We start from the raw sequence: 144,179 nt of genomic DNA, 5'->3' as shown, positions 1-144,179 counted from the left end.
TCTATTACAAGTTAGTTAAATATGTAAGTATTTATTAGGTAGATATAATGCCCACAATACTGTTATGAATTTAGAGTTACTAAGAAAAGAGATATTTAATCTGTTAGAAGGTACGTACTAAAACAAAGATTACTCATTTAATTCGTCATCCTGATTATGATCATGCAAAGACCAGATTTACTTTCAGAAATGGTAGGAAGGTACTAGGTACCTACTAGATAAATGTTATAGAGTCGAATGCCATCGAGAATGTAATCTTTAGTGTCCAGACATTTTGAACTAAGCATGTACCTATTGATTATAGTTTTGCAAGATGTTAGACGTCGAGTTTTGAAAGTTACTTTTATTTAGTTTTTATTTGTATAAATGCGTCGGTATAGTCAGTATTGTGCGTCATCGTCCCTTTTTAGCTTTATGGACCAAAAGTATTTTGCATAATCCTCATTAAGTTGGTTTTATCATTCGTTAACTGTCCAAGATCTTTTATTGACCAATTTCGTTCAGTCGTTGCAAAATACAGCAGCATTTGGCTTGCTTTAGAAAGTCATTTGCATGTTCATAGCTACCGTATATAAGGCAGGTAGACCGGTGGAGCTACCGATTTTTACAATCTGTTATCTACTCTACGTAGATGTTTTACGGCCACGGGCTGGTTACTAACTAACTACCCACTGGTTAACATGTAGGTAAGAAAGTTATTAAAACGAATCACTTTCAAAACAAACGCATGCTATGTTATGAGAAAAAATACGAAGGAACGTTCTCGGAGGACTCCTTTGAAAAATAAGTAAAGGGATAATGATTAAGACCACTTTTTCAGTTACAGGAAAGCCACTGCTTTTCTTAATCTTAAGCGGATAAGCTAGATGAGAGAGAAACCTGAAGCTCCACTTTTACAGAAGTGCTTTGAAAGATATTTCTCATGAGAGGTCGGTACATATTTTCAATTTTGCGCACTATTGCAATTTATCTGGTAATCGATTTACCCAGGTATGCAGAAATGTGCATCCTAAACAGAAATACTTGTGCTATCTGTCCCGTGGTACATAAATTGGTATTGCAATGCGAATGTATCGTGTACTAAACATTAGTCACGATTTGGCTTAGCCATCTTGATTTAGTGATGTTTACTGTGCCGGAAGAATTAAAAGCACGTTCTCTACATTTAGATTGCAACGATATAAAGAAAATCCTGTTTATTTTATCTTTTTGATAATACTATAGCAATTTCGCTGGATGATATGCTGCGGTCTTCGGAAGGAAGACTGGCGCATCGATAAAATTCCGTTCATTCCAGCCTTTTGATTACAAATAGTTCTAGATCTGCTCGTCTTTATGTGAATACCTTTTTATCGAATTTGCATAATTGGATCCCGGGCAGTGGCTCAATAGGTAAATACACAAAAATGTATTTAGGTAAGGAGTATGGTGTCACCTGTTTAAATTAGGGAGTAGGTTAAGTACTTAATGATCTAAATCTAAAAGTAGGTACAGCTACTGTAAGATGCGTTATTCTCATAGGTAAGTGTAGTACCTACTATGTCTAGTCTAGAACATTTAGCAATAAAAACTAAGCCTACGTTATTATTTTAGAAAAATAACAAAAATAGAGCGGCTGTTACTTCAACAGACTTCGGACTCGTTTGCCACGGTAAAATGACAAATATCTACCTTCCGCCAGCGGCTTCGCCCGTGTAGAGTTCGGTTATATCGTGTTTCCAAGAGACTTCTTCAAAAGTCCGGGATAAAAACTATCCTACGTTCTTTCTCAAGGTCAACTCTATCTCTGTACCAAATTGTATTAAAATCAGTTCAGTGGTTTAGACGCGAAAGCGTAACAGACAGACAGACAGACAGAGAGACAGAGTTACTTTCGCATTTATAATATTAGTATTTTTATCAGCTAAGTATAAATCAAAATACTATGTTATATCAAAAAAGCCTAGTAGTAGTAGTAGTTGAATTGATAAACAAAGCAATTGAATGGATTGACTGAGAGATCTTATGAACCCTAACCTACCATACCAGTTTCAATAGTAAAACATAAATAAATCTAGTCTAGGTAAACTAATACAATAAAGAGGAAATATTTTTTTGTTTCTTTGTAGGTACCCTAAAACTCTGAAACTGCGATTTGAACAAAACCTTTCACTGTTGGAAAGCTACAGTATTCCCAAGTAACATCTAGGCTCCGGTACGGGAAGAATTTCCACGGGGACCTGGGCGAAGCCGCGGGAAAACAGCTAGTTAAATATAATGTCGTAACTAGGTGCTACAAACATCTATGGCGTTGCACGAAGTAAAATGTTTTACATATCTTACACATAATATACAGCATGTTGTTAAATTGGACGAACGAAACACCTGTTCAATTACGTGTTTAGAATAATGTGGACCATATAGCCGGTACGTGCAACTATTATAGGGTAAATAATCAATACAAAATACAAAGTTCTTGTAAATAAATTCGTCGAAGTAAATAATATCCTTTTCGTTCATTATCTTATCACGCCGATAGAAACAAACAAAATAGCGCTCATAAAGTTCCCATGGTTACGATAAATAAATTGAAAACGGGGAACGAAATAAACCTACTTATCGAGATTTATAGCGGCTTACGAACTCTGTGGAAAGTTGAAATAAAAAACGTTCAATTATATACCTAGCAAAATATTGGCAGCTACACCGATACTATATTGTGACTCTTATTTACTTAAATATGCAAATACGGTCAAAAATATTATATTACGTAGTCACTCAACAGTATATCCAATTCCCAATTAGGTTTAAGTATGACCCTAACTACTCCTATAAGCTTGGAGGTAAAATTTTAATTAGGTCGTTTGAGATTTCACCCGCAAAGTTATTTACTCTCGACTAACAACCTTTCTCAGAATTAGTCTGATAGTAGCGTAAGCTCATTACAAACTGTCTGCTCCCAAGAGCTTCATAACTCCGTGAAACTTCCATTACGCGTAAAAAAACACACATTAAATAAAACTATAAAAATTAATTTGAATGCTAGTGGATCAAATCCGCACAATCTGAAACTTAAGTAAGAAAAAATAATTCAAAAACTAAATGACTTTGAATGAGTAAATGCGATGCGGTAACTTGACGCAAGTAGGTATGTATGTATGTGTGATTTGGGCGGTTGATGGTATCATGTAGTGTTCTCACCTCTAATATCGGAGGCTGCGGATCCGGAGCCGAGAGTCGAGAACACGGCCGAGCGCCGCCCGCCTGCCCGGCACACTGCCGCCGCCGCCCCGGCCCGCCAGAGGGCGCCGCGCTCGCCGCGACGTCCCGCTCCCATCGATCCACCCTTCGCCTCACCAGCACGTCCTACACCCCGGTACGCTTTAACCCCCACAACATAGAGCTGCTATTACTCCAGTTAAGGGTCAACTGTTGGCGAGAACCTTTCGATGACGTGGGTGAGTTTCGTTACGATGATTGCACAGAGCTTTACGTTCTTAACAAAGCGTATTATTGCGAAACCAGCTACCGACTTACTTAATCCTTAATCCGTTTACTAAGAAGCTTCTAGTTCATATTTTACTCTGTCACTTGAGACCAAGTAAGTTATGTGTAGTTTAAAAAGTTAGTCCATGGGGAAAGTTCATAAGTAGTACTTACGTAATAAAAGAAAAAGCTTTTTAACAAATAATATAACTTTATTTCATTTACGAAAATGTAACTCATAAAATCACAACATATACTTACATGTACATTTGTCATCACAACATACGATGGTTGCTTTACATTTCATTCATTTACAATATCTACTTAATATTAATTGACAAATATATTCATATATTTTCATACAACAGAAATTATAATATGTATATCATTATAAATATGATATGTTCCATCACATTTATATACTTATCTCTCGACTTCGTGTATAGATTTATACATTTATATACTGTATATTTTTATATTTCTTTATAATAATATATCATGTAATATAAAGTGACTCCCACTTAATACCCTAACTAAAAGACGCAACATAATGATTGAATAGAAATTAGATGTACATGAAATACAATTGTATTAATCATAACCATTTGCGGAAGCATTGCAAATAATAAATCAGTTTTACAAATACATAATATTTTAATATTTACATTAATAAGTATTATTTGCATTGTATTTATCAAAATGTTAACACATATGTTTAAACATGTGGTGAGGAACACAATAGGCAATTTTGAATCGATGTATTACTGTGAAACCACCTATGTATTCCAGTTGAACGTACACAGATATAGGACCTCACGAAAAGAAGATTTTCACAACTTGGGTCACATAAGCACGGTACATGATACAAAACATCTGTCAAATGTTTCAATGTTTTAATACTAACATGGACAATGTTGCAATGGAATGATGTATTAATTTAGACAATGTAATGTCGATACGCAATACGCAGGCATAAGGTCACAGTTGACAATATATTTATATTTCTCGAAACCATAATAAGTTGTAATAAATTATGTCTAATGGAAAAGTTATCAGATTTTAATGCTAAGTACATAACTATGTTTGGAGACTGAAAATTACTTGCTCAGGCTCAACTTATTGTCTGTAGGTTTAAACCCAACGAGAAAGAATTTATACATATATGAAAATATATCACGAAACATGTAAGTGTAAAATAAATCTTTAATTTAAACTCTTTGTTTTATTAAAGCAGACTTAGGGACTTAACTATTGCTAATGCAAGCAGTAAATGTAAATTGTTACATAGGGCTTTCCACAGACTTTAAGTAAAGAGTGACTGATTTCACAATTATAGACCACCCATCAAATATTGGTGTATTCAAAAATCTAACTATGCTGCCAAAATACCTCTCTGCACTTAAAATTTTACCTAAATTTGCTAAATATTAACACATTTGTACATAACGGTGGTGACTATTTAAACTTAGACATACATCTGGGTAGATAATAATACTTAAATACATAAAAATACATTCGTTAAAAGCTATTATGCATAGTTAAAGTCAAATGAATGAGAGTATAGTTTCATCTGTATAGTTGCCACTTTCATTAATTATAATAATAACACACAAACACATAATTAGTTAATATTCCATTTCAGATACAACCTTTCAAGCAATAGTACAAGTGTACAAGACAATATCTAGAAAATAATAGCCATATATTTCAAAAATCTATATTTTTCTAAATGATCTAAATTTTATAAAGTTGAATTTAATAATAAGTTGTAGAACATTATTGTTAGTAATACAAAAACACACCAAAAGCTAAACATGCGTCATCTGAACCTCTAAAAAATTTAGGAAGAAAAATTACCGTCATGGCTATTTTAAAACGTTACAAAATAGTAGGAATTTAGAAGCACTACCAGAAGATATTGATCGAACACGTTTTTCAGAAGCAGTCGGATTATTACAAAACTATTGTGTACATGTACCAAAAAGGTAAAATGGAATAAAATATCGAGAGGTCAATGTCGAGGAATGTAAATATTTTATAATACTTCATTATCAAAGCAGGAATTGTAGATGTACTCATTGATGAGGCAAAGTACTCAACCTATGTACCTTATACAAAAAGAAACATTATTTTTATCAATACTTGTTAAGTTTTATGTACTATCATTTAACGGGTCAATAGTTAAATCTTCCGTATTTTATTTCAAAGCGGTGCCCAGCATTAGCCTCTTTCCAGGTACCATCGCATGCGGGAGTTCAAACTCAAAACCACTGATTCGTCAGACCGTTCATACTTTGATGTACATTAGTAAATTTCCTAAATACATAATATTTGACTAATGCGTAAAAAATATCATACATATACTAATCTGTATAATTATGTAATTTTATCTAAATTGGCATTTTAAGAACTTAATCACTATTGTACCTCATAACTCGTATGGCTATGAAATGCGTAACTGATTGCAAGATTTCTTGGAATAAACAATTACAACTATAATATTTACAAGTATACACATATCATAGTTGAACCCCACAGTACGGTTTTTGGGGCACAGTTTTAATTGTTTTATAACAATAACATGTACTTCAAGTTAAGACTCACGTTCTCTAAAAGCAATTTTATAGTCACATTTAAAAAATAACATTATTAATATTGTACTTCTCTATACACAGCAACAAACTAAGAATTATTGCTGTTGTTGACAACCCGTAGCGCCACGCTAAAAATGCCTGCTTGTACATTTTGTTTGTAATTTCGTAGATAAGAATCAAAATTTCATTATTTGATATCAGCGTGGACAACAATTCCATGTATTTTCTACCCCCTATCAAGCATTTTTAGACTTACAATGCGTCTATTTGGACTAGTAAATTCACTTTAAAAAGACAGGAAAACTTTTTGGTCATTCTAAATTTTATAATCTAATGACGATGATTATTTCCACCTTATTTAATAATAACAATACATCAAACGTCATCACTAGAACTTCTTTTCATGAACCTCGTTGATATTCATTTAGGCACAAACCTATAGCACCGTCTACCTAGGGAATTATTGCAACCACTAGAAAATAATAAACATGTCAATTTTCGAACAACAGATTTCGTTAACAGTCATTTTCTCTTGCACCACAAGTAATTTGGTCATCTTTAGGGCTAAATACGTTTCAAAACTGTCGTATTTAAGTTAAAGATAGTCAGCAACTTCATTTTCACACAACCCACAGAAAAATCGTCATAATATGTAGGGAAGGCAAATGAATTGTACCGTGTAAGGTGCACACAACGCGATGAAAACTATGGAAGCGCTGATCGCGTTAGGCGACCGAGCCGCGGCCGGCGGGTGCTATAAGTCAGTCTCCGTCCATTGCTAATCGCCCCTACGCATCCGCCTCGCCGCCGCCGTTTTGTGGCGATACAGCCACACCTGCAAAACAAACCACGAATATTACTTTATTGTATAGAACACCATTTATTAGTATCTAAAAAGTACGGTCTGCAAATCAACCTTTTTTTCTTAGTATCAGGCATCCACGGCTGCAATTATTTTGCGCTTATCCTAAGTTGAATGGTTGCAAAATTAGAATATCAATCAACGCGTCACTACTTTTGTTTATTTATGTCGAAGTGTGGCGCGTTTACATGACGTGATTTCACGCTGTTATCCACACGCCGTTATCGATAGTTTAGATAGAAGCCGGTGACTATGTATCTTAGTGCTCAGTGTTTTTCGACACTGTAAAATAATTTGGACCGATATTTAACAGTGGATGTAATGAACGTGAATGGATCACTGTCTTTAAAGTATGTTTTAGATGTAAGTTCTACATTTAACAGATAGGCACACAGCACTAATAGTTAATGTTTAAGGAGAAAGTATTGTGTGGTGCAACAGAGTTCTACTGGCTGTCAGTTAGAATAATGCATCTAATTTGTTTTACTACTTAAGTTCTAGATGAGTAGGTATGTTCGTGTGAAGCCCTAAGGAAATGAAGATTGAGTGGATCGAGCGATCGTATTAGGTTTCGAGGCATTCGAGGCGCCCCCTCGCAAAATGGATAGTACCTAGATAGTGCCACTAATGCGCTCTGCATTAAGGGGTAATTGATTCTTAAGTTGCGGGTACCTACACTTTGTATTCTCCCACGGAACAACTGCTTGTATGGCCTAATTCTGTAGAAGTGTAGACCATACAATACTGTTCCGTCACAAGTTGGTTGTTAGTGCATGTGCTATGTGTTTGTAAACGCACCCACAATGGAGGGAAAATTCCTACAGGCAACGATTAAAGGAAAACATGCACCAGTGGGAGAGATATTGTACAAACAAAAACACCTAAAAAGAAACCAAAATAACAGTCCGCAAAAAAATAAGGAGGCAGTACAAAAGCGTTAAGATGACGAAAACATAAAAATCCCGCTGGCTACACCCATTTGCAATGTATGGAAATTTTCTAGTGATCGCCGATCCCGTTTGTACGTCACTCACCCCTTACAGGTAGGTTACCCGGTGTTAAAGCGAGGACTGAATATCGGAAGGCTGGGCACCCACATGCGAACCGATATCGTCAGAGTGTCATCACCTGACCATCTGTAAGCCAACCGTCGGTATTACGGCTAGTCAGCCCTTCGTGCAAACGAGGTTAGTATCTACGGCGACATTGCGAGACAACCTGCAGTCTGCGATTCCTTCCACGTTAGAGTGCCTTGTAAACATTGTTTGTGTGCTTATCTCAAAGTATAATAGTTTACTGTTCAATTGTTATTCTTTGTCAAGTCACGACCTTTATACTACGACATCGGTGTATTAATGAGATTGCCAAGTTTTTTTTCGTACAAAAATTATGGCGTAGTTAAGCTATGGCAGGAGAACATATTTTCTTTCAGACGTCACCAGGGTAGTGTAACGATTATACTTACTTGAAAGAGTATGACGACATCTAATGAGACCTGTAGGCTTCCACACAACCAAAACTGAGGAGGCGCTTCCCTCAAGACGAAGTATGTAGTCTTGAATACGTCTCCACACGTCCACATTATCACCATGCTGACGCTGAAATTAACACATGAGATGACTTATTGGGGCTTTTTAAACCAAATATATATAATCCATCCATCCAAACCAAAAATACATTTTCAATAGCTGTATATTCGGATTTGGGATAAGCATGACCTTCCTCAAGAACCGAGTTATCGATTCCAATAAATAGTAACATATAACAATAATTCATCATCAGTTATCTGTCGAGTTTACGATCGATATTATCATCAGTCTGTGCTGACTTAACATTGTAATTAACAGATAGCGATAAGGTAGCCTATTACATGTTTTTAAATAGGCAAGTTTTATCACAATGCTACAATTATTTGTTTGTATTCAAATAAATTATTAATTTTAATGAATAGAGGCATCTCGTTACTGTACATTCCAATACAATTCCATCGAATGCCGATATATAACAGAATAAACTTTTGATGCCTTACCTCATGCCTTCTGTACTTTTATTTTTGTGATTTCTGGCTATCTGAGGAGCGCCAAGCATAGCCTCTGTGAAGAGAGCGAGGAACCCAATAAGTTCCACGAAAGGCGAGAACTCTATCAACAAGTAGGTGATCGCGGCGCCCAGCACCGAGAACACCAACATACAGTCTACATAGCTCTGGAAGTCAGTCCAGGCCCAAAAATATTTCCTTTCCATATCTGAAACAGAGGTAACATCCATTTTCATGATAATACCCACTAAGTCAAAGAATACAAAACATATATCAACCACACCATAACAACAATGCATGAAGAACAAATCATGTTAATCTTGTTAGTTGTGTAATTTGTTAATAATACATTAATATATACCACGGTGCTTACAATGAAGCAGGAAATCATGCCGAAGTAAATGACATCAATAAATAGATAAGATAGCTGACACGAATTTGACCCAGTCATGACTCTGTTTGATACCAAATAACTTGTAATTATAAGAGCATTGAACTGAGTTAGCTACATCTATATGATGTAAAAACATTGTATTATGCCTAAGGTAAACCATTTGACCTTATGATAAAAGAAGCTTTCAATGGAGACTACAACCAAATATTTGATGTTTATTACACAAACACCATTTCCATTCCTTATTTAAATCACAGAAAACGTGCAATGGAAAAATGAAAGCAAATAAAAGCAAGATGATGATGAAAACGAAAGTTAAATATCCCATATCATGTGACAAATACACTGTAAACTCCAAATAAATTGTCAAAGAATGAAGTTGCTGGAACAAAAACAATAATGATGACTTGCACATGGAACAAATTGCAGCAATCCTTATGAGGAGGAGAGAGAGCTGGCACTCACCATAGAAGCGATGGGGCTTCTCCCCGCCGGCGATGCCGCTACGCTGGTCCAGCCAGCGTGCCGTTTGATCAGGCTGGGCTGAGCCGTTCACACAACACAACAGTATATATAACATGAATATTGCACCTAATTTCACCATCAATCACACCAACCACCAAACAGAACATAAAATAATGTTAAAGTAAAATTAACCATAGCAAATAAAATACAGGATAGTTAGTGGATTATACTTGTATCATATCATTGATATGATTGAGGAGAAATGAGAGGAAAGCAAAATACATAGAAAGATAACTAAAAAGGGTACAGAAATAATAGTGTTGTTTAACTACAGGGTCCATATAGTGGGTTAAGTTAGCAATAATAGATTAGTAATGCATTTAATCTTTACTGTGCAAATATATCATAGATTACTAGATATACTGATAATAAGATACCATAATCACACTTGTATGAGTCACTTATACCAACCTGTAAATATTCTCTCCCTTGCCCTTATAATTTGGTTCTTTTTTCGTACATTTACACACAAATGTATCATGACAAACATTGTGCAATTCATTACTATACTTTGGATTAGTAAAGGTAGCTCATAGCGTTTACCAAACCTGCAAAATAAAGGTACAAACAGATCCTAATATTTTATGGATTATATGTTTAGACTGGGTAACAGAATCTATTTTTAATTTTAATTAGTTGAACATGATGTCATCAATGTTATTGTAAGGTTTTGGATACTTCGCAGTCAAGTAATCAAAGTGAAAATGTTGTAAATATAATTTATTAAAACGACTTTAGAGAATTAAATAAGCAATACAAATCTTTGGAAATTAACCAGTGATACGTACCAAAACAATATCCTTAAAGTATTTGCTATCAGCAGAGCTAAACAAACATATAAAGAGAACCCTTCGGCATCTTGTGTCTTCTTGATTTGTATGTACTGGGGTATGTATGGGGCAACGCCACCTACTATCATAGCACCAGCTGCTCCCCAGCCAACTACATGACCCACAGTTACCCCTAACTCATCCGAAATTATCCAATCCATGGTTTCGTGATTATAAACAGTAAAATATCAAACCACAACTTTAATATTTTCTGATATATATTGGAAATGAACCGCACAAATCACAAACTTCATACTTATTAGTACTTTACATCCTACGAATTAAATAAAGCAATCACAAAATCGTCAGAGACATCAGACAAGTTAAACGCAAATCGATCGATTGAAATGGAGCACGTTTCTGGTATTTCACAACATTCTATTCATAATGTTTCTGTTATTTTGTTATTCAAAACTAGAAAGAGGCAAAGATAGTTTTATGCTGGATATAGTACTCATTATTATTTTCCGTTTTGGACCGCATCGTGATGTGACCACAGAACATATATACCCTAAAGGGAAGAATAACGACTCCGTACAAATTTTATGAGGAAATTTTTCCTTACCGGCCGGCGCCATCTATATTCCGCCCACGAAAACTAGAGAGTAGAAGCTAGGGCGGGAGTTTCAAACTACAGTATATTCTATAGGTCATTTTTATTGCATTTTATGCACAAGTACAGGGGCCCGATTCTCCTAAGTTAATAATGTTAAAATCGAATAGAAATTGAATCGCAATATGATCGCAGTAGCAGTTTTAACCATATCGGGCATTCTGCTACTAATATAAGACCAATCGTATTCCAACGACATTCGATTGGTTTGCGATTGGTCTGCTATTTTGGTGATTTTGGTCTATACGGTAGTTTGCTCTACAATCATATTGCAATCGTAAATCATTTGCAGACAAAATGATTCATTATTGAATGACAGAAAAGGATAAAAACGTTTATTTCAAAGAAAAAATAGCGGAATGCCACATATGCTTCAATCGTAATTGAGTCGGGATTGAATCTCAGTCGAATGTGAATCGACTCGACTGAATCGTAAAATTAGGAGAATCGGGCCCCAGTGCGTTCGTCGATTATGGCTGAGCAAGATTATCACATTTTGCTCAGCAATAATCGACATGAAACACAGTGTACTTGTGCATAAATTGCTAATATTTATCTTTATAGAGCAGTGCAGCAGTGTAATAAAAGGAAGATTACAGTACAAGAGTTTTTTATTTAGCATGTTAATAATTATAATTTATTTCCAGAAATAGGGTACAAAAGGTGTTCATAAATCACAAGTATGTGCACCTATGTAATGAATTTTAAAATACATGAATTTAATCAATTTAGGTAGGTATTTCAGACATTTTCGTCCAAAATAACAAGTATGGATGGGCCTATTGCATACAATTTCAACATCAAAACATAAACAAACAAAAATTCTAGTTAGTTTTAAAGTGTTACTATTATAAAAAACAAGACTATGTTATTATACAATAAAGAATACTATCGATTTGTTTAACAAACAACAAGTTTACAGACATGGTTTAAATTATTCTATCATATTGTGTAATAAACGTTGGTGTTATTTCTTCTTTATTATAGAAATGATTAGGAAGAGAAAGACACTAGACCAATTATATTTTGATATTTACAAACATTTACTACACAACAAAAGCTATATATCAATGTATTTCGTTCCGGGCTGAAACAAATTTTTGAAAAACGATCTTGCCAAGTTTTAACATTTCAAACATTACTGCAGCCAAATCTGTTTTTCTCAAATAACTTTAAAACTGTAATAAAATATGTGTGCGTTCGTGCAGCGGAATGTTGTTGAATTTAAAGATTTTAATTATGCAGATAATTAGTGTATGACGTCCTATAATTGTGTATGGTAAAAAAAAAATTGTGTATGCAGCCATTGTGGAGAAATTCACCAAAAACTGATTCCGCTGGGCGAACGTTGTCCTGGCGAAACTTTTTTTAATCCATAGACTTTAGAAGAAAAGAGATGTGTCCAAAAATTAGTGTGTATTTGGGTGTAATTGTTTATGTATGAATGAAATCAGTGCATGCATAAACTTGGGAGAAATTCAAGTTTCCGCTTCGCGAACGTTTGGCCATTAGCTAGTTTTCATATAAAGCGCTTACATAGAGAGCTGTAGATTTTTACATACGTTGTTTTGAATTTGTTTATATTTGTTTAAAAAACAGATTTAGAAAAAGTCGCAGGGTTTAAAAGATAAAAATATAAACGTAAAATACACTTTAGAATTTTTTACCGAATCATAATTTTTAAACTCTATAAAATTATGCACTTCTTCTGGTGTTTCGGAGACTAAAATATTTTTGCAGTTATTACAAATATTTTTATATTTTTTAATTATGAAGCCACAGACATAAGCACATGCTTGTAGTTCGCTACTTCCTTCCTCCAAATTTTGTTCCAGGGAGGAAATAATATTTTCTTCAATTTCATTTTCTATAACAGACTCCGATTGTTCCGTTTCAGTGTGCATGTCTGTGGCTGGTGTCAATAATTTTTGTATGTTTTAAAGTGTATTTTACGTTTACATTTTTATCTTTTAAACCCTACGACTTTTTCTAAATCTGTTTTTTAAACAAATATAAACAAATTCAAAACAACGTATGTAAAAATCTGCAGCTCTCTATGTAAACGCTTTATATGAAAACTAGCTAATGGCCAAACGTTCGCGAAGCGGAAACTTGAATTTCTCCCAAGTTTATGCATGCACTGATTTCATTCATACATAAACAATTACACACAAATACACACTAATTTGTGGACACATCTTTTTTCTTCTAAAGTCTAAGGATTAAAAAAAGTTCCGACAGGACAACGTTTGCCCAGCGGAATCAGTTTTTAGTTAATTTCTCCACAATGGCTGCATACACAAATTTTTTTTTACCATACACAATTATAGGACGTCATACACTAATTATCTGCATAATTAAAATCTTTAAATTCAACAACATTCCGCTGCGCGAACGCACACATATAATATTAGTTAAGATATTTATTTATGCATAATTATGTTCATTTTTCTTTTTAGTGCAGATTTACATGCATCTTCGGAATAAATTTTGTTTTTTATTATGCAATATCTCTTTATATTAATATGGAAGACACTATTTATTATATAATTTATATTTAATTCTTTGTGCTCCATACAATTTTCGAGGAAGACATAATTTATAGAGTCCTTTAGTAATTGTGTTATTTTTTTTTTTATATTCTCTTTATACGCCTCTTTTTCTAAAAAAATATTAATTATGTTTGCACTTTTTTCTACACAATCTATTAAATTTTTAGAGGCGTATGTAAGAGAATTTTTTACCGAATCATAATTTTTAAACTCTATAAAATTATGCACTTCTTCTGGTGTTTCGGAGACTAAAATATTTTTACAGTTCTTACAAATATTTTTATATTTTTTAATTATGAAGCCACAGACATAAGCACATGCTTGTAGTTCGCTACTTCCTTCCTCCAAATTTTGTTCCAGGGAGGAAATAATATTTTCTTCAATTTCATTTTCTATAACAGACTCCGATTGTTCAGTTTCAGTGTGCATGTCTGTGGCTGGTGTCAATAATTTTTTAAAATTGGTAATTATGGCACTGTTGCTATCCAGCTCACAATTACCTGAGCTAGTATGTGCCATGTTGCTTATTACAGCTGTTTTTAATCCAGCAACGAATTGTGCAACTGTTGGGTTGCTATTGGATCCACAGTTGAATCGAATGCATCCAAATAAATTTTCAAGAGGATCCTGCTGGAATCTTCTCGTGGATAAACTTTTAACTGTAGTATGTTTGGCACTTAGAATTTTCCAAACCATTTCTAACCCATTGAGGGTCCAAATCCAGCCATCTTTTGATGGGGGATTACCCCTGCATCCCAAGAATTCCAGGGTTTTAAAAAAAAATTTCATTTTATCGAACATTTGGAGATGTCCTGTATTGTGTTTTATATTTGTGGAAAATATTTTTCCTCTCCTTAAGTCTGGTGTCGACGCGTTTACACCATCAAACAAATCGTCCATGCTTGAAATTAAATTAGCCGTTGCCAAGGCTTCAGTCGGCATGTCTCCTGAAAATTCACAATAAACAAATCAAATCAATATGAGTAAGCATATTACTAACTAGCTTAATAACTTCGGATATACTGGCAGCAAATGTACACATAATATACATTTATTTTATACTTTACTTTTTATAAATTGTGAAGTTTCGGCTAGTTACTTGCTCAATACAGGATTAAGTAATAATGTTAAAAGCACAATATAATTATTTGTTGGTTTTATCCTTTATCAAAGACACAACCCCAGATAACCATACTGTTGAAACAAATATAAGTATCATGCAACTATGATCTGAGGAATAAATCAGGTTTCTTACCTCCAGCTATTTTAGTATATAGTCCTGCTGCAACTGAGTGGCTTAAAACTTGTGCCGCAAGTTTTACCCTCATTTTTTGTTTGGAATTAGGCTCAAGGTGTTGTTTACTTAGGCATGGTGCAAACACAAAATTGGGATTATTATTGTCCAATTCATAAAATTGCTTGATGTGGCTCCATTTAGCGACTCCTGTAAAGTAATTATTAATAGTGTTATAATTAACTATTTTATTTATTCGTCACAAGTCAATTAAAACATAAAGTACAAAATAAATATCCAAAATTAAATATAAAGTCAACTATTCTAAGAAAATAACCCGCCTCTTATCGTTCCCGGTGTTATAATTACTTGTACAAAAAAATATTATGCTTTAAATGTACATATTTATTATTAAACAATTATTTTTCTAAAACTAAATAACAAATGACTTACCAATTCCTTGTTGGTGGTCTGATGTTATATTGGTCCTAAATCTTACATGATATTTCATGAAAAGATTTCTGAAGCACTTCAGCAGGTGTGGTGTGTCAAATAGAGTGACAATTTTGTGATTGCTCACTTCTATGAAGGGATTCTCAACAGAAGCTCCTAATTGACATAGAGCTCTCTTGTTGACTCCATCCAAGTCACAGACTGAAGCGCATATGTTTATCCCAGCATCAAAGCAACAATTTAAAACCTGAAAGTATTATAAGGGAGATTAGCAACAAATAAACTAACATCATAGTTCAGCAAAGAGTTAAATCAGCATGATCATCATTGAATATGAAGAAGCAATGCATACCTCCTTAATCAAAGCTGAAAGTCTGTCAGCTGTGACAGAACCGCTTGATAAATAATAAGCCACTGGCTGCTTAAAATGTTTCCTGACTCCAACTATCATAAATACAAGGGCATATGAAGCTGGCTGTGGAGATCTACCTTGTGTAGCATGGTCTTGAAACCCTTCAATTAAATCCGTCTTCGAATTGTACCATAAATTTTTTCTTAAGGACATTTCATCCCACAACATTATGTACTCACGTTCAGAGGGGACAAAGTGTTTTGTCGTGTTTTTTAAAATTGTGAGTATTGTTTTGTGTGTCCCCACATTCATCTTAAATTTACTTAAGAGGGATTTTAATGTGCTGGGTGCTGGTAAACAAATCATTCTCCTTAGCAATTTGTAGCTAGTTGGTGACCTCTTGTAGAGCCTCAATGCTATTATTTTAGCCTCCATGTTCCACCTGCGACCAGGCTTCTTCCTCTTATAATTCTGCAGTTCTCCTTGCATTAACAGTGCAAATGTCGAACTCATTTTTGTATTGAGGATTTCTCGGACTGTCTCATTGTTACAAATAACATTTAAAAAAGATTCGTTTTTTAAATGTTTTACAGTTTTTTGTAATCTATACACCTTGTTCATACTACTTTTCAGTTTCCTCAACATTTTGCTTTTCTGGTCACTTTCTTGTTTTGAAGACTTGCACACAAACATTCCTGAATTGGTCGGAGTGATAATGTTTACATTATGTTCTGTTAAAGGATTCATTCTGGATGGACCGGCAACAGGTTCAAATATGGCAGATTGATCTGGCACATTAGAAGTTGTTGTATCCTGTAAATTGAAAGTTGATTATTTTAAATAAATTTAAAGATAACTCTTTAAATTTATTAGTCATAGATGAGGTAAATGTAAAAAAACATATATACAGTGTTATGGAAAAAACCAACAACCTCTTAAGAGGTCATTGTACTCATCATATATTTAATTTTTTAAATTTATATCTTGCAATTGGTTGGATAACCATTAGCAGATTTTTTGTGGGAATTCATTTATGCGAAAGTTCATTCTTCCAGTAAAGAATCTGCCTTCATATATAATTCTTACTCTGCTCTACTCAAATTCCCAATTTGGTGGCGCATAGAGCCCATGTACCTCCATAATCTTTGGGTCCAGGCCTTGTCTATGTCATTCAGAAATAGCTTTGCATAGTACAATGAACACTGAACATAATGTCTGTATTTCTGTGCTATATAAGACAGGTGTTTTAAATACACTTTCAAAATGATAATGGTACTAACCTTTTGGCATTGAACATCAGGTACAGCTGTTCTGAACAACTTCTTCTCATTAAAGCATGTGCTTTTGAAATGTTTGCTGCATAGCATCTTATGTTGTTTATGGAGTGCGTCCTGGAATTTTGGTGAAGACCAGGCTTCGTTTGGGAAGCAATACTTTGCCCATAATTCACAACTGAAAATTAAAAATATCAAAATTACACACTCATCATCAGCCTTCTAATGTTCCCACTGCTGGGACACAGCCTCCTCTCTAGGAGAGGGCTTGGGCCATAATCCACCCCGCGGGCCCAGTGCGGATTGGTGGATGTCACACGTCTTCGAATTTTTTTTTGGTTCTAGGACATGCTGGTTTCCTCACGATGTTTTCCTTCACCGTTTTGAGAGCAGTAGTGACGAAATAAATTACACAAAGTTATGCGCCAGATCGGGTTTGAACCCGCGACCTACCACTCGTAAGTTGGGGCAGTTACCACTCGGCCACCACTGCTCTCAAATTACACACTATTTTAATCATTTTCCGAGTTAAGATATTATTATATCATGTCAGTGGGTAGTCTTCGCTTTGATTGAAAGAGATGTTATATTAGATACGGGAATGGTGTAAGCAAGAAAACTTTTTATAGTAAGTACCTAATGATTTTTGGCAAGGAAAGTTGGGACTTAAGTATATAGGTATATATGTTACGTGAGTTTGTGGTAGTTAGAAGCGGAATTAACAATAAATGTGGTATTCTATGTCGTCTAAGACGAATAGCATGGAGTGTACATACCGCAGAGCATTTTTAGTGCCAGGCTTTGGAAACCGATGCAAAGTGATGCTGGGATCTTTAGAAGGTGAAGATCCACACAAGCAGCAGATTCTTGTGTTTTCTTTTTGTGAACTCATCGCGAATTAAACACAAAACAAAATCAAACAAGTCACTGTCTCAACACCGAGTCTATATCTCACAAATACACACTTAATTTCACCAAAACACAGCAACGGAGGAGCAAGCTCGACTCAACGTTATCAATGTATGTAGAATTAAATGGAAGTAGTTTATTTATTACAAATAAACATTAGTACAAGATAAAATGGTGCGCAACCGGCCGCAGACATTTTTCTTGTGACGTCAACAACAACAATGTCAAAACCAATATGGCGTCCGGACATTAGTGTTGCCACACATAATCCCCCATATATATTTTCTAATAAGTAATATTAAATTTTATATCTAATATTTCTCAACTAAGTATATTTTTTGGCATTAGAATAATAGCTAAAAGTATCTTCAAGGGTAATTTACTTTAAAAATCAATTTATACGCTCATTATTAGGGAGAATACGAAATTGTATTTTTGGTGGCAACATTATATATTTATCTCTTTTACTCTGATGTCGTTGACTCTCTCTTGTTTTCAAGCCCACCTTAATGCAATTCGTAGAACAAACTTGACAGACCCTGGATGTGACAGTTTCACTTTGACATTTTGAACATACGTTTAAAAATAAAAGGTTTATGCTAAAGTCTGGTTATGAACACATCATATTCAAAGTCTTTAGCATAAATCTCATATTTTGAATGGAACTCATCTTATTCATTATATTTGGTCATGTAAGCAGCAACAAGCAATAACAACAATTGTTCGTTCGTTCGTTTGAATTTACAATGAATTAAAATGTTATCAGCTGATGCGTGTTGTCCTGCTGTACCTGTCAGTTGTCACTCAACAAATGACATATCTGAGTCTGACTGATAGTCAAAAGCAAAATCTTTTATAAATAAATACGATAACCTCTAAGGAATATTCCGTGCCAAATAGTGTAGAATTTATAAACTATGACTATAATATCTAAATTGTTTACAGTTTTACGCACTACTAATACAGCCGAATGTGTACCGGCGATTTTACAATCATCGAAGATTAGATATGTTCGGTGTTATTCAACTCGAAAGGAAAGCGGTTTGGCTAAGAGTCAAGAGAGACATGAAGTGACTACAGACGTCCGACCTCTAGGGGAGAAGATAAAGGAGACTACTAAGACTGCGACATACACCGGGATAATTTTGATGGGAGTTGGTGTCACTGGAGTCATCTTTTACTATGTGTTCCGTGAATTGTTTTCAAGCAACAGCCCAAACAGCATTTACTCAGAGGCACTAGAAAAGTGTAAAAATGTGAGTAAACAAATCCTAATTAACTTTATATTGGCCTCTTGTTTATAGTAAGTTTAAAGTTTCAACTTTATGGTGATGTCATGAATTTACACTATTTATTCCAGCCCTATTACTATCAACCAAAAATTTGTATTGAATTCTATAAACAGTTCTATTCCTATCAAACTTCTGTAATTCAATAGTATGATAATATCATGATTTATGATTTCAGGACCCTCGAGTGGAAGATGCCTTAGGCCCCCCAATCAAAGGTTATGGTGAAGAAACCACCAGAAGGAGGCGCACTCATGTCAGCCACGCAGTCTATGAGAAGGAAGGGGTAAAACATATGAGAATGAGGTTTTACATCAAAGGAATAAGGAACAAAGGCATTGTTGAACTTGACATGAAACAGGTTAGTTAGAAAGTATTAGGTACTCTGTGTAAATCTGCTCAATTAAGATTATTTGATAGTTTGTTTTATGAAGTTTTTAAAGAGTTGTTTCAAAAGAAACATTCATCAACAAAAATATGATATAGTTAGCCTGCCTTATTTGGTGAAAATAATATATCTTGAGTAGTTACATCCAGTCTTATTTGTTTACCAATAAAGCTATATTACTTTTTAAAAATAGTAATTGCTTATTAAATAAGGTGCTCAGCTAAAATACAGGCTTTGTGCCAGCTCCATTGATTGTGATGAGAATGTTTCTTTTTATTACATTATGCTTTGTTGTTGCAGAATGAATATGGGAATTATTTGTGCCGTTACTTGTTGGTGCAGCTAGATGACTACACAGGCAAGACCTTTATTATTGAAGATAATAGAGCAGACCTAGACAAGAAAACAGATATTGCTTCCAGCACCTTTTCAACACTAACTATAAACCAGTGAAAACTATGAACAAAATTGTAAATTGTATAAAAATGTAGGTATTTAAGTAGTAATTAATTGTTAAATGTTGAATTTTAATAAAAAAAAGCATAAATATAGAAAAATCTTTTAATTTGTTAAGTCATATGGACGTTACACTGTATAATTTGTCATTTGGCATAAAACAGACTAGATTCTGGACAATAACATTACATAAACGATGCAGACAACACTTCCTCACAGTCAAAAGTTTACCAGTTGCTTCTGCAGATATGCTGTTGCAACCTCAAATAAAAATTGAAAAATGGGCTTAGCAGATTATACCTTCAGCAATTTTCTAATCACATATACATTCCCATGTGTTTCTTTGTTGTTGAACGGTCTCAGGTTTTTTGCAATTTATTAACTTTTTACTATTTAGTTTCTAGATTTTTATTGTCTAGTTTATTTATCTAGTACTTCTTTCTTGTTACCCCTTGTGGTTTTTTCCAAGGTGTTATTTCCCAGGCCATTACCAAACGGTTTTGGAATACAAATCTTTTAATTTTGTCAAATATCCAATAGAAGATAATAACCAGTGAAAGATATTGAGGCCACGCCCATTTCAGTTCTTCCATCAAACTGGGAAGATATTTGATTTCCATTTCTGGCACTCTGAGGCTAATCTGAATCTGCATCAAACCTGCATGCCCATTCTGGCTTCTTGAAAACAGTGTTTTAGTGTGTGTAGTGACTGTAAACAATATTTGAGTACATTAATGGCCAGTTTCTTCATCAAACACAAAAGTCAATGTAATGACTAAAGTAAAAGTAACGGTCAAATTCATTTTTTCAAGGCTAAAGTGACGACATTACTTTGATTTTTACTTTGGATTTTACTTTTGATGAAGAAATTGGCTGTAAGTTTAGCACAAATATTAAATATAAAAATAATTATTTAAATATTACCTTCTCTTACAAAATAGTTTTCCAGAATGTAATCTATTGCATTTTCATTATTGGATTTATCAAAATTAAAAAGAGAATTGTTATATTTAGTATGTATAACATTTTGTTTGCAGGGCAAATGAGATATTTGGTAAAACTGAAGATCACCAAAGTATTTAAACCCAGAAGGTGGTGTAGCAAACTCTTTGTTAACCAGAGCCAAACTTTGCATGTGTAGAGGACATACAGACTGAAACAAAAGTGAATATAGTATATAGTTATTATCAACACTTAATTTAAGTCATAGATAATATATAACCAGGAGAATACCTGTAGCTGGAAGTCTAAAATAAAGACTATCATAATAGATTTAATGGTCCTCCCTTCTGGAATTTCAAGAATAAATTTGAAATCCAACAGATCGGGTTTCTGATCACCATTTAAATCATACTCTTGCACCTGAAAAAGATATAAATATTTCAAGAAACGGAAACGCTCGCTTTATTATCTATACCAGTAGTGTGAAAGCATATTTACTTGGAACTCCAAACAGTTCTCTTCGTTTTTCAGAAAATGTTCATACTTCCCGTTAGTGTCACCACATTCTAAAGGTTTGCTGGGGTCGTCAGTTTCCACTACGAGTAGATACTCGTATGGAAAGTGTATTTCTGGTTGCTCATTAAAACTGTGGGACCGTAACCAAAACCCTGAAAAATATCAGAAAAGTCAAAGGGTTATTGAGGTCTAATCCAATGTGTAACTGATGCACGCAATATAGCTTACCTCGGCCTCTATAAGCTATTATAAAAGGTAAAATGAGATTTAGTAACGTCGTTGTCAAAGTAAAAAACGTTGCTTTGGATATTAGGCAACTAACGTATTGAACTTCGACATTATAACTAAACAGCTTATAGAGATCCATTCTGCACCCATTTATGTCCTACGAAATATGCCAAACATTACAATTAACTATGAAAATCGCAAAACATAAGAGATTTTACAAGCATTTGACATTTTGTTAGACTGATCAACAACAAGTAGTTGCTAAGCAACGAGTGTTGCTATTACAAATTGAACAATAAACAAATACGCTCATTCCAATGGGAGGTATTTTTTGAAAATTAAAAAAAATTGTTCCCATGAGCTTGATAGGCGTTGTACCTTCTTCGTAACTGGACCTACTAGCCTCTGCCAAAATGCTAAGGCTAAAAAAACCTTTATAATCTGTGGCATGGTTCAAGAGCTCGTGGCTAAGGGCTAAGACAACGCTCTTGGCTCAGTTGGATCGGCTTGGTTGGATCTTCTTGTCATAATGAGTTCTTCCGTGTTTCGATTAATTAGATAGAAGTCAGAAAGTCTGACAACCAGTTTTACGTCTTAAGGGGTATTGGGTTGCCCGGGTAGTAACTGGGTTGAGGAGGTCAGATAGTTCGTGGCTCCTTGTAAAGCACTGGTACTCAGATGCATCTGATAAGACTGGAAGCCGACTCCCACGAAGTTGGGAATTGGCTAGGCAGATTATGATGGTTTATTAAAATTAAAAGTTCGTTGAGATTTCTGCACAAATTCATTCGGGATGTTAGGATATGATGAATCTGATCTCTCCTACTTCTTATCATTAAATCTACTTAGATACCATAGAAATAATAAAGTAATTTGAACAATACGTACTTAATAATATCAAAATATTTTGTAGGTACACAAGTGATTGAAATCATCCGAAGTTTTATGCATCCGTAGATTAACGAAATTGATGCCAAGCTTGAGCGACTTGAACCGGCGAAACAGATTTGATGAAACTTCATAATAACAAAAATCTATTTTTATCCCGTTGGGTGAAACGGGGGCAATACTTGCATAATAGTTAAAACAATGATTTTAAATGATTTTAAAGTAATAATAATCATTGGTTTCTAACACCACTGTGTAAAATCTTACCTAAGGCCCATGCTTGAATTTGCCACACTCCTGGATTACTGGCCACATTAAACTGAACACAAAAGAACAACCGTGCATTTGGTAGCAGTGCCCGTTACCTTGGTTTGTGTTGAACAATAGGAACATAGAATAGTGCGTGTTATAATTAAAACATGTTGGCAGAATTCAACTCAAAGTATAATCAGGCACAAAATATCATACAGACACATATTGAATAAAATTTCGGTACTTTAGGTAGGTATGTACGTAATCTATACGTAATTAGATACATTGTTCAACTCTCAATTGTACTATAAAAATAACAAATTTACACTTAAACATCGTACCTATCTGTATCAAGTATTTTTTACAAATAAATATGGATTAGGTGGACGTCTGTAGACATTTTGTTTGAAACTTATAAGGAATCGGGTAGGTCTATATTAAATTAAAATAAATACCTATCTTTTCTTTAATCAATTTTGTTCACGAGTGTACATCGTAACGCCCGGAGCGTAAGTTAGCGTAGTAACTAGTTGTATGTAAGAGAGGTGTACTTGTTTTAACTACGAGTCAGTGAACATGTACAATAGCTCTCCCAGAAGCTGGTGACTCCGGCGCCTGCGATGTCAACTGACACCTAAGAGCGGTGAACGATCCTTTATGCCGGCTAGACCTATATAAAGCTCCCAAATCTTTCCAACGACATCATTCGCTCTGGTGTCATCCCGGAGCACAGTGAGGTCCTGCATCGGGACTTGAAACACTTGGATACACGTACAGCTTCTACGCAAGGATGTCTATGGTTAGACGATCTAGTATGGACAGGATGTCCTCCAGCATGACGTCCAGTATGACTGGTATGGGTTTGGGTGGAATAACTGGCCTGACATCGGGTATGAGTACGCTGAGCTGCATGAGGGAGCAGCAGATGACGATCGGTGGAATGCCTTCGAACTATGTTCCTGGGCTGTCTGCCTACTACAATATCTCCAGCTTCTGCCAGCGCCCTGGGCAAACTCGTCGTTGGCCGATGCAGCGTGCTGGACCTACAGCGCAGCATCGCCCGGGCCGTTCTCACAGCACGGGTTCGCTTCATCGCATGAAATACTCGATGAGGAACAGCCCTAACACGCAGTACACTCACAACTTGATTTGCAAGATGGCAGATCAAAATGAGCGCCGTCGCCGCCAGGACACCATGGAGATGATACCTCAAAGTTATTATTCGCAGCAGCCGCTAAAGGTGGAGCTCACCGAGTTCTACTCACGAGACAATTCCAAAGACCACCACACTGAACAATATGATCTGGTAAACGATAACATCCTACCGAATCCAGTGCTCAGGAGGGGGCAGAACTTCTTCTTTGCTGTTCGCTTCGATAGGACTTATGACAAACAGCAAGATATGATTCGAATTGTATTCTGCTTTGGTGAGTAAAAAATATCATAATATGATACCTACACTTCGTTATATTGCTTTGACGAAAGGAGATATAGGTTATTGATAATAATATTTATGCTTTTGCAGGCCCTAAGCCCAGCGTTACAAAAGGAACACGCGTTGTTCTGCCTGTGAACTGGAGCAACCAGCAAGGCGTCTTCCAGCATTCTCGTGACATGATGGGAATGGGCATGGGAATGGGAATGGGCATGTCTCGCATGCAAGACACTAGTACCAGTATGGCGCCTATGGGGTCTATGAGCACTATGGGCACTATGGGAACTATGGGCACTATGGGTACCATGGGAACAATGGGTACTATGGGAACCATGGGTACAATGGGCTCGATGGGACCGATGAGTGGTATGAGGGAGACTACCACTTATGGAGTTCGCCGCAGTTCGTTCAGCAACGAGCCGTTGCCCTTGCAGCATAGCCCTCTAAGCCCTCATGGACCTATGGATCGTCCGATGATGGATCGTTATGCTGGCACAGGGCAGCATTCGACATTTGGTCGTGGATACGGTTCACGCCATGGCTCCATGCAGAACTTGGCGTCCATTGCTCATGACATGGACAGATGGGACATTAGCATTCAGCGCCAAGATGGTAACACAATTACATTCCAAGTACATGTACCGGCCACGGCTCCTGTTGGCGTCTGGAACTGTTGGGTACAAACCAATCGCTTTGGCCAGCGCGACAACCGCCACGACTACAAATGCGACGAAGATATTTACATGCTATTCAATCCTTGGTGTCGCGAGGATCCCGTCTTCATGGATAATGAATCATCTAGGAAGGAATACGTGCTCAATGAACAAGGAAAGATCTGGTGTGGCACTTGGCGTCAGCCAAAGGGTCGCAAATGGATTTACGGACAATTTGATGACGTTGTGTTGCCGGCTTGCATGTACTTGTTGGAGCGCAGTGGCCTCGAGCATTCAGAACGCGGTAACCCGATACGTGTTTGCAGGGCTATTTCGTCAATGGTAAGCTCATTCAAATAGAAAAATGTCTAATTACTTTCTTATATCATAATGATAACACATTAATTTACTTAATTGTTTGTATTTTAGATCAACGCTAATCACGATGATGACGGACTGATGGTTGGACGTTACGACGGCGAGTATAAAGATGGCGTCGCGCCGCATGCCTGGACTGGCTCCGTGGCTATCATGGAACGGTACCTCACCGACGGAGGAAGGCCGGTCGAATACGGCCAATGCTGGGTATACTCTGGCCTTGTTGTCACGATTTGCCGTGCACTTGGTACGCATTTTTTTAAAGATTGCTCATATTTACGTTATCTCTGTGATACAGTTAGTTTACGTGTATATTCAACTTGCTTTTCAGGTATTCCTTGCCGTTCAGTCACGAACTACGTGTCAGCCCATGACACCAACAGAACATTCACCGTGGATAAATATTTCGATCGTGATGGCAACGAAGTACCAAATGGACCTGATGAAGATTGCTACGATTCTTGCTGGAACTTCCATGTATGGAATGACGTATGGATGCAGCGACCTGATTTGCCTCAAGGTATTGTATCATCCGAATTCAAAACAAAGATCAACTGCTCCAATATAGCAGTTTTTACTCATTTATTGTATTTTGACTTCAGGCTATAGCGGCTGGCAGATCATCGATTCCACACCGCAGGAGGAAGCTGAGGCTGTTTACCACTGTGGCCCAGCTAGCGTTGAGGCGGTTCGCCGAGGCGAAGTTGGCTTCCAATACGATACACCTTTCATGTTCTGTCAGCTCAATGCAGAACTCTGCCACTTCCAGGAAGAGGAAAATTCTGAATGGGGTTTCATTAGGATGGCTTCGAACCAGTATCAGTATGTACCTTACTCCAACTCTAATTAAAATGGCATGCTTTTCAAGTAATTTAATACGATATTTAATATTACAGAGTTGGCCGCAAGATTCTCACTAAGAACCCTAACCGTGACGACGATGAAGGCGACAGCGACATGCTGGAGATCACGCACGAGTACAAGACGGTTGATAGCTCGTCTCCCGAACGTCTGGCTGTTATTGCCTCATGTCGGGGTTACCAACGCCTGCAGCAATACTACGAATATCCTGATCGTAATTTCGAAGACGTTTACTTCGACCTTATGGACATTGATCTTGTGCCTTATGGACAGCCGTTCGATTGCACTATGAACATTCAGGTACCATGTTATTTACAATAGAAAGTATAAGTTGATCCTGACATAACTTTACATTAGGTATGTTAATCTCACATTTGGCTACAGAACAAGTCGCACGAAGACCGCACCATCTGGTGTGTGCTGACGGCCTCATCATGCTACTACACTGGCGCGATTGCTTCACGACTACGCCGAGCTCAGGGAGAGTTCATAGTGCGCGCTGGACAGCGTGAAGTGCTGAAGTTGCATGTCACGCCTCAGGAGTACATGGACAAGCTAGTTGACCACTCCATGGTGAAGGTGCACGCCATGGCATACGTCAAGCAAACACGCCAAGCCTGGTCGGACGAAGATGACTTCCCGCTACACAAGCCAAGGATGCAAGTGCAGGTAAACAAAGTGAATTGACAGACTGAATGAAGTGTCAGTACCTAACTGTGACCAATCTCGACTTAATTTATTCGTTCTACTAGGTGAGGAGCCAGCCATGCATAGGACAAGAATGCGCCGTGACATTCAGCTTCCAGAATCCACTGAATGTTCATCTGACCGATTGCTACTTCACCTTCGAGGGACCTGGTGTTCAGAGGCCAAGACAGGTAAATAGAAGTTTCATCGAAGAACCTTATTTTGGGGCGGAGGAATGGGTCATATAATAGTGTTTCTGCTTTCAGATCCGATTCCGCGACGTGAAGCCGGGTGAGTTCGTGAACTACCAGGACAAGTTCGTGCCGCGGCGACATGGCGAGCGCCGCATCGTGGTGACGTTCTCGTCGCGCCAGTTGGACGAGATCTTCGGCTGCACCACGGTGAACGTGCGCGGCTAGCTAGCCCCCGGGCCCCGCGCACCCTCGCCGCGCACCTCGCCGGGGCCTGCCTCTCCTCCCGCGCTGCAGATGGACCGATCCTACGTTTCCTACGTAGCGCCAGAACAGCATTTGTATGTTCAAGAAGAAGAGGTCGTCATCATAAAGACCACCTCTTAAGCGTCCATTCACTGCCATGCTTACTTGGCATTTATAGTTATTTCTTATTTATGACAAAACTATTTCTTGTGAGTTTTTTTATTGAATGTACGAATGTTGCAACTAGAACACTTTTAACACTAACGATCAACTCGATTATAACGATGACCTGGCAAGTTTTAAAGGATTTTATTAATTTAAGTATCGTGTACTGATGTATAACGTTTGTATCACAAGCACATTCAAATAAAAAATACAAAAAAATATCAATTTTACAATCATTCACGTTTTTCACTGTGTGATAATAAATATTATTTGAATAATGTATTTTGTAATTTTAAGGAAACCGATGCTTCATGTGCCATTGTTCGAATATGTATGAATACTCTGTACGAAGAGTGTAGTAGGTATTAAGAAATTATACGACATTAAGTTTAACTTTTATATATTTGCCTATTGCATATTTTTAAGTTTTTGTAACTATTGTAATCATTATATAACAAAAACTTTACGAAATACTTACACTTAATTATAATAATTTGCACTGTGTTTGTGTGTTTTTGGGATCTCAAAAATAAAGAGCATTCACTGCATTTATGATTTTAATTCTACATTACCTATCCATGAGTTTATATTTAGTTTACTTACTGAGAAAATATCGTTTATTCGTTGCAACTTTGCAAACATCAAACCACAGTTTTGCGCGCTCTTCAGGTAGGTATTCAATTCTGTTAAAAAAAAATGTCATTGATTAAATATTTTAAACCCCTAGCTTGTCTCGTCAAGTACATAGGTAGTACCTATATTATAAAAAAACAGGAGTGTTATGAGTCAAGTATTGCTTTTTAGGTATGACTAATGAGGTCGACCGATAGATGCTTACTCGGACATGTATAAACTCTACCTACTTGATAAAGCCGTTCAGCGTAAAGTACAAGCGAGTCCACTGAACTTGGATCGTTCGGGAATAACCTAATACCTACCTACTCCCGATGTGAAATATCCAAAGGAACTCAGATAACAAAGGAATACTTACAAATAAGTTATTTATTAAAGATGACTCATAATATGAATTCGGTATTAATTCTAAACTGCAAGTAAGTAGGTAGGATATTTATTTTTAAATACTAACATATACTTAACTCAAAACTCGTAGATATCTAATACATGTAGGTAAGGAAAATAAAAAGTTATAAACAGATGACTTATAAAGAGTAGTACCAACATTTGCACAGGACTTCCCCAAGTTGTGAAATTACTCTTCGAAATGCACTTTGCCAATAAAATAGTTAGTCATAGTTATATAGTACAAACTTTCCCTACCTAGTTTAATATATTTACCTGTAGGAATCTGGAAAAGCCCCGTGCTTCCTGTTGACGATATTTTTCGTCACAATTTCTATGATTAGAGTTATTTTAATTCTAAACATACTTAGATATTCTTCAAAGCTCCGACACTCCGTTACCATAACACATTTTTCGCAGAAATGTAAGTGTATCTACGAGGAAGATTTTATAATAAACACTTCCATTGATAATAAGAGTTTCTTGCCATGTATTGTCAATTAATTACATGTAATTAAACTCATTAATGGTTTTATCTTATTAACGGAGATAATAGTGCATGTTTATAATGATTGTTTGTGAATGTTGCAATGTAGATAGATATCTTTAGATAAATTATGTAGTCAGGCGTTACTTTACGGAAATATGATGTAATAATAAGTTTGGAAAAATATGAAGCGTTAATTCGGGGGCGCCCGAGCGGTCGACGAGTCAACATCTGAAAATGCCCCGACGAGGGGCGAAACACGTGTCGAGAGTAGACAGTAGATTTATTGTGTACATATATTTTTCCTTACATTTATATAGATCTTAGCTCTAGTTGGTATGAAAATTCTTAAATTTCCTCATAATGTGTTTATCATAAACCGATTCGTCTGGCATTTCTATTTTCGCTTCTATTGGTTATGAGTGAACTGTTTTACTTAGTATGAAGTATCGAAACGTGCTTTGGCAACACCACACGGTGTCCGTTCCAAAGTATGTTTTAATAAACTGAAAATTGTTTAGCTTTACGTGTTTTCACGGTTAGTAACAGCATTGTGAAATAATAGGATACGAATGCTCATGTGATATGTGCATATGTGACTTCACTATGTAGGTACATAGTGAAGATGATTTACTAAGAAGTGTATTCAAAAAAGGATAAATCATTAGTGTTTCTCATGAACAGGTTTCCATTGAAAAAGTCTAAGTAATCCATAAGGAGAAAAATAATCATCCTACCCAGTTGAGGAAAATCTTGCTATGATCGATTTAAGTCTCAATTGGAGCTGTTATTTGCCATCATAAGTACATATATATAATTGCTTACTTATAACTGCCGATATGCCCGTATGTATTTACTGTTTAGTGTGCAATAAAGAATAAGTATAAGAATAAGTATGCCAATTTCAGCTAGAATAACTATGAAGCCTAAGGTCCGTTTATTTCTGGAAGTGTTCTGGATGAGCCTACAGCGCGAAGTTTTGCTGGCAGATTATTTAATATCAGTCCTTTTTGCTAAGGTACTAATAAGAATGTGTTGTCCCATTTGGCACTTCAGAAATTACCGCATAATGATATTGACAGCATTGTTCTACTAGGTATACCGACTGCCAAAGGATTAGCTCAGACCAACAAGGTCACCTTATCTTATTACCTCATGTATCGTTTTAGGATAACGTGCCTAAATCCGTCTTAAATTATCTCAAACACCCCATAAATTAAGTTTTGATTTATGATCGCATGTTTGTTTTGTAGAACAAGCTTAATCATGCAGTTCACTGGTACTTAGTCATTGTTTTAAAAAATGGGTCAAAGGCATAGAGTTGCGTCAATGTCTGGCGGTCTCAAGAACGTCTTTTGACCGCAACTGACACGTCTTTATTCTTGGAAAATTACTTATGATACTGATGATACACTGTAACACTTCATTCATAATACAGAAAAAGGGAAAAACTCTTATAATTGAGGATTGAGGCCTTCAACAGCTACGTACTTACGAGGAAGATCGCGAGACGAGATGTGGGTGATGTCATCGATGTAGTAAAATTAACATAATCGTGTGTAACTTTATTTTGTCAAACGTTTATTATCTGTTATGTTTGTACACGGTATAATGTTCAAACAAGGTGTGTTGAACACACGTGCATGCTTGTCTCAAGATCAAGTTCGTAATAACTGTTGCAAAACAGCAAATCAGATGTAGTAAGATACAGGAAAAAATCTATTGGATTAATAAATCCGTATAATACTATAAATATATAATACCGTATAAATCCGTATAAAACCGTATAATAATACGGTTGCCTTCCCATAGATAAGCCTCTGCTTATTCAAATATATTATTTCCTTCAATTTGAATTAGGTAATAGCAATTTAATTCTCTGACTTTCACGACATTCAATAAATAAAACGAAGAGGAAAAGATATACAAAGTAATTTTCTAATATGTAGAAATTCTAATTGGAAAGGAAAACTATTATTGTTTATTTGTAAAAAGCAATTTAGTAATATATATCCTGCAAAGGGTTTTTTTATACTGAATTATTGTAATTCCAATACGTAAATGTAAACTTTGTTACCTACTTAGGTAGGTAAGTTACAGTTAACAAATAGGTTTATTGCCTATGTCAGGCAGATCCGAACTTTTTACTGAAATCTTTAAAGTTCTGTTGCTGGCCGGTTCAGCTCAGTCTGGATCAGATGCCATTAGATTTTTTTCTTTTTATTGTTTTTAAGTTTTTAATGGTTTTTTCTTCGTCACTTTGATGAAAAACAGCCTGTATTATTACTTATTCCTGCGTTATATCTGCAATGAAATCTTATTGGTTTTTTTCTTTAAAATATTCTAATAGGTTTTGTTAGCGAAACCGACTAAATATTATTTATATTTTTTTTTGCTTTCTCTTAATATTTTTTACATCACTTTTATAAGGGCATTCAGGTACTAAGCCTAGGTACTTACAATGATCAAAATTCCTGACACTAATTGATTCCTACGTGTCTACCGTCACAACTACGTTGTTTCATACAGTTTATGATTAATTTTTACTAACTAGTGCGCATTCCTGATTTTGGTTTTTCACCGTTATTCATCAGTACCTACTAATTCCCGTGGAAGAATGACGTTTTATGTGACGTGACCCAGCATTCCTCTGGCGTGCGGTTGTGATAAGAGGTCACGCGAGCGAAGGTAGTGAGGATGTCCAGCAGACTCGCAGCACAGACGAAGTGATCTCGCGGCGAGGAGCGCACGCGCTTACCAACGCCCACACAATTTATACGAACTCCGAAACCAACTGTTTATCATATCGATAAACCACCAATTCAAACAGCTGATGATTTTGTTTACATTGTGGAAAACTGTGCAAACTGTGTGTACAAAGATTCGTAAGCGGCTATGATCTAATCGCGTATTAGTGCGTTAATTGATATTAAAGTGGTTTTTAAAACGAGTTAAAAGACTAAAGTTCAGTTTTGTATGAGGTAGTGTGTGATTAATGACAGTCAAATGGGTGCTGTGAAGAGTAAACTGGCCCACTGTTGCCCACCTCAGTGTGATTGCTGTGGGTTCCACAGATCCGCAAGCTATGACCTCAAGGAGCTTCCCCGACCTCCTCGACTGGACACCTCTAACGCTGAAGGTAGGTCAAGGTCACCTTAAGTAAATATTGACGAAACAAAAAATAATTTTAGCGATGCCGTAACAAATCTTGCGATTCAAATATTAAACACAAATTAAATATACACATGATTAAAATTCTTCCATATTAAAATTTAAGATAATGTGTTGACCCACGTAAGTCCATTTATGAAACACTGTGTTACCTCATGTTTTATTATAGATAACACGTGTTTATAAATATTACCGCGATTTCAATCAAGTATCTTCGACTAGTTACTTACGAGGAAAACGTAAGGCAAAGGAATCGACTCTATCAGCTGAGTTAACAAACACATGAGCCACCTACTTCAAAGTGTTTGTTATTATAACTAGTTCTACTAATTAAAAATGTATTGCAAAATATTTAAGCTGCTAGGACTTGTAAATACTGACATTTTAGAACTGTAGATTAGTGATTGAATTTTGCAATGAGGATATGCATTAACTTAATTTTTATTCAAACAGGTAATTCAATATCTTAAGTCGATATCTGCATATTACCTATTTATTTTAAAATGTCTCAAGTATATAATTTTATTTTTCTTTAAAATCGTTTCTCGTGATTGAGTGATTCATTAAATTATCACTATTAAGGTAGCGATGCCTACAAAGCTGAATGAAGTAATACAGTTGTCTATGACGAAGTTACCAGGACGAACATTTTATGTAACAAGGATTTGTTTTTCTTATAGTTACCCATTTTCAATAGAAGTTTATTTTTTCTGACTTATTTTGAAACTAAGCAATAGGGACAGCTTCAGGACCATAGTACCTGAGAAAATTGCTGTTAAATATCTATATTCGCTTACCTTTAGCAGGAAGGATGAATGAAAAAATATATTGAACACGTTCCAATTTTTATTGTGAAACTGATTATGCCCTATATTTCGCCGTCAGTCAGTTTGAGTTCGGATTTTAAATATGACAGAAACAAACAAAGCAGATTACAAATATAGTTTAATTTATAGCTTTCCATCGTTTTGAAGTGGTTTAAAAATAAAACCCGTGGCTTCCTTAGCACAGCTGGCCTCACGTAGAACTAACTCATTAAATATTGGCCGGTGAGGTACCAGCGAGAAAAAGGTATTGAAACTTTTTGATTGTATTAGCATTCCAATTAAAAAAACTATTTCGCGTTTTTTTTTCTGGGCTCTATGGTGCGTGTTTTTAATAAGCGAAAAGTAAACGCAACAATTAGGTATATTGATTTTTGTCAACATAAACTCAGCGTGTCTTGAAGTAGTGTGACACAGATGTGAGTAGGAACTATTAGTTTAACCATTTATCACATTGCGCCTAACCTGTTTGGTCCCTCGAGGTCTCGATTCTGTTGGAAGCTAAAAGCTACTGTTTGCGAACTGGTTTACACCTCGCGTACCTACCGACCCACTGGTAGGTAAAACATGGTATGGCAATAATTTTGCTCGTTTTTTATACAGGTTTATGTCAATAGCAAGGATAATATTGAATTAACTGACCTATAGGTAGACAGAGTTCAGATTATTTTTTATCACTGAGTTTTTAAGTTTGTTTGAAGCGATGATAAGCACTGTTGGGATATACAAACTGCACTGTTTTGATATATTTTTGTCTTATCATTTTATTTTATAATTACTTACCTATGTTTTTTTTTTTTAATAAAAACGTGTAGTAAATATGACTAATTATAATCATTGTGGCATTTATTTATGTTCGGCTGCATCGTAGAGAGATAAAAGGTCTTTGTTTTTATAAAGCCTACGTGTCAAACAATCTGCACAATACCTAACTCTTTGGAAATCCCTAGTGGTCAGCGTTTATCACTCAGTAACTTAAGTTACCTAAGTTTGTATCTTAAAAACAAATAAAAAATTTGTGTCCATAGAATGGGTACACCCATGCCTGATAACAATAATTTGTCTATTCCTAAAGGTTAAACTTGACGTTGAATGTTAAATGTATGTATCATAATGAAATCATCAAAACGCATCACTCATTCAACATTTAGGGTTTTCCTATTAATAATCCTAAAAGGTAGCAAACCGAATGAGAATTCAATTATTCATTCATAAGTTTCCCTAAACCTACGCGTACAAACATTATTTACCTACTTAATAAATAAGGTAAATTCTTCCACCTAGTCTGTAAACCTACATACATATGTATTTGTTTGTTCGTCCTTACCGCAAGATAGATACATTAATTTGCAATAAGGATAAATTCAAAGAAATTACGCGTAGTACCTACACTAAATACGTAATTATGTACATAGTTGAGTACAAGACGACACATAAGTAGGGCTGCCATCTCGAATTTCGCCAAACCCGGACAAACATTTAAAAAACCCGGACATTTGGCGTAAATCGCATTTTTCCCCCGAACCTAATTTGTAATCCCTTTACTATTAACATATACCTAAATTCAATGAGGTGATTCCTTACATGAAAAGTTTCCGGGTTTTCCCCGGACACTTCTTGAAACCCCGCCCGGACGGCCCCCGGACGGCCTCCAAACGAGGACAAATCCGGGGAAACCCGGACGGATGGCAGCCCTACACATAAGTAAAGAAAACATGTTGACGTATAAACAACTTCTGAGATCGCAAGTACAGTTACTCACAAAGTTTAAGGAATGTCATGATACCAACGAATCAGAAATATGTAGAGGCTGTGCGCTTATGTCATGACATGCAATTCCAAGGTGAACTGGCACACAGATCCGTCCCACTGATCTGCTGCGTCTATACGTACATTCGTGAACAAAAAAGGTTCGTTTGTGACTGACAGTTGTAAACATAGCCATACGTATAGACTATAGAGGTTACGTTAATTATCGTCTTGATTACTAATACTGGAGACTAATGTGATTATATAGTGTGCATCTCTGTGAAACGGGTTTAGATTGGATACGCGCAAAATAAATAACATAGGAATTAAAGAATATTGATGTTATTTGGTATATTACAAGTTACATCGGTTAATAGAAAAATACCTACTTGCTATAGAAACGAAGCGTAATTTTCAAATAAGTCATTGTTTGTTCTACAAGTTGGAATCGACACTGATAAAATCCTGGAGATGAGAAGAGAGAGAATACTTTAATGAATTTTGGAGGCGTTGAGAAATTCGGTGACGATACATACAGTTTAGATGTAACTCTTTGAAACTATGGTCACCATTCGGTAATTTGTGAAAAGTAAACACGTAAATAACCACTGTGATCAATGACCAAAAAGGCTTTGGCTAGGAGATGACTAATTAAACAGGAACCTTAAACCTTGAAGGTGATTAAAATGGTCTAAGCATATTCTACATTTGTTATAGTCAACATTTGGTTGCCAAAGAGACCGGACATCGCGTCGTCTTCCTAACTAAGCGAGTAAACAAAAATACCCATATTTCATACAATGTCATCTTCCGTAGTGTTCACGTAATTTGTGGAAGAAAATGAGTCATAATATATCATCACACTTGTAAGAAGAGGTGGGCGAAGGGTATTATTTATAGAAATATATCTAAATTGTTTACATATAAATACGAGTAATATATTTATTTATTCATTTATTGCATAATGTACTCGGTTATAGTTACACAGTTCAGTTAAACTATATATATTCAACACGCTGTAAGTGCGCAGCAAATAATTTAAAACTAAATATTGTAAAACTCACTTATCATTATGGAAAATTAGTTTATAAGTATTTTTAAGTAATAATCTATCCATAATTTCATCCACTTTTTATCTGTCTAGTTACATTGCTGCTAATTATGTTTGTCTGGCAAAAATGTGGATATCTCATCTTATTCTTTGCAGCAGTGAGAGTGATAGCTACCACCGGTCTAATGAAGAAATCTTTGTGACTCATTCTCAGAAATAAACATTTGAAATAGAGCGAAATAATTAAAAAGTTCATGTTTCCGCGCGCGGCCATAATTCAACATCGTAATGGAGTTATTGTCGGCAGGCGATGACTGTTGATCCAGCGGTCGAATAAACTAGGTCAGGCTGAAAATTAGCAAGTGTAGGTACAAGATTAAGTTTTCTAAATATTCCTTGAAACCAAAATTCATTGTTTAACAAATGAGAAATATATTTCCTTCCCTGTATTTACTTTGCTCAGCAATACTTACATTGCACGGAAACAATTGTTTTTGTTTAGAAAAAGGCAAAATAACGAAAATATGTCTAGTTTCTACCAATTAGCACATGCGTTTCCGTTTGATCAAATTCTTTTCAATACATGAGCTTGGAAAATGTTTGAAATCTGACATGAAGCAGGAATAGAATCTTGCCTTGAATTCGACAGCTAAAATATGTGGATTTCCTCTACATTTTACGCTGAGTTATACTTTTATGATAATAGCGCAAACATTTTGTATCATGATCTCGTAAAACAATGGAATTTCGGAAGGTTGGTACTAAAAACTAACAAAACAATAAAGTCACATAAAACTAACGATTTAAATTCAGCTAGTTTTATTGCACGAATTAGTCCACTTTGATGTTCTGCCCTTAATTTATGGCATCAATCAAATTAAAGAAAATGTTTGGAAATAGCGACCGTTTCGAATTCTTCAACTGTCACACTGAACAGTGTCTCAATGACACATAAATAAACATAACATCTTAATTTAAGAGTAGCTACTAAAATTGATAGTCTCCGATAGGTATACTCTCAATACATGTTGGTAAAAAAATGAGACAAAAACTATAATAATTTTCGAAGGACGGTGAGTTCTTCTAACTAGGTACTCAAAGCAGAATATGACTCATATACATACAGGCTACTTAGATACAATCTCATTCATTGATTAGAATAAAGTGCACACAAACGGACTCAATTAATAGTTATCTAAGCGCATCTTACATTGCTTCCTAATCGTTAGCCTACGCGTTCGCCGTGTGCGGTGTGTGTGGGACAGCCATTATACGCTGATTATTCTGAAGGCCATATCCCGGAATAGGAGGTGTACCTTCCCACGTCGTAATTAATACCAAATAAGTTATTTATGAAACTCGATGAAAGGAGTCGCGAGGCCTTGTTAGTGTTTAGTAAGCTGTTGCTTAGCGAACAGCTCTAAAACTTTGCGAGGTTAGCGGCATTTGTCTGCAACTCCAATTTAGACAACATGTTTGGCTAAACTCAGAATACTGCCATTTGAAAGGACGAGGCTAAATATACTATGTCACTCTGGTTACAGAGTAGCTTGATTCAGAATATTTTTCTATCAGGACTCAATTGATCTTGAAAGGTTATCAGTTAACGATATATTAGGGACCGAGGAATACACGACTTCAATTGACCCTCATTGAAAGGTCAAATGGTAGTGTTAATTGATAGATATTCCTACAGTGTCTAGATATCGTAGGATTTACGTGTTTGAAAATTATAGGTACGAGGAAGAAAACCAATTACCTAAATTATCTTTAAGACCTCGCAAAGTCTAAGTTATTTGAAGGGTAAGATTTTACAGTATATAAAAGATTGGCCAAGATTACACGCAGAACATATTGATCATCCTTGCGTTATGTAAGATGTGACTTCATAGGGCACGGAGACAAGTCGAACTAATGAATAATAAATTCTAATTTTATAGCCATCACAATAACACCATAATAATATATATCTGTAGGTACTTGACTAATAACTTAACCGATTTAGTACTTAGATAATAACTTGTCTAATAGAAAATTGTTCAGCAATGAATTCATAGTTGGTAGCAGTTGACAATGTTATGATATCACCTCTCTATGCGGTATGATTTTGTCAGATACTAATGATATGAGTAAGGTAGACCTTGGTTCCGTCAATGAACAAAATCAGTTTCTCAGTAACTGGATGTAGCTTTTCATTCCTTGTTGACTATGACATCACCGTCCGGCTCGGATGTAGGAGTAGTTGTTGAGTTTCGGTCTGCAGCTCACAGTTCATGACGGCATGCAAAAAGAACGACACGTTTGTTCGAATAATTAGCAACATACGAACTGTGGTCGAATACCGCGAATACGAACGAATTGGACAGATGTTTATCTGCAAATACTAGTGATATTGTAATGTTCAAAGTTAATTCGGGAGTTTAATGTGATCAATAAACTATGGAGTATCTGAAAAGTTTGTGGCAACGCTATTTTGGGAAGCGGCATAAATATATTATTGTGCCTTTTCAGCCAGGTAACAGGATTATAAAACGATAGAATTATGCAGTTAGATACATGATACATATTTGCGTTAAGAAAATAATAATTTAAACCCAGAATAATGTCTTACCGTTTCCCGAATAAAATCTTTGAAACTCGCGGCCTGATAATATTTTAATGAAAGCTATATTATATTTGATGCATGTTAAATACATTTAATATAATATTAATTAGTTTTAAAGATCACCACGCAGCGCTACCTTTGTCAAAAATAAAACAAAATGGAACATGGAACGTTTAGCAACTGTTTGGATAGGTGATAAACCTGCTGTAAAAATATAGAACGATTAAATAAATGAATATCACTTAGTACTTTTATAAGTACTTGAACCTAACTTATTTCCGTGCAAACTGGAGCTTAGTCGTCGTTAGTAGAAACATGTGGGCAACTATTATTTTCGAAATTACGATGTGTGCATAATGTGTAATTGCAAAATTGACATCTTGGCTAGTAGCCAGTGTATGAGTGCGAAAATTTTTGACCATGACGAATATTTGCTCCAAAATTTTCATTCATAATGATCCATTAGCGCATTCTAAATATTTACGACATGGGAGCTATTAGTACAATGAATTTAGTGTGGGGTTCAAAATAAATATATTATTATGCTGAATATGTTTTGAAGCACATTTTTTATTTAATACATATTTGCCATTTAACTGTTTAGGTTATCAAAACTTTTTTTGGGTAATTTATTGCTTACTTAAAATATTTTTTTTTGTAACTGCAATAAGATAATTTACATACTTGTCTTATAATAAATATACAAGTAACTAGGTGGGTAGTTATAATTCAATAACAGTTTGAATGCATTGTAACATAGTTTGTTTATTTATTCAGATGTCGTCGACGCGACGCGGCAGGGCGTGCTCGCGGTGCAGGGAATTGATTTCTGTGTCGACACAAATGGCGAGAACCACCACACGAACAAGTTTAACCTGATGACAAGGAACGTCGACAAATGCCTGGTGGTGCGACGAGGACAAGCCTTCAAACTAGATATATTACTGAATAGACCCTACGATGCGAGTAGAGATGCCGTGTCCTTTATTTTCTACGTCGCAGGTTTGTCCAATGACCCTACAGGTAAGCTTACAACAGCTTTGGTTGACCTAAATTTTTATACCGTTCTTTGTTAGGTTCTGTAGCTAGGTGTTACCATATTGGTCAAGGTTGAAGTCAAAATTAAACAACGCAAAAAAGAGATGTACCTAATTCTTTGGCTCAAACATTTGATGGTCACAAAGACAAAAAAAAAATGGAAGATTTGAGCTAGGTTTTAAACGATTTTAGTGATTAACTAACGTGTCAGATGACATAAAATAAAAAAATTGCTTTAATTGCTTTGTTCATTAAGAGGACGTAGGAGATAAACCGATTTAACTAACGTCACGATAATATTTTCCGGCACAGATGTTGAATCAAGAGGACCATCAGACGACACATCTGCTGCAGTTCCGTTACTGGAGAAAGGTTCCGAGACCTTCGGAGCATGGAGCGCGACGTACGAGAGTCAGGTAGACTCTCATCTTATGGTAGCTGTGACTCCAGCAGCGGACTGCATTGTAGCTGCGTGGAGGCTAGATGTAGACACAAGACTCGCTGGAGGCAGCTCTCTCAGCTACAGACATCCCTTGCCAATCTACGTTCTGTTCAACCCATGGTGCTTGACAGACAGTGTTTATATGCCAGGTAAAGTATTATTATGTTTTTACGTATTTTTTAATATAAAATGTTTTTAATACAACTCGATGACATAAAATAATTCACAAAAAATGATTGATGATCGCTTTTATCATCAGAAAATTTATTACAACATCTCCAATATCTTAGCATCATGAATACGATTAATATGACAAACTAATTTGTTACTTGTCACGAACTAAAATTAATCAACTTATTTGGGGAACTTGCAGGTCACAGTCATCGCGACGAATATGTACTAGAAGATGGAGGTTTGATGTTCAGAGGAGTCTACAACCGAATCAAGCCCACACCTTGGAACTATGCACAGTATGAGAAAGATATATTAGACTGTGCACTTTATCTAGTCAGAGAAATTGGAAAGGTATTTGCATTTAGATTTCCACTTAGAAACCAGTTTTGCAGCAACTTTCTAGATAAGAAAAGCGGAGAGATTTGTAATCTTAACGAACCTATATTGTTGGCCGTGATTTCTTATCGTATCTTATGTGACTTCAGCTATTTATTTACGAGTAATGTTTAAGGTAAAAGGACGTGCCAGAAGTGATCCTATTCGGACGTGCAGAGCGTTATCTGCTGCGGTTAATGCACAAGATGACAATGGTGTTATCATCGGCAACTGGGCATCAGAACTGTCAGACTACAGCGGAGGCACACATCCACTTAAATGGGTCGGCTCCCTGGCTATCCTGCAGAAGTATTATGAGAAAAAGAAGCCCGTCAAATACGGACAGTGCTGGGTGTACGCCGGTGTTCTAACGACAAGTAAGATTGGTTCCAGTAAATTATTACCTACCATTATAATGGAGACTTCTTAGGTTTATATCAGTCCCTACTATGTATATTGTCTGAAATTCTGGCATTATTTTTGCAGTCTGTCGAGCATTAGGTATTCCTTGCCGACCGGTGTCCGGATACGATGCAGCCCACGACAGTCAAGGAAGTCTTACGATCGATATAATTAAGGACGACCAGGGAAATACTCTTGAGGAGTTCACTAGGGACTCTGTGTGGAATTATCACGTATGGAATGAGGTGAGATATATTTCTGGAGGCCTTTGTTAATTCTTAGATGCTCATATGTGATTCGCCATCATTCTTCTTTACATTTTATTCATGACACATAAAGGTCGTCATTTATTGCAAGAACAACCATTATTCAAGGAGCTTTAAATAGTCTGCAAGTGCATGCATTTGCCTCCTACGTACAATAATATCGATTGATGACTCATTTCGTAAGAGGTATAAATAACTTATCCCAGATAGAGATAGACAACTTTTATATTAGTGGCCATGTTTGTTGATAGCAGATACTTTTGAAATTATGCAATTTCATTCAAATAAACGTATCAGTATAACTATATTTTTATGTTTCTTAAGGCAAACTTGTAACTCAGGGTATTTTTAACTACATTTCTTTTTATTTTACAGGTATGGATGGACCGTCCAGATTTGGGCCCTGAGTACGGTGGCTGGCAAGCCTTAGACTCGACGCCTCAGGAGACATCTGAAGATATGTTCCGATGTGGACCAGCTTCACTCAGAGCCGTCAGGGATGGTGAACTACAGAGGCCTTATGATGCAGCTTATGTCTTCGCTGAAGTTAACGCTGATAAGGTAAACAACATTTCTATAAAATACTGGGAGACTTGAAGTTTAAATCTTTTCGATTTGATTTTCATTTTGTATTTCCCTTTCCAGGTGTTATGGAAATATTCTGGAGAGATTCAGCCATTGAAGTTGATGGCTAGAGACACTGTATCCATTGGACAAAACATTTCAACAAAAGCAATTGGCAAAATGGAACGAGAGGTTAGTGTGTTTCTATGTATTTAAGTTTGAAAAAAAGAAAACATACATAGCGACCACTTTATTTCATAGCAAACTCTGCTTTCTGAAACTTGCAAAGATACCTATGAATATTGATATGGCCCAGATATTCTAGAGACCACTTATTTTTATTTTGATAAATATTATTTCAGGATATAACAGACACATACAAGTATCCCGAGAGATCTCGTGAAGAACGCATGACGATGGAGAAGGCGCTTCGCAAGTCAGAGAGCATCTTCGCGCGGTACTACCTGAACGATGCCTTCAATGACGTCACCTTTGATTTCGAACTACACGACGATATCAAGATTGGACAGAACTTCAATGTGGTATGTACCTAAAGATTTGACATATATCGGGTGTGTCGTTCATAATCACATTAAATTAAATGAGTTAATATACTAGTTAATATATGTCGATTAACACAAAGAAAAAAGAAAAATACGTAAAAATAAAAAAATGATTTTTTCAAACAAAGTAAATAGAATAAAAATGTGAGAAAATTGGAACACCATATAAAAGTCAGTCATTACAAACAACTGAAATTCTCCCTTGAAAACTGACAGCTGTCAACTGGTCAAAACATTCGATACTCCTATAATAACTTTAATTCTGCTTTACACATGATGTTGTAAATTATAAAAACGAAAAATGACTCCTGTGGTTAAACCACTGAATGGATTAGGTTATTTTTTTTACAATTCGCCATAGAATATCATAAAGTATATGCGCTAGGATTTAATGTGATTGTGAACGACACACCCTGTATATTAACTAATACGTATAAAATTATGTAAGTGACATAAATTATCTAAAATTCTGGGCTGATTGACAAAAAAATGTTGTCTTAATATTAGCAATCTAGCATTGTTTTTCATAATCACAATAGGCGAGTCACAGAATTGTAATAAGAAATATATTCCCGATTCCAGGTCCTACATATCAGAAACCGTTCAAGTTCCAACTCGCACCACGTGAAAGGTATCCTTCGTGTGGACACAGTCACGTACACGGGAGTCACCGGCGACGGTGTGAAGAGGTCAGAGTTTGATATGAAACTCGAACCCGAAGGCAAGGAGCTTGTCAAGATGCTAGTGACCTTCGACGATTATTATAAGAAGCTGGTTGATCAGGTAATATTAATAGTCCTTTTGAAGATAGTTCTTATGAACAAGAGTTCTGGTTTCGGATTTACGCTACATAATATTTTAATATCAAGAACATTGAGTTCAAGCATTTTTAACTTCCTAGAATGTTTTCGCAAAAGGTTTTTATCAATTGTTTTATTATATTGTACAGTCCAAAAATAATATTAATTCATTTTGAAATAACTTTACAGGCTTCCTTCAACATCGCCTGCCTAGCGACCATCGTAGACAGAAACTTCGACTTTTTTGCTCAAGATGACTTCAGAGTGCGCAATCCTGACATCAAGATCAGCATTGACGGCAAACCCGTGTCACGACAAGAGTTCACAGTTTCCGTCAAGGTGGAAAACCCATTGCCCATCCCACTTACAAAGGGCAAGTTCTACATCCAAGGACCTGGACTCGATAAACAGCTTAAGATTGAACTTGATGAGGTAAGCTTCTTTTACTTTCTTTTTTTAACATGCTTATATTAGCTATATTTTGGTCTAAACTGAAATACATTCAAGCATACATCAGTATTAGATTATACTATGTGTTGGAAAAATTGAAACATGTGCATTGGGCATTCGTAATTTAAGCTTTATATGAAACTGCCAGCGCCATCTATCCATTCACAGTTGAATCACGATGAGTTCACATTGTCTTACTAGTGGGTGTGCCACAAGGCACACGGTTTGGATTCATAGAAGGCTTGCGACTAAGTAACTTCGCCATTTTCCCAGAACGTGGCGCCTGGTGAATTCGCGACTGCTCAGTACAAGCTGACGCCGCCGTGGGCAGGCCGACATCAAATCTCTGCCAAGTTCTCGTCGAAGGAGATGAAAGACGTTGATGGATTCCTGTCGTTCATGGTTGCGTCACCGATAGCGACCAACGGGTTACCCCCTGACACTGTTGAAAGTCATCAAATTTAGATAGGTTTTAGGTTTAGATAGGATATTATGAGTAAATGTAAAATATTTGTAATGCGACAAGTTCTAGCTAGACTGTAAAAAGTATGACAAATAACTCTGTTGTGTGTATCGAGTCATTAAAGATTATTATGAGATGAAATCCGTAAAAGAAGTATTACGTAATAGAATTTTAGATTTATTTTCTTGAAGCATTATTTGCTGTTTTCCTATTGGAAAATTGAGATTATATGTTTTTAGAATTTATATTTTATGGCCCTGGATTCGATAAGTGCAGTCTCAACAACGCTATTAAGGTATTTATTCTGTTCCTAATGTAAGTTGAAATGCATCTACTTCATGATAAGAAGGAAGTAACAAAGAGCTAATCATTCGTATTTTATTTAAATAAAAAGTGTTTGTCTGTAAATGGCTTTATTAGTGAATCAGCTTGAAGTACAATATTTTAATTAAGATACTTTTGTAATAAAATAATAAAAAAACATGTACCTAAGTGTATTACCTGCAATGAATCTGTTCCAATTGGTGCTCTATTACTTTATTAAAATAAAATATTTAAACTAAAATGCCAATTTGTTTCCAATTCCACTTCTAGACAGAGTTTTTATCTAATAATTCTTAAATAAGGTCAGGAACATCTGGGTTATCAACAAAGTCTGGTGAAGGTTGCTTTCCACTTAATTTCATTCTGGAATCAATATATTGAGGCGCAGGTCTGGGTTGAGTCATTTTAGTAAAATCTAAAACATTGTCAGCTGGGCCTATTTCTAAATATTCTCTCTTTGTTTGACCATAATGTTCATGGCAATCCTTTGGTTTGTGATCAGAGTGTACTTGAGCGTCTTTTATTTCTTTTTTGGCGTCCACAGGTTTTTTAATAACCGCGTTAGCTTTCGGAATCGTTACAAGCAAGTGGCCCGTGATCTGTGATCGCTTCGCAGTAGAGTTAGTAGTGTCGACCTCGACCGGTAGATGGAGTTGGAATATTTTATCCTTAATCATGACTCTAACGTAGTTTGGCTGGACGTCCACATCAACAAGATTAGAATCCATATACTTATACACTGCTAAATCCAAAATATATTTCTCAGGATCGTCGGCATTGAATAGAAAGTCTATTTTAGCTTGGTTTATATTGTATGGCCTACCGTCTGGTGCAAAAAACTTGTACACTCGTTTTTCCTCCTTTTTTTCCTCAGTTTCATAACTTTTGAGTTTCAGCTGACGCATTTTTTCTATTTCATGGCGCACTTCAGGGGCGTGTTCGCATTTTTCTGCCCAAAATCTTTTGTTTCGTTCCTCTGGGTCCAAGTCTTTGTATTCATTATCCCATTTGCTTTGTATGTCTCTTTCCAAGCGGGTTTTCTGTTTTGCTCTCTTGTGTCTATAGTTTTCTTGCTCAAAAAGTATGTCTGACCTTATCATTGGTAGGTTCTGCAATGCTTTGATTCTTTCAGACCTGTCGATGTCATTGCCATCAAGATAGTTCAGTTGTGGCAAAGTACCTATTACGAAATCTCGGTAATTGTCATAGTCAGTACAAGGGTTTCCTGTCAGGTATAAGTTTGATAAGTTATAATTACCTGTAAGACTTTCAACGCTTACGATTTCTCCTATAAAATTCAGAGTCAGATCTAATTTCTCTAAGGATTCACACCTCTCCAAGTTTTCAATGACTTCGATATTGTTGAGAGCCAAGTTTAAATAAACAAGATGTTTCAGCTTGTTAAAGTTTTCAATCTTGGCGATAAGGTTACTTTGCATTAACAGTATTTTGAGTTTAGGGCACCAATCCTGTATAAATTCTACTTTTTCGATGTTCTCTTGATGTAAAGCTATCTCTTCCAGTGGGGCTAGTAGGCAATCATGATGCTCAGCCTTTTTACGCACCATATCCACAGTTATTCGTACCATTTTCTATAATAGAAGAATATTCGTAAAACGATAATAGTAACTTGCAAACACAAAGACACTCAATGACTCAATGTAAAGTACAACAAGTCATCACAACCGTTGCCAAGTAACGTAGGCAACATGAAAAGGTACAGATAATAACGATGAAACGTAAATGCGCAACAAAGAGTTTAAAGATTATGGCTATGGCCAAAATTATTAAGGCTATGAAAACGGCTATGAAGGATATAAAGGTATGATTTCAATTGGACGAAACCAGCAAAAAAAGTTACAACATAGAGTAAATTACCTAAGTTTCTTGTGGGGTTGTCTTCATGCCAGGTGCCTGGTGGTAGATTCTAAGCAAACTAAAAAGAAGCTTAGGAGATGTGGCAATGATAGAATCTCCAACATTTCGAGTCGTTGGTTATCTTTCAATCTCGGCGGTCAGTAATCCGTCATTTAACATTCCATCGGTGGCACCGCGACCGCTCAACTCAAGCGTACTAAATTAATATCGCCGTGATGTAGAGGGTATTAAAATATTTTAAACGACGCCATTTATAATATGACGTTCAGATATCAAGTCGCGAGAGCACAACATATATTATTCCACGAAACTGCCAAAAGACAATGAGGATGAAGGATTACTATCATCAGGAACTCGTTTTATTGTTAATGTTCCAAGTGGGCTCACAGCTCGAAAAAACGACAGTATGGAAAAAACAAGAGATGGCTGGATAAAATAAGGCATGACAGAGGGAAAGACGGTGTTATTAGTGTGCAGGGCGCGGGCAGGGTGCGGCGCCCCGCGGTCTGTGTGTGTTTAGGGGCGCTCTGCAGGGCGCCACCGCGCCGCGCCGGCACGACGTGCCCACTTATTGAAAGCAGTCAATTTAACATTTTGTTGTTCAAACAAACACAGTGGTCCCAAGTGCCCTTGTTCATTTATTAATTTTAAACTATTACGAACAAGCGCGGATCCAGCCCTCAAAAAAGGTTGTGGTCACAGCTACTAGAAAATCGGAACTAGAAGCGGCTACTAGAAAAGTAAAAGTCGGAGCATGAACATGCTCATTAAAAATTATGCAAGTCGTTTATGAACTTTTGAATGAAATTATTTCCTTTTTTCTGAGCATCAGGACTTTGGCATTAGGAATGAAAATAAACTTAGGAGGAAGTTGGACCCGATAAAAAAAATAGTTTCGATCGATCGATCCAAACCTATTTCAATCAATAACTTCTTGTAGCCAGTAAGCCAATATAGGGAAGGTTTGACGCATTTGGTACACTTCTCAACTACCAGTGGCGGCATAGCATCGGGTGGCACCCCGGGCTGCTACCTATTGAGCACCCCAAAAAAAAACGACAAAATAAAATTACCAATCTAATAATGCTAAAAAAAAACGTTTTTTTTTAATATATCTAAACTCATATTATGCTCACTATCAGTTCCGTCTCTAGCTTATGTACCGGGTGCAATCATTACTAAAGCACCCCTATGTATGGAAAGATTGTGAGTAGTTTTGTTTTTTGCGCGAGCGTAGCAAGCCGGAACATTTTTAGATTTCGTCGTAGTTACCAAGTTATAAAACCAAAAGCGAAGACGTGGTATAAAACCGTATAAATTTGCGCGAGCTGAGCGAGCGCGAAATTTTTGAGTTCTGTGCCACAAAAATACCTATAGAAATTATAAAAAAAGCACTGTGAAATTAAGAAATTGTGAGCGTAGCGAGCGCAAAATTTTGGAGTCTTGGGACACGAAATCACAGAAACAAGTAAAAAAAAGCCACTGCTAAGTGAAAAAACCGTGAGCGTAGCGAGCGCGAGATTTTTTGAGTTTTGGGTCACAAAAGTACCTCAAAAACTAAAGCTGTTAGAAAAAAAATATGGTGATCTTGAATTAGTAAACAACAGTCATAAAATTAAATGCAACAAAAAAAAGTATTATTTTGTTCCCTAGTGTTATCATCAGCCTATCGATTTAAAAAAACCGTAAAAGTGTGATGTCACAAGTCTAGGTAATAAGGTTGTGGGCATGCCCATCGTGCCCATAACGGTGGATCCGCCCTTGATTACGAAAACAATTTCATGTGTGAGCCTCATAGGACACTGGCCTACCTCAACGTGTTAGTAATTCAGGTGGAACGTGTAGCAGTGTCCGTGTAGTTTTGGTTTATAACGCTAGGTGGCATTGAATGTACACACTCCTATATTGGACTATATCCAAAGGCATTTATCAAATACATTTTCTTAACTTTATATGAAGGCTGCTTTTCCATTAGAAAAGGGATTTTTTTATTCATGAATGGTTGGTCTTCAAAACATACAATTTCAGTATAGGTAAGACTGCAATATTATTTTAAAAATATTTTCATTTTTATTGAAATTTAATCGACGTCGTTACTGCGAATTTAAAGAGATCAACACAGGTAGTCGTTTCGCAAATTAATTTAGGTTACATTTTATTCGGTCGAGTGGTCCGGTATTCACGGAGTCTGCACGGGACTCGAACACGCAAATGTCAGGACAAGTCAAAACAACCGTCATCACTCCAACGCGAGGTTTCTCGACAAAATGAAAAAATACTCGTTATGAGATCGGTGTTCCGCTTATATTGTCGTCTCGCGCTAAATTGCCGTGCTAATGTGATGTGATTTATCTGTTTTAAATGAGACATTTTTGATATTCGCAAAGAATTGTTCTTTATTAAAATTCGCGTTATGTTTAAAATATACGATATTTATACATTTTGAATATGTTTTAGAGCTAGTTTGACTGTTCCTTAGGTATACAAAATATTGTCTTCACCTGCTTAGGTGAGCGGTCCGGGTAGCCCACAAACCAGTAGACTTGTTCATTTGTAACGGTTGTATATTTTGCATTGAAGCTGGTTCTTCGCTTGTCACAGCTTGTACTTTGAGTGTTGCGTATCAGGTATAGCTGTGTGACAAGTGTGGCTCTGTTGGAGCGAGCAGTCGTCGCGTCTGCGCGGGCGCAGCGCTGACCACCGGAGCGTGAGCAGCAATCTGGCGGCGGCATCTCAACTGGCTCGCAATCAACGATTCGTTCCGGTGAGAGGGGAGAGAGGGGGACGGTGCAGGGTGCGGGATGGCGGGGTTCCAGCCCGAGCCCATTCTCACGTAAATAATTACCGGCGAGTCTCAAATTACAAGGCGCCGCTACAGCCTGCCGATACATATTCATCACGTGTTCGCGCCGCGCGTGACAGCTTCCTCAGGCCAGCGGCCAGCTCCGCGCTCGCACCATAGCTGCATGAATTCAACCCACCATTTCACATCAATCAAACACTCTGTGTCAATTATGCCATACTCCTAAAGTACAAAAAGGGTACCTCATCAATATTGTAAATTAAGAAGGATTCCATTCATAACTCCGCTTCCGGCTTTTCATCTTACATACAACTTTTATCTTAACTTGTAACCTGATATTATCAAAACCGTCTCGGCGATAATTTACAGTTAGTAACCATAAGCTGATTTACCGAGATATGGATCGTTAGGAAATAATTAAGCTTGTACTGAGTGGTGATTAAAATTAAATGGAATCGAGAAATTGAATTTTAATTCTAATACTTCATAACTCAGTACGTAATTACAATCACACATAAATAACAAAATAATCTTAAGCGGTGACTATATAAGTTAAGCTATCTAGATAGCGTTGTAGCGCCAATGAGGCAGTAAATAATTAAGTGACTTGGAACCCGCTTAGGTTTCCACTATGACGTTAGATGCTGGGGATCATCAAAGTCAATGAATTTCTAATTAGAAATATCGCGCTCGCGCCGGATGCGGCCTAAGCGATAAATTATGCACTTCGAGAGGAGTACTAATTTCGATGCCGACAAATTTTCCACAACCGCGATTTTAATGCGTTTCAAATAATGTCTGTAGGCAACGCTAAATGATAAATTGTCAGAGGTACGCCCCCGAGTCGAGTTTAGTATAAACGACCGGAGCTCTCGCTCGTATGGCGAGGGAACGAGGAAGATGGAGGCGTCTGTTAAAAAAGGAATGGGTTAGGTGAGAGCGCGATGGTGTTGAGATAATAACAGTGCACGGCACCGCGGTCCGCTCGCCTTTGAGTCGCCCGCTGCCGAATATCACCATTAGCCGCAATTTGAATATTATCCTTGAGCGAAATAGTTTTCAATTTCACCAACAGCCTCCATCGACGAGATGGCTTGAAATCGAGGCGAACTGTGCAGTTTGAAACTGTGAGATAGCGGAGAATGTGACCGGCGGAAGGTCAGGTCACCAGGCAGGGGCGCAACGGGCCGAATAAAACAAACAAGTTAATTGTATTTATTCAAATGCGGTGGGGAGCGGGTCCGGGTTGGCGGGGTACAGCGCGCAGCCGTCGCTTCATGAATAGGCATGCGGCGCGCCCGGCCTTCTTCGCTATGTGCAACGTCATCGGCCCCGAGCCGACGATGCTTGCCCAAAATTAGATTAGGCTCCGATGCAATATATTACATTATTACGTTATTTTTATAACTCTATATCCGCAGATCCACCCACATATCTAGTGCTAGAATATTAATGATATTATTTACTGAAACATTAAAGTAATGGTTTTATAGTAGAGCTGCTTTTGATAAAAATTGTGAATCTGTAAATCCCTTTAACAGGACTTCGAATAATTGAGAATTAGAATCGGAATGAATGAAACTTTCATGAAAAAGAAGACTTCAATGATCACTTTTTGAATAACCACATTATAATTTAGGCAATGTCACACAGTGGTGTCTAATGAGACAGCCTTTTGTAAATTTTATGTAGAGAGATGACTAAGATAGTCAGAAGATATTTCCATATTGCTTGTAGCAGCGAGTGGCAGCGTGGCCCCACTGGGCGGAGACCTGTCTGCTGTAGCACTCACAATGATAATCCTTACCATTGTTGCTGCCCGTCAACTGAGCTAACTATTGTTTGTTTTCGGTAGTGGATTCTATTACGTGTAACAACTTTTCTTGTACCCAATAAGAGCAAAACTTGTAGGAATGTTGGTCTTCCAACTTTGTATTTGTAATGAGATTCTCTGTATTTATCACGAATATTACCAACTTATTCTCATGTCCAGTGATATGTTATGTTTGCCAGTTCTGATTCATGTTGCGGAATGTTTCCTCAACCGTCTCAATCATTTCTTGCTTTTCCGGGACAGACGTTGATTTATTTAGTGTTTTAAAATACCAGTTTTGCTCATTTATGGTGATTTGTTTGGCTTGAATTTGTAAACGCAAGTCGCTGTAGTTTTAAGTATCTTCACTTCCGATCGTAAAACGGTCAATAGATATATCTAGATCGATGTTATCAAAATTAAGTAAAGATGGAACAGTTATTTTAAAACATAAAAAAAGAGAGCCCCAAGTGATCAGCCAACAACAAACAATAAATCCTGCTTTAGTTAAAACTAATTACGTAGTATGATACCGTCACCTTACGCCGCATAATCCGATTCGTTGCAGCTCCGCTCATCCCCTGACAATGGTACAGGCGAAATGTTTATTTACACAAGATATTTAGCCACTTCCCTGGCGGATTAGCGGCGGACAAAGACGAGGGGAGACCCGGGATAGATAAAGTGAGGCTAATAGGAGGGGCGGAGTCTCCCCAATAGACGCGCAATCTTTGTGTAATACACACAGATTACGCGGTGCTTCCTGGACGGATCACTTCACTTATGCCGACCAAATTGTTTTTGTTGCAGATCAGCTCTTCGGTTGCAGCGAAATTAAAATGGGATTTGAATTTGATATGATTTTTAAAGAAATTTTTTTGTATCTGATTGACTGATTCCTTTATCATTTTCGCAAACATGGGCAATGGGCAGTGGGCATATTTTTGTGCCGATTCATAACCATATCAATCTCACAATTTTATGTGAGCACAAACTTTTAAACGACCCCAAGCAAACCATCCATATCTAAAAAGAACAAAGAACCTAAACCAAAACACTTGGAACCTGATTTGTTTTTGTGTCCGGAAATGAAACAGCTTAAAAAGAATTTAAGACGAGGCTGTCATTGTAGGCGCACAACACGGCCATAAATAAAACGGTTTGTTTAGCCATTGAATATTCCCTAAACAACATTAGAGGTGAATAGTTAAATTGTCAGTTTGTCACCAAGCCTTGGCACTGCAGGAGAGCGCCCAGGGTGACTGACCACGGGGGGCGAAACAACGCTCGTATACTCATTTGCTCATTTTAAAACTTATGTTTTCTTTCAAAGTGTCGTCTCAAATTCTTGTTTAACTTGAATGTGATTTTGTGTGAAATATGCATGAGGTCTGGAATGTTAGTTCCATAATTGGTGTCTACGCGGCCACCTCAAAATTTAATTATTAATTAGATTTAAATTGGTAATCTGCACAGCTGGTTGTTTGGTTGTATACCTACTTGAGGAATGTCTAGTGCAAGACATAAGGTTTACTACGTTTAAAATTCACACATTTTACTAAGATTTTTTTACATTGTCAATAGATTTCAGCGATGTTTAATAAACGGCAAATATCTACCTGAAGTAATCTTTTAAAAACTAGCTTTGCAAGTAACGGGATATGTCATTTTTTTTTTCATTGCTGCGTTGACGTCAATAATCATCAAAAACGTTTGCAACAAAACGGCAGCTGTGCGCGGTAAACTTCTCTACAAACTGTACATTATTCTATTATTTAATTTTTCGTTACATTGTACGCTTCAAGCAAGCGGGTAATGTTTCCGTATTTACGATTTACATGCGGAATCCGGACAGAAGTCAAGTTTGACAGTGTCAACATGTCAGCGTGACAATGGCCGTCACATGTCCCGGCCTGTCAATCGGAGCATGAGAAGCGGGCGGCTCCGGGGACGCGGGCCGCGCGCCTCGTGGGACCAACACTACAAAAGAATATTCAAATACCAACAAATTCTTTTCCTTGTTTAACGGATGAGCGAACGGTCCCTCGGTGCAATGCGTTCGGAATTTAAAGAACAAAATAATCCTTAGCACTTTGCGAATGCCGACAAATTACCAGTTGTGTATAACTCATAAGTACTATCTCTACCGCTTATCAAACTTGCATCACGCAACTTTTAACCTGTATCATTAACTAGAATAGGATCGATAGTATCAAAGATATGCATTGCGTTTCTATTGCAGAACATCATTTAAATTACGACTTGTGTACACGGTTATGATGTATAGACAGTTATTTTCGCCCTATTTGTAAAGTTCATTGTGTGTGATCACACCCAGTCGGTCTAAGGACAATGGCAAACTGTAAACGAGTGATGTTCGAATATAAATCGGGACGAGTCCGCAAACAAAACGGGACGTTTCACCGACGTCACACAATGAGAGATTAATGGCGCTCTTTTTGTTATCGTTCGATGGTCTTTACGCGTTTTGTGGCCTCGTTTCACGGTTTATTTAGCTGTTTAAACACCAATAAGCGTTAAATTACAACGATATGCACACTAAAGTCAAACAAAAACCGCATTTCGAAATTTTAATTGCTGTTTACTGTTGAAAAAAGTTCAGTTATTTTCATACGCGGTCATGGTCGAGAGTCGTAATCCATGACGATCCACGAAAGGGGACATTAGGCATACCTTTGTATATTTAAAAATTATGAAAGTCTTCTAAGCTCAGGTTGAGCTTTATAGATTCTCGTAAAACTGAAATGTGTTGTGATGTAGGAATCCACATAAAAGTGGCTATACTGTCGTAGGCTGGCTCTCTTTTGAGTGCGATGCGCGAGAGTCGGTTTTTTGGCTATTAAACGTGCGTTTTTGTGTGTTAACTGTCACCTTATCATCGTGTCGAGTTGTCGACGCCTCCAGCCGGCCGCAATCAAAACACCATTCGAGGTGGTCATTAAAAATGATATAAAGTTTAATTTATAACTGTGCCACGTCTCCGGATTAACGGTTATTGGGAATGTAATGTCCACATTGAACTCGGTGTGAAAATTGTTTTCTTTGTCAAAATAAAATTAATAATTTTATGGCTTAATATTATCCGTGCTACGCCGTCCATATTTTAAGTATCAAAATAACATTTTAAGTTATTAAACTGAATGTTTTATTGATTTGTGTGTATAGTAAATTGTGAATGAGGCAGCTTCTTGAGAAAATGGCGATGACTGTGCCTTTTGGCTTCATGTTTTGCAATCATCTTAAATTATAATAGATAATTATTTACGAAGGCTAGACAAACTAGAGTAAAGTGTTGTCGCCTGCGGGCTCGGTGGTGGTGTCAAGTCGACCGCCGCGCTGCCCCGCGGGAAGCGTTATTGTTTACGATTGTACACCACTTCTACTACAATGATTTACGAACCGCCTGCGCTCATAAAAGCGGGGACACAAGGCACTAAAAGATACAAAAGGTGCTAAAGAAAAAGTAATATATTTTAAGTTGGAGTGAACGAATATAAAAGTTTGGTGAAATATATCAGTTTTAGTGTTGAGCGCGAGTGTTTGTTTATAAGGGCGATTACGCACGCCTTTTGACGCGCATTCTGTTCGGCGATCAATGGCGAACATTCGTCACGACCTTTCTCTCGTGTCGTGCTTACGGAGCTCGCTTGCGGCTTAACATGTGGTAACCTGGCAGGCAGCTACACTTCAAATTATTAGATGGATGTGTGACAGGAAGTAAAACTCTTACACTAATTTTAGGATTAGAATTTTCTGCATCTGTTCGATTTTAAGCAAGTTTAGAAAAAAAAGCTTAATTAAATAAGTGACGATTTAGAAAAAAAAAATTAAAGTTATTTAAGAAAAGAAGCAACATGCGCTTCTTTGAAGGAACAAACACTTGTTAAGAATAGTTGAAGGGACTGCGATCCAGACCATCGATGTGAGGCATTTATTAGTGACTTATTAAGTTGATGACACAGATTTATTTTAAGACGTATAGATAAATCACAATTTTATTGATATTTTGTAAAAAAACTCTTACTTTACGACCGTCTTTATCGAATATCCTAGAAGATTTAGTCATTAGAAGATGTTTTACGGTTATTGAGGAGATCGTTAACCGTTGAGGTAATGGTGGGCTGACACGTCGTCGCCACGTTATCGCAGTCTGCTCGGTCAACGTTTGTTTTTTCAGGGACCCTTTCACCGGCTGCGGAGCTTCGGGTGTCAACGCAGACTACCGCCTTACACACAAAAAATCATTTAAACGCATTTGTATGCAATAATCTGTAGGGATTTATTCCGACCGCGGCGGCCACCCACGTGGTGCCCGTATTTCTTCCTGAACGAGCTAACTTCATTATTGTGGCGTGAGATACAATAGTTAAGAGCACGATTTATAAGTCCAACACGTTGACTTCTGTTTATAGCTAGCGGCGGGGCGCGGGCGCAGCGGGGGCGGGGATTACAGCGTCTGCGCACCGATTTATGGCCGCACCTCGATAAAAGCTTAAATACTCTCAAGTGAGAATTATTCAATAGGTTTAGTTGCGAGCGTAGAGCAGCCATTGTGGCGGCCGGCGCGGGCGCATTGTCGCTCTCACACGCGCCTCACGCCGAGCTGGACACACCATTACCGGATTTACGTCACACCGCCTCTCACTAGCCTTTGCGGCCTAATTTATTGCTTTATATACCGAATGATATCAAGCAACTCGTAACAAGAAGCATTGGAAGACCACCACCATATTTACCTGCCCAAATAGGTATAAATCTTTTCAAAATGTCCCATGTGTAACCACAACTAGTACTTTATGAGTTAGGCGTGATCCAAAATTTTTAACAATGACGAAAGCTATTCTGACACGCTCATCATCCTGATAGAAGTGTCTGCTAATAAAAAGAACGTTTCTATTTATAAATACAAGATAATAAATGAGTGCAGTAAGGATCAGTGTAGTATTGATATCAGTATGTCAGACGTCAAGGGCAGAGGGCGAGTGCTATTTCGGTGCAGGCCAGGGAGCGGAGCGGAAAGTAAGCTGAAACTAATCCGGCGCGCGGGTGGGCGAAACCCTACACCGCGTGCGCGCAGCTTACATTTGTCATTTATAATGCGCGCGATTTGTTGCTCCTCACCTCGCTCCCCACCAACAGCCTTTTTATATCCTCTTATTCTTTTTACCGAGAGATGTGCGCAATATTTTTTATGACATTTTATGGCATCAGTTTGTCGTATGCGTACGAACATTACGAACAGTTATAAGTTTTGTGAGCGCTGTCACGGGTGATTCTTCAGTTTATTTTGCGAGGGCGCATGAAAATGCTTAATGTATTTTTCATTACGTCACATATCACAATGACGACGGTACTCGGTCATGTAGATTTTCTTCATTGTTCTCTTAAATGCAATCTAAGTTGTTCTGTCTTACACTGAACCTATATGAAACCGGCGTTTTATCTCTCTAGTTACAACTGAAAAAAATGTGTACGGTAATATCTTCATGTGTGCAGATACGTTAAACTACTACTTAAAAATATTAAATTATAGGAATTTGACATGATACGCCTGATGGTCATTTAAGTACCTTAAGTACCTTCCTACTTACAAATTAACCGATTAATCTTAACACTGCAAAAGTTGTAAATATTAAGCAAATAAAAAATCTGAAGTTACGTGTTAACTGTCACGATTATAAATCTGTAATAGGCATGAGAAGTGGGCGTAAGCAAAGCTCCATAGTTTACAGATGTTTCATGGATACGTAGGTAGGTAGGTAAGTATGTCATGACATTTTAATTCAGTTCTTATTTAATGAATAGTCTCGACAGTACCTACTGTTAATGGAAGTAGCAATTTTCTACTCAACTTCAGTTTTTGTATTCATTTAGCCACTGATTTCAGTTGCACAATAGGCATAAAATTCGATTGGCGGAGGTAATATAGCACGTGAGTAACGTAACAGAATCAGAACATCATTATTTCAACACACATTCAAAACCAATTTCCGATCAGCGCCGTCGGCTGAACACTTCATTTCACGGTTGACGTGTGACCGATATGTCGCTGATTTGATTGTGTTAACTTTTTGCGCGAAACTCATAACTTACGGCCATTTTCTAATGTCGCAATATGGCATCCTGTGTGGCCAGTCCTGCGTGTGTGTTCCCAACACGCTACTTATATTTGGTTGCTTTCATAGGCTCACTGAGGTTTTGACATTCGATTTTAGATTTGAAAAAAATGGGCGCCGAGAGCGGTCTTGTACCTTGCCGTTTCGTTTTACGCAATATAACACAATGGTTCGCATTGTGTTTCGCTCCATGCTGCTTATTTTTACACTATTTCCTATTTTTTTCAGTATCAACTTGTCAATGGTGTTGATTTTAAGAATGAATTATGAGTTCCTCTGCAATACAATGTTTTGTTGTAAACGTTTTGGGTGTTAGCTTTAGTATTACTTACCTATACGAAATAGCAAATATTTACTAAGTATTGCGGAACCCAGCAACCACGTAACTTATGTTTTACCATCTGAAAAAAATAGTTTAGTTTTCTTTTGCCCTCTTAAATAAATTGCCGGTGCTTGAAGCCTATAATAAGCCTAAAATCTATAAATTACGAAGTAACGTATAAATGCCCATCAGTGAGCAACTTTCCTATTCACTTTACCTATACTTACACTACAAGCGACGTACCCACTGAAATACTCTCTTTTGAGATATGTTGAAATATGGTGTATTAATATTGAGTGAAATAAACAAAGGGATGTTACTCAGTACTCCCGCCGCTGAGCATCGGAGGGAGCACACATTGCCATAAAGACGAACACCGCAGACGCCATTCTGCAAAATTGAAAAACCTCCGAGTGCCTCATAATGCCTCTTAATGCTTCTCCCAGAGAGTTATTGCCTCTTAAGTATGCAGTATTTTTCATATTTTCACAAATAACGCGTGTGTTTGTAGCTTTAAGTAGGTAGGTGTACCTACTGCATGTAAGTATACCTATATCTCCGTTTGCGCTACCTATCGACAAACACCTAACAATACTTACTGCTGTCTTGATGCCAGTATGGGGTGTCTTACAAGTTTACGAAACGGCGTTTTTTAGACAAATATTGATATTGATGCAGCAATATGGAAAGAGAACTGGAAAGAGAACTAGAAAATGTTATGTCTGCGATTGTGTAAGCTTTGTAAAAGCCTAAGTTCAAACAATTCCCGTAATTTTAACACGTGAATTTATGCTTGTGATGTTTAATAAAGTAGATCAGACTTTTAGCAACTTTCTCTCTAGCAGAAATCTGATACGATCAGGAAAGTGTATGTTGGAAATATCGTTTACGTGCGTAGACACGAGAGAAATCTTAAAATTAAATGATCAGTCGCCGCCGAATGGTAATCAGTTATGTCAGCAAAGATAACTGATTACTCTACCATTCTCTCTACTAGTGTGATTGTAGGTACCCCAAAAATTGGGATAGTGGATGAAAACCGAAGCTGGTCTGCTAACACCAGATTGCTATCTATTCCTCTGCAAACTTTTCTTACAGAGACAAACGTCCATTGCTGGGCAAATGCCTCCCTCGACGTTCACCACCTTACTAGGTCTTCAGCAACCATAGACCCAGCATTTAGCAGTTTTTATGTATTTTCATCTTTACCGTGATATCATCATCATCATCATCATTAGCCTATCGCAGTCCACTGCTGGACATAGGCCTCTCCAAGGGAGAGATCCCTTGGAGAGGCCGTATATCCTCCTCCTACCGTGATATAGACTAAAGTAATCTATACCAGTTTTTAGGCAACCCTGTCCCCGTTGTTCCGCTGACGTCATACGAAACCACAATGAGGAAGGGTTCTCGCTGTTCATTCCTCACGCAGAACAAATGCCTGAGACGTCCTCGTTTCAGAGGGCGACTGAATTATTTAATGTTAAGGCGCTCCTACATCATATGCTTTCACGTTAGAGTGATGTGTAAGCAAATAGCGTACTGAATCAATTGTCAGTGTTTTTTCTATTTTTTACTTGTATGTACCTTTATCTGCATATAGACACATGAAGATAGGAAGCCAAGTCAGGATATTTAGCTTCTCATAAGTTTTTATTCTAATCAAGTTTGTTAACATACCTACTCAGTATTCTTCCAAAAAAAATACTTAAACAAGCAATATATGTATTTTTTTCGAAATTATTTGCTACGAAAGTGCTACGCCGTAGAAAGCGTTTGCCTAAATATATAATTTATTTATGTAGTAGGAAAGTAGGCAAGTGTGTCTTTCATAATGAGGTATTTGCTTTGTTATAATTTGTTTTCTGATATCTAGGTATCAATCTTTCAGTATTACCACCTTGCACCTGCTGAAAATGGAAGACCTATTCTGATAAAGATAAAATATTTAAGCTATTTTTAAAGAGTTTAGGTTAGGTAATCTTATATCAATTAAGTCATCAAAACGTGATTTTTTAAAATCTTGATAGGAATTAGGCAAAACCCATATTATAATTTGTATAAAATAATACTAATTAAGTACTTGAAAACTTTGTAAAGTTTTCAATTTAATATTGATAAAGTTACGTCTCTGAACGTACTTACATCGTCGCACGTTATAAATCCTTTCGACTCTTTCTAACGCATGCGCACGACCATTAAAGACTGTGTCTATCTCGCTCTAATCTACTGATCTGTTTTATGGGCGGCGCTGTGACTGCGCGCGCGATTTCAGTTGACACACGTTTTCATGAAGATCATTTTATTTTTATTCTATGTTTAAGCACAATCTTTCGGAGAAATAAACTTACTGCTTATTTCAAATTGCCCTTTAATAAAATAAAAAAGGCCAGTGATGGGATGGTGATTAATTTTATTTAACACATCGAAGGAGATTTCGAACATAAAATCTGAAATTTATTTTAACAACGATGACACACTCACAATAGCGTTGAACAAATATGGAATTAATATTATTATTTTGATTGTTATTGAAAAGCTTAGTGGTCGGGGTGGGGTCGGGTGGGGAGGGGAGGGAGTATCGGCGACAGCGGGTAGCGCGGCCAGTGGTTGCCCGGGGAGGCGGCCCCGCCCGGGCGCCCCGCCCCGCGCGCCGCGCCGCGTCGCGCTCAGTCCGCGCTCAGCCGCCGTACCGCCGCACCTCGCGTACTACGACGGACAGCTCAGCTGCTAGCCAAATACGCGTTTAACGATCGTCTCACGAGTTCATTCATTCATAATCGCGCATTAACGCTGCTTTAACTTTTTGAGTGTTTTAAGTACAAATAATTTTTAATAAAAAATAATTGATCACTTTAAAAAAATGAAAACAATTTCGTAACGCAACGGTTGAAATTCAAAAAAAAAAAAAATCGGTGCAAAAATTTCGCTGAAAGAAAATGCATAAACGAAAACAATGTTTGGGCCGGTATCGGTGAGATGTTGGGGGGAGATTAGTGTTGGACTGTGGTACTGATAGTTTTCATGGATGTGGAAAGCGCGGAGTGTTGGAGGGCCGGGGGTGACAGGATGGTGGCCGAGGAGAGCAAGACTCGGGCGACGGACTTCTCCATCGCGGCGATCATGGCCCGCAGCGGCGCCGAGCCGCGCAGCCCCGTCGCGCACACGCCGCCACACACCGGTACGATAGGCCTAATTATACTACACACAATTTATAATAACAACCCTATTAAAAAATCATAAATGAGCTAATTATTCGATCTGTCATGTGAGAGGAAAAACTATAGGCCGTAATCTGAAAACTGAAAGTATACAGCTCCAAGTAGACAGAATAAAATTTGAATTTAAGCAGGATGTGCAAAAAGTGCAACTTAACAGTAAGCAAATTATAGTTAAAGTTAATTATTTGAATAGAACTTGAAAAAAAAAGGTTCTGAAAAACTCTTCTATTCTAGTGCTTCAAAAACAGTGTTGATCATTGTATCCTGATGTTTCGTTAACCTATTATATATAAGTAGGTACTTGCTAAACTAATTGGCAACAAGCTCACAGATTAATGAAGTCATGAGACAAAATATTAAAGTTGGGCCTTCATATTTTAAACGTCCGATTTTCTTAAAAGATCTGTTTACCTACTACGTAATTAGAATATGAAAATTCATGTCAAACAGTTGTTTTAAGTTAAATTGACGTTTATATTGTCGCTGAACTCAGGCCTTAGTCGGCAATGCAGCCTTAAAATTAAGTTTTGCGGATATTATTCCTTTTTAAAACTTAATTTAGAAAATAACTAGGTAACTAATTAAAAATTAGTTTATAATGTAATTTATAATTATTTTCTTTAAAATGTAATGCTGATATTGACTTTTTGACACACTACCTATCTAACTGAAGAAAACTGTTTACAACTATGACTAACTATTGTTCTTTAAGTCATGATTAACTTCAATTTATTCCTCTCATTATTATTAAAACTGAAAATCAATTAGCCAGCTCCTAAAGAGATACATAACCATGAATAAACCACGCACAAAACAATGGCGAATTAGTATAAACGACAGAATTAATATATCACTTATTATTTATTTTGTTACCTGCGTTAATTAAGAAAATCTTTGTTAACTAGCTGTTGTAGGTAACTACCTATTTTCTGTACAAATGAATCGCAGAATAATTTGAGTTAAGAAGGAGTTAACATCGCTTTGTCTATGAAAGTCTGTCACGTTCCTCGAATGAAATAACTTTATACATTGGTTCGCTAAAATTACATAATTCTCTTACAAATACTTTTGCGCACAAATTGTGAAAGTTTATCGCTGCTGAAACTTATTTATACCAATTGAAATTTCAATTAACTCTTTTAAACTGAAAAAAACTTGACTTCATACAATTTTGAAGAAGTTTATTTTGGTTTTATTAGGTATAAGTTACAAATCAAAACACAGCTAGAACAATTCAAAATCACACTAAAAGCGAGCTATAAACCTGGAGACGTATTTAAAAAGGGTTTAATGCTAATTGGTGTAGTGGGAGCAAGCGCACATGCGCAGGAGTCGTGTTACGGGTCAGTTCGTTATTTCAGATTAATTGTGCGGAACCGAACCCGGCCGACATCGCCCGAAGTGTACCGACACGCAACTTACTACAAATACACACCGTTATTTTTGTTATTTCGAAAAAATATAGAAAGATTGGAAATAGCTATTTTCAATTAAACCGGCGACATAGTTAGTTATAATATTTATTATACGTAAAAGCTGGTTACGATTTCTGTAGTGTGGAAATGATTGGTCTTTTCAGATTTGTAACTTCAATTCATTTTGATTAGGTGAGAGATATGTTCGAGCAGTTTTATCTAACTTCAGGGAATCCATTAATGTCTATAAATATTTGTTTATGATATCTCTCATGTTATACCATGGACAGAATATGTACATGCATAGGCCCTAAGTACTTAATCAGAAAACGCTTCAAATTCAGACAATGGCGTCACGCAATTCTTTAAACAAATTGTTTTTGCAAATAACAACCATTTTATCTGATAAAAATATCTACTCATACCTACCTATTAACTAAGCAAAATGGTTAGCTAAATTTAATTTCCATAATAACTTAATTTTTGAGCTCTTCCAAAATTATATACACTTAGGAATTTTAATGAGCGTAATGTATCATTCGTTCTACAACTAATAAAAGTTAAGTGGAATTGTTAAAGTTCCAACAATTAATTATAACTGAAGGTTGAACGGAATGAAAATAAAATGACATGCTACACTGACTTCATTTTATAGCTTAATCAAGGAACCACCATTATATAATATAATGCAATGATATGAGTGCTTATTTCATGTGCCTACACATTAAAAAAGTAATTAAAAATTGTATCCTTATGTATCGACTAAAATAGATACAACTACACCATTCCATAGCCCACGATTACTTTTATCGCGTAAACATATATCAATATAGGGATAAAAATATTATTTTAGCTCGAGTAGGTCACAGGTTTAAGTGTTTCTTTTAAGTTAAATATCCTAATAAATTAACAATATTAAGGTAACAAAAACCTAGCAGTTCTAGGTCTGTTGCAGATACAAGCATAATAATATTAACCCTTTATAATATCCCGTACGTTAGGATGTAAGCAAAATATCATTTTTTTATGTACTATATACAGCCAGTTTCTTCATCAAAAGTTAAAGCCAAAGTAAAAGTCAAAGTAATGTCTAAAGTAACGGTCAAATTCAATTTTTCTATTAGTTTTGCTGTCACTTTAGCCTTGAAAAAACGTATTTGACCGTTACTTTTACTTTAGACATTACTTTAACTTTAACTTTTGATGAAGAAACTGGCCGATAGTCGCGTGTAAATAGATCTATCGTAGACTAGTTGTTTTTCAAGGGCTTAACCTTTTCTAATAATCCCTTCTTGTAGTTCCTTCTTATTAAAAGACAATCTGTATATTTTATACGTGGATTATTTACCCACGAGATTATCGATTAGCTACACCCATTTTCACTAACCACATAAACGTCCGATTTTCTTAAAACAATTGTTTACTTTGTTACGCAAAAATAATACGGTTGTTTTATGAAAACGACGTTTATGTTGTCGATGAACATGGGCCTTAGTCAGCCAGTAAAGTTTTTACTTTTCATATTAAAATATGAAGAAAATATAATTGCAATATTTAAGGTAAATAAAAAGTAATTATGTGGCGCCGTTTGTAAACATTTTAAAAGTTTGAGAGATAACGTAATTGCTTTTTATTTGTTTTCTTTGGAAACATCAGAAATAGATAAGGCAGGGCCACCCACAGCCCTTATTGCTATTTAATTGCTACAGTAGTGAACGGTGGTAAAAATAGTTTGGGAAACAGCTGTTTTTTGTGATGTGGTAGTAATACATTTTGGGTAATTTATTTTCTGTTTCATTCAGTAGTATGTAATAGTAACGTTATCTTGTAGTTTAATTCTTTGTATCGCAATAGGTAATAGCTGAATCGATTTTGATACTGCAAAATTAGAACAGATAAGTATTTATCGTCATGTGTATTTTAAATGTGAATACCAGTAGGTATGTGTTACCTATATACCTACTATTTTGGTTAAATGGTCTGTCTAGCCCTGGAAATTGAATAACTGCAAAGAATGTAATTTCCAACATCCTCCAACTACCTAAAGCGAAAATTTACATTTAGCTTTCAGTTTTAGCCTCCATTTTGTTTCAGTAAAGCCAAGACTTAACCGTGCCTGGCTAACACCTCGTTTCATTGTGTCGAATGTAGCATTTTGTTACATACAATATTAAGCTTTGAATTTTCACCCCGCATGCTTTATTTAAAGGCCTATGTCCAGCAGTGGACTGCTATAGGCTGATGATGATGATGATGATGCTTTATTTGCTTACCAAAGAATTTGAATGGTTACTGGGCAGCATTACGGTAATTTCTACTAATTAATTTATTACCTGCATTACTTTTGTAACTTACATGGATAAAAACTTAAATAGTAGGTAATGCGCTCCAATCCTAAAATTAATTGTCTTACTTTAGAAAGTAGTTCTGGGTAATTTTATTATTATTTTCTTGTTTCTGATATAGAACAAATCAATTAACAAAATAAATATAAATAAGTCTGTACAAAAAGAAAATCTTTCTATTCTATGAGCTAAATAATGTACGATGTTAAAATCTCATTGCAATTCTCGATAGCAGTAAATACAATAGAGCGAAGCGAATGTTAGCGAAATCCTAGTCTTTGATACAGAACACCTCTGCATATTGTCTTTCAGAGCTACCTAAAGTCAAAAACACCTATTTTAACTTTTAGTACTTTACTGCAAGTGTCTGTACCTATAATAAGTTTGTATTATGCCACCCTTGTGTAGAATATTGCGTAAATTCCGTGAATTCGTTTACCAGTTCGAGTGTCGGCTAATACGCTATGTGATTTGAGGATTAAGATCCATGATATTTTGAGAAATGTCTATAAACCTAACAAACAACAAAAAAATGGCACTGATGTGCCAGATAACATAGCTGATTATGGCGATTATTGAAAGAAAGTAGTGATAGTAAGAAGTGGATGCTTGTTGCCCTAGCCCGGCTGGCACGGTTAGCGCGCACTGGAGGAGGCCTACGTTCAGCAATGGACGTCAATTGGCTGATATGATGATGATGATACTAAACCTTAAGGCCCGGTTTCGCGGACTACCGATAGGGTGTCAGCTATGTAGTTACCTAAAAGTTAATGGTATCTGCCAGATAAAGGCTGCTTATAATTTCTGCCAGATATTGCTATTCGAGACCTGTTAAACCATAAATAATAATTTACCTGTCAGATAAATTATACTTCTTACTATCAGTAACCGGTGATACCGGCCATAAATGTTCTAGATATTAATACCCCCTTGTCTCCCAGGTTCGGTATCCCGGCAGAGTTCTCCTGCGTCGCTCAGCTCGCCAGGGTCGAGCTGCCGGTCCCCCCTCCCGGACGAAGATGTGGAGGTGGACGTGGAACAGTGTTCTGACGGCGAGAGGGACGCGTCTGACCACGCCGTGCCTTCACCTGCCCCTTCTTCTGGTTAGTATTGAGGAGTGAGGGTTTTAGATCAATAAGAGATACTTATTGGAGAGAAAGCGGTAGTGAGTGGTGAAGAAAAAATCTCAAAAGAGTCTCAAATTACTTTTTTTTTGGACGATACGTCGGAAACTAAACTATAGTTTCATGAGTTTAGTTTTCATTAGAAATGTGTTACAGTAATCAACTTTCTGAAAATATCGGGTAAGTTTATGTAGTCTGTGACCAGTTTAAATTCGTTCAGAAGCAATTAGTGAAGAAAATAATACCTAAATAATACTCGTGGCATAAAATCATCGTAAAACTGTTTTAGCTGGTGGAGTTTTAGATGACCCAAAAACTGTCTAAAGACCGCAAGCTTTATTATGTACAGCTTTTTTTTATTTTTTATTAATCATTTAGTTTTCCAAATACAGAACTAAATAGTCAAAATTATGCGCCTAAACACCTAATCCATTCTGGCACTCATCAACGTGAAATCGCAGAGCAATTTACTAGTACACTGCTGCAGCCGCCATTATTGTTAAACAAAAAGTAATTGAAGTTGTTATAACAGAAGCGTTATTAACATTATAAACAAACTTTCTCAGCCGAACACAATTCGGTTCTCACAGCGAGTTCTTTGATTTAATGCGTGTAGAAAACTATAATGTAGTCAGAGAGGAGGCTAGGTAACAAGCTCTGACTTGTAAATAAGCACTTGATCATTTATTGTATGTAATTGTGTTTAATTGTCTCTCAATTAAACGTCGTGATGATAGCTTTATCTTCGTGTTCAGGGTTAGGAGCTGGGAGTCACGATACTAATTTGTTCAATTATACAGTGAGGATTTACCTACTTCTGATTAAGGGTCGATTTTTCATACTAAGGTTAAATTCTATCTGAGGAATAAATAAAGCAGTTTGACATATTTTCTATAAAAAAGCTGTCAAAAATATTCTTCTGACATCAGTAATCTGGTGGCTAAAAAATCGGGACGCAATAGAACATACCTAATTGTTTGTAAAAAACAAAATAGTGTAAGTACCTAGGTAAAAAATGTTGCAATGTTATAGGACTATCGGCCCCAGTCTAATCTAGGGACAAATAACAGAAAAATTTGCAATTACTTGTGTATCTGTTTTTTGTTTAAATATTAATTTAAAGTTAAATGCAATGCATTGTCCTTAGATATTTATTATTCAAAGTAATTAAAGTAGCTGCGAAACTTAGACATTTGATAAATTACTTATTCACGACCTTCAATTCCTTTGGGGTCGATTTTGAGATTTCAAGTAGGTAAATGTAGGTTTCCTACATTTTACAAATTAAATGTTAAAAAGGTAACAACTTGAATTTTTCGGATTTTCGTTTGAATTTACCTACAATATTCAATTAAGTAAAAATGATATGAATCTTACGAGCAATAACTCAAACGAATTTAATATACGATCTTTCAGTAATAGCTTTAGGTATATTTTCAAGTTCAACTGAAAATCGGTATTTTTTTTATCTACACACAGAAGCCCCGTCTTATCATCATTTGTTTACAGAAATAAAAATGTGTTCTCCATAAAAAAGAGGTTAAAACGTTATAAAATGTAACACGGCCAATTAGCCGCTGCCTTTAACAAGTTGTTTTGAGGCATATCCATATAAAAATAGCCTTAGGCTAAGGTCACACTTGCATTTTTCCAACATTGATCGTAGACGTTGGTACAAAGACATTCGCGTTAAGGCGTGCTCGATATTACCTACATCCATATTCATTGAACACAATCATATTACGGGTTATGTTACGACGGTTGCGTTAACCACATTATTCGTGAAATGATTGTGTTTCTTTTATTTAGTTAGTGGTTAATAGGGAAAAGATAATGTTGGTTTTAGGAGCAATTTTTATATTTTTGCCACTACCATTATGTGTAATGTAATGTCAAGAAATTAAATAAGTACCTAAGTGTTCTTCCTTATAATAGGAAACTTGTTAAAGTATTTAATGATTCGTGTAACCATGTCTAAGTAAAGTCAAAATACTTTACTTATTAAAATGGTCGCTGAAAATCTTACCGTAGTAACTGCAACCTCTTAATCCATCTCCCCAATGCAGACGCATCTAACTTGTGATCTTTACAGAACTAGGGGAGAGGGACACGCCATCACCGGCGCGGCCGCTCCCGCCCGCCACCTCCTGCAACTGCGAGGAGTTGCTCTCCGTAGACTGTCAGCTCGAGACCAAGGAGCTGTGGGACAAGTTCCACGACCTGGGCACCGAGATGATCATCACTAAGAGTGGGAGGTAAGATTTCGATGTAGTTTACCAAGTAGTCGTTGTCAAATTGGGATCGACCGTCGAGACTATTTCGCTATATTTGCGTTCAGAGTTTTCGCCTGATCCCAAATTGATCAAAAATTTAATTAATTAAACTAATCGTTGTACTCTTCAACATAATATAATCTTTCACTCCGTTGAAATCGGAGTCAAAAACGAATTAATTCACTTTTCCAACCCCCCAATGAAGGGTACAACGAAATGGATTCATCAGCTAAAGTGGCCAATTCCGGAATAATTACTTCGCGAACCCGGCCGTCCTTCAACCCTTTAACGAGATAAATTAAAAGTACATTTTTTCCTAACCGTCGGCGTAATGCCGAGCTATAAATTCACAAAGCCCCAAAGACAACAAACAGCGTTTCGAGGGGGAGGGGAAGATGTTTTTATAGTCACGCCGAGAGGTTTATCTAAATAATTGCGTAGTCGGTGGCGGTGAGCGGAAAATTGGCATTGTGTACGGTGCCTGCCGTCCCGGGAACACTGTCGCGCTCTGACATACAACCCTCCAGAGGCGCGCGCGCAATATTGACACGTCACATATACGAATAACGACTAAACGATTGTTTGCTATTTGACAAATAACAAGTCCTATAAAACATCTCTTCGAACTTTATATTCCTTCAGGAATTTTGTTTATAACCATATTTTTTATTCAATAATGGCAGTATTTATTACATGCGACGCGAAGTTATAGTTAGCTATAAAATATCTCATTTCCAAGGTAGGAGCTGTGAACAGGTTCGACCATAAGTGTCGCGGCAGAATAAGATCTGCCTAGTAACTTAGCGGAATGACTGTAGTTTTGCATCATTAGCGGATGTAAGCTCGTAACTCCACGTTCTGGCGCAGTTACGGTAAACTAGCTTGTCGGAACAAGTGTATGGAATGAGTATAATCCTCGTATTAGCCGCCTGTCATATGTTATCTGCAATGGGGAGAGCCCCCCGTATCGCAACAAGTGCAGTTAAGTCTAAATCACTGTAGCCGGCAGTAGCCCGGAGAGCGTTTCAATCTCCGGGGAAGGGACCCTATTGTTACTCTCGCAGCGAACACTATTTGATGAACGCGACTAGTTTTGATACTTGAATCAAATTAATTTCAATTTCAAATATAATCGCATCCTCAAAAATATAATTTACCAAGTGTTTTACAATTTATGTGGTTTATCATCTAAGTATTACAAAACAATTATACTTTACATTTTTTGTGGTACTCAGATGTTGATGAAAAGGTCAGCAAAAATAATCCGTTTCTGCGCATTATGTCATTTCCCGTTTTATTTTCCGATATCTAAGCTGATCATAAAATTGTTTAAAAATAAAAAAAAGGATCAACAATGGGTAATCTTCTTTGTACGCCTAAACAAGAGATAAATCAAGCCGTCCAATCAAAATTGGATATCAGGGACAAATTTTACAAGGGGAGGGTGGCGGAGCGTGTTTTCAAATTGCTTTACAATGCGATGTCTATTAATTTCTTTGGGAGATGTTCTGATATCTTTTTTTACAACTTTCACTATAAATTTCACGATTATATAGCTTCATTAAAAGCCGAATTAAGCAATCTGAAATCGTAAATAAATTGATTAAAAGCATTCCTATCAGTTGAGCTATTATTTGATATGAAATCGAATTTACGTTTTTATTACGAATCTTTCGTCTCAATATCTGGAAACCAATTTCAATTACCATTGTTCGAATTTATGTCCTTCTCGTATATTATTATTTGGCGTATTAAGGTTCTGCATGTAAAACAGTAGTAAGACCAGCTCGACAAGACGAGTGAGTTAAAGTAAAGAGTTAAACTAACAAAGGCAGCCAATAGCAGTAAAATGTGTTACTGCGTCCATTTTTATGTCAAACTTAATATGAAAACATAAACTGGCCCTTATCTCCGGACATCCCGTAATACGGTTTATCTTTTTTTATTGCGATGCACAATCCGTTCCTTTCCACATCGATACGGTCTACCCGGGACCACCGAATATCGTACTTTATTATCAGAATTTTCCTAATTCTACTATAGGGTTATAAGCTTATAAATATTTGGAATGGATATTACGTAATTTTATTGACTTTGATATGGTAGTTTAGTATTTCATATCACGTTTATTGTCATGAACAGAGAGAATAAACTTGCTCAAAATAATTTTGTTCTTTATAAAAGTGCTCTAATTGTATTAGGAAGTTTCGCATCAGAGTGGTTTTATTACGGTTCACGCACAGGATATTTTATCGACATGCCCTCGTACAACTAAGTAGCGCATCACTAGTGTTGCGTGGCTCACGAGAAACGTCGGCTGCGTCTCGATTTATTTACTTTTTTCATTTTTTCGATTCGTCGTTTTGATTTACAAGCGGCCACTTTACTGCCGGACTTTGTTAGAAGGAGCTAACTGGTATACGATTTATGTCCACTGCACCTTCCTTGACAATGACTTCGTCCAAAATATTTGGATGTGAACTCATAACGTACCCTTTTTATGTCAGACGTTTAACAACGTTATTGCAAAATCAGTTTGCGGTTGACTCCAACATCGTATGTCATCGGAGAATCCATACAATAAAACAGTGTTGTAATTTTTGAGCGCTCTACCGCGAAATTTAAAATGTGCAGACAACCTTTTGCTTACAAATAAATCCATAATGATTTGTTCTTTATTGCTCGCTTCATTTGGTATTCTGCAAATAACATCTTTACAGCTTCTTGTGAAAGCAATTTATATTTAAATCTTTTTAACTTTCAAGTTGCAATCACTCAATATCTATCAATTAAAAGAGCGTCAAATGGGCATAGTGATAATTTACGAGCTCTCATTTATAACTATGATTCGTATAATTAAATGCAACCGAACATTAGTGAGGTACCGGTGTGCAGCACTCGTAGTTCATTTAATTATCAGTGCGAGTGCATCTCGCGGCGGCGGTGCGAGGGGCGTCTCCTACGTAAATTATCGGTATCCGCAATTTGACCGATCGCCCGTCGTATTAATGGTTTTTATCGGTTTTTAATGCCTCGACAATTACCCGCCGGTGTGTCGGCGGACGTGATGCCCATGCATTATAAGATGTGCGTGTCTAAAGCAGGTACACTGTGTTTCCTACTGATTGAAATTTTATCATGACCTTTCGGTCACAATTATAGGCTGTTGCATTTTCACTTTTAATAACGAACTTATCGGACAAAGAAAATACCTTTTCTTATACTCCGAACAGTTTATAATAATGTGCAGTTTTGAATTTACATGCTTCAATTATTTATAATTAGAAATATTTGCAGCCGAGCTAAGTCAGCCGCAGTTAGACCAGAATTAGTTATTAGTCAGATGGGGTTGTACAAATCGGGATATCGTTAGAAGTTAAACACTTAAATACGTGTAAGGTGTTTGCTTATTTATCAAGAATATTAAAGAGGGAACATAAGCAAGAATACTGGTATGAATGTTAACCTTTAGCACCTGGCAGGCGGGCACGGGTTGATCCGCAGCTCCTTTGTACTCGACGCGGTCGGCTTGGGTCCCTCGCACCCAACGTGGCCCGTTGAAAAAAATACAAAACTTATGGCATTTAACAAACAATATTTAGTGCCGTTTTGACAGTTATTGTAGTCAATGATTACTGTTGATTATGACTGGTTGTAATACAGTTTTTGCCGAGGGCGGCCCCAACAGGTGCCTCCGTATTGGAAATATTAAACTTATTCAACTGTATTTTATAGGCTTTAACGGCGAACTGTTCGAGATATCGATCACTAGTGGGGCTATCTTAGATTGTATTTGTGATTGCTATGCATTTTGTAGTTTATTGAATCATCAAGGATTATTATGTTCTTATCTAATTGTAGGCAATTTAAATCAGATTTGTGGCAAAAAAATATTTTTTGTGGATTTATACCCACTCAATACCCACTTACTAGCTTACAAGCTGGAGGACAATATTTACGTTACAGGGATGTATTAAAGCGCCACTTAAAATCGACCGGTTTATCCCCGAACTCATGGGAGGACCTAGCCACCCAAAGATCTGAGTGGCGTAAGGCAATTCATCAAGGACTAGAAAACTTCGAGTCCCATCGTCTTGAAGACCTTGATGGTAAACGCCTGGCCCGTAAAACTCGTCCTAAACCGACGTATAATTATACCTTTAATGCAAACGGAGAGCTCTACTGTGCATCATGTGACCGAGTTTTTAAAAACAAATTCGGGTTCGCAAGTCACTACCGGGCCCATGAGCGAAGACAGATTGCCGGGAATTGACAGGGTGTCGCCGTCGACGGACACGTCTGGGAGGACATCATCATCATCACTAGTCTTGACCCTTAATTGAAAGAAGATAAATTATTATAATGTACAATTTGTGCAAAATAATAAAGCAAAAAGTGCAGGAACGAGTAGGTAATTGATTTTATCTAAGTACTATATTTTAGCAAGCTATCAGGCCGCATATACAAGACAAGACATTAAAATAAAATGAACGCTTAAATCACCTGGTTCGTGTAATAAAGCCGTTGATGGGGATATCGTTATCATATTTTAGGGAATCAAATGTATCGGCATCGATAAAGCAAGTGCAAAGTCAATCGAGCGTCGGTTTAGCTCGCTTCGTAATCGGTTTTAATATATCGTGTCGGGGGTTAAGGGAGGATGGGTGCGGGAGGGGAGGGGGGAAGGGACGCCGACATGTGCATTAAACTTAATTGAAATTTTCGTGGCTACGTGTTATTTTGCACTAATGCACCTTTCAATTTGACACGTCCGCGCACTCCCGCGCAACCGCTTAAGAAAAGAGTTCAACGCTCGCGTGGCGTATTATTCAATACTTTTATAATATAAAATTTGTGTTTTTTTTTGCGTTGATTCGTTTATGTAAGTACCTACTTATTGGTATTTTCATTCATGTCTTTACAAAGTGGTTTGAAAGTTAACATACAACAATTTGAAATACCTACATCTAATTAGACAAGCCGAACGCAAACATAAACCGCGTAAAAGGTTAAACGTAGGAAGAATGTAGTTCCTTTAAAAAAAAAAATATTGGCTAGTAATTTAGAATGAGCCGAGGAAGTCGGTTTGCACGTAAAATTGTCGTATTTTCATCAATGTAAGTCGTAGTTAGTACCTAATTGGTAAGGTGATGAGGCAGTGTTCGTGCCGAGCTGCGCGCGCGCACGATCGAACGATAACTGGATCAAGCCGCGCCGCCAACGTGTTGCAATAAAACGCAATTATGTTCATCACACGAATTAATTAATACTCAAAGCGAAATTAGTTCGTGGAAATACTTCACATAGAATAATTATAGTACAGTTGTATCGTGTTTATGTGATTGCTAGTTTCAATACGTGAATATCTAATTATGTATTGTTTTATACTTAGGTATTTTCTCGTATTAGGTATTAAATATGAACGCAGTACATTAGCTTCGGTCAATTATATATTGCTCATAATAACTTGAGTACAGTCCTCAATTGCAAATTCACAAACGTATAGGTACTTAATAGGTAGGGATATTAAAAAATATCTGATTATCATAGTTCTGTTTAAAACAAAATATAAAAATAATAAACAGATCGCACAAACATATTGCGATTTCACAATGATTAATGTTGAAAGTATTAGCTACTGGTTGCTGTGACTTCAATGCGAGAAAATGAGATGTGCGCACAATGGGGTGCGCCCACGCACTCGCGAACTGTCGGCTACCGGGCGATTGTGCAACAGACAGCACCGGGATACCAGTCGCGGCCGCAAATACATTCCTCTATCACTTATTTATCTTCAAAGTTTACATCGTCCACAAAACATGATTTATGCACCGAGAATCTCTTTAAGTATTTCGACGAAAACTGTGTAATTTTTCATAATAACACCCGTTTTAAAATCGATTAGACCATAAAGTACAAAGAGCCTTACTTAAAATGAGATCGGAGGAATAAGAGGAGGAACATCATTAACAGGGTGGTCATTTAACAGGCATTAACGCCTAAAACATAATAAGCGACTTTAAATAATTACGAAAAAAGGTGTAAAAGGCACTTGAGTACAGGGGAGAGTGATGCGCCCGCGCAGCTCGATGAAAGGCTGACGGCAGACGCCGACTGAGATTGATTACGTAATCATGGACAACGGCCGGCGATTTCGGGAATCTCATAGAGAGTAATCATCATTCATCTCACGGCTCGTTGACGTTGCATTGAAGATCTGTTCTTGATGCTCTTCACTATACACTCATAATCGAATTTTGAAGTTAATTTTACGCATCGATTAACGTAGTCAGAGGTCGATAGAGTGTTTGGAAAGTAGCTTGATTGCACGGAAGCGCCCCCGTAGCTCGCAGTAGCATAATAACAACATCGAGTTTTAGTTCTTGGCGTGAGTAACAATGAGGTGGTATCTGTCTGTCGTCGCACAATTAGCTCTCCATTGTGAGGTCGGTATTGTGGCGGGTGCGCGGGCGCGTGTTGGTTTTACTCCTACGCCTATTGTGAGCGCTTCAATCGCGCGCATTGCCATTCCACTCACACCGCTCAATGAGATATTATCTCGACTATTATTAGCCGAACATTCGATGCTTATATAGATAATGATTTAATATTCCAGCGCTATGGCGTATTACACGTCGATTCATTGTGATTGATTGCTTTAATTCGCTTATTAATAACAACGTAACGCCAGGAGTCTCTTAGTAAATTAATCAATGAATTATGATGTATGTTATGATACTACTGATGATACTGTTATAATTATTTAGTGAATGGATTTGGTTGTTCCAAACATAAAAACCATATGTGATTGGAGTAATTAAAACCTGTATAATGTGTGTAATTATCGAGAGGTGGGTTGGAAACAAAGGTTCCCTTAATGTGGAATGCTTTGGCAGGCCACCGGCGGCGGTGGGTCACAGGAGTCACACAGCTCGGCACTAGGTGCGCGTGGCCGTGTGTGGCACAATACACGCGTAATGAAGTGGGCCGCGAGGGGGCGGCATTGTGCACCAAACGAGCCATTGTGAGGTGTCCGCGACCGCGACTGCGACCCCCGACCCGCTGTTCGTTACCACGCCGCGACCTCACAGCGCCCGGAACTGACGACGCTCTTTTTTGGTCGCTTACAGTAAAGCCTTGTTATCGCATCAGAATTTGATCGGTGACCGAGCACCACCATCTATCATTGTACAATTGATTTGTACCACGTCGTATATGTAGACACTTACAACGGTAAACGTCTGCTGCTCAAAATATCATGAGGTAAATGTTTAATTTACGTTCAGTGCTTTCTCGCGACGGAATTATTGCATGTCAATGATGTAAATACCAATTAAGTTGACTGCTGTCGAGAGTAACAGACGCTGGGCTAGCAGGAGTTCTGTGTCATCTGTCGAGGTACTAATTAAGCGAGGTCGTTAGTGTCGCGCCGATCAGCGCTCAGCACACGGAAGCGATACCGCTCACGTGCCAGTTGCACCGTGAACTTTTTAAATCATAAACGTCGCTTCAGGCTGTAACCTAAAAAACGGGGTAGCATGTTGTCACTCTCGCACATATCACGAAAGTAAAGGATAGACGTCGAATTAGACATCGTCATGTGGTGTCACTTTTTTCAAGTAGAGCGTTAAATTTTCACAGCTACCCCTCGGTAGGAATAAATTATTTTTATGTGGATTCGGGGTGGCCGAACCCGTCGATGTAACAAAAACGTAATCATAGCTCATGTCGCGGAAGTAAGGGTTGCTTTCAACGACATCGACTACTATGCAGATGCTACTTAAGATTTTAAAGGCTTCTTAAGTCACGTACTTTGAATAGGTGTCTGTAAATCATATAGGAATAACTGCAATGTTACTAAAAGCACTTAAGGTGCAATTGAATGAACTACCTATTCAATCAGTTCACCCGTACTGTGACTGCCATTATGCTGTGTGTGCCATTATGGACTGAACCCACTGTTATTTAGATTTTTGGATTTCATATACTTAGCTAGTGAAATCAGATTTTTGTTGTTCCACTAAACTGCATTTCTGTTCATAATGACTAACACACGGAAGAAACAACTAAAAGTCGTAGTTCACTGGCGAGGGTCACAACGAAATGAAATAACAATATAATAATGACTAGGTCGCGCACTATGGCGCAAGTTTTCCTACAAATGACGTCTAATGCGTCCAAATTATATCCGTACGTGTCGCCGCCCAGCGATGAAGTTATTATTTTCCATTTCCGCGGCGGTGTTAAGTCGATAACTCGAAAATGACTGCCATTTGTATGAACAAGCCACAATCTGACGGAACGTGCTCATTACCGAATCATGAAACTGGAGGTTCCGTTTGTGACGCCAACGGCGATGTTTGACTTGTAATTTAGAACGCGTCACACTGCTGTTGACATGCTCTCCGATACTGCTGTAGTTTTAGTTTTTGATAGGCCTTATTCCATTTTGGGATAATTTTACTAGTAGCTTAGCACTTAATATCATCCTTCATCCTTACACGATCACAATTAAGATGCAAAAGTGAAATATGTATTTCACCAAACGTCAAAGCGTTTAAAGAAATATGAAACTGCCTGTAGTATGTCTGTGTGTGTTTTAATTGTGCCTACATCCCAGAGATGAATTACATAGGTACATCTACAACCATGATCAACATCAGACTGCTGGGGTTGCGAGAATTCTAGAAGTTTTCTTTATTGTAAATTTCTAATATGATGGTGACTTGATTTAATGACATTATTCGTGAATGAAGCCTTTGAGTTGATCAGGATCGGGGTGCATACAATGTGTGACGTCACGCGAGACGCTCGTCAGCTTTGTCGCCACCGCCGTGCACGACTCACTCGGGGAGGCAGCCACTGACAGCAGCTCCTGTGTTCCTACATGAACTTTATGATCGCTTTATTACTGGACTTTAATGTCATTACCGGACATATAAAGTGAGTTATTTATTAGAGTTCATATTTGCCGTAGAGGTGGAGAAGATGCCAGTTTTTAATTGCCTTCTTGGTGATTCATTTCATATACCTTCAGCCGTATAGTTCGTAACTAGTGTGCTTCAATCAAATTAAAATACACACCAGGCTAGTTAATTCAATAAATAGTAAAACATTTTGCTACCGTTTTATAAGATAGGGTGACATCTTGAAGCTCAGCCGTCATTCTATCGTCAGTCTGATCGAAAAAAGATGTGCGCTAATTATGTGCCAATAAATACATTTTATCATTTCTGTCAATTAATGCAAAACATATTGATTGTGTTCGTTTTAAATTCGCCGCAAGCTATTTGTCTTGTGACGAGATGCAAAAAATATCGCTATTAGGTAGATGCAAGCAGCGAGTTCACGTGTGTTGTAGTAGAATGATAGATACGGGTATAAACATATGACGTGAAAGTTCACGTAGTCGACCCCTGTTTTCCCGAGCAGTGCGGGGCTAGGTGCGCCGGCGGGTGGGAGCGGGACGCAGCAGGCTCGGCCGCGGCGGTTTCGTACATCGCCACCCGTCCGCGCCCGTAAGCTCGTAATTTGCCTTTCTATTAGAGCGAGGGCGTGAAAAAAGGAAAGCGTTTACGGCGTGTTTAATGGGAGCGAGAGGGAAGAAATATGACCGCCCGTCGGGAGAAGGGAAAATTTTGGTTTTCAGAGAGTTTTTGCGGAGATGTGCATCGGCTCGTGGAGTGCGAGGGGGACGGCGATGTTTGCCGAGCCGCTCCCCCGAATAATTAGCGGAAGTCGTGGCTTAGAGCACCCCCGAGCGGGAGGGCTGCGGGAAGGGAGTTGCTCTATTTGTCGTTTAAGAGTTAATCGTACAAGCAATTCGTCACCCTCGGGAGAGTGCGCTGATATTATATCTTTATTATGAGTCCGTTGTACTGGAACTCGTCATCCGCCCCGGGCCATTAACCAAATCGTGATTATTGATAACTTTGTTTGTGGCAGTTTCTCACTCTGAGGGTTGAAGTTAATGTGATATTATGGGGTTAGTTATCACCCGTGTCGTTTATCTGAAACTTGGCAATTTGATTTGAATATGTCTGGGAAATTGTTTAACTCGAAAACTTTAGTGCTAGTTAATTGGAAAATAATTCAAAAACGAATTCCATCGTTCATCTTGGGCCATAAGGCGAGACATATTCTGTGGTGGCGCGCTCGTGGCGCTCATTAATGCATTTGTTTATTTTGTTAGTTCCTCCGGCGAGGTGGCATGCAGCGTGTCATTAGCCGAGGGGAAGTGACAAATACGTAGTAAACACAGCTCGTGTGCGGACTGTCAATTAGCCGTAATAGCAGACTCCGCGCCGCGACATATGCTCAACGAACAACTTTTATATTTGTTACCCTTTTTACGATACAAAATTATACAATGCGACGAAGAACACGGTTGTATTTTGTAAGCACTCGCCTAGAAAGTCAATTGGTGGCCAGGCACAACTATAAACACAAGTTGTGTCCTCATTAAATGCTATTCTGCGAGTACTATAATATAGGCACACACAATGTGCACAAAAGATGATTGAAAGAATGCAAATAACTACCCGCAGTTCTGCTTTGTCGTTCATAACTAGCAGCAGAATTTATTTGCTGGCAATTCTTGTCAATATTGATTTAAGGGAACCGGCGTTAATAGTTTCTTTAATTAAAACAGTTAAGCGAATAAAGTGGAAAGGCGTGGCAATTATGATTGCAATTTCATTTGCAAGAGATCTTGAAATTGGCCGGGTTAACTAAGAAACTAGTGCGCTATTATATTGAGGTATGTTGAGAGCCAATCAGCGGCAAATGAGCGATGGCGGTAATTAAAACGGATCGCCTTACCGAATCAATAAACTCACGATAAGCCAATTAATTGCACATGCGGCCCATACATTCCCCGAGGTGAACTGTGGCCGATTAAATCGGACGTTATGAATATGTGAGCCTGCCTAGGTGAAATTGCTAAAGCGGACCTACCTACCTCCTCGTAGCTACCAGTTGCTGTAAACTATCAGTGGGCCGATTCATTCTCGTAGCACTGATTACGTAGCAGGAAGCTACGAACTTGTCTACAAATTGATTTATCACCGTAAATAGCGCAAATGCTCAACGTAAGGCTTCTAATGAACGCCAACTGGCCGTGTAATTAATATCACGGGTCTATCAAGGCCTTCGTTAGTTGAAAACATGTTCTAGTGCGAGTAGAACAGATGAACTTCTTGACAGTGCATAAATTGCGAAAACATCCGTAGAATATTTTAAAACTCCATAAAACACACAAAAGTTAAGGTCTAAATCAAGAAAAAAAGGCCTTTTAGCTGAAGACGTCGACTCTGAAGCTGAACGTAATGAAAATCGAATGTTCTCTAAAACATTTTTCCACTCAAAAAACACCTTTCTTTTTTCAAAATGTAGGAACCGTGTTTATTTTGTAATAAATATTAATCCATTATAAACACAGCCACGTGTGTGGTAGGCTCCTGTGAATAATATCAGCCATTTACAACATGGTTGATAGTGGTCGCGACGGGGGAGTTTCTAGGAAGGCACTTCCGCGTAAGGTGTACCATTAATTTATCAACAGGCCATTGTCGCACTTTGTCCAAGATTGTGTCAATGAGAACATACAATGTATTTTTTCGCAATAGATTTTGTTAAATGATTTTAGGGTTCCTCTAGTTATTTTGAGAGCGGGATTTTAGTTTTTGTAAATAATTTACTTTCTCAAAAAAATTGGCTAGAACTGATAAACGTTATTACCATCAAAACAGACTCATTATAATAATTTTATCCACATAAAAAAGCATAGCCATTATAATTTCTTCATTTTCCTAGCCATCTTATTTCGCATCTTTACGCAGTAAATTCAAATTAAATGTATGTATTTCTTCGTCGAATACGCAAGTAAAAGAGTACGGGAACCCTTGCACAGGTGACGTCAGAAGGCGCTGGTATTCGCGCGCCGCGCGTGGGTGGCATCGGTCACAATGGTGTTTGGCTTGGCATTCGTCACGGGGCGGCCCGGCCGCATGATTGATGACTCCTCCAAGCGCAGCTCTCCACGCAACCCCCACTTGCTCATCATTATGCACCTTTTTGCTATACTTTAAAATATTACTAGTCGACACACGTACCACTACATACATTATTACTCTCTTGTAGCAATAAGAACTAAAGTTGTATGAATTCTATTTCACACCTCAAAGCAATTTTACAATCATATAGATAGGTTTATTACCAATAAAAACGCATACATATTCAATAAATTAAAAGCAGTGTGTTGTGTAGTATCATGTTCTTTTTTGTGTCTGTCTGTACGGAACCCTAAACGGCACGGTATGGATTACTGTGATGCGTGAGGAAGATGATTTATTGATCATTGCGGAACCTTGCGCTGGCTCTCACTTTGTGATTTCGTTTTAAGACCTGCTGTTTAGATATCAACCGTTTTAGTAACACCTTTCTGATATGTAGGATTTTTTCCTATAGTGTTAAAACAGTATTGTGTTTGCGTACTAACCCGTAACACACGCAATAATTATAAATATAAATATGCATACAAGTATCTTAGTATTGTCGGTTACAAAAGTCTTAAGTGTCAATTTTCCATTCCATTAACATTGATAATGTGGAAATGAAACTTCTTGTTTGTTAAGAATTTTTCTACATTCCTCTATGTTATTATATTTGTATTGAAATATTAAACATAATAGTTATACATTTTAGTTTTACGACCGTCTATGTTTCAATTGATCCCAACAAAAAGTTTATAACATTGTCAAACGACTACTAGGGAAGGTGTCAAGTAAAAATATTATTTACTGAAATGAAGAGAGAGCGCGGGCGACCGCCAAGTAAATTATGGATCGTCATAGGTTGCTCGATGTAACATAATATGCGGTCCGATGTCGGACACGATACCACTACGAAATATTCATAATCTCCGGAGGGCTCTGTAAATAAAAATTATTTCGTATCGGGACAGGTGTAGCGTCGGGTTACGCAGGCGCGGGTCGCGGCGCGGGCGCACTGCGGGCCGCGGCTCATTAACATTCGGACGAATTAGATCGCCGCCGCACTTACAGGTGCAAGCCGTCACGTCAACTGTACCCGACGTGCCATGACACTATCTCACAAACAATCACGCCGTTTAGAACTCAATAATAACTAAACATTTGTAATACCGTTGCTTAAAACTTTCAAACGTTTAAAATTCAATATTTTACATCAGAGCGGTCAGGTCAGGGTTCAGAAATATGTATGAAGTCGTATACGTCGTCGATTACATCCAACAATGCTAATAGGCTCGAAGCCTATGAATATATTTGTAGTATTTTCGTGCTGTCATGAACTCTGTGACACCGCTGACTTGTAAATACCTATCGTGTGGCGTATAAATAACAATAAGCGTTCGCCTAATTAGCTATAAGAGGCTTGATAAGTTTTTATTGTCTTGCTGTCGCGTGACTTGCTACAGTTTGTGCGCAAATCCGGTCATGTCCTCGACAGCTGTATAGCTGGGTGCTCGGCTATGCTTTACTGGCGTGTGGTTGAGTTGCTAGATAGTATGTCTAGGTACATGCTTCCGAGTTCGTAAATAAACACAACCAGGATGCGGGATCCCAATCACTCTCGTACCTGTTGTCGCACACAGGCGCTCGTGTGCCGACACCTCACTCACACATAGACACGCACTCCCTCGCTCGGAACAGCCCTTGTTACCAACTCGGGTGGAACCCTTACATAGGACTAATAAATGTACATAGGTGCTCATTCTCATATTTGAGCATTTGGGGCAGTTGTTTACGCTTACTCTGGTGGTGTTCCACAAAGCGTGGTAATTTTGACTGATGCCTCATTAAACCTGCTTAACTCTCGCAGTTATTATTTTATGATGATAAATTATGGAGGAGCGGCTCAAAGATAAAAGAATTTATAGACATAATATTCATAATTTGCTTCCGTCAGCGTTATTATAGCAAAATTAACGGCATATTAGTGGGCATATAAAGCAATTAGATGCGTGTTAAGCGCAATTTAAAAACTTGTGTCGGTTTCATCAGATTCAAAGGTGCTCGGGGCGGACTGTTAATAGAGATGTCTAATCTCTCGGATTACAAGTGCACAACTGACTTGTCACCAAACGATGCTAGAGTGTTTTATCGGTGACGGATCAGTGTCCCGAGGAATTCAAATTGATCGACACTCACAAAATTGTAATCTTAAAAGTTGGGACCGTACCGTACATAGCAATATGGATCTTAACGTGTTGAACTTTAAGATTATTTCGGTGTAATAAGTATGGTGTTAGTTGTGACGTTTAAATCGCGTTGGGTATACACGTCACCCGTTTTGTACTCGTCGCCTGATCCCGCGCTTAACTAACCGTTTTGACAAGATTTTAGATGTAACGATAAAGGAGTTGGGTTTTTGTGACACTTTTTTAGATGACTTTCAAATCTCAAATGGTCAATAAATAGTCGCACAGAATTTAATTTCAATAGAATTATTTAAACAGCCCAATTTATTTAAACGTAGATAAAGTCGTATGTGATTAAATTGCATTATATATCCGTAAAGGTAACTCTTATATTATTATAACTGAATAACGCAGTTTAAAATGTAACACCATTTCAATTTATTACTCCTAGTTCCATAGTAAGAACTCATAAAGAATCAGTTCTACTGAAAGGATTATCAAAAATCGTTCTCCGTCAGATTAAGTTGTTTTATTTTTGTGTTCCCGCTTGGATGTTAGCATGAGCGACTGGCTTCCTAGTCCGTGATGCGAGATAATATCGACGTGGTGAGGGCTTGGAGCAAAGGCACCGACCTCCGCAGTGACAGCGCATCACAATACAGTCGTTTAACACGCTCATCGCATTTGGAACATCTCTTGACAGCTCACATGCATTATAAAATATGAAACGAGATTCGATTCACTTTGGACGTCCTGAGACGATTGGTGCTGTTGGGTTAGACTTTCCGAAAAAGGTCACTCGTTTACAGATGATGAATGTTCATCCAGAAAGGTTTCGGGTGAACTCGTCAGCGTATACGAGGGTAGTAGTCGTGTAATAGCAGACGAAGGAGCGGCGGCTGAATCAACAATGAGTGTAGGCTGCGGGCTGCGGTGGCGTGCGCGAGGCGTGTCCGCGCTTCATCGATCGCAGCCTCCGACGCTCCTCGACGACGTCTGCTCCCCAGCACCCTGCGCCCCGCGCCCCGCACCCCCGCGCCCGTTAGCGCCCCGACCGACTGCATTTACCACCCGCCTCCCCGTCATACACATAAGTACATACTCCACGAGCTACCTGTCTGCCGGCGCTGTCTGCTCCACCGTCAACATCTCCGTGTTTTGGCAAGCGCCGCACATTTTTACTCATTATTATTTCAATAAACTAAAAGTCCGCAGTAAAGCGCCGGCTCCTGTTTATTGCGTCGTGTTTATGTACCAATTTGGATGTAAGGTGTTGATTCGGCGCTCGTAGCGACCAAGGTGCTCGATCGCTAAAGGTGCAATTAAAGCAGTTTACATCTCTTCGCGAGCGACCTGTAAATGTTATTTTGTGCTCATTAAAACGGAATTACGTTATAAAATTTATGTGCGTACGCTGTAGCCACGTTAACGTGCTTGAGAAATTATCGAAACTTTGTAATGCCTACATTGATGCAATAATGTTTCCCCGGTGTAACCTGACTGAAACTTTATTACGACTGATAGCCGTTTGATAAATAAATTCTGTTTATATTTTATACTTGTGAGCATTAGCTCATTAGTAGTTAAACGATGAATCCTTCAGGCGTAGGTCCGTCACATTAGGTAAACTAAATAAATTGTTGGATAGATATCAGATAGTTCACGTTGACACTATAATAACTTTATCTACGTAGAAGTAACAGCACACAACATTAGTGGTCTAAATTAAATTTGTCGGGTGTCGGTATGGCGCCGGCGGTGGTCATCCATCATCGATAATGGTGCGGTCACAGTAACGAGCGTGCCCTCTGTCCGTCACGGCAGCGCCACACTCGCACCACTCGCCGCGCTCCGCACACGAGTGCGGCATTAACAGCGATTTGACACCTCGCATCAATCTGTTACTCACTACACCCATCCTACAAGAATCACATTGTACCTGCACGCTGCGTGCATCACCAAACGATCAATTCTCATTTCGCAAGCAAACAACATAAAGGTTTCATTTAAAAGCAGCAAGTAAAACATCTCGGCACAATTACCAGCTTGTGATATTTATCAGTCTTCATACAAACATCAATAAGGACGCCTCGTTTATTAAGAATGTTGTTTTAAAGACGTTAGTTTATTGTGGCCGGCCAACTTATGGTTATTAAGGGGCCGTCGAGCATTAACGATTAAAAGTAAACATTGCTGCGTTTGAATTACATACGTACGTACCTGGAGGCAACGACATTAAATTGCTCGGTATGTGGTCGCAATTTTTCACCAGTTTCAATTAGTTTAAGCAAGTAAAACCGACCCGTTGAGATATAAGGAGTGTAAGATAAATTCGCGGAGTGGGTCGCGAGTCGCATCGCTAATTACATCAGCAGCTGACTCCAGTTAAGTGGTGATATCAATCTTGAGCCGAGCATATGTGGGAACACGGTTACACTGCTTGAACAAAATACTCGTTTTATGCATGTAATTGGCGGAAAGAGCTCCGAGACCTCATACAATGCAGTGATGTCATTAACATAATGTTATTAAGCACGTATTGCAGTAGGTTATTAATAAAATTAAGTGCTCCAAACGGAATTGAGGCATCATAGTTGTCAGCAAACTATAACGACGGTATATTAAGTTCTATCTAGTTAGTATCATCACTTTACTATTTATAAAAAAAGTTGATCAAGTTAATTTGCGTAAAAATGGGTTTTCTTGAAAAATATGATATAATCCTACTAATATTATAAACGCGAAAGTTTGTATGTATGGATGTATGGATGTTTGTTACTCTTTCACGCAAAAACTACTGAATGGATTTTAATGAAACTTTACAATAATATAGCTTATACATCAGAATAACACATAGGCTACAATTTGTAAACATATTGTTCGAAATACTAAACCTGCGCAGACGAAGTCGCGGGCACCAGCTAGTAATATATAAAGTTAATAGTGTCCGTGAAATGTTAATCCTATGTTACAGACCTTAATGATCTCTACGTGATTTGAAGTTAATAAGTCCTACAACACAGCCTTAACCGATAGAACGGGGTAGGTTGTTTTTTATTATGAAACTCTTGGTTTAACCTGTGTTTATACAAAAGGTGGTGAAGGAAAATAAAACTAATCATTTTCATACGAGTAAGTTTGTATTAAATATCTATATTGTATGTAACATCTTTTGAACAGGTTATCTGACAACTCTTAAACGACTCTTAGCCGTTATCATTATCACTTCATTTCTAATGAGATATTAAATAATAATTACCGCTTAGATTACACGGTCAACTTTAAGCTAGATAAGGCGGTACTTAAGTAATTATATCAGAGATGGGTTTAATTTTATTGCTGAGATGGAAACAGAATGCTCACACGTGGGTTTAATCTAAAGATATCTGTGTACCGGTCCTGCGTGGCACCTGCGTTACGCCTTACTGACTTTTATAGACGTTCAACGGTTCATTTGACGCGGACGAACGTCACGTATCTATCAGTGTGACTCCGGCTTTACAACGGGTACAGTTACGCGCAGAGAGTCTCTAGTATGAATGTTATAGGATGACAGATGGACATGAATCGCAATCGCTGCCAACAATATAATTGTACTCTATAGATATTTTCGGAATATTAAGATATTTGGGTAGACATAGGTACACAGTGTATGTGAACCTCTTCACTGTCCACGATGCAGACACAATAGTTACACAATCGAAGTGTATCAGATGCCTGTGACTGGGATAGGGAAGTTAAATACTAGTATGAGATACTGAACACTTACGTTTTCATTGCATAAAGATTACTAATGAATAGTCTACTAGCGAAAAATGAAATAAAATCACCTCGAAAAATATTGATGGGTCCTTTATAATGCGATTTAATCGGTATGCATTTAGCACCTGGGTGGATAGAAATTCAATACCATTAGCAACAAATAAAATATTTTGCTTTAAATGGCTAATTAGTTATTTAGAATAATACATATTAAAAAAAAATACAAACATCTGAAGTCTGTTAACTATTAAAAATACTAAAGTTTAAAAAGATACTTAGGTAGTTAATTATTTATAAACTTATCTGGCTTTTATTAAGTAAAATACTCTTTATTATAAAATCTATGTGTTAATAAGGAAAGAAAACATTAATTAGTATTGTGTTATTTTTTATGCTACCAAACTGCAACGCAATAAAAATATATCAGTGCTATAGTGTGCACATTAGTATTAAACATTTTAATTAGTCATATAAAGAACACAAATCAGGGAAAAAATCGTTTGTTGTTGGTTCACAGTTAGTTTTTAATAAAGGCAGTAAAAGTCTTCGAAGCGCAAAGTCGTTACGAAGGCATCGTAAAATGATGTTGTGTGCACGGTCCCTTATGCCGGGGCACTACTCGATCCCGATATTATGTTCTCGTTATATTCAAATGTGCTAGACGCGAGCTTTATTTACGACGAAGAAAACCAACAGATTAGCAGTGTATAAATATGAATACTATTATTAAGATATCAGTTATTTAGAATTCACTTTTACATCGTTACGACACTGATATTATAATAAAATTTAATGCTCTTGTAATATTTGATGAGAATTGTTCAATTTATCTTAATTGGAAGTGTATAAGTTATGTTATTTCTTGATTAAAAAGATAGCGTATAGTATAAATAGGTTTAACAAACCTTGTTTATGTTTTCACTTAATTTTGCAACATTAGTTTGCGTACCTAATTAATAGTTACCTTGCATGGTGCATTTCTTTAAGAATTAAGTCTGGTTAACTAATTTAACGATAATTATCGCGAAATTAATTATTGTTGGCAATTAATATCGAGTATAACTGATTAACAAACATAAAATTTACAAAGTATTAGAATAACTTCAGAAACTTTCTGAAGTTATTCTAATACTTTGTAAATTTTATGTTTGTTAATCAGTTATACTCGATATTAATTGTATTTTGTGAATTTCATGAAGTAGGCTAGGAGATCGCAATACAACGCAATGTTTTACCTCTTGCGCCCTTTGTAAATAGGAAAAACTGGAAGGAAAATCTATTCTCAGACACTTAAATAAACAAATGCAACCCTAATAGTAAGAGCAAGCATGATCCTTGCAATCGTATCACATAAATATAATGTGATAATGATTGTGCAAGATATCAGCGACTCCATTACGTGACGCTGACGAGATAATTGCACTTCTGTTGACAGCAAGAACGCCAATTTACCACTGCTGTGCTATTAGGTACCTACATAAGTGTAATAACGGTGCGTCCTACGTGAGCCATCTCGATGCGAATGTGGAGCGGCGCAGCGCGATTTTCTTTGAGTGGCAAACGTCATAGTAGAAAGAGAGGCTGTCTTTTTTCTATATCTATGCTATGTAAAGGTACGCAACGGCGTAGTGTATGTATCTGTCAATTCGCTTCGTATCGCTCCGAGTTCGCGATTTCCCTCGCAGGACGCACCCTAAGCACATTTGCATTGCAAGAGTACATATAAATTATATACTGAGGATACGATTAAGGCTAGTGGGCAGTAGGTAACAGGTAACTAGGTATAGGTACATCTGGTAACACAGTTGTATATTTATGGTAATTACACAGAGTAACATAATGCGATCCTATGATAAATATTCTGTTAACAAGACCTATGCAGGTTGGGGCATTAAAATTATTGCTTAACTGAAGTTGATTAAACGTTACCGTTGTGGTTTTTAATCGAGTTCTTTTTTATAGAAAACTTTATTTTTAATTTAGCATAAATATATCTAGGTAACTAGGCATTTCAAAGTTAATAACGAGTTCTTATACCCATTGTAATAATATACAAAAGACACTTTTCTTTAAAATAATTTAAACTGTTCAATGAGATATTTTGCAAGGATGATTAGGTAGCGTTGTGGTGGGTACTGATATACACTTGATAACGCTCTCGTATCCATAACTATTAATGTGTAAGTACTTAGGTATATCTAATGGAGCAGGGAATCAGATTAACACGCTCGATTCACATCGGTAACAACTTTTTTGCAAATTATTTAGTATCTAATTATTAAGTTGGTGTTACTGTTATCGGAGAATCGCAGAGCAGAAATTAAAATAAATTGAATAAAACCATCAGCTCATATTACAAGTAATAACATTACAACCAATAAATCATTATTTTATAAAAAAAACGGATGTCTTCATACAACTTGATGACAATAAACTATTAAATCATAAAACCTCGATTCAAATCAAATAATAACTTTATTACGTTCAACTATAAAGTCTAAGTGAAATTTGATTACACTATTGCAAATAAAAGTGCACGTTTCCTCAATAAACGACGCGACGTTGAGTTAAATTAATCTAAAATGTGTGTTAAAATCTTAAATGAAAGGTACAAATTGGCTTGAGAGTTGCGATATTGGAGTTGTGTAGATAGAAGGACGAGTCGAGGTGGTCATTAGCGAAATGAAGCCATTAGGAGCGTGTAAAACAGTTAATTACGACGGCGTAATCTCGACTCGAGGTGGCGCTCGAGATACTTGCCCAAGATTATAATGAACATGGATAATGACGGAATGTCTACCCTCTCTCCGGCTAATGACGGACAAGAATTGAGTTTCGAACACTCCTCTCGACTCTGTTTAAATGTCATAATTACTGTACAATTGCAGGGTTTATAGCATGTGTAAATTACTTAAAGAGACAGCTTACTAATTATAAACCTGTGCAACTTTGTATTGAAACTAAGTGACCGCTGTGTACAATTTTATTTGCTTTTAATGGGTTGTTGCTCATTCGATGCTTGTGCCATTGTTGAAGGTTTTATGAAAAAGTAGCATGTACCTATAAATATCTAATAAAGGGCATTTAGGACTTAAGTATGATGGTATCCAAATTCTCACGTAGACGAAATGCATTTTAACTTTAATTAATATTTGCGAAACCACACATCGATTTCATTAGGTATACTTAATCATTCTTCATGTTCAGTGGGCTTAATATTCGGTATTGCAGGTACAAAAATAGTGTTTAATACAGTGATAATGACGATCGACCTATCACGTAGTGATGGTCAGCTTACTTCAAGCAATTAATCGACAGGCAAGACGTCTTGTCTATGGTTTAGCTCATGCATGTTGGTCACTAGATTATCATAATAATAAAGTATCGCAATAGACGCATATAGCATTAGAAGAATATGCTTTGAATAATAACGAGTCAATGTTTTTTCGAAAAATAAGTTAATTGCTTATTCACCTAACACGGCACAGTATCAAACTGTATTTGATTGGACACGTACGTTTTTTTTTGCACTAAGTACCTATCTAATAGAATTGGATATATTTTTAGTTAACTCCTTGTCGGGGACTTTTTAGGCACACTCGGTTTAGTAGCAAACCTATCTAGCGCTGTGTAAATGTAGGTCGGCGAAATGGTATTAGAATGAATAGACCAACAACTATTGCACATATGTACCACGTGACTTGCGAGCTGATCGTGTTAAGCATGAGAAATTGTTTAATTGTACATTAACTGTTGATTTATCGCCACATCCACAATGGTTAGTTCATCTCGATGAGTTTCCCATTGGATATGTCTTGATTACAATTTCACGTTTTTGCTTATGTGAAATTCATTTTATGTTGCTTAGAAATTGCTCGCTGCATCGTTTAACACGCACCATATTACGAGCGGCGAGATCGGTTCATGAAGTTATAGATTATCTTATTTTACACTGTTATAAAAACATAAATCTATGGTTTGTTAAGTGTTGCCGCATACCAAATAACACTTACCTATTTCAGTTTTATGGTTGTTGTAAAGTTATATTGCGTCATTCGGTGTTTTAATATTTAGTGGAGAGTCACACCGTCGGATTTGTGCTGGAGTGCTGTTGTTTACGAGGGCGAATGTTGCACATCGAGCATTGTGTTCCCGGCTTTATGGCCAGTCAGGGGTTCCGGCGGAAGTGTCGTAAACCCGACGTCATAGTCAGATTCCAACGATAATAATTAAAGGGCACCTTGTTAATGTTAACTGGTCTATAATTGCCAGCCGATATTAATTAGCTTTATATTGGCACATGACTTACAACGTCAAAAGAAGGGGGGCGATTCGCTTGACAAACTATTTCACCAGGAATTGAGGTTTTTTATATCTTTAACATTTACAGATGTCGTTAAAACCTTCAAATTATTATTAAAAGCTAGCTTTGCTGCACGCTGTTTTGAGAAACTACTCCTTCATAATACAGTTTTGTTTGTAGAACAAAGTAAGTAGTTACTTAAGAACAACCACCAAAAAGACTTAATAACCTGAAGTTTAAAATCTTAATATTTAAACAAAACGCCCCTAAGCTTAAGAAATAAAATTCAATACAATCGGTTACAAACTTGGTGTTAACCAACCCTTAATTCACATTTTTCCTTCAAAACCAAATTTGGTTGTTTGTGGTTAAATTTAGGGGTTCTTTAATAATAAAATAACGCGTTACCAGCTGACCGGCCTACGTGGTAATAAAACTTTAATGTGGTATCTTAAATCATTGCATACGTGTACTTTAGCACCTTGCAATTTCGTGAAATACAGTAATGGCCTATGCATGTATATTGTTCACAAGCCTTCGGTCCATATTTATTAAAAAAATCAAATTATTAATGTATTTTAATTTCATTATGAATTTAGGATAAGTAGGCAATAAAATATTTCAATGTCATTAATCTATTTCATATTTCCTATTCATATTTTAATGTGGTGCTAAATGCGGGATATTTAAACCCAGCGTGAACTGATTTACACAAATAACTCCAGTTTAGTCAAGAATTTCACGCTTCCACTTAATGCTTTGTTACTTATTGTAAATTATCGTGTGTTAAACAATAAAACATTTCTCGCATAACTACAATCTGGACGCAAAAACAAAGAAGAATTTTTAATTAGCAAAGCGTTTCCCTGTAGTGAGGCGCCCCGCGGCGCGGCTACTTTATACACATTGCTTTGAGGTCGTTAACAAAACGTCACTTTTCACAATATTTATGTCTCCATTATTTTTCATGTATAACGACATCGTAAAGTTAAACCTTCCAGACGAAACTTTCTTAATCTGTCGATATCTATACTTAGATCATTGTTACTTTAGTATGATCACTGTCGCACACTCTCACGTTCTATATTTGTAAAAACTTGAAGAACACTTAAAACTATTTAATACTATCTTTAGAAATCATCATATCGAGACACATAAAATGTGAGAAAATAAATCCGTCGTAGAGATATTAACCGATTGGTAGCCAACAAAAGAAAGACATAAACCGAGATCGTATGACCAGATAAATATACTTGAGGGCCCTCCCAACACTTTACAAAAGTAACAAAATGAGAGTTCCATTTCGCACGATTACCCGGGAGACGACAAAACATGTCAAGTGTCAATTTGTATAATTTACACAGGAATTAAAATGGCGGTTTGACAGATGACAGTTCGCGTGGCTCTCTCACTGTCGGTGGCGAAGCTCGGAGCTGGCGTTCTAACCTGTTGAGTTCTTCCATTTTATTTTTTTATTCATTTTCACACGAGGTTTTCTGTAGTAACAGGATATTTTGTTTTGAATAGCGAGATTAGCCGCTCGGGCGACGCGTGGCGGCGACGACGCGACGTAACGAGACGCGTAAGCGACAGGCAGCTGACACGCGCCACGCGACTACACGCACTACATACGTCTAATGTTAATACACTATTTGCTGATAGGTTTCCTATTACCGAACACTTTCCTTCTAGTAAAGTAATTATTTTTTTGCACGATCAGGAGTTCACGATGAAAAATTATATTAATAGTACAATTATTATAATTATAAAAAAAATATTTGTGGGGCACTTTCTTATTTTTATACCATTATTTTTTTTTATAATATGGGACTTTTATAGGAAGGATATGGCGTAATTGCAGTATTAATGAACGGGAATATGTATAAATTGAAAGTTGTAATAAACATATAAAGCAGCGGTGTCGATGACCCACGTTGCGTGCGAACGCGCTCTGTATGAGTGGATGACATTTCATGAAAACCAGTCATGTTTCTATTCAACTCATAAATACATAGGTACACACATCTAACAACTTATTGTAAATGATTAGATATTGGATAGATATAAATTACCTACGCAATGCCTTCGCCGTTTCTAAATACGATCTATTAGATATTCGTAACTTGTTCGATGCTAGCATTCATGTCTTATTAATAGTTTACTTGATTGAATATGACGTTTATAAATGGTGCGGTATATTTCAATATTATCTAATTTCCAACAAAGCTGATTGTTTAGTGTGTTAGGCCTTTATTACATTTTGCTATGCAATGCAAATGTGATTGCGAATTTGAGCACAGTTGTTGTAAACGTTGGCCTTATTAATGTTGCATCTTTAAATAGAATTACCTAACTGAATTACGGTATCTTTATCTGGAAACATGTTAGGCAATTAGCAGAAAATAGGGATGACTTTTTTAATAACCTGTAGGGTCGGAAACTACATTTCTTCAACTTGCACTGAGTATATCTAAGTATTTGACAGGTTTCAAGTATGTTATGTAAGATATGCAACACAAAGAAAAAAAGAGGAAAAATTCTTTTTAGTTGCTAAAACAAGAATAAAACTGGATAATTCCTTGTTACAGCGAAATTCTAAGAATGTTACAAAATGTCACTCAATGAACATTTTTTCCTCAAGAACAGCCGTTAAGATAACCCAAACTGAGTGTGAAGACTCATAACTAGTGATAATTTCAAAGTTTGTGTTATAGTGATCTTATCGGGCTTAATGATACCACCCATTGATTCACATACGACATGTTGTGGTACATACAGCCTTATGATCGGTGTATAACGGAACCATACACTTCTATAATATGAAAGAAATGTTATCGCGATGCCACGGAAACGTGATATTTGATCGGAATGCCCATACTCAGTGTTGTTTAAATTTAAATACATAGTTATTTGTGGAAGAATTTCCTGTATTTAATTATAAGTTAAATATTTGCTGGTTATTGTTTGCGCTCAGGCGATGGCGGAGTTAATTGCTATCTTAATATCTAGGTATTCTTCGGTAGGTATGCTATAATAAAATTGTATCAGAATGTTGACGCGAACTCACGCAAACGCACTTTCTCCCTTCTTTATTGTTATTTCGTAGCTATAAGTTTTACTTTTGAAGTTTCATAAAGAATGAAGATTTATCGACATCATTGAATTGTGAAACATGCGTAATCCAATATTTTTGTGTTTCTCTGGTCGTATTAAGTTCACACTATTGCTTAATTATTTTTCTATGCGAACAAAAACCGATAGACATTAGTTTTCTATTTGTAATATCTAACTTGGCGATAGTGAAAGTGGATCAATAGCCATATGGTAGAATAACATATTTTTGGTAATTTAATAACTTGACAGATATTTAAATGTCATATTTGAATATTATTGATTTAGCATATGATAAAACGGAGTATATGTTATTTTTTAAACCACGTATTGTATTTCAACAAAATTATAATAAAAATTCTTCGAAATAATAGAGTTATTTAGTTTTACTGTAGTTTATTTGTAGTGTTTTATAACTCCTGGAATCAGCAGCAATAATGTAATTTATGTGGCGTTAAATGAGACACGTGGTCTCTTAATAGCAAAAAAGCAAATTAGCCCTTACCTTATAAAGGATAATAGGTTTATCGAAGGAATTTGCCATCTTATTGGTGCCTATTGACCATGTGGTAACAATAACATTAAGTTTTTTTTTTCATAATGTTTGATACTAAGGAGAAACAGAACTTAAAAATACTAGTGTTGAGTCGTTACTTTGATATTATACATTATAGATGAAAGAGTAATTAAACCCCCACATGAGACTGTTTCAGAAAAAGCCAAATATGAAAATAGTTAACATTTGTGTACAAAGATAATTCAAGTTAAATAAGTGTCCATTCCAATGGCCACGCAATGCGTGGAACAAACATATTAATATTAAATGACAGTTGACAATTAATACCACAGACTTATTACAAGAATGCTACCATAAACAATAAAAATTGTATTTATTTACTCGACAATTATACTAAAGGTCACACTCAAATAATAAATTACGTAATAATCTGGTTATCTGGTGTATAGGTATAGTTTGTAATCATATCTAATAACATGGTGTCTTTGCTTACAACTCAATTATCTCCTGTGTAGGTTAATCGGTAATGGATGTGTACAAATGACTATCCTCAAGTGATGCATATTCATAGAGTCGATGTTTGACCTATGTAGAACATCTGGTGGATCGAATTATGCACATTTTTTTATCATTACTATCTACTTAAGATAGTAACTTGATATTGAGGATTGAGATTGAGGACATTGAGCCATCAAAAAAATATACATGATATATGAAAAAACGAGATACATTATTAAATAAGGCATAACATAAGATTGGAAAGAGACTACTGTGTCAGAAAAATAGAGGGATAGCGAGCATTTCATGAAGGGTGGAGTGAAGTCGTGGCAGCCACTATGGTATTGAGTACAATATTCAAGAAAAAAACTCCTTGCTTATACGAATACATTTGTCAACCGTACACAATACATACCATTGTGTTAAACCCACTTTCAGTTTCCAAACAAACAATAACGGCAGAAGTTCAGAATGGGGACATATTCGCGCCTCGCTCCGGATGTGGTCTCCTATAATTGTTGCCCTCGATCAACTGAAATTAGGCTTCTTTCATGCATACCTTGTCATACTCTGCGGTTTCTTACCACAAAACATACAAAAATACCAGCCATTTAAATAAAATAATTCAGATATTTTAAATATAATGTGTATCTGTTATATAATTCGTGAACCAGTTTTTCTTTATATTCTACGTCATGTATGGCATATGATTCTGGCAATTAAAATTTTATGCGTTTGACTGTGGGTAATGAATTCAAACAGCCACCAGTCGACACGGAATATTCATTAATACCTATCAGATCATATACGCCATATAATGTGGGAAAACCAATAATTCCCACGTCTAATACTAAACCATTATTAATGTACAGTATCCTGCGCATATTCTACGGTATTCTAGTAAAACTTGTATATCTATTGGCGCGATGATCTAACTGCTATTTATGTATTTACATTCGCAGTAATTGTGTTAAAAGTTCTCGCATTTGTCTGTACACATACATTCAATTGGGTATTTTGTTAAGCTTATCCGAGGGCATCGCGGCTCGACGTTTATTAATGAATTATGTAAATGCGAGAGACCGACGGTCCGCCGACGATTCTACCAACTTTATTACTCGCGAAATGCGCCATTAATATAGATCGTTACCTCGGTTTCTGCAGTCCCCTTTAATTGTTAGATTACTTTGCCTACCTTATTAATATCTTGAACCGTTACGTCATGTGTTCTTTATGTTCAAGCTTTAGTACAGTAATAGCCGATAAGAATTCTAACACATTTGCGAACATTGTATGTCTTAGTAATTGCTGCTTACTGCTTGCAGCAACATATTACAAGACATTAACAAGTTGTACCTAATTATGAATTGAAAGGTCACAAGAACACTGAAGGTTAAGTCCTCATCGAAGAATGCTGTAAACAATACCTTACGGGTTGGTTATAAGTTCCATAACTGAGCGAATGAATAAATTGAAGTAGGTTACTCAGGTTATTACATGCCTTTCATAACTCAACCAATATGAAAACAGTGGTATTCAGAAGATACTTAACTCTTTCAATTTGTCGTCTGTTTTTTAAGAACCTGTGATAGAGCCTCAGAGCTCTTTGTCAATTTAATTAATTAAAACTACAACAAAGGAAAATGCTGATTACGTGCTATTTTGTAAACGTGTAGGAAATATGAAAAAAAGACAAACTTGTTGCAGTGTTAATAGTCGAGACGTCGTCAATTAAAGTGTAGTAGCAGCTGAAGGAAACAAAAACTCATTGACCCCGATTACTGTTTAAAATTATAAAGAGGTAAAAAATCGATTAGTATTGTAGTGCATGTGACGCAATTGGTGGTCGATCGATTGTTATCCGTGATGGATGCGGCTCATTACTCGCGCGCGCTGGGTGGCGCGCCCGCGTCTCCTAACGACGCGCGACTCCTCTCATTGTCAAACCTGACCGCAGATGCCATCGATATTATGACACTAACATTCCGAACACACCTCAATACCATTTATTTATGACCAACTTACCATCAACTCGAATACGATGCTCTGCCCCCAAGTTTTATCGGCTACTACTTATACTTCGTTATTTACACATCTCTAACACTTACCAAAAGCTGTGTTTTATGGCGGCTATTAATTCATTCTCTAACTCCAAGAGTTTACTGGTTTACTGCTCGCATTCCACAAATTCCTATCACCAATAACGAATACAACTTTTTTTTCTACGCACCCATCATGGTTGACAGGCAAATTGTTAGTTGACGGTTATGTAATCTGACAGGCCCCTGACTTCTTGTTTAAGCATCGAAATTACAAAAGTGCCGTTTAAATTTTATAAAAAATATTATAAGAAAGTCTACATCATAAATAAAGGATGTTGAGATGTTATCGGACGCTGGCCGGCAGGAAGCGCTTCAGCCCATTTAGGGGTGCATTAAAATCGAATACATCATATTTGTTTGATTTCCTAGTTCGCGTTTCACCCTGTAATTATACAAGTCACCGTCCGTGGCCGGATCTCTGGTGGTTTTTGTGAAGATGCATTAATCATCTTTTTTTATTGCGAGCATGTGTTTTGGTCTCGTAAAACACTTTCGGGGATTATAAGCTTTTTGTATTCGTAATGTCTAATTTAGTTTTCGGTCGGTTCTTATGAGGTCATTAGCGCGGTGAGGTCCGTTTCGTCATCCCCTTCGGAAATTTATAGTTGAAAGTTGAGTTTTAATGTCCTTATAATTTGTGACGATATGAATAAAAGTTCTTCAGAAATGTTTAGAATTTTACGACTCGCATAAAATTAACTTTAAGTAATTTTAAATGTTCGTGCTTAAGTGTAATGATTTTATCTTGTTTTGTCCATGTTAGACGCATGTTCCCGACGGTGCGCGTGTCGTTCGCGGGGTGCCGCGGCGACGCGCGCTACGCCGTGCTGCTGGACGTGGTGCCAGTGGACGGCAAGCGCTACCGCTACGCCTACCACCGCTCCTCGTGGCTCGTGGCTGGCAAGGCGGACCCGCCCGCACCCGCGCGCCTCTACCCGCACCCCGACTCGCCCTTCTCCGGCGACCAGCTGCGCAAGCAGGTCGTCTCCTTCGAGAAGGTCAAGCTCACCAACAACGAGATGGACAAGAACGGACAGGTGAGCTCCTACTATACAGATGTCAGATGTCACTAAATAATTATTACGTCAGAATGTTTCTTTAATCAAACCGATAGACAAATAGAGACGCGGCTCTATTAGAAATTAGTGATTGATGATGTGTGTGGCGTGTGGTAACTGTTTCTGATTATAATCATAATTTGATTCAATAGCTTGTTAGAGTCGTAAGTTATAAACAACAAAGTGTAAGGTATCGGTTTCGAGGAGAGCAGCGCGGAGGTAGTTGCTAACAACAAGGTGATAAAGCGGCCGAGCCTGAATGAGCTATAAAGTGTTGACGTAAAACGGTTGATTTACGTGCGGCCCGGGTGTCGCCGCCGGCCACTCGCGCCTGCGACCAGTGTGTGAACTATCTAAATGTTTCACAAGTTAAATAAGTACATTCATGTAATTCTAATTACACAAATCGTGTCTTCGACACTACTATTTTAACTGTAGAGTGCGAGTCGACTCGGTTCTGCTCCAGAAAGTAGCTAATGGCTGGAAGTGTTATTACTTGACGGCACTACGGGTTAGCCGAGTGCGTGCGCCACTGCAAATCGAGGTTTATAAATTATCCGTCAACATTTAATTATACGCTGGCCACCTTTGCAATTCAATGTAAAGATGGCTTTTACGATATGTTCGTTCAAATTGTATGAGTAGGTACTTAAATAATTCGGTAAGATTTAATTATATACGAAATCAGAATGATTGATGTCAATGATTCATTCATTAAGATATGCATATTTTTTACAAATGGAATATAATAAAAGAAGTAAACAAAACAAACAGGAGCCGATAAATGCTTCCTACATTTCACACATCCTTTGAGATGGCGTCGTGACACGTGGACCACTTCCCTGTGCGTGCGGCAATTTATAGAATTGCTTGCGAAATTGTTGTGTGTGCGACACCTCGGGCGGCAGGCGTCGTCGGGGAGAGTGTAATGAGTGCGTTGCTGGCAACAAATTAGTCGCACATGTCGTGGCGCGTCAGCCGGCACCTCACGGCTACTTACCTCCGCGGCGCAGGTGCGGCTGGCGCAGGCAAATGTCACGACGGCACTGCACCAGCATATCCTGAGCCGCGCTCACCCGCTGCGCAATACAAACCAGAGATCTCTCTTACTAGCCGCTATATTTACTTAACATAGGTTAATCAGCAATATGACAGTTATGAAGAGTACGATAGCACGCCGATACTATCGCGATTGTAAATTGATTTCAACTGATGAGAGTGAACTTTAAATTAGTTGTTTGTTATTGTCATAGTTTTATCGTTTTATGTAGATCGTGTTATGAATAAGTTAGACTTGTTACGAGTTTGTATCTTGTAAATGTAATTGTATAAAACAAACAAGCAGGTGGTTAAAGAACTTTATGCTTTTTTAAATTATCAACTTTATATTTGTGATGTTAAAAAGAATGGCTTAAGATTTGAGATATACTACATGCACGTGGCAAGAAAATTGTGCCCTGTGTACACCACCAAACAGGCAACTTTTGGTTTCTGAACAACTTTTTTAGGTTTTTCGTTTATTTTCTTGAACTGTAGAGTTGTATATAATTGAACAATGCTAGGTTACGTTACGCACTCGAAGTATATTGTGCGAGGGCGCCGGAACGGAACCGGGGGCGTGGCTATATGATGGATGGACCCGGCTCTCACCAAAACACACCTAATTGGCTTTCCCATAGAAGACCGATGGCAATCGCGCGCGTATCGTGAACTTATTTAATTAAACAAATTCTTTTAATATACATAATGCTATTGTATAGGCAAAGTAGCGACTGCAAGGCTGTAAACAAAATTTTTTGGGTTTCCAAACAGCTAATATAAGAATTTGAAGCAATAATAACCTCAAATTCTGTCTCTAGGTTAGTTAACTAAACTGTTCTTGCAAAGATAACTTATTCAACTCTTATTTTCTATTAAACCTAAAGTTAAAAATGAAGAATAAAGTGTAAAATAATTTACCGAAGCGGAAGACTTCATAAATGGCTTTGCACACGTCATTCGTGAAGTCTGATGCATAATTAAGAATATTTATGTCGTTAATAACAATATATTAAGTTGCTTAAAATGTTATTAGATTAGGTACCAACCAGCTACCGGCATTACACCGAACAAAATTTTTCCTTCAATAAATCTAAACTTATTTTTATTCCGGTTCAAGAAACAGCTAAATACACGAAAGTATTTATAAATAAAACTTCTAATTAGCAATATATTATCAGGAACGGAACTGGAATTGGTGAGTCGTTAACATCGGTAACAAAGTATTGGCCACGCAACTCGACACGGCCGTTCGTGCCCACCCGCCTAATTGTGAAACAAAACTCCATGGAACCGACGAATTAATCATCAGCGCGCCACTTAACTGACGAGTAGGTACCTCGACATAATATAATAAATGCTGCATTCACGACACTAGCCATTGTAACCCTGAAATGCCGACTTCTGTCCACTTGCGTGTATTACGTACAGTTGTATGTTATTTTTCTTTTCTCCAAGGACCTCTCCGTCATGAAAAATTTGTGTTCTTTTACACCTTTTTATAGACAAAGGTAATGTTACGTTCACTATTTCTACATTGTACATAAAGAACGAAAACACTGTCTCTAATTTTATAACACAGCATTTAAACTCGAATAAACTAATATTAAACCAACACGAAAACGTTAAAAGCAAGTTTAAAGTGAATTTCAAAATCCGTTCATAAAGTAGGAGAGACCTTTGTGAATGTTTGTGGGGTTTATTTAAAAGCTCGGTATAATCGTGTGTCGGAATGAGGTCAGATTATTAGAATTCATGAGAACGGTCACACGAAAGCGTGGCGGCTGCGGCGAGCGGCGATGACGGATCGCGATTGTACGCGCGCGAGCTCGCCCGAGCCGATATGCCTCCGGTCACAAAGACCTCCCAACGACACTGGCGTGTTAAATCCCTAAATCTTGATGTAATATATTTTACTTTCTCATAGTTGTGTGTATTTATCTTATATGAATGAGCAGCTTTATTCTATTTTATTAAATATTTTTAAAAACATCTCTCTACATTTTTTTTCTTCTTTGAGTGAGCTTGTAGTCTAGTGAAGAATACAAAATATTAATAGCACTATGAAGTCAACTTTGTCAATTACCATATTAAAAATTCCAACACATTTATTACAGCAATAATGAAAACAAGTTCAGTAGCTGACGAGTAATAAATATTACAAAAGCCATTTATAATGATCTAACACCTCTATTTCAGCTGTAAACTTGTGACCGTAATGAAAATGCAAATATTTTCGATATCTGGACAATAAAAAAGAATTATAACTTGAATGTAACAAATTGCTGTTACGAAATGGTAATAACAGGTTGAGGTGTCGCGTAGGAATTAATTTTAGTAATAAACAGCATGTAAACCAGCACTAGTTACGCACTTCCCTCCTTCGTAAACGAAAGTGCATCAAGGAAAGTCGTAATACCGCTCGATGCTATGAAATATATCTATTGTCGACTATGAAGATAGATTGCTGAGGCACATCATAAAAACCAGTTCTCCGGTTATACATAGGTAGTTGTTATTCGCGGGAAAGTAAACATTTGAGTGATAGCCGTGATACGGTAGATAAGCTTTTTAATTTATATTTTTACCAAAAAGAAAATTAATAATGTTTTAAAAATATGTTTTGTGTACAGTAATGATAAGCATTCAAGGTTAATAGTAGGAAACGAAGGTATAATTAATGAAAATATGTAAATTATTGGTTCAGTTCGTGGTCCAACACTAAACACGAGTCGTGATGATTAATGAACTGCTTTTTGGTCGTTTACTTAAATAATGAGATTACAAGTTTATGTTTCACAACTTTAGGAAATCAATAAATAGTTTATGGGCCTTCTAAAATTGTTTACCAAAGAACGATTTTCAATAAGTGAAACTAGATATTCTGTGAGTATAGAAATTCCTCAAATTATAAAATCTTTATAGCATAAGATAACAATGTCTATGCAATAAATAAGAAGCTTTTAATTTCATGCAAATTCGCGATAACTTTATGTTTTATGAGGTTCACAAATAAAACGGCTGCGTTGTTAAACTACAAACAACTTGCAAAATTACTGTTGATTGCATAAACATATTCATGATAATGTTTCATAATTTATTTATGACGTAATGAAACATGAAATGTTGTGCTTGCGAGGATTTAGTGACAAACTAATGCTGTATCAGTTGTCATTGTGAGCGCCCGCGGTGCCGGCGCATTCCGCCGGGACTCAGCCACGAGCCCCCGTCGGCTCAAACACCCAGTGCGCACTCCCTCGGCCCTAGGCTCACACATACTACACACATAATCACTACAATTTATTCCATCAACTCGGAATTATATCGTTAGGCCTTATTTATTTATGCAACGTTCGACTCAAGTAGGTCAAGCAATTATAATGCAGTTAAGATGTGTGCATAGCGGCGTTTATCTCCAACATTATACGCTTTTTCACGTAAATCGCGGTGATTAAGTTTGTGACGTCCATCGACAGCGGTGCTTTGTTTAACTTTCAGCTAGAGACAAGACAATAATGGCGGTCATTAGCCAAAAAGCCGATGTCATTAACAGGGTTGTCCGTTGGCGCTGTGCTACGTGTGCGAGCCAGGGCTGCCGGACAGCGGCTCGGACGCGTATCGCACCGATATCCGCGAAATACTTTCATTAATAATCCCCATTTAATTTATAGCGGCATCCGAGCCGTTGTATGAATATACAAGCCAATAAAATTTAATAAAACGCTCACCACGCCGGCCGACCGCTCGTCTTAATGAACAACGACAAACATCAATTCTCGACGATCATTTGCGTTTTTTAATTACTGTGGATATTTTCACGTCGTTAACGTATTTTGAAATAAGGCGATTATAAAACAAACAAGCTAGACAGGTGACTCGAGTAGGTAGTGAATATTGAGTTTAGGTGTAATATAAATTAATAAGTTATTCGGCGTCGGCGGGACTCCTGCGGCGCGCGCGGGCTCGCTCGTAGCGCGCGTACCTTACGCCGGTAATTATTATACACCTTGGGCCCACTAACCGTCCCCGCGCCCGCACTCACTCGTTAAACAGTGCGACTAATTTTACTATAACTAATATTAATATTTTAATCTTCCTCATCTACATACAAGTGGTATTTCGTAATGTTCCTAATTAAACACATCATAATTATGCATAAGCTGTAAACTGGGTAGCAACATACCGTTGTGTAGCTACACATACAAGTTAGAAATACCAGCGCCCTTCCGAAGTAATAAATATATCAACGCGCTTATCATCTTATGACATCTAACGGCATGGACGGGCAATACAATCGTACTCATAAAACTTTCATAATGTAAGTGACACTGACATAACTATCAATTTTATAGATAAACCGTATAAATCCACTTCTTTGTAAAACGGCAGGTCTATCTGTCAAATGTTGAAGGGTCTATGGTTAGATTTAGGCGTTGTAGGGCTGATTCAAAAGATGATAAGTCTTGTACTTGTTAATACTAGATAGAGCGTAAATAGACGCTTATCACGCGTTCGACTAATTGAGGATCGTATTCAGGTGACTGAAAAAGTGGAACATCTTTGTCGTAAAAATAGAACTACTAATTGACTAACAGCATTTGTATTTCAATTAATACTTACTTATGTTGGCTTCAAGATAGCAATGATAAAAATTACTTATCTATATAATAATTTTAACAAGACCAATTAGAAAGAGCATGGTTGCTATAAAGTTCAGATGTGTTTCCGTAATTATAATTCCTTGTTTATGAAAACATGTGGAGCTACCTGATTGCATCCAATTACTGGCTGAGTGGGAGCTTTCATTGTTTCTGCTCACATGCAATTAGCGAGAGGAATCGACTTCGCTTGGGGTTTGATGGCTCCCGTTTAGTAGGAACGAAAAAAAAGGGTTTGCCGCACCTTAACCGGATAATCGCCCTCATAAGTAAAAAGGAGATTTTATATATCTTTATTAAATGTTTCCAAAAGTTGGTCTTATTACTGAATACTAAGAGAAAGGGTTTACTTTGAAGTATTTTACGTCCAATCACGAAACAATCGTGTGAAAAAAGTTGTCTTAACAACCATACCTAGTGTAGGAACTGGTTAAATAATTGAGATAACATTACAATCTGTAGGTACACGCTACATTGTTTGCTACGTTTACTTAAGGCTCTCACTGTTAAGCAAGGCTTTGATTGCATTGGAAAAAAATAAACAATTCTCCATCTTTTCAACAAAGCTGAAAATACTGAAAACAAACGAATATCAATGAAATGATTATACTTGCAAAGTCGAAACTCCGCTGCGCACAGTTAATTTTAAGGGTAAACTCAAAGTCAATTGCTTCCCCGCTCGTATTAATTTCAACTTCCAACGTACCCATCATTGGGGCACAAAGTTAACTCAAATATAAGTTAACGGTAGTTAAATATACTTTGTGGTGATGTTAACTGAGAGTATCATGAATTATTTTTATGTCATAATAAGGGCAATTGGAATAAAGAGTGGGTGTAGCCGAGACGCCGGAAGCGGTCGCCACCGCCGCGGGCTTCGAACAGCCCACAACAAATTTGCACTGGGATTATTCTTGCCAAACGACGGAATTATAAGCTATAAAATCGTTATATTACAATCGGTAAAACGCCGAAACTTTTGTGCAAAGAAATTCAAGTTATACCAACATTGCAATACGACATTATGGCTAAATATTGAAGCCTATCTGTTTCTTACATTTAGCGAACTAAAAGAAAATTGATATGATTTAATTTCGGACAGATAAGTGATTTACTATAAAAGAAAGCTGATTCTGTATAGGTAGTCGTGAAATAGTTTTGTATCGGTACTGGTGAAACCACAGCAAGCACCCGGTAGGCTAGAAAACCGTTACCTATAATCGGTTATTTGCACTGAAAACTTACGTTAACTACACTCCGGTAACATTAAAATAAGGAATAAAATTTTGTACACAAAGATTTACAACTAATATACTTTAACAACACATATATTTTAAGCTGTAATTATATAATAAATAATTTTCTGTTTTACTGTGACGTTTTTATGTTAGGAGGTTTCGTTGTCAATATTTAAGCCTATTATGGTACCAGTCGGTACGCTAAGTATCCCAGTTTGGTTATGATGGGTGTTGCTAATGTATTGTAGAATTCCTAAAAGAAACAGGCCTATGTTCAGTGTTTTAGTGATAGGAAATATGCTTTATGCCCATCAATTTGTCCGGGACCTGACTCAGGCGAGTTTGGTAATTTCATGGCGTTATTCATTGTTCTATGGTGTGTTTGACTTATTCCATATTGTGTGTGCTAGTACGCAGGTTTATGAGCCTGCCTGTTCCCCTGTTCCATCTTACTCATCCCTCGTACCTGAAGTAACTAACAACCAATTTTATGAACGCACAGAGAAACACTTCGTCTTGTAACTCGTTACTTAAGCTTAATATATGAATGAATTATGATGCTTACATTTCTATGCAATGTATTATTCTGTGTACTTTACATTTTTACTGCGTTACTGGTTGACGATGAGGCATTGTTCACTTGGATGGACTTAAACTTGGATTCTGCTTTGACAGTTAATCATACCATTTTGTAGGTGCTTTATGAACTTTCACGGGAATGTAAAATAAACATGTGTTTGGTGACCATAATTTAGTACTAGTCATATGATGGAATGTTGTCTCCAGCAAGGGACAGGTTGTCCCACGTATTGTATGCAAATGGGAGCGGCGCCACCGCGCAGCAGCTCATTTGGCAGAGTTATGGCGCGTCAGACGTCGGCGACACGCGTCACCGATAGCACGCGCGTATTAATCACGCGCCGTAACGACGACTGCAAGAAGCCTCCTCATGACGCGAGAGCAGCCTCGCAGGGGGCGCGCACACCGACATAACATTTCTCACTTCAATTTGTAGTCTTATTTGTTTTTCTGTTTCCATCGTCTCACTTCATTTCAATCGGAGGTCGTTTTTTAATATAACTTTTATATTTTTTTCATTCCGAGGTGACGTTTATCGTGACTCCCCGGGTGACGGCGACGCGACGCGCCTCTCTAGTTAAATGACGATTTACCAGTTTTTCATTGGACTCCCGATGTCAGTCTCTTTACGAGCGAGTATTTTATTTGGAGATATTTTACTGCCACCGATGTTATGATGAACGTTTACGTACCTCTGAGTTATTTTAATGTTCCTTATGAATTTGTGAACTTGAGACGCTACGGCCAATAAAAGATGAAATTGATTAAGGTATAAAGTTTAAACATTATTGTAGGTATTTGTTTGATTTTGTATGCTTTTACGTTACGACAGAGTAATAAAATGTAAGCCTGTCTCATTATCCAGACGACAATACTTAATTGCACTGCATCATACAGTACTTTATATTACTTATTTGATGCTTATATTATAATATACCTACCATGCCATGGAACAAACGAAATATTTAATGTATATTACACTTGCCAAAGTCACACTAGGTATACATTTGCCGAGATAGGATATTATTCGTAAATCAGTTTGTCAGTTCCGTTCTAACAACGCAAGTAGATAGAACGTAGTATCTGCGTAGTATCTGCGTAGTCGTTCCCTACGAAATGAGTGGCGACTACGCGCTACGCATATTGGCGTAGTCGTTTCGTAGTCGCTACGCATATGGGTGTAGTCGACGCATATTTTTTTGGTTGAATGTTTTTATTTTTAATACACGCTTATTATTATTCCTAATATTTTATTTTTAAGCGGATAACCTACATTTTACAAAAGCAGCCTGAAAAACATCAGAAAATCGGTGAGCAAATAATATTAAAGTATTTACGAGAGTGGTGTCGATAATAAAACGGGTCCGATTGCTTTGCGAACACTAACTAATGCAAATGCAAAGAAATCCACTACTTTAGAGCAGCGGTTCCCGAATTCTTTTTGCTTCGGAACCCTTTTCGTTTCACCATTTTTCGGCGGAACCCTAGCTTAAGTAAGAAATAAACTAAAGACATAAATACACTTAGGTACGGCACTTGGCGTGTGGTAGCGCACCAAATGGTAATATGGTTAGAGACACATTCATTATACTCAGGCGTAGCATGGCTATCTGCCACACAGGCCAGAAAACAATTTAGCCGCCCTTGACTTTGTGTATTATGTGAATATTTTTCAGTTTGAAGACTGACAAAGTAAACACAAAAAGAAATAGATTGGGTTTATTCAGGTGCGAGGCGAGCGAGCGCGATTTTTTTTAACTAAAAGAAGAAGTTCCAAGTACCCGCTAGCATTGAAAGGGAGGCAGTGTTAGCTGGTATCGCGAGCGAAGCGAGCGCGAATTTTTTTTAGTTTAAGTACACCTACCCAAAATAAACAAAACCACTGTAAATTAATAAGGTCTCAAAAAGTACAATATCCACACAAAAAAGCAAATGCAAATGAATAAGAAGCAGCTAGCGAAGAAAGCGCTATTGCTTTTTCTGAACCAGAGGAATAAAAAATAAACTTCAAAGAAAACCTCGACGGAAAAGCGCGAAATTTTTTCGGTGTTGGATACTTGAGCAATTAAACGAACATAAAAGCATCACACGTTACATGGAGTCGCGAGCGAAGCGAGCGTGAAATTTTCTGATTCGCGGAGGTGCAAAAATTGGAAATAATGTCACACTTTGATCCATGGTAAAAATAGCCACTGGAAATACTCGTATGCCGTGTCATTTCACGTCCTGTCAAATGTTTGAAAACATATAATCCTGGCGATGAAATTAGCCTAAAAAATGCGGTGATTTTTGGCCGACTCGCTATCTACTTTTGCCGATTGCCGAAGACCTGGAGGTATTAAGTTAATCTACAATTTGTAAAAAACGGAATTAAATTATCTGCTGCCGTGGCCTTCCCCCGCCACTTGTCGCGAATGTACGAGACTTACACTCACGTGTGGTACCCACCTACATGGTGCCTAAATGGAATTTTGGAATGCAATATTTAAAACAATTTAATTAAAAATGAATATAAATTTAATATTGTCAAAAGTGAAGCGATTTACCATATGGAAATCTTGAATTTTCCACGGAACCCCTGAGGGCCTGTCACGGAACCTCAGGGTTCCGCGGAACCCCATTTGGGAACCGCTGCTTTAGAGGATCGTTACTCATCGCTTACCGGCGCTGTTGACTTAACCTCGACGACACACGGACAGTCGCGAGCTAAGCTCCTTCTTATTGGAATATCTTTATCAATTTTATGCTATTAGTTTTTTTTTTTAAGTAGTCATTTTATTTATAGTTTTGTGTAGTTTTTTGTTAGGAAAACATAATTCCAATACCCAATAAATCAAAGTACGAAGTATTGAACGTACAGTAGTAAATGTAACTACATACCTATGTCTCGGATTTTTATAACTTTATGATTTCTAGTAGGTACCGTACTGGGGGAGCTCCAGAAGCTTTTTAATGCCGTCCTGTTTGAAGGGAGAACTCCAGAGGCGTGGAGTAGGAGTGTTGTCGTCCTGTTCTTCAAAAAGGGAGACAAAACCCAGTTGAAGAACTATCGACCCATTTCCCTCCTAAGCCACGTCTATAAGCTGTTCTCAAGAGTGATCACGAACCGACTTGCGCGAAGACTCGACGAATTCCAACCACCGGAGCAGGCTGGGTTTCGGAGCGGATACGGCACCATAGACCACATCCACACAGTGCGGCAGATTATACAGAAGACCGAAGAGTATAATCAGCCCCTGTGTCTAGCATTTGTGGACTATGAGAAGGCCTTTGACTCGGTTGAAATCTGGTCTGTTCTGGAGTCCCTGCAGCGTTGTCAAGTAGATTGGCGATACATCCAAGTGATGAGATGTCTCTACGAAGCCGCTACAATGTCCGTCCAAGTACAAAATCAGCAAACAAGGCCCATACCGTTGCATCGAGGAGTGAGACAAGGGGATGTTATTTCCCCGAAACTGTTCACTAATGCAATGGAGGATATGTTCAAGACGCTGAACTGGAAAGGACGTGGCATCAACATCAATGGCGAACACATCTCTCACTTGCGATTTGCTGACGATATCGTCATCATGGCAGAAACGCTGCAGGACCTACAACAAATGCTGAACGACCTGGCTGAATCTTCTCTACGCATCGGCCTACGGATGAACTTGGACAAAACCAAGGTCATGTTCAATGAACATGTTCTACCGGAACCGATTGCGATACACGGTGCCGTTCTCGAAGTTGTTCGGAAATATGTATACCTCGGGCAGACATTGCAGTTAGGTAGAAACAACTTTGAGGACGAGGTGAATAGGAGAATTCAGTTGGGTTGGGCTGCATTTGGGAAGCTACGTCGAGTCCTAACATCGTCGATCCCACAGTGCCTAAAGACGAAAGTCTTCAATCAGTGCGTCCTACCTGTCATGACTTACGGAGCCGAAACGTGGACACTGACGGTACGGCTGGTCCACAAGTTTAAAGTCGCTCAGCGGGCTATGGAAAGGGCTATGCTTGGCATTTCTCTGAGGGATCGCATCAGAAATGAGGTAATCCGTCAGAGAACCAAGGTCATCGACATAGCCCACCGAATCAGCAAGCTGAAGTGGCAGTGGGCTGGCCATATTAGCCGAAGAACCGATAACCGTTGGGGTAAACGAGTTCTAGAGTGGAGACCACGCCTCGGCAAGCGTAGTGTAGGACGTCCTCAGGCACGGTGGAGTGATGACTTGCGCAAGACGGCTGGCAGGAGCTGGATGCGAGTAGCCGAAAATCGATCTCAGTGGCGTGCACTTGGAGAGGCCTATGTCCAGCAGTGGACTGCGATAGGCTGATGATGATGAGTAGGTATATAGTAACACCTTGAATATGTAATAGTTTGAACCTCTGCACGCATGCTTAGTGTTAATAATCGAGTAATATATTGCTCGAAGCTTGTAATGTTGGTATAGAGTTGAGCGCGCGAGTGTGCCGCCCACACGGCCTGCTCGATTCAATCTGTTGACATCTCATATTCAATGGACACGTGCTGTTTGTTTAAATAAATTCATTATTTAACCGCTGCCTCGGATGGACGCCATTTAAACCCTACTTTATGTCTAATACATACTAATGAGTAACGTTTATGAAGCAATAGACAAACGTCGCATTGTTTATAATGATTTTAATAACTTTATCTGTCCACTAGTGCTGTTTATTAGATAAATTATGAATAACTCAACGCTGTCTAATTCCTTTTCATAGGTTTTAATTATTTGAAATATAGCTCATTAGGTACCCTTAATTTATGGCTCGGGCATTATTGATTCATAAATGCAGGTGCTCGTTAGGTATCGGTTTTATTGCGTAGATAGGTATATCAATTTAAATAGCTAATGCCATACTACTGTAGAAATTTCCCGTGTCATGTTACCTTGGATATAATAAAGCAATATTTTGCATTTTGTGTCGGATATAAATATGTTTAATGTGTGTAACGGTAGCGGTTGATGGTGTCGGATTTATTTAGACAGAGCGCGTCGTTACGGGCTGTGTGAGCTGTGTCACGAGTGTTGGGAGTAAGGTACAAATGGGCCAATTTGTCGGCGCTCGGGCGTCGAGGCGAAAATCCGCCGTAATCCGCGGGCTCGCGCGCTAATCGAAATATCGACGCAGCCTTATTGACGAGTCGGCGGCCCGCGACCCGGCCGTCACCCGGAGCGCTAACACTCGACCCAAACATGTCTCAATTAAATTTAAATTAATTTGGATTATTTTAGTTTTAGACTGGATTTAGATAATGATGGCCAAAACTTTTATTCCGGTTTAATAATTAAGTTTATTAGGCAGTTACACCAAAAGAAAATTCAAACATAAGTAGTAATTTTTCATTGCAACTTTTTTCAAATTTGAGTAAAAAAAAGTACGTTATATTTTTTGTATTTAAACTTCCATATACATTATTTGATAATTCGTCGAACATTCAAATAGGACGCTACTAATGCTCATAGGTGCATAAACAAATATTTCCCTTCGTTCAATTTTCTTACACATTCAACGTCGAGAGACGAACACATCCAGCGCGACCGACGGTCCGCAGCCATCTGTCCCCCACCGTCGGCCATGTTCCGCTCCTCCCCACGACCCTCCCAACGCCTCCCACCGCAATTACAGCCAGTCGGCACTTTCGCCGCCACCGCAAACGTCATCTTATTCCTTACACGTTAAAGATTAATATCGTATGGCATGACAAGAGGGGAGCTGGGGTGGGTTGTTCCCGCCGCATCCCTTTAGATCGAGCCGTGTCGTCGCCTACGCCGTACGTGATGTCGTCGTGTCGTATACGTAATTATTGTAACGCCGCGTATCGGCAGCGCGAGTTCTATTGAATGCATACCTAATCTTTGGGTAGGTCCTTGTTAATATCTACGAATTAAGAAGCTAAAATATAAATTTATTTTAGGTACAAGTGATTCATATTCAAAAGATTAAGTATCTTAATTTAGTAGCCATTGTTTCACACCGTAGTATTTTATGTATTCGTGTGATGATCGAGATTTATTTACCTGTAAAAATTTATGCTTTTTGTATGTTTTCTTACGAATTTAGTTTTCAATAATTTTAGCAAAGTCGAATAATTAAATTGACGATCTGTTGAAATTGAAAGATATGAAGGCATTTTTTGAGAAGCTAAGTTGGACAAATTATTTCCGTAAAAAAACCTTTTTTTATTTATTCGACAGTTTAATTTACTTATTTATAGGTATAACATTAGAAAATATCTACGTACTTACTTACCTACCTAGAAATAAAAATACTTTTTAAAAGTTATTTAGCCTATCATAAAAATGTATAAAATTTAGCTAATGTGGTAATAGGTAGAGAAATGAGAATGTAGTATGTAGTATGAGAAATGTGGTAATAGGTAGCAAGACATATTTCATTGAAGGTATCACATCAATTAAAAATACAAAGTCATTAATAAAGTTTCGGGATCACAATCCAAAGCTCCCAATATAATTACAACACAAAGTGAATCCCATAGAAGGCGGGGCTCCATTCATTAGCCGCAGCTGATCACTGATGATGACCAGTAATGATCATCACCACGCCCACGGTCATCACATCACTGCCTTTCTAACACCTGATAGTGTTCTATTGATGACTTTGACGATGAACGATCTTTCTATCGATTCCTCACTCAAGTACACCACCTGTTAAGAAGTTCCACGTAGGTAGTAAAAAAATGATGAAATACGAATCTTTTGTTGAAATCTGATATGACCATCTAAAGTAGCATTATCATTGCCTTTGAGAGACCACAACTTACCTATTTAAGTTATTGTTTATTGTAGAGATTTTTTTGCACTCGAGCACCCCAGCTACCTAAGTTGCGATTGATACACTTAAACTTCTACTTACAGCAATAACTTATAGCAATTAGACAAGTTGGTAGATAAAATCAAACCAAGTCACTCTAAACAGAAACACAAGAAAACACTCACACATGCACATTTAGCTAATACAGTAATTATACGAATCATAAAGAAAGAACAGTCCTGTTATTAATCTAGCAACGAAATGATTCGGCGCCTTTGCCTCCACAATTAACACGATGCCGCAATAAAAATAACTAGGCAGTGAAATTAATTAATTTAGAGACTTTAATTATCTCATCAGGGCAGTAAAACTATGGGCAGTTCGCGTCGGCCTTATCGGCTCGTCACATCGGGACATCGGCCAATTAATTACGAAGCTAGCGTTATGAGAAATCACCGACATTGTTATTAGAATGGATAATGCTATGTTTACTAATTAACGTCTGAGTACATAGTTCGTGTGTAACTCGAATAAACCATACTAAGATGTACTGCAGTTTGATTCAAACGCAAGGATGTCTATCATTACAGAGAAATCAAGCTCACTTCGTTTGAATATTGGAACGTAATTTGAATTATTAGACTAGATACTACGGTCGATATTAAAATTAATAATTCTCTACGGCGTAAAATTAATTCCGAAAACTCGTTATTTCAATTACTGGCCTACTGTGACACGCCTGTCGCCTAGTCATTTAAGTAACTCGCTCGCTGTTGAATAGTTAGTAATTTATTAGAAAATCCAATGATAATGTGGTTTATTAATTTTACCTGGTTTTCTTAAACTCAACACATTAGCATTCAATTTTATGTTTATCAATTCTAGTTAGTTTCGCTTAACGTTTATCATTTCCTAAGTACATATATCGAAATACAGACCAGAGTTCGATACATGTAACCTTGCTAAGTAATCAAAAACATTATCTTCTAAGTAGCCCTTAGAACTGTTACACAATCTTCAGCTTCCATCTCATTCCACGCACGTCACAATCATCCTTCACACAAGGACATGGTGCATGGGATCGTTGTGAACACCTGGCCGCTGATGTATTACCTCCAACATTTACATATTTCGCACAACTTACAAACTTGCGCCGTTCTTATGACTGATTACCTGAAGAGCTTTTGTTCACAAAACGCAGAATCTTCAACATGCTTATTCATGTTAAATTCTAATTTGGATTAATAAGGATATATTATCAAAGAAAACGGCTCTTTCGGCTTATTGTCTTTGTTGCAAAAATTAATTATTTCACGTGTTCGTTTTTTATCTGCAATTACAATTCATGTAAATGACTGCTTTGTTAAGCCACGTAAAATCGCAATTTTATAATAATATCCTTATTTTGAAACAACCTGAAATATGTAGTTCGCACTAGTTGGCATATTGCCTAAGTGTAGGTTTATGAAGCGTTGAAGTTATAAGTACCTACATATTGCTAATACTGTGAACATGTTAGGTAGACAGACACCCTTTTTCTATATTGTCTGAGGGGTAGCAGAACAGTTATTACTACGCCTTTTATTGCACAAAAGTCTTTTAATATTAGGTAGGTATAACTAGGTATTTCCTCAGTGATAGTAAAGGTCTTTAGAATTAATTGTATCAGATTAATCAATACCTAGACAATCTAATTATTACCGATAACTTAAGACTGGTTCCAATAAATTAGTTCTTAAACTAACATGCAACCTTTTCTTCGCAGATCGTGCTAAACTCAATGCACCGGTATCAGCCCCGGATCCACCTCGTGAAGGTTCGAGAAGGCGGTGGACCCATCACGGACCTTACACGAGAACAGCACAGGACCTTCGTGTTCCCGGAGACGGTGTTCACGGCCGTCACTGCGTACCAGAACCAGCTCATCACCAAACTGAAGATAGACTCCAATCCCTTCGCCAAAGGATTTCGGGATTCATCGCGGCTTACGGATTTTGATAGGTGAGTGCACAAATGAACTTCTCCAATCCTTAACGTTACCTATATGTACCTACTGCAAATTCAAACTTATAATTCTGGTCGTTGTTTTATTTTATTTGGCCATATCAGAATCTTTGTTTAAAAATAGCGGAGGTATGACATAATGTAGAATATGAAATTATGTAGATGAGAAGAAAGGTTTTGTACGTTTTAAAATTCTGTCATAATTCGCATTTCCTTTGTTAATGCGTGTTGAGCCTAAAGTGTGCACCTAACTCGAAATCATAAAACCTATCATTAAATTTTAACAGCCCATCAATACGAATTTGAGTTTCCAAAATTGGTGACGAGCCTGCACGATTAGTTTATTTGCGCTAAAGTGGTCTAAAAAAGCGCGTGGCCGTTTGATAAATTGACAGGCTATTAGCAACAGTTGAAAGGCATTAGGTTCGCCGCCCTGCAATTTGCCGCCAACGGTTTAACATGAATAAAAGATTAAAAACGTTCCTCCGCTGATTGCGGCCGATATCGGCCGATGCTGAGCGCTGAGCCCAACGTTTGGGGCTGTTGTTATCCAGCTTATCGGTTAATCGACTTCGCGAATGAGATTATGGGCGGAAAATAATCTTGAGGGTGTATTGGGATGTGCCCTCGAGTGTCGGCGATAGCAATGTGCCCTATATTGTTATGATTATTTTATAGCTACGTGTTTATCTGTTGATATTTTGAAGATCGCAATTATCGTTTTTCGAAAGAAATACTAGTAACATAGGTAAGTATTTACGAAAAAATTGGCCTCATAGACACTAAAAAAAATTCAATAAGAACAATAGCTACGCCTCAAAGTATCTACTTAATCTTGAAAGGTTTGATTGATTGAAAAAAAAAAAACATAATATTTTTATTTGCACCTGAAAATCAATTCTAACCTTGGTGAATATAAAAGCGGGAAGTTTAGGATATTAACGGTTATTTAATCGTATATTCTCTAGTATTACTGACTAGAAAATATACACGAATCCTACTTATATTATAAATGTGAAAGTTTGTGAGAATGTATGGATGTATGTTTGTTATTCAATCACGCAAAAACGGCTGGACCGATTTGATTGAAATTTGGTATGTAGATAGGTGATACCCTGGATTAACACATAGGCTACTTTTCATCAACACACCACGCGGGCGAAGCCGCTGGCGGAAGCTAGTATAATATACTTGGAGCTCTGTCAGGTTCATGAATAACAAAGCTAGAATTACTACTTTATGAATATGTTAAATGCACGGCGCACTTATACTTAGACAGCGTCAAAAGTGATGTCATAGACTAATCACATTTATTGTCTAACATATAAAACTTTATGCCGTTGTTAACAAAAACCATAAAATAAGCCGTTCTTTGCTCACGGACTGACTTGGTAATATAGTAGTGAAACCCTCGTGTCGTGACATGAAAACATCTAGGTTTTATAACCTCAAAATGTCAATTAAGATAATTAGTGGCTTTGTGAGAGAGTGGCCTTCATTCCGGACTCCAATCGACATGGCAATAGTTACCTTATTAAATCATAATTTCACCCTGATAAGAACATCTGAACTTCATAATGTTCATGAATAAATTAATTGATATTTGATGAATAGCTAAGAAGACAAATTACATTTTTGACTTAACAATACAAATCTTGCATAACTAGCTATTAAAACCAAGTTCTTGTGGGGTCAAATCAATCATTTGAATTAATTAAATGTTCAGACTTTACCTATAATAAATAAATAATAGATTTATTTAATATAAAAAGAAAGAAATATGCTTTCAATGGCATACTTATTTGTGTCTAAAATTATTTATTATCTATTACTGTACTTAATAAATAAATTGATAATACAACATCAATGTCGACTCTACTTCAGCTAAAACAAAGAAAATCCACAATTCCACTTTTACTTCAGTCATTCAATATTAAAGTCGATATCTTTCCATTGTCGATGTCTCGACACCTTTCGCTAGAACAATCGACTATTTACTGGATCGACGTGGGAAAGTAATCAATCGGAACATTTGCTGCAATTCCTAGGTTCTCGCTGTCTGGACGGCTAAGAAATGTACGGGGGCAATGTACTCTGCGTTTACACTTGCTGGTAAATAACCTTAGAAAATTTTATCAAATAGGTTTTGTCGCAAAGGACCAAGTGGCCTAAACGACTATTCAAATGAACCGATGGGTATTTTAAGCCATAAGTTAATTTTATCCTAATTTAAATTACCATTTCAAATGCGTAGATTCTGTATATGTATATACATATATGAAGTATGGCGAAAGGTATAGGTTAGGAATTTTAATATCTGTCTTCATCATGAAACTTTGAACCAATGCTGAGGATTGCTTCAGCAATACAAATGGCGAAAGGGTTTTCACAAGCAAGATGACAGCACCTTCGCTGTTTCCTAGCATTTATGTACCTACTCACATTCACAAAACAAATAAACTTAAATGAGATGACATACAGACAAACAATGTGTCATTTTCATCAAAATAATGATCAGCTATCGAAATTTATGATCAGCCATCAGCCATTATCACTTAAGCCTTGCGTTCTTTCTTGCACCATACGTATCGGTCTATTGAACATTGATTTTAATTTAAAACTGCTAACCAAAGTTGTTTGTTTTGTGCGTGCAATGAAAAATAATAAGAAAATGTCATAAATTAACGCCTATGGGATTCAGCTTTGATTTGAAGGCGAGACTAGACAAATAACCCAACTGGGTACCTACACACGTCTTGTTCGATGTAAGCACCAAATAATGTATTATAGGAAGATTTTAAACTTAATTATAAAACGTCTGGTTAGGTTATATAATTATGCTTGAGATTTAAAAAATAAGAAAGGCACAGGAAGAATAAACGCTAGGCACTTATGCAGGTATGAGAGAATCTCGATAGACTCAACACCTTACCTTTGCAATAAAGTTGCATCTAATTGATTTAACTCCAAGCGAAACTAACATAGAATTTAACAATGTACTTACACAACTCTTCGGTGCGTTTAAATCACTTTGCTAAACCCTCGCATAACAAGTTGTAGTCGGCTTGTCGCCTTGTACTGTTACTTGTAAACAGGTACTATTAGTTGTAGAAAACCTAGCATTTTCATCTTCACTTCACTTATGCATTAAAAATATTATGCTGTTATTTTTACGTTCCATTGTATCTATGCGTATAATTACAAAGCAATATTTTATTACATCATCACCTATTTTATCCTCCATATTTAGGAGCTGTAAACTTAGCAAGTTGAATACTTAAATATTTGTACCTAACCGTCAGTAGGCAGTTTTGCTGTCGGTGTTGGAGTATGAATTAATAGCTTTCGGCAATCATCTTTCAGGAATTTATCAAGTAGGTAGGTACCATAGACATAATATTAGTAAACAGGACTGCGCATATAAACCCAAAAAACGAGCCGAGTGAAACAGTTAGTACGGAGGCTGTCTGTCCCTTTCTAATAGGGTGACTATGAGATTAAGCTATGTGAGACAAATCCGAATTTGCTAAGATTATTAAACACAGATTAGTATTGAAGTTTTAACTTACGCAGTTTGTGACCTTAAGATACTAATAAAGGCTTTTAATAATTAGCGGAAATTAGCAGTATAAAAGCAGGAAGATTCGAAGTGAAGACTGTTTTTTTTTTATTTCTACTTCATATATAGACTGCTGAGCCATTTATGTCGCCTTTCTTCATTTTTTGGGAAGCTATAACAATAGTACAACAGTTTTAAAATCCATCACCCATATTTTGACTCGTTACAAGAATTCATGGGCACCCTAGTTGTTTGGTTTACGAAAATGTTATTATTAGCTAACCTGTGGAACGATATATTGCAACCACCATAGGATTCACTTTCGCAAGTAGAAACGCAACACTTTTTCACCATTTTAATAGTTTAAATTGATTTAATACAAAAAAAAAATAAACAAAATTTTAAATGCTGATTACGCGCCAAGAATGTTCAGGGTTACCGCTAGAAAATAAAAAAAGCAAAATAAAAATTTATGTTGTGTATGTTTTAATAATAAATACGAATAAATTAATGCGATTGTTATTAATTTGTTGACTTACAATTGTTAAAATAAGATAAAAATATAAGTGATTCAATTGTTTTTGGGAAGACAAAACTTTTGATCACAACATTTTTTTATGCTGGCAAGGTGTTAGAAAGAGACAAACAGCCTCCGTTCGAACTATCCCTCTCGGCTCGGATTTGCCTCTGTGTATTATGCAACCAATTTAGTACCTTATTGCGTTAGAATAGAGTTCATTTTCGTAAATATATATTTTGAGCGTGCGCAATCTTGTTTAGTAATATTATATCTATGGTAGGTACTTACTTTCTTTGTCCATTTTTAAGAGGCTGTCTTCAGCTACGTAGAAAACTCATCTTTTGATAAAAATCTACGGTATTTTATGTCATAGTCCTTTATGCCGTATCGAAGCAGGATCAAGAGAAGCCGAAAATCGATCTCAGTGGCGTGCACTTGGAGAGGCCTATGTCCAGCAGTGGACTGCGATAGGCTGATGATGATGATGATGAAGCAGGATCAGCTTAAAATATCTTGTTTATAATCGATAAGAAATCAATTTAATAGACCATTGAATAACATAATAGACGAGATATTCTACCTCGGAGATGGTAATAAAATTCCGCTCCATATATTATGAAAGGTAAAAATGAATATTTAGCGGAATAGCGTGTTTCGCTCATTAAAGTCGAGGTGTTGGGTGACTGTTCGCGGCGAGAATGCGCCTCAAGGAACGGCGGGCGTTCCCATGAGCCGACCACTACTTTCGACTCACGATCAACGGACGATGGACAGTGGTAAGGGTGCCTTTATCAAGAACATAAACACTACCGATTCTCTCGAGAATGTTCCATCAGAACTCAGTCTTCTAGATCTACACTGTAGATTTGCCCCTCTCAATTTGCAACTATTTATGGCCGACTAAAATCTTGTTCATAAAGCCTATGTTATGCAGTTTCATGGTCTCCAGTGGCACAAAATCGTATAGCTTGTGTGCTTGTGTCATAAAGCTACTTAATGAAAGTGTTAACTATTTTTGCTTATTAGACCTTCGTCACCAAAGTCTGTAACGATCAGTTTGGCAATAGCACGAGGGTATGGTATCTGAAATGTCTTGAAGCCTGAACCTCAGGTTTACGATAAGGTGCTGACTGGCTCATATTTTTTCTGTGCCTCCAGCTATTCTTATCTATGTCGATTAGAAAATTGTAAAAGGATAATTCTTCGGAAGTGCTGCCTTAAGATATATTAGGTGCGCCAGTAAGGAGGTATCCTTAGTTTCGTGTTAACACGTTCGAGGTTGCGTGGTTGCGCGAGGGCGGTGTGCGGCGCGGCGTGTGGAAACAGCTCACGTCAACGGCGGCCGGAGCCGGCGGCGGCGGCGCGTAATCACAGGGCCCGCTCCTCATTATGCCCTAAACGACAAATTAAAGCGCATTTCTATTATCTGGCCATCGGTGTGATGCCCATACGACCGGTTCTCCGGGGGCGGTGTGAGCACTGGCGCGTTCTCGCTCACGTGTTTATACTTTAGCAACAACCTGCTGAATTGACTATGCATAAACAATTACCGATTCACCTTTAAAGATTGTATATTGAAAGCAATTTGACGTTCACTCCGCGGATTATAATACAAGGTTGTGGTAGCTTTACGTTTTAGTATTCATGTCGCTGACAACGTTTGCAATTACGTGCGACATAGTAGACTAATAAAATAATGTTCATCAACATGTTTTGATATTTGATTCTATGTAAGAAATTCTTTACTTCCAAGGAGTACTCACAAATATCCCGCATTAGCTCTTAAGGTTTTTTGTGTTACAGTAGTAGCATGACGAGCGGAATTATCGGAACTATTAATAATGTAATCGACGTAGGCGTCAGTGCGTAGCTACCGATTTGTATTAATTGATACAGCATCGGCCCGATGATAGTTCGGATCGGTGATTGACGGTTCATTCAAGATGTTGACGCTGCAATTACCGCTTCCAATGAGGCCTTTGGTCTCTGTAGTTACTTGCTACCGGCTTTGAACTATTTCAACCGTTGATCGTGTTTTTTTATTCAAGCGGATTTGCTTGGATTAATTTAAATATAACATAATATAAAAAAATCCCTTATAAAGTTTTATACCTAATATTTCTCTTTAACAAATCACAGCAGTGAATTTAAAAGCTCCACAAAGGTACCGCTTTTTCAAGGAGAACTGAAAAGTAACGTGTTAAAATTTAATAGCGAGTGACATTTCCTGTCGCTCTCACTCGAGCGAACATAACGGAATGAAAGGCTGAATAATTAGAGGTTCTGGTATCGCGTGCTCCGCTGATTGGTGTCGAGCGCTGCTACCGTGCGCCCGCGCATAGCTCGGCGGCACATTCAGCTCAGCGCTCTATCGATACTATCTCGAACAGAATTGCCACTCCGCTATCTGTCACTCTAACACTTGCACCATTCACTTGACGACTATACGCTCATTTTAAACCCGTTCAAGCACTTTGTATTGTTCAACCAGTCAACTATTAATACTTTCTATTCTGATTGCCGAATTCACACCGACTCATAAATATAAATATTTAAAACAACGCCTAACGGCGCTCAGCCTTAATGACTTCCTTCGCTGACGTCCGAAATCGTCAGACAATAAGTATGATGAATTGCCATTGTGTGAGAATCGGGCGGTGGAGTTATTTGGCGTGGTGGTCGAGGCGGCTTTTCATCCATTAATTAATAAGATCCGCCCCTCGCTCAATCAGAGCCGATATTTAGCGGCGAGGAGTTATATTTATGCTCGGACGCACCTCTTCGTTAATTGCATGCGATTCACTTACGAGCTAGAAATAACTTTAACGACAACCGCGTGCTGCCCGCGGCCCGCTGCGTGTTTCACAGTTACGTTACGTTAACTATTTTTTAAATATCAACCATCTATCACATTTGGTTACACGATCATAGACAATGAACGGCTGGGCCAACACTTATTGCTATTTATATCTAATGAGTCAGGCGCCTGAGTGATTTACTGCAGGCAACCCGAGCACTATCCTCAAATAGATCAAATTGACATTCTTTAAATATTTTTATGAGCTTCATAAATAACCTTCATCTGTAAAACAATATGAATGTTTTTTTTTATAAATCTTGAAATCAAAGGAAATGCTATAAATCTGTGCACTAATATTACGAGTAAAGGAAATAATATTTCACTTTTTATCAGATAGACACATTATGCATTTGCGGGCAAACATCGATAGCGGTCGGCACAAGATATCGATAAGAGGCTGCGCGAGCATGGCCGGGACTATCGGCGGCCTCTGAGAGTCGCCGCCCTGTAATTTGCCGGCGGAGAGTGTTGGCTATTACTGCTGATACCGAGATCATAATAAATACGCCATTAACGCCCCCGCAGCACCCGAAACGACATAACCACCCGGCGAAACAAACCTTCTCTCCCAGCATTAACGCGCCGCCGCATACTGCCTTTTGTAACTCACGCCTAAGTATAAGTGTAAATTTTAAGATATTAGTGTTGTGGAATGTGTTAGTTCACAATTTAACATTCAGTTTTGATTGCCTTCAATTATGCACGAGGTTAAAATGTTTTAATATTGCGAGAGATGTATTTTTTTCCTGGAGCGTCTTTCAAGAGCTTTTTCCTTGTTTGGCTCAAAATAAAAATGATAAATATTCAATTAACAAACTATACAGGTCATCTTACTGGTCTGAGACATATTATTATGACCTAAGATTTTGTTAAAGTTATTTCTCTTTACGTGGCAGAATTAAATTGACACTACACGAGATAATATCGCTAGATATAATGGTGTGAAATCGCTTGAGATGTTGTGGTTGATTCAAAGTTATTATAACAGTAACACCGGCTATTATACGTTTTTATAGAAGTTAGGAGTTAAATAAAAAATCTATAATATGTGTTAGCGTGTGTGGGCACTACCTGTTTTAATTCCCGGGGAGAGCGCGCCGGCGCCCGGGGCCGCCGCTCCGGTGATAGATTAAATTCGACACGGCATCTCGTGATGTCATGCCAATTTTGAGGCTTAGCTCGAGCACGCCGTGTCGTCACGCTCATTTGCCGCTCTCGGACTAACGCTCGTATCTCAACACGGACACCATTATTAATAACATCTCCTCAGATTTACGCTTGCTCTACAACGAACGTGTAGCCCTGTACGAAACGGGAAGGAGCCGACCACTAACTAGATTTCTATTGAGCAGGCGTGAAAGATGCATTATTGCACACTTATAAGTAGCTATCGAACGTTTCGTAGAGACGCGAAAATAGCGAGTTAACGGGAAGCGTGATCGGTGGCGGTCGCGACAGCCTCCAGGAACCGATAAAGGGCATCACGCACTGGCGCAGTAAAGGGACGCACGCACGAGCTCGCCGCGCGCCTCGTTAACTGCGACACTACTCGTAAAGACGCTTCGCAGAAACAATCGACAGCGATACACTCCTTGTTTAGCACTTTTACATATGGCCAAGCGTATTAAAAATGCTTACCACACAATATGCGGAGGTAGGTGTTTTATTTAAAGATTCTGCTTATTGCAAATGTTGGAGTTATACTGGCATTGTAAATCAAAGCTAAACGCACGAGTCGTAAACAAAGCTGACCACGTCGTATTTCATCGAGGCTGAATTTTACATAACAGCTTCTAGTGTGACGTTCGTAACGTTTTATGAGATTTGAAATCGCCACGTGGCCGCCGGTGGCCGGTGTCGTTCCTCGAACTCGGTTTTATAGACTACGGACCGATGAAACCCAACGAACAGTCCGACTCGCGAAACGAGAGGTTCGTGGAACTCGCCGCGACCGTGCACACTTTACCGAAATAGGACTTATACTATCACAAACTAACTTCTTCTTATTTTGAATATTATTCCAAAAATACATTTCTCATAAGTGTTCTTGGATGCATGACTGACGCCAGATACTGGAAATGCTACGTAGCTCTTGGTACAAATAGGCTTCCATGTAATCCGCCCTACATCTGCTTACAAATCTAAGTCAATTATGGAGGCCATATCTGAAGTTACCTTACGACGACAGAAGCACAACGTAACAATAAGTTATACAATATGCAATATTAACGTGGGTGTCGTTCTTTTTCCGCAGAGATCCGATGGAGCTGATGTTGATGGAGCAGCAGCTGTTGCGGTCTCCGCTGCGGCTGTACGCGGGCGGTGCTGATGAGGAGGCGGAGAAGCGCGCGGCTTGGGCGCGCTCCCCCGCCGCACTGCAGCTCCTGGCTCTGGGCGGCCGCGCCTGGCCCTCCGCCTGGCCGCAGCCGCTGGGGCTGCCGCACGACCTCTGGCTGCAGAAACCCCCTGCACCACTCCGCTACTGCCCCTACCCGCCCCCCGCGCACCCTAACGCGCCACCCCCGCCGCGCCCACAACACTCGCCCTCACCTAGACATCCACTGTGAACAGGCTTCGATGCTCTTCCTTGGACTGTTTCCTTAGCCGGGTTGGGTGCATACCACGGACACTCACTGCCAGCCGGTAACCGATGAACTGACAACATTTTGTTGAAGGAATTCAGTTCAGGCCTGGCCTTAAACTTGACAAAGCAAGTGGCAGGTCCCGGGTTGTAACGAAAACGTGCTGTGACGACCGCTCCATCATTGTCGAGTTCTCGTAGAAGCTCGCCTGACTGTATTGTGAATGATGTGACCGGCTAGAAAAAAAGACTATTTATTTTATTCAAAGTGAGTTTCAAATTAGTACCTTATTAGACGAACGTATGTAACTGAGTAGTTTAAGAGGTTGTCGATAGGTATAATGTGTACTTTAAAACATAATTTCAAGGTTCCTACCCGAAAGTATAATATTGAAAAGTAAATGATAATGTAGAGTGAAATAAATATTAATAATAGTTACCTGCACATATTACTATGTTCTTTAATCTGTGTTTTTTGTTAAAATATTTCTGAAAATTGCTATTAAATATCATAATTATTTATAGAAAACCAAAGATGAAAAGTAAAATTCATAAAATATGGCTGAAACAGTGATTTATTTAAATAAAACATTCCATGTAATCTGAAATATTCCAATAATTTAATATAAGCTAAATGTATATTTTACGAGACGACTTTGTTTTCAGCAAGCATATCGATTTGATGACGTTCGATCAGATTTGGGGACCTTTCCCAACTTACTCGTACAAACGAAGGTTTATTGATCGTTTTGGATTATTGAACCGCACTTAAAGCAAGGTTATCGTTAGATCAGGAGATTACGCTCACATTAACATTTGGTAATCTGTCTGTCTTACTACGACCATCAGTCTGATGGATAAATCTGAATTAAGAATGATTTTGTTATAAGTAGTTCTTTCAAATATAAACCTGTTCCATTAAAAAAAAATTGCTACTTAATATTTTGAAAGATGTGATTGCTAAAATGCTTTCCTGAGCCTGAATATGAGGTATATTAAAATCCCTAAGGGTTGCGTTACATTTGTTAATCATATTTTAATTGCAAAACTAAGATGGAAAGATTAGATGGCTACAGTTCTTACTGCAATCAGTGAATTAATTTCTTCTGCGACAAATTATTAACAACCTAAAACAATGTATTATCTTTCTGTGTATTTGTGTGTATATTATATTATTAAGCCTATTTATATTCTGCCTGTAGACGTAAGATATGAAATTGTATGTACTGTATAGTGGTTGAGTAAATTATTTTTGTAGGATAAGCACTGTACATAGTGGGTCACCTAAATGTTTATATCAAATAAGAGGTTTTGAAGAAGTATTGTCTTAGTAGAGAAATATGTCGCAGAAGCTCGCAATTTCGTACGTATGTATTACATCAATGTTAATAAATAACTGAACTAAATTTCTAAGATAAACTGAATAACAAGATTTATCTGTAGTTTGTATAAAAAAAATATGAAACCCAAATGTATTAACTGTCAACAAACTCAAACCATTTTTCCTTTTTTAACCGACTGCCAAGAATGGTTAAATTTTGCATTTTATATTAAAAAACTTATAAAAGTATAACTGCTTATAAAATATAATAACTACCAATAAATTTGCACAATTTTAGTTGTACGTATCATAAATACGAGATGATAAAATGAAGCAACATGGGATACTTCCCCTATCGAAATGTTACTGCAGATGATGGGGTGAGGGTGTAAGCAATAATGGTAATGGGGTCTAACTTACATATTTATAGACCTTTTGTGGTTTCATGTTGATCGAAAATTCATGTCATTATTGTTTTACTACTTGACTACCCATCGTTTATGTTAGTTACAAGTCCTGTTTAATATTTGTAATAGGTATTAAAATACATATCTGTCAATTTTTTTTTACATGAATAAGAATAATTCCTTGAATGTTGTGCTTACTGAGTAATAGTCTAGAAAATGTATGTGTGCGAAACGGAAACATGTATCATACACTGAGTTAAAAACCACTTAACAGAGGATGTGGTCGAGATGTATGAGATCACTTCCTGACATATTGGCAACACCTAGACTATCTACTTTATGTATCAAAAATAGATAGCATTGATATTTTCAGGGCCTTACTACAAAAACTTTAAACCCTGTTTTACACTTGTCTAATAAAATTTTGGCTGCAAAATGAACCATATGTCAACGTCGTAATTTGTCATTTTTTTAGACAAGGCATAAACTGACGTTTAAAAGTTTTTGTGGTAAGACGGTCAAAGTCTATTTATCATAGTAATACTTAACAGCATCTCTTTCTGTTTTTGTTTTAACACTAAAATTGTTATACCGTTTTTTTTTGTTTTGATTTTTAAATTGTGATTAAATATTTTCCGAAAAAAATAGATTAATAGACAATTTTTTGTATTTACCTCGACATATCTGCTATAGTAATTAAATGGATTTGTACGAAATGCGAGTGAGGCGCGGAAGTAGCAACACATATCAGGGCTCGTCCCTAAGTGTTAATAAACCGAAACGAAAACTATATTGTTGTTTTATTTTATTTAAGAAAAAATATCTGACGACAAGTGACGTACGCAAATATTGCTGCCTCCATACATAACCACATAGCAGTAGGTAATCTATAGCATATAGTATCTATGGCAGCAGCCCTATAATGGCCATCCTGTCTGAAAACGCATAAATACTTTTTGAAGTCCTCTGGGTTCCTTCAATGCTCTGATTGCTTTGCGCGTCCTGTAAGTAGTTAGGTATACCATGCACCCTTAAAATTCCTTCTCTATATCAGAAGAGACATGTAGGGGGAAGTCCCGTAACGCCGGGCGGCACCTAGCGCCGGACACTCGTACTATTTAAGCGTGTATAAATCTGTTCGATTCAAAATACAAGTGAAAGGGGCGCGGGGGGCACACAGGTACAGGATCACGCGCCGCACCTCACCTGTGACGCACACGGCCACGGTGGGAGCAACCGTTAGCTGGTTTAGGTGCGAAATCACTGCGACAGCTAAATATCAATGTAAGTAATTCTAGTATATTTATGTATTTACATTTGAGTGGTATTCACAGATAAAAGTAATACTTGATTGTTATCCGTAAAATGGTAGAATATTATTAGATCTTTTAATCAATTTTACTGGGTACCACCTAATGAACGAAAATGTCTGTCCCTTAGCGCCGGACACTAAGTCGTCCCTTAGCGTCGGACAGTAAACACATGAATATTTCTTGTGAGAATTTACGTCATTTATTCTGATTACTTAATTTTGTTTTAAATTATAGAAGAAATAATATAATTAAAATGGAAGGGAAGAAAAAGAAAGGATCCTGGGAGCCACAGCCAAGCTGCTATTGATAAGCTTATGTCAAAAGAACTGAGACAATTTGCGTAGTTTGCTTAGAAGACTGGATCCAGTGCTCATCCTGTCGTAGGTGGATACATGAAGCATGTGAAGACATTCTAGAGTGTGAAGATGGCTATATATGTGGTCGAAGCTGGTTAATTTGATATTTTCGGTGTTAGGGGTATGGCACAAATAGCCGTCCGGTACTAGGTGCCACTTTTTAAAATTACATTTTTTGTTACCAAAGTTTGATTGATAGTATTAATTAGTTTTAAGCAGGGGTTGCATTTTTGTTAATTTAATTTGATTTCTAACTTTGTTATCTTATATAAATCATAATTTAATAAACATTTCTTTAACTATTTTTTGTTTTATTTATAAATAACCTTAGGTGTCCGCCACTGGGGGACTTCCTCCTATGTGCCCTACAATGAGACTATAAAAACGATGAGTCATTTGAACTTCAGAATAAGACAGTGGCATCCTCATGTTTCAGTTTATATTATCTTTAATGCATGTATTTCAGTAATAGGTACATACCTTATGATGGCGTTTCCACCATTTTCAAAATAGTCTATTGATGAGAGGAATCTAATGTCAGTGGAATATAATGTAATTTCTTATAACTTGCTGTTCGTGTTCATGTAAGTTAGATTGTGACCGATTCTCGACAAGTCTCCACCACTATTATCCTAAAGATACAGAATCTTAAAAGGTCCGTTAAAAATAAATAATGTTGGAAAAGTTGGGGTCCGAGCAAAGTAAGCTAGCAAACTGTTACCGATAGATGGCGGTGCAACTATTCTAGTATCCCCTAGTAAAAAAATCCAAGCTAGGTGCAGGTTGGTTCCGAAAAGTTAGTAGGTAACAGAATATGTAAGCAACGTCAACTTTTAATGCCTAATGATGAATTAGACGGCTAACCCATTGACGTAGGGAGTTATATAGTATTTTCCTTTCTAAATGAAAACCATATATACCATATACCATGTACACCATTCTCTTAACTTACAAGGAGCTAATGTAGGTAGGTAATGTAAAGAAACTTGGAGCAACTTCTCTCAGTAATATCGCAGAAAGTAAAGCTATTAAAATCTTTAAATTGTAGGAGCAAAGTAGACATTAAACAATAACTGGTAGTTTAATAAACCGTACACTTTACCTACCGGTCTATCAACTATCAAGGACGCTTTATTTCTTAACCACAGCTATGAACCGTTACTATTTACGAGACGGCTAATAAATAATCGTCACACTTTTATTTTCTGTCTTTATTAAGTGTCATTAGGCATTATTAAGCGCGTATATCGATGATGATCGGCCTTCCGTCCGTCCGGTAATTGCCGGCGATGTAAGCGGCCTACAAATTGAAAGCGGCCGCAGCCCGAGGCGGGTATTGATGGATCTGCTGCCATCGGGAAATTATAGCTGGCCCTTGCGACAGCTTCGCAAATTGTGCGTATAATGCTAGTAAATAATACGGCGTTCGCTATAAATTCATATGAGGCTAGGATATAAGTATAGGTCTCACGTATCGTGCGAGGACATGTGAGCGCGATATCTATGGCCTAAGATTTTCATGTTGCATTCGTTGCATTGACATATTGTAAGGCACGTGCACTCGCTAGGTCGGCGCGGTGACGCGGCTGCGCGCCCTTTGTGTCTGCGTGCGAGACATTAAAGCAGCAGAGAATGGCCACGCACCGGTCTGCCCGCGCCGGTCGATGCATAAATTAGCACGAGCGTATTTCGCAGACATCGACTGATTGACTCCTTTCATTACCGTCTCGCATTGTTCGCAGCCTGAGAAAAATTGCATATCCTTTTGGAATCACAACACATTTCATAATTATGGACTATTGTGGCGTTGTCGGAGCTAATTCGTCGGGGACGAGCGCTCTCCTCGCCCGAGGAGCGCGCGAGATATATTGGCGTACGTAAAGACGGAGCCTGATCCCATAATGGTTGGCGCTGATTAGTTTTCAAGGGAAACACTAGTTCGAAGAAAGCTCTTGAGGATTTAATGTCCTGTCAGAGAAGTGTTCGAATGGGCATTGTTAGCTGAAAGATGTTTGTGCTATTCTCTCGCGAAGCAACTGCACAGAAAGGAAACTAATTTTAGATTCTGACATCGATTAAAAGGAATCGGCAACCCGTGGTACTTAAGTGAGGTATGAATGTTCTGTTTGGGCCGAGTTTTATGCTCGGCGGAACGTTTGAAATTATTGGCATTAATTGCGCTCATTTGTCGGGCGTCATAGTGGCATTGTTCCCGTGGTGTGGCAGATTTATCAGTGATTAAGCGCGATAGACGTTGTGGGTGCCCACGTGCGAGCCCTGTGCCCGGTCGTGGCCTATGCAAGATCGCGATCGGCTCATATTGTGCCTGTGGGAACGTTTAAGTGTACTACTCACCTAAAGTACAAACTAATGCGATGCTTACAGTTAGAGACGTGGAGCGTGACTCGTTTAATTCGATCAAATGGGAATAGAAAGACAAGTAAACATCAGGTGAGACACTTCGCGGACTATTACCGAGGTACCGCACCTATCAATCGGGGAACGGTCCAGATGTTTGTGTCGCTCGCCCGGCGCGGCGCAACGGTTGTCCGTGGCAAACGTTTTTCTAAGTCAATGTTGTAACGGTGTGTGTCTGTCAGCCGCGTCCGGCGTCAGCTGCCAGCTCCAGCGATAGGATAGACAAGTAAATAGAGGTGGGCTAATCGTCGCGTCCAGCAAGGGAAACGACGAATTACTCCGTCACGGTGTTCCCAACAATTGCTTTGTTATTGGCGATATCACGGCGATTGATGCGGCGCGCCCGTAGCACCTGTGCGAATTGCAAAAATCAAGGCAGAGTTCTTTTTGTGAAAACAAAAGAGTTACATTGATTATTTCCATAGGTTTGTGTGTTTAGATGCATGGCACAGTTAGAGCGTTGATTGACAGGGTAGTTGGTGCAAAGTAGCATGATTATCGCTCGGGTGAGTGGCAGCCGTGGCACGGCGCGGAGAGGAGACGTCGTTAGCCGGCTGTGATCGACACACGGACAGACTAACCGCCGCAGGGTAACCTAACCGCGCTGTACTTGTTACCTGTGATAACTACGTGCGAATGCGAACTTTGATAAACATTGCGTTATTACGGCCTTTGAGTGGAGGTTTCGAGTGCAGTACATTACAAACGCTTTCAACACTGCTGGTACGAATTGCACTTTAACTGGTATCTAAATAGCTTTTGAAAGAATGATTCGTCGGTTTTCTCATCTATTGTATGAAATCGATATACTTAATATCAGTTTCAAGAAACATAAATAAAATAGGCATGAGCTGAAAATGGATAAGTAGGTAGGTACTTTAACAAAAATATCTGACATCATTAGGCATTTGAGTTTGTTTAGTTGTGTGTATAAACCATGATGTGTAGCTAATTATCAACAGAGCTACATATGTGTGGTTCAAAAAGGTTGCAAAACAGGACAAGCTTTTCGTATAATTTCTATACATTATTTTAAAAGAAATTACTTCCACAGTTTCGATATGTTCGTACAATCCCTTCACCGCGAACCATTTGGCGTTGGCTAAGTAAATTCTAACACATTTACATAAACGCGAATAGGAACAGCTCAAGGCGATTGCAAGATTCAGACAGACGGACAGAGTAGTCGGTCGATAATAACGATAATGGCGGCAACGTGCCCATCACGGCCCATTTCGCTGCACTGGACTGTTGGGCACAGCGGTGGCGCGCTAAGGGTTAATACTCTGGTGACTTGGGCGATAGTTCGCCTGTTCTATTTGTTTCTCCATGTTAATTATGCAAACTTTATGAAGTTTCCATCTTTCTCCAAATCCCTAAAACTTCTGTTTGTTATGTGTGTATAGTATACTATACCGATAAAGTATTTTTTTTTAGGTCTTCTCAATCTATCATACAGCGTTCTGATTTGGTTACAAATTTAAAATTTAACTCTAATCAATGTAGCTTTGAGCTTCCATTAGGTGCGATTTTGCAACATGCAGATTAATTAGCAATGAAGTTCTTGAGAGTACAACTAGACAAACCTTTTAGAGCCATATTAGTAAATTACTCTTTCATTCATGACGAATTAAGAAAATCTGAGGACATATCATTGCATGTTTGAGTGTGGCAATGTGTGCAGGCATCCTAAGAAAAATAGACAGTAAATAATAACGCAGTAATAAAACGCCGCAAATTAAAAGTCTTTCAATGTAAGGACAATTTAACAGTAAATTAAATGCAGTAATTGAGCTGGATTTTATTACCCAAAAAAGTGCACATTGTCGCAACATAAACAATGACACGCAAGAACAATTAAAATCGATTCACGGTAGCTGATAATCATTTCTTCAGGATAGTATGTATTTTTCGTATAATCCAGATCGTAAATTTATTAGCTTTAATCATGATACTTTCTTTAAAAAAACATTTCTTATTGTAAACAATGCAGACAATTTCATTTGCAAAGAAGGTGAAAAGAGTTTGAAGAGTAGGTTCTTACCATGTTGGACACCAAGACCTCAGAACTTCAGGTTTTAATCACATTCATATAATTTTTGGTCGTAGGATTTGTAGTTTGTAGAATTCAAAACTTTTCGTCTATTATAGGACAAAAATACTTAGGTACATATATGAGGTTTTTATTCAAAACGAAATTCAACATTTACAATGTATAGAGGTAGTTAATGAACTTTTATTGTGTAGAGGTAAATATAAGAATTTACCTCTACACAATAAAAGTTCATTAACTATATAATAAATTCATATGTGATTGAAAACCTAAATGGAATGATTTATCTATAACTTTGTCTATCATCTCCTTTAGATGAGCGAGAAAACAAAGAAGTCTTTCGTGAAAATGGTCTTATTAATAAATCATTTTCACGAAGAGTTTACGGAGCGTGAGAGTTTGTCTTGTGTAATGGCGGTCCGACGCCAACAATGCTTGTGTGTCGCTATTTGCGCCATTTTATTGCTTACTAATTGGTCTGAAAAGTGAGCGATGATGCTTCGATGTTACTGTCTCACATGCAATAACTGTGTTGATTAAATTAAAAGCGTAGGTTGAAAGTTATTTACGAGTCGATATAATATTTAAAAGTATACTACATATATACGAGTATACGACCAATTAAAAGGACATGTAAATTAAATTTCGCATGACTCAGAAAGTGGGAGACTGTGACTTTTAAAACTTTCTGTCATTATGTTAATCATATTTATATTCCTGAGAATCCTACAAAAACTACCTGATGCCTTAATTCTTACAGTGCAGATATGAAAACTTCGAATAAAACTTTTATCAAACCTTTATCGAGCGTGCTTGCGCCGGCGCAGGCCAGGTCGCGAGGACGCAGCATCGCGCGGCGCGAGGTGATCCCTCAGGTGCGCCCCCCGACTCCGCCCCCTTGTTTATTGCTTATTAGCGGGCATCGCGGCGGCACGTTTGAACTGGCGCTCTTTGTTCTCGCCGCCAACACTCCCCCCTCCCCCGGGGGCCGTGGGTGCGCTCGCGGCCGGTCACGACGCCCGCGCAGCTCGGGTATGCTACGCGAATCATAAATTGTTGCTATTTGACGTAGCCAGTATTGGTGATATCGATCTTTGTTCAATGATATCGCTACGTAGGAAGGAAGTGCAATAGCATCGTAAGTTATGCCGGTATCCTTACATTACCCGCCTCGGTGTTTGCTTACAGTGTAATAGCTATGGTTTGCATAATAAATCGAGGTCTCGTAATTATTGCCTCACATTGCATTATCATAATTTTTTGCGAACTTATGTTTTCCTTCAATACGCATAGTATTTACATGTTAGTTTCAAGGCTGCTCAAAAAGCTATCAAAAGTTCTTAGAAAGCCTATTTAGATAAATAATAAAGCCAAACGAAGATTGAACTGATTCCGTTCCTGACCCCGATCGATTCACTTTCGATCTCCAGTCACGGTTGGCCGAGGCCTTTGAACATACTTTCTGCGATTTGCAAGTTTTCTATTTGAATTATCGTCGATCACGTACCAAGCCTATTTATTAAGTTATAGTTACAGAAAATGAAGTGGTCTAGAGTATCAATTAGATCTAAGGCGAGAAGAAATAATTTTATGTTGACCATAAGCGTCGAACAATAAATGAACATAGTAGAGGTGGGTATTTGTAATAAAATTGAAACATTTCTTGTGATTTAGGTGCACGCATTATTAATATTCATCAAAACAGGTATTTTATTAAATATTCCCCACTCTGCATGCACGTGATACATGCTAGTTTACAATTACTATGTATTTTGATTTACATTCTATTAAATGTTCAATGAAATAAACATGAAATCGCGTTTAATTTCGATTACGCGGATAATTGCGAATAATTTTCTTGCGGTTTCCGCACCGCATTATAAAGTAATTAAAAAAAAAATTGGCATGGTGCATGTTAAGCAGGCGATGAGTGCAATCGAGTAGCAGATGTTTCGGCCGATGATCAGCCGACAATTATCACGCTTGCTCGCCTACATATAACGACTGCTCATTATGAAAATATCTAGCAACACTGTATAATCACCATAATACTGTGTTACAGCAAAAAACTGAGCATTTTTGCACTTCAACCAATTTGAGGAGAGTCTTACCTCGTGATGTGTGAACTGATAAGAGATTGTTTGTGAAATATTCATGATAAACTTAAAAATTAAATAATCTCTCCACAACTTTAAGCCTGTGACTCTTTTGTATTCCGCAAAAAGCGAGGTAAAACGTCTACATACTTACTAAAGGTTTTTATGACGCAATTAATTTAAACTATAAGCTGGTAATTTCATGACTGTGGCAACTGTATTCTCTTTGTAGGTATGGATCTGAGTTTTACAATTTTCAAAATTATAAAAAAAAAAACTCAACGGCTTTTAAAATACTTTCTATAAAATCATATCGAACATAAGATCACACCTAAGACGTCACTGACAAGCTCTTTAAGCTATTATTGATGGCATAAACTTTGCTTACGGCAACGCCGTCGAAATTCTACGAACGAGATCGATATCAGACAGTATTCAATACTAAACGCATTAGGCACCGGCCAGTCTGTGTGCGTGGGTGAGACATTCCCCGAATACCATCCACACATGATGACGTTTGACGAAGGCCTATCATCGTCGAAAACGGCCGAATCACGCAAATTACGATGTGATACACATCAACTCCACAAAAATCTAACGCGGAAAAAATCCTATCGAACAATGTTACAAAATAGAGAAAGATGAGTCTCATTTGTCGGAGTCTCGGTAAGGTCCTTCATGGTCTTTAGAGGGACATTGGAAAATGAGTTGTATATGTTGATGTTTAGGTTAGAAATTGTGCGTTGTGTTTGTGAATTATGATGTTTGATAGTGGTGCAGGTTGTGGCGATGTGGCAGATAGTGGATGGGCGCGACGGCCGCTAATGGGAGTGATAACATCTTGCGACCACGCCTCGCGCGACCGGCGCGCATCACGCCGATGCAAGCGATGCCGCAACAAATGCGTGCTGCTCATAAACACTTGTATCTGTTGGCATCAGTTTCATTCACACTGCCTTTCTCATGTATTAGCAGATTGCCGCAGCTGCACATTACAATGTTTTAAACGGGCGAGGATACATTAATGATACTTATATTTTAAGTATTGCGTTGCGATAAAATTGGCTCTGCATTCACAGGACTAGTCAACTAAAGTCAAGACCCAGTATTAAGATGATTACCTACTAGAAAAAAGTAGATCATCAATTATTGTCCTTTTACAAGCTTACAATCTTTCTTACTTATCGATAAACCTTTTAACAGCAAACTATAATTCCCTAATAACAAATCATAGTAAAAAGTATTTATCTATAAAATTACTTTAGAAGACTGATAGCCCATCTCCCCGACAGACGCACAATATCGTTTAAATACATTCTTCGCGAACATTTCAACAGTTTTTGTGTTAAATTGTTGCATATTAACGCGCTATTGTCGATTACATCACGTTTTTCCTACAGACATGTTTTTGTCGTAATTAAAACTGAAAATATTAATAAGTTTATTGCGTTTGAGTGGATGAGCACGGAAACTCGGCACGATTCTGTTAAAGGTCGTCGAACATCAGTAGACTAGTTAAGTTTGTTGCTTGTGTTTGTGTGAAGACAAATTAAGCTATAATTTAAGTTTATTTATGGATGTTTGCTACGTAGGTACATTTTACATAATTATGCGTGTGTTTATATATTTGTGAATAGACACAAGTAGGTAGATATTATGCTTGGCTGAGGAGTATCGTCACAGCTAGATTTTTGCAGCAAACCAGCTTTTTGACAGTTGTCTATGAGACATTTTCTATCTAGCCGTCCATAAAGTAAGACTCCTTGATATCGGATTGTAGTAGAATCCAAAACTCTGTAGGTTGGTTAATTCGAGAAGGTTAGAAACTCTAGCCAATAATTAACTCTATTTGCAACAAAGAATAAACAGCATGGTGTTGAAGATACGTGCAATAGACTGTACAAACTGATTGTTGATAAACTATTCTATAATTTCCTACATTACTTAGCATATCAAGATATTCTTGATTAATAATAGAGCATATCCATCACGTAATACATTCCTGTACGTCAAATTATTCAGATTATTATACCGATCGGCGATTAGTGGCCAGACGATAGACGTAACCAGACAACAATGTTGTTAATTGTCTGGCGATTCACGGACCGTGTACGGAAATATTATGCCAGACGATCCCATTGTAATTGTAGATAACATACAAGAAAACAGTCCTGTATACTCATTTGCAAAAAGTTTGTACCAGGTTAACAATAATAAATAAAATGACAATAGATATTATTACGTCGGCAATAAAAACAAAATAAGGGTAATTGTGGGGTTGATGAAATATTTTACTTCATTCATAAACACACGGCTAGAGTTAATAATAGAAAACTTCCATGGCAGAAAATTACAGGAAACCCCCTTGAATTACTTGACACGTATTGATTTCTCTTTTTTATCATTATTATAATGGCATTACGCAGTCTATATTCTAGTAAGTATAACCTATACTGTTTTGTATTTATTTTCAGGAAGACTGAACAATCCATTATAGCTTTAACCACATTTTCACTTCCATGGTCTCGCAAAACTATTAGTTTACGTACGCCATTCACTTCGTATTTAAAACTACAGCCCAGCCCATTAAAGCTGGATAGCCATCCCCTATCTCATGGAAAAATATATACAAATACAGAAAATTGCTTTTCAATATGTTTGCAAACGTAGGTAAGTACGAACATAGTTTTAGAGGTCATTTATTTAATACTTATTTGTGTTTCAGGCTTTTGTCTTCCAGTTAACTACGGCTATTAGTTTAAGTGGTCATTGTTGCAGATGACAATGATAGACATAACCGCAGGCGAGAAACTATGGAGTAGTTAGACCGTCAATACAATTCATTTATTTATTTACCAACTTATGTTTATGACTACATGATGTGATTTAGTGAAAATATTTTCGTGTAAAATGCTGCCAAAATGAGACCGTAGTATGTAAAGCATCGTTAGGCTTTTCTAAGAGTAATCTGACCTCATTATAGAAGAAAAGTAGGTATAGTTGTAATTTGATGAGTAGGTACTGAATTTCTTCATACTGTGAAGGTGGCGTAACTATCACCATAGACCACTGGGAATCAGTTACAAGTATCCCCTCACGTTACTCATTTATCCAAAAAAAAAAATACTGTATTGGTAATTTTTGAACTGTTTAAACATTGTAAACATCTCCCATGTTAATATCAACATTAAAATTGACCTCCTCTACCTCTTATAGGATACCTACCGCGTCGGACTTGTAGATATGATAGGTACATATTAGGTTTTAATGGAAGTTAAAATGTCATAATCATGTCCAATATCTTTATTACCATCAGAACCATAAAGTGAAGGTGTTTCGTGATGTCAACAAAGTAGATTTTATAGTTTTTCGTTTGCTCCTGACCGTTACAAAGATCAGAGTGAACTTTCAAAAACTGTTAGTTCTGAAAATATTTAGTGTACGCGGCGTTAGCTGTAAACATTACAAAGTGGGATTATGTCAGCTCGTGCAGTTTTGTCTGTACGAAAGAACACATCTGTGGAATAGAATGTATTAAATTTTAACGTTTATTTATCACGAAAACTATTCCAAGTTTGAGTGTCCGGAACATTTATAAAAGTGGCAAAATTGTATCAGTCCCTCTATCTATATGAACCTTGACAAAGCTCACTACGTGGAAGAAAATCTTATGCAGATCTTACCCTGTTTTAAGGGTAGCTGTCTGACGTAAAATAGGAGCGAGTGCTCAATATGTAGGAAGCTTACGATCAAATAATTGAGGTGCGATGAGGGGGACGTTCTGTAATAAAGTAATGAATGATGTGATAGTTTAATTGGCGTATCCGGCGCTGCGCCCGCGCGGCCACTTTCATACGGCGTTTGATGTGCTCCGACCTAACTGCACACCTTGTACGACACTGTACCCACTCGTCAGTGTGTAATGCCCCTAAACTAATTAGGCAATTTATTAGATCTTTATTAAAACACGTAGCAGTGTAACAGTGTTTAATGTGCCGAACATAGTTTTGAATGCAACAAATTAAGTTTTGGTGTCGGCCCATTGAGTATTATAATTAATGTTGGAGCCATTATCAATAAACAATGCTCACAATAAACTGTACCTCACAAACAATAGAACGGAAGTCATACAAACGGCATGAGATACCGCGATACTTCACAATCGCGATACTGACGATGATTTCGATCATAGACTGGTTTCTAAATAGCCTACAGTTACGTAATTATATAAAATATGATGTCATTCATCATAGCACAGGATGTGGAGACGATAAGTTGCCCCATGGAGTCTAGGATAAGCGATAGAGCATCTCTAATGGCACACTTGAACTCGGAGCCCGATTCGATCTCTGCATGTGAATAGGTAATAAGCAAACCATTGATGTGAAGAATGAGTGAAAATCTGTGCTAATGAACTATATATTGTTGAATTCTGTAGAATAATGGAAGAAAATCTAAGATGTCTACAGGCCCTGCCGGGGCTGCGGGTTGTTCAAAAGAGATACCGCGGCCCTGGTACACAAAAGGCCTATGACGGAACACGACGGTGTTTAGTCAGTAAGAGTCTAACACTCCCTCTCCGCTGCTAACCCACAGCGGGAGGGGTCATTTGATGATTTTTGACGTCGTTAAAAAAAAAAAAAAGATGTCTACAGGCAGACCAAGAAGTTCAGAGTCATTGGCATAATTTGACATACCTAGCCTTTTGACCTGGCCTGTCACAGCAATTGAAAGTGTAATTTGTGCAATTTTTGTTTTTTTTTTTTTTACATACAAAATGAAAATCTGTTTCAGGTTGAATGACGTAGCACATTGCTCAACATTGTGACTCTTGTAGGTAAGCTCCTAAAATATGATCCATGATGACGATCACATGAGCCCTAAAATCCATCACCATTCGGTCCGTAGTGACTTGTCACATTGTGCGCATTTCCGATAACATCTCCGCGTGGTGACGCCGCGGTTTGCCGAAAGCTATCGCGCCACCATATCTCGCCACGCCATTGTGGCGACTCCCACGGCGGCCATCCTTCACGCCACCACTAAACCCACAAACAAACCGCTCGGAAGAAAACTATCAAAGCCGAAGCACAACAATCGACCCGAATTAATCAAATATTACGGAAGATTTTCGATATGACACGGTATTTCAAATAGTTTTTTCTTTGTCATGTGTGATTAATGTTTTATTTTGATTTAGGATTTCTCATCACTTTAATACATTTAGTAAATATTGTTTACAGAAGGTTACCAAATTCTTGTAAATAAAGAAAGAATCCTTTCACTGTAGTTTAGTCCACTTGCGCATTAAAGCCCTTATTAAAACATCGCAATGAATAATAAATAAACCGAAAGTTAAAATAAAACAGCGACCAGTTAATGTGTTACTTAATTCCACGTTCAATATTTGCATTAAACACATCAACACGCTAGCACCCACTTTTTCATCGGTACTCCCAATTAACAGTGACATTCGTTTAATTATAAAATGTAATTACTTTTTTTGTGAACTTAAACGGACGTATTATCAAGTCTACCTATATGTTTTGGGCCACACCTCTGGTGTCCTATAAACTAAATGCTGTTAAGTACTTTTATAAGTGTCGATGTTCATTAAAGAAGTTAATGAATAAATTATTGGAAATAAAATGGTTTTATTAAACTTTAAGTGCAGGCTCAGTGTGATGTGATTTATGTTTTTAGTATTTTAATCAATTAAACCTGCCGGCTGAACTTTGATGTGTAAAGTGAATAACAAGATCCTCGGAAAGGTGCAGGATTTTATAAACACCAGCCAAGATCCAAAGTACAGGGGCCCGATTCTCCTAATTTTACTTAAGCAACATTCGATTGACGTTCGACTCGATTCGACTGAGATCCGATCCCGACTCGATTACGATTGAAGCGTATGTGGCATTCCGCTATTTTTTCTTTGAAAATAACGTTTTTATCCTTTTCTGTCATTCAATAATGAATCATTTTGTCTGCAAATGATTTACGATTGCAAAATGATTGTACAGCAAACTACCGTATAGACCAAAATTACCAAAATAGCAGACCAATCGCACACCAATCAAATGTCAATCGAATACGATTGGTCTTTTCTTAGAAGCAGAATGCCCGATATGGTTAAAACTGCTATTGCGATCATATTGCGAATCGATTTCTATTCGATTTTGACATTATTAACTTAGGAGAATCGGGCCCCTGCCCTTTTACGCTTAGATGGCAAGAATCATAGAGCATTATTGAACCTAACTCATCCTCTTGCCATCATGCCATGCCATGTTTTCTACTTCCGTACCCATACACATTTTGTCTCTGAAAAAAAAAAAAAAAAAAACTTAATCTAGATAGGTAGGTAAGGTGGAAAAGGAAAGAAGAAATAAAGTGATGTTATAATCACATGCATTTAAAGAAAACACGCATGAACAGTGCAAGTAAATAACAGCTTATAAAAACAAAAGGGTTCACTTAACGAGTCGCAGTAACTAGTCACACATCGATTACATTATAGATGTCAATAACAGATACAGTTTTTGTACAAATAAATAAGAAGTGAAGTGTCGCCATTATGAAGGCTTAATTAAACGTTTTTATGATGTCTGCATAGAACAAGTTGTATGGAAAACAAGTTATTATAAGTTTAATTAATGCGTATACTCTTTAGGCCTGTTAAATACTTTCGCAAATTAAGTGATCAACGTTTATGAGTGTTTGTTTAAATGCAAATAAATAATAAATTAAATTCCTCACATCGAGATACGGCACGATCGACACGTCATACCTAGCAGGTTCTCGGCTACGTACCTATTTACGTATAAGTTATAGAAGATTGTTTCAGCTGCTATTCAGACGAACAGAAACTCTAGTTGAACTGGATGTCCTGGTTACGTTAGAACCTTCCATCGAGACAGACGTTTGAGGACCCTTTTATGGATTTTCTGAGAAACGGCAATAAACGCTCTGTTCAAATGCCTTTATAACTTGAACCATCAATCGGAACCAGTAATATGTGATAAGAAGCAGTGGTTTGGAGTAAAAGGTCTATAATAGGACTTCATGCCAACAGTTCCAGGAAAACGTTACAGAAAGAGGTGTTTACAAAATAGTTTCAACTGGCTTATGAACATAGGTAATCCACAGAAGAATTCCAATGAAGTCCTTTAACCTGGTTCGCGGACTTCCTATTCTTGAGGCAATATCTTGTTACCAGTTCCCAGGACTTGCGAAGTTCGTAGCTGGCGACATGGTGGGCTATAAAATGAAAGGTGTTGTTATTCCAACACGCGTCGGTCAGGCTGTGCCCGTGCTCACATTCCGAGGGCATCGGATTTTACGACTCCTGCGCTGCATCGGAAATCACGAATGTTAGTTTGGTTATATCGTTTGGATTGGCATCTGAGTTTTTTCTTTACATTTTATGTTTGAAGTAACTGCATTTATCTTGTTTTCATTTTTCTTATATTTATTTTAATTACTAGTGAAGTGTCTTAACAATCAATAGGTACCACAGACAAGAAAAATATTATCCAGTCAGCAAAATGCTCGAGATATTTCACAAATATTTTAAACTAGTCCCGATAGGCCTTCCATAAGCATTATTAACATATTGTGCCATTGTTGTGAATAATGCTGATGTTTAGTTTCCCCGACATAATTATAATAAGTTGTATATAGGTACTTAACCTAAAGAAGCAAGTTTAAAGATATACAGGTTTCTTGAACATATCAATTCAGAACGAACCTATAATCAATTACAATAAACCTCAAAAAAAGATTATAACATTAAACAATAATTATTCGGTCGTAATTTCACCTCGCCTTCTGCAGATGTTCAATGCATGTGGTAATGAGTTGCAAGGGGAAGGAAATATGATAGGACGCTAACAATGTGTTGAGTTAAGAACCACTTTGTCTTAGCCTTTATATCGCCATTTATTTAAGCTAAATTATAACCTATGCCTAGCTTTAGCGAAACATACATTCCGGGTAAACAGTTAATAGAAATAAAAAATGCTGATATTTTATACCTTACTTGTGAGCAAAAATATGCTCATTTAAACGTATGGCTGACAAGACTGATTGGCAATTCCGAACTTGCAAGTTTGCAAGACGACAATAACGAATAGTGTTGCAGAAACATTTGTTACAAGACATAAGACTAGTATGAGTGTTTACTATGTTTCAGACAACATTAACGTGCTGGAAAAACTCTTAACTTGTGTATATTTTGTTCAGGCAAGTCTATTTTATATCCCTGTTTCATTCTATAGCTGTTTCATTTTACAAGCTTGAAAAATTACTCAGGAAAGTTATCTGAAAAACATAAGCCGCTACAGCGAAGCCAACAAGGTAGTTAGGCAGAAGTTTGGCAAATGTGGTGACTGCTAAACTAGCGGGTACAGCCAGCTAAGCTATAATAATCTGCTAACCAAGCTGCACAAGTTATGCCGCTGTGGGTACGCCGGCTGTTACGTTGGCTTTTAAGTCACTATTAAAAGCTAAACATGGCAGCTTTACCTGTGTTTTAATTTATTTCGGGCAACTAATATATACATACATTAATCCCATTCTGTGTAGTTTTAGTAAATTGTATTTTGCTAATGATTTTATTAGCAATACTGGGCGAGGTTAACTAAACCACCAACTATACTTAAAATATTTAAATTGTTGCCATTATTGGTTACACTACTATGTACTTACTCGCTTCCACAGTTTTCCCATAAATCAATCCCAACTTCTGGTAAGACAATACACAACACTAGGTTTACAAAACGTAATTGCACTCGAAGGAAACGAATAACTAAAAGGTGATAAATCCTTAAGCTAAAAATATTCCACCATAAAAGAAAAATATATTGCGAAATCAATTAAACCACAGGACATGGTTCTAAATACTTCATAACTTGATCCTACCTAATGATAAACAACAGCTGTATAAAGTATCATTTCCCCCGCTTGTAACATCTCGGCGGAAACATTTCGCAATGTAAAGGTTCCCTCAGATCGACGCCGACAAGTTAATTTTACGCCTCTACACTCACTCATTTCATAATAATAAAATTGCTGTACAGCAGAATCCGTTGCTTTATTTGTGAAAACTCTTCCTTCAAATGTGACTCTATCAAAAAGGTGTTCTATGACAGCAAACCAAAGTCTAATTTCGGTTGTGGGAGTGAAGGTATCGTTCTCTCAAATCAGAGGGTCCCCTGATTGGGGGTATCATAAGCTTGTGAGTGTAGTTTGAAACAGACAGCGACACTGATACTCTTATTACCAAAACGTCAGGGGTCAGGCGTGGTAGTGTGCGTGTGTTGGGTGTGTGTGGGTGGGCAAATCACCACGAAACAACTTTACAAGTGTAATTGTCGCGGCGGGTGCCGGTAATTGATTTATTCCACGCTTGTAATGTGGCCCTGCACTATTCTCGTTGCGTCCTGTGATTGCCTGCGACAGGGGATTTCGGCAAATGACTATCGATAGTTATAAGTCGATGATTTTATTGTGATAGTGGATTGTTATTTTTATAGAATTCTGTATTGTATCGATATTCTGTCTATTTCATTCGAAACAAAACTTACAAAATGTCTTTTTTTTAAGGATACAGTGACAAGATATTTAAAAAAAATGTGTTGTTTTAAGTTGGAACCATTTTTGGCGGTTTTGCAAATACTTATACTAACATACTTATGTTCATCATTTACCTTCTGACCTACGGACTTACATAATATACACATATCGTTGAAAGCTCCTTCATGACATTACCTATATACTATTTTTTAACGTTACGATCTAAGTATCAATTTTTACTCAGCAGTTATGAGCTATAAAAACACTCCCACAGCACATTACTATAAACATTACATTTTGCCGATACAAGTAATATTCAGAGCTCAATATAACGTTCATAAATATTTAATAGATATTTCCCACAATGGGGTGGCCATTCACACCCGTTAACCCTCAAGTGTGCCGTAAAAACAGGACTGATCGGAGTAGCATAAATTCCATTTGGCGGACCGGCCGGCTCTCGGAGGGCTTACTAAGCAAAATTGTAGCTTGTCTCAATTATTGTTCGCCTTTCAATCGTTGTTACATGATTTATAGAATTTGTGGCTACCGTTCGACTGATTTTTTATTGTTAAAATTGACTGTGACTAATTTTCGAAGCGGCGAATGTGTGATTAATTGTAATAGATATTTATCTGTTTGTGATTTATTACTGGAATACATTTTATTTAATTTACTTGGCAAGTTAATCAAATTGACCGGTTTTAATGACTTATTTAACTCATCTCTAAGGCAGTCAGATTATAATCTCTATTAAGGAAAAATATAGATAAATGAAGTCAGAATTCTACTTGGTACAAAATGAGGAAGTTATTAAAACAAGCCATTGGAACCTCGACACACTTACACAATTATACTCGTACGTAGCTGTCAAACCTTATGTAAATACTTAGTTGTTCTGCAATAAGTAGCATTACGTTGGACACATAGCCTTGTCGATAATGACCGGTGTAAAATCGTACATGTCAACTTGTCTTAGATGTAACGCCTATCAGCTGTTAATTGCCGCCCACACCGCTTGGGGTCGCCACTGTCGCGTCTACAAAAAACTAAGCTCGACTATTTGCATGGGACATGTCTTCTGGCTACCATTTTGGATATATTATCGAGTATCGATGTCAATACCGCCCACGCGGACACATCACTGTTCCGTGAAGTAGTCAAATGTTAAGCTGAGGTTAGACAGGCCTGAATTTAAATGCCCGCTATTTTTTAGGCTACTTTTCGTGGTTTTATGATAATCATGTATTATATAAAGTTACTAAGTACTTTGTTGGCGTGAACCAACCTGATATGTATTATTCAATATAGGTAATACTTACATGTGATACACGTGAACAAAATATTTCAACGTAGGTAGGTACTTGCTTTACTTATAGTTTATACTTAATTATAACGATTATTAAGTCAATAACATAGAACTAAGGAATAAGTAACTTTCCTTTAATTTTAAGCACTTACCTTCAACATTGAGCATAGAATGCCTAATCCTTTATGATTTCAATTTATGCATATTTACCTTGTCC

General features: G+C 37.4%; 10 protein-coding genes across 16 annotated transcripts in view; 4 read left to right on the top strand and 6 right to left on the bottom strand.

Moving 5' to 3' along the window:
• Positions 1-3,264, bottom strand: part of LOC124645765 (ubiquitin-conjugating enzyme E2Q-like protein CG4502) — a 22,072-nt gene extending 18,808 nt beyond the window's left edge. Inside the window, exon 1 of the mRNA XM_047185642.1 lies at positions 3,181-3,264. The gene's annotated coding sequence lies outside the window, so the exon portion shown is untranslated. The remainder of the gene's footprint in view (positions 1-3,180) is intronic.
• Positions 3,265-3,656: 392 nt separating this feature from the next.
• LOC124645961 (solute carrier family 66 member 2) lies at positions 3,657-11,196 on the bottom strand. 4 transcript variants are annotated; one of them, XR_006986290.1, is made up of 7 exons: positions 10,667-11,196; positions 10,290-10,426; positions 9,819-9,944; positions 8,951-9,167; positions 8,387-8,519; positions 7,956-8,057; positions 3,657-6,894 (listed from the first exon to the last, which is right to left on the bottom strand). XR_006986290.1 is itself a non-coding variant. In XM_047185956.1 (6 exons), the coding sequence occupies exons 1-6, from the start codon at positions 10,867-10,869 to the stop codon at positions 6,838-6,840; spliced, it is 873 nt and encodes a 290-aa protein (XP_047041912.1). In that variant the 5' UTR covers positions 10,870-11,196; the 3' UTR covers positions 3,657-6,837. The 4 variants fall into 4 exon arrangements, 3 of the variants coding, with proteins under 3 accessions (XP_047041912.1, XP_047041913.1, XP_047041914.1); XM_047185956.1 differs by lacking the exon at positions 7,956-8,057; XM_047185957.1 differs by lacking the exon at positions 7,956-8,057 and having other exon boundaries at positions 9,819-9,896; positions 10,667-11,195.
• A 718-nt stretch (positions 11,197-11,914) lies between these two features.
• LOC124646056 lies at positions 11,915-18,305 on the bottom strand. 2 transcript variants are annotated; one of them, XM_047186089.1, is made up of 4 exons: positions 17,963-18,305; positions 17,193-17,364; positions 16,693-16,725; positions 11,915-12,475 (listed from the first exon to the last, which is right to left on the bottom strand). In XM_047186089.1, the coding sequence occupies exons 1-4, from the start codon at positions 18,076-18,078 to the stop codon at positions 12,389-12,391; spliced, it is 408 nt and encodes a 135-aa protein (XP_047042045.1). In that variant the 5' UTR covers positions 18,079-18,305; the 3' UTR covers positions 11,915-12,388. The 2 variants fall into 2 exon arrangements, with proteins under 2 accessions (XP_047042045.1, XP_047042046.1); XM_047186090.1 differs by lacking the exon at positions 11,915-12,475 and having other exon boundaries at positions 16,619-16,725.
• LOC124646055 lies at positions 12,888-16,394 on the bottom strand. Of its 2 annotated transcripts, XM_047186088.1 has the most exons (5): positions 15,913-16,394; positions 15,561-15,807; positions 15,129-15,317; positions 14,263-14,820; positions 12,888-13,185 (listed from the first exon to the last, which is right to left on the bottom strand). In XM_047186088.1, exons 1-5 carry the CDS (start codon positions 16,345-16,347, stop codon positions 12,923-12,925), a joined length of 1,692 nt encoding a protein of 563 aa, XP_047042044.1. In that variant the 5' UTR covers positions 16,348-16,394; the 3' UTR covers positions 12,888-12,922. The 2 variants fall into 2 exon arrangements, with proteins under 2 accessions (XP_047042044.1, XP_047042043.1); XM_047186087.1 differs by lacking the exon at positions 12,888-13,185 and having other exon boundaries at positions 13,656-14,820.
• A 596-nt stretch (positions 18,306-18,901) lies between the features above and the next one.
• LOC124646198 (mitochondrial import inner membrane translocase subunit Tim21) lies at positions 18,902-20,323 on the top strand. The gene is made up of 3 exons (XM_047186293.1): positions 18,902-19,351; positions 19,563-19,745; positions 20,073-20,323. Exons 1-3 carry the CDS (start codon positions 19,013-19,015, stop codon positions 20,223-20,225), a joined length of 675 nt encoding a protein of 224 aa, XP_047042249.1. The 5' UTR covers positions 18,902-19,012; the 3' UTR covers positions 20,226-20,323.
• LOC124646197 (transmembrane protein 231) lies at positions 20,320-22,218 on the bottom strand. Its single transcript, XM_047186292.1, has 5 exons — positions 21,915-22,218; positions 21,669-21,838; positions 21,462-21,590; positions 21,153-21,381; positions 20,320-20,937 (listed from the first exon to the last, which is right to left on the bottom strand). The coding sequence occupies exons 1-5, from the start codon at positions 22,051-22,053 to the stop codon at positions 20,657-20,659; spliced, it is 948 nt and encodes a 315-aa protein (XP_047042248.1). The 5' UTR covers positions 22,054-22,218; the 3' UTR covers positions 20,320-20,656.
• A 783-nt stretch (positions 22,219-23,001) lies between these two features.
• On the top strand, positions 23,002-28,218 carry LOC124646341 (hemocyte protein-glutamine gamma-glutamyltransferase-like). The gene is made up of 9 exons (XM_047186466.1): positions 23,002-24,481; positions 24,580-25,484; positions 25,572-25,767; positions 25,852-26,040; positions 26,123-26,342; positions 26,417-26,681; positions 26,766-27,050; positions 27,134-27,259; positions 27,335-28,218. The coding sequence occupies exons 1-9, from the start codon at positions 23,845-23,847 to the stop codon at positions 27,485-27,487; spliced, it is 2,976 nt and encodes a 991-aa protein (XP_047042422.1). The 5' UTR covers positions 23,002-23,844; the 3' UTR covers positions 27,488-28,218.
• Positions 28,219-31,894: 3,676 nt separating this feature from the next.
• Positions 31,895-44,679, top strand: LOC124646166 (annulin). 2 transcript variants are annotated; one of them, XM_047186248.1, is made up of 12 exons: positions 31,895-32,316; positions 39,355-39,579; positions 39,928-40,206; positions 40,431-40,582; positions 40,743-40,983; positions 41,093-41,253; positions 41,650-41,835; positions 41,920-42,030; positions 42,201-42,380; positions 42,984-43,184; positions 43,391-43,633; positions 43,925-44,679. In XM_047186248.1, exons 1-12 carry the CDS (start codon positions 32,184-32,186, stop codon positions 44,114-44,116), a joined length of 2,304 nt encoding a protein of 767 aa, XP_047042204.1. In that variant the 5' UTR covers positions 31,895-32,183; the 3' UTR covers positions 44,117-44,679. The 2 variants fall into 2 exon arrangements, with proteins under 2 accessions (XP_047042204.1, XP_047042205.1); XM_047186249.1 differs by lacking the exon at positions 31,895-32,316 and adding an exon at positions 38,245-38,487.
• LOC124646167 (protein tilB) lies at positions 44,608-46,027 on the bottom strand. Its single transcript, XM_047186250.1, has one exon. It carries the CDS (start codon positions 46,025-46,027, stop codon positions 44,732-44,734), a length of 1,296 nt encoding a protein of 431 aa, XP_047042206.1. The 3' UTR covers positions 44,608-44,731.
• A 14,060-nt stretch (positions 46,028-60,087) lies between these two features.
• LOC124646262 (T-box transcription factor TBX20-like) lies at positions 60,088-124,660 on the top strand. Its single transcript, XM_047186377.1, has 6 exons — positions 60,088-60,572; positions 65,314-65,475; positions 67,589-67,751; positions 97,005-97,278; positions 113,358-113,593; positions 122,790-124,660. The coding sequence occupies exons 1-6, from the start codon at positions 60,416-60,418 to the stop codon at positions 123,100-123,102; spliced, it is 1,305 nt and encodes a 434-aa protein (XP_047042333.1). The 5' UTR covers positions 60,088-60,415; the 3' UTR covers positions 123,103-124,660.
• The last annotated feature ends 19,519 nt before the right edge of the window (positions 124,661-144,179 follow it).

The sequence above is a fragment of the Helicoverpa zea genome, chromosome 3, assembly GCF_022581195.2.
Source record: "Helicoverpa zea isolate HzStark_Cry1AcR chromosome 3, ilHelZeax1.1, whole genome shotgun sequence".
Classification (NCBI taxonomy): domain Eukaryota; kingdom Metazoa; phylum Arthropoda; class Insecta; order Lepidoptera; family Noctuidae; genus Helicoverpa; species Helicoverpa zea.
The sequence above is the reverse complement of the archived record's forward strand: the minus strand, read 5'-3'. Positions and strand labels throughout refer to the sequence as shown.

Excerpts from the sequence above, each read along its gene's own strand:
- LOC124646056 (XM_047186089.1), bottom strand. The coding sequence starts at position 18,078 with ATGAGTTCACAAAAAGAAAACACAAGAATCTGCTGCTTGTGTGGATCT. Across the intron at positions 16,726-17,192 it reads CTGATGTTCAATGCCAAAAG|GATACAACAACTTCTAATGT; the intron begins GTTAGTACCATT and ends TTCAATTTACAG. Across the intron at positions 12,476-16,692 it reads CTAATGTGCCAGATCAATCT|GATTTGGCTGCAGTAATGTT; the intron begins GCCATATTTGAA and ends TTGAGAAAAACA.
- LOC124646341 (XM_047186466.1), top strand. The coding sequence starts at position 23,845 with ATGTCTATGGTTAGACGATCTAGTATGGACAGGATGTCCTCCAGCATG. Across the intron at positions 26,343-26,416 it reads ATGGCTTCGAACCAGTATCA|AGTTGGCCGCAAGATTCTCA; the intron begins GTATGTACCTTA and ends TTAATATTACAG. Across the intron at positions 27,260-27,334 it reads GTGTTCAGAGGCCAAGACAG|ATCCGATTCCGCGACGTGAA; the intron begins GTAAATAGAAGT and ends TTCTGCTTTCAG.
- LOC124646198 (XM_047186293.1), top strand. The coding sequence starts at position 19,013 with ATGACTATAATATCTAAATTGTTTACAGTTTTACGCACTACTAATACA. Across the intron at positions 19,352-19,562 it reads CACTAGAAAAGTGTAAAAAT|GACCCTCGAGTGGAAGATGC; the intron begins GTGAGTAAACAA and ends TTATGATTTCAG. Across the intron at positions 19,746-20,072 it reads TTGAACTTGACATGAAACAG|AATGAATATGGGAATTATTT; the intron begins GTTAGTTAGAAA and ends TTGTTGTTGCAG.
- LOC124646197 (XM_047186292.1), bottom strand. The coding sequence starts at position 22,053 with ATGGATCTCTATAAGCTGTTTAGTTATAATGTCGAAGTTCAATACGTT. Across the intron at positions 21,591-21,668 it reads AGAACTGTTTGGAGTTCCAA|GTGCAAGAGTATGATTTAAA; the intron begins GTAAATATGCTT and ends TATCTTTTTCAG. Across the intron at positions 20,938-21,152 it reads AAACTATTTTGTAAGAGAAG|TCACTACACACACTAAAACA; the intron begins GTAATATTTAAA and ends TATTGTTTACAG.
- LOC124646167 (XM_047186250.1), bottom strand. The coding sequence starts at position 46,027 with ATGGTACGAATAACTGTGGATATGGTGCGTAAAAAGGCTGAGCATCAT.
- LOC124645961 (XM_047185956.1), bottom strand. The coding sequence starts at position 10,869 with ATGGATTGGATAATTTCGGATGAGTTAGGGGTAACTGTGGGTCATGTA. Across the intron at positions 9,168-9,818 it reads GAAGCCCCATCGCTTCTATG|ATATGGAAAGGAAATATTTT; the intron begins GTGAGTGCCAGC and ends CCTCTGTTTCAG. Across the intron at positions 6,895-8,386 it reads ATGTCGTCATACTCTTTCAA|GTGTGGCTGTATCGCCACAA; the intron begins GTAAGTATAATC and ends TTTGTTTTGCAG.
- LOC124646262 (XM_047186377.1), top strand. The coding sequence starts at position 60,416 with ATGGATGTGGAAAGCGCGGAGTGTTGGAGGGCCGGGGGTGACAGGATG. Across the intron at positions 60,573-65,313 it reads GCACACGCCGCCACACACCG|GTTCGGTATCCCGGCAGAGT; the intron begins GTACGATAGGCC and ends CTTGTCTCCCAG. Across the intron at positions 97,279-113,357 it reads AGATGGACAAGAACGGACAG|ATCGTGCTAAACTCAATGCA; the intron begins GTGAGCTCCTAC and ends TTTTCTTCGCAG.
- LOC124646055 (XM_047186087.1), bottom strand. The coding sequence starts at position 16,347 with ATGGAGGCTAAAATAATAGCATTGAGGCTCTACAAGAGGTCACCAACT. Across the intron at positions 15,808-15,912 it reads TTTCAGCTTTGATTAAGGAG|GTTTTAAATTGTTGCTTTGA; the intron begins GTATGCATTGCT and ends TAATACTTTCAG. Across the intron at positions 14,821-15,128 it reads ATATACTAAAATAGCTGGAG|GAGACATGCCGACTGAAGCC; the intron begins GTAAGAAACCTG and ends GTGAATTTTCAG.
- LOC124646166 (XM_047186248.1), top strand. The coding sequence starts at position 32,184 with ATGGGTGCTGTGAAGAGTAAACTGGCCCACTGTTGCCCACCTCAGTGT. Across the intron at positions 40,583-40,742 it reads TAGTCAGAGAAATTGGAAAG|GTAAAAGGACGTGCCAGAAG; the intron begins GTATTTGCATTT and ends GTAATGTTTAAG. Across the intron at positions 41,254-41,649 it reads ATTATCACGTATGGAATGAG|GTATGGATGGACCGTCCAGA; the intron begins GTGAGATATATT and ends TTTATTTTACAG.